Source organism: Indicator indicator, chromosome 1 (assembly GCF_027791375.1).
Source record: "Indicator indicator isolate 239-I01 chromosome 1, UM_Iind_1.1, whole genome shotgun sequence".
Taxonomy (NCBI): Eukaryota; Metazoa; Chordata; class Aves; order Piciformes; family Indicatoridae; genus Indicator; species Indicator indicator.
The window spans coordinates 29,549,732-29,693,910 of record NC_072010.1 but is presented as its reverse complement, the minus strand read 5'-3'; the positions used below and the strand labels follow the sequence as shown (position 1 = coordinate 29,693,910).

General features: G+C 41.1%; 2 protein-coding genes across 2 annotated transcripts; one reads left to right on the top strand and one right to left on the bottom strand.

Moving 5' to 3' along the window:
- Positions 1 to 35,157: 35,157 nt before the first annotated feature.
- Positions 35,158 to 44,063, bottom strand: DLEU7 (deleted in lymphocytic leukemia 7). The gene is made up of 2 exons (XM_054396566.1): positions 43,605 to 44,063; positions 35,158 to 35,364 (listed from the first exon to the last, which is right to left on the bottom strand). Exons 1-2 carry the CDS (start codon positions 44,061 to 44,063, stop codon positions 35,158 to 35,160), a joined length of 666 nt encoding a protein of 221 aa, XP_054252541.1.
- Positions 44,064 to 83,826: 39,763 nt separating this feature from the next.
- On the top strand, positions 83,827 to 121,938 carry RNASEH2B (ribonuclease H2 subunit B). The gene is made up of 11 exons (XM_054384451.1): positions 83,827 to 83,890; positions 96,063 to 96,134; positions 98,824 to 98,931; positions 101,698 to 101,774; positions 105,482 to 105,602; positions 109,858 to 109,922; positions 111,114 to 111,219; positions 114,105 to 114,183; positions 115,123 to 115,165; positions 119,794 to 119,874; positions 121,803 to 121,938. The coding sequence occupies exons 1-11, from the start codon at positions 83,827 to 83,829 to the stop codon at positions 121,908 to 121,910; spliced, it is 924 nt and encodes a 307-aa protein (XP_054240426.1). The 3' UTR covers positions 121,911 to 121,938.
- The last annotated feature ends 22,241 nt before the right edge of the window (positions 121,939 to 144,179 follow it).

The window sequence follows — 144,179 nt, the reverse complement described above, 5'->3', positions numbered from 1 at the left end:
CCTCCCCGATGTAGTTTTTGACGTAATGAGCATTGCTCCCAATTTTCCTTCCAAATAGGCATTGCACCCATCCCCATGGCAACTGTCATGCTCAAAAGATGTCCTGTCAGGAGCCATGAAAGGCCCAGAGACATTTGTATTAGATGGTCACAACCATGCTAGCTAACGCTTAACAAATACACTACAAGGCTGCATTCGTCAAAATGAAGAGCGCAAACATTTGTGTTCCATTAAACAGAAATTAATAAGATTCAAATAGGAAGAAACCAAGCTGGACTGGTGGGTTGTTTTTTTGGTTTTTTTTTTTCTTTTTTTTGTGTATACAGCTGTGTTATGAAGTAATACGGCGAACGTTAGTATGAATAATGATTGCACATGTGCATTCAATTTATTTCTTCTACTTCTTGTATGGTCTCCTTTAACCCTTTTTCTCTATAGGTTCTTCAGAAATCAAACACAGGTTTAACAGCTGGGCAAGACAGGGATTTCAACTGCTCCTTTCACACTACCAAGGTCCAATAGCACTTCTTTATTTAAAGGCACTCTGGGTCATTGGGAAGTTGTGCTTTCGAAAAATGTTCACGTACTTGACGATTGAGCACTTGAATGTGGTTGTCTGATTTCTACCAGGGAAAAGAACCTCTCTGGTCTCTAAACAAAGCAGATGGTATCCTGAAGCACTGTGCATCCTCCTACCTTCCTTGGCTACAGGGAAGAAGAGCTGATTTATCCCAGCTGAGGATCTGCCTCAGGTCCAGGAATTAAAAAAAATATAACAATAAGGAATCATGTTTCCAGCTCAGCTGAAAATCAAAAGTGAAAGTTCAGGAAGACAGTGCAGCCTCCTCCCATGACAGCCCTTCTTCTGGCTCTCTGTCACCAAACAAAATTTAGAGCAGTTCCTTCCACCCGCCGCTGCAAGTAAACAACACAAGTGGACTGTGTTACACATCCTGACAATGACAGTCTGTACTCAGCTTTACAGGCCACAAAAAGCTATGGTAGCTTTGCTTTCTCCGGTCAGCTTAACCTCGTTCATTTTCTTCCAAGAAAAAAATAAAAAAAAAGAGAGAGAGTGAAAACAAAACAACAAAAAAAAAAAAAAAACAGAAAGGAAAATTGGCCAGGGTCCTGGCTCAGGAATGGGCCCAGGCCAACCACTTGGTGCGTGTGCATGTACCAGTGCCTGGACTGCCTCTCTTTTCACTGCTCATAACTCTTCACTTATCGTTTCCCTGTTTTAATCTCCGAGCTTCACAGGCAGCAGAAATAATCAACCCAGAGATTGTATTTCTATCACACAAGGCTTTTATTCCTACAATGCCTGGTTTTGCAACAGTTTGAATGCTTAAATATTTGTGCCAGGACTCTTACCTCCTCCTCCCCTTCCCGCTTTCTCCTCACACTCTCATCTCCTTCGTTTTATCTGTGAAACTCTGATTATTCCCCCAAACCTCCATCTCTCAGGCTGAACTGAATAAGACCCTTAGACCAGGCTGGACAAGTGGGAGGGGAGGCAGCAAATGGAAAATACTTCTCTTTCTAGATGTAATTGCGAAACAGGAATTTGCTATCCATCAGCACGCACATGTCCAGACCTGGACTTCTGTAGAAAAGCCAACTTTCACTCAATGGTTTGCATAAGTAAGTATCAATTCTGGGGAAGTTTCACCATGCCACATCCCCACATTCCTGTCCTTTGTTTCCCCAAGGGCAACAACCAAAGGACACTAAGAGTCTTCCCCAAACCAAATTGTTTGTTATTACATCTCCTGTGTGTGCCATACAGTCCCATGAAATGACAGACTCTGCTTATGTGGAGCACCTCACACCTTCCTGAATATCTCCAGGCTATGAACCATAGAATCAACCAGGTTGGAAGAGACCTCCAAGATCACCCAGTCCAACTTACAACCCAGGCCTATCCAATCAACTAGACCATGGCACTAAGTGCCTCATCCAGTCTTCTCTTGAACGTCTCCAGGGATGGCGACTCCACCACCTCCCTGGGCAGCCCATTCCAATGGGCAATCACTCTCTCTGTGAAGAACTTCTTCCTAATATCCAGCCTATACCTCCCCTGGCACAGCTTGAGACTGTGTCCCCTTGTTCTGATGCTGGTTGCCTAGTAGAAGAGACCAACTCCCACCTGGCTACCAACCTCCCTTCAGGTAGTTGTAGACAGCAATGAGGTCACCCCTGAGCCTCCTCTTCTCCAGGCTAAATAACCCCAGCTCCCTCAGCCTCTCCTCATAGGGTTTGTGTTCCAGGCCCCTCACCAGCTTCGTAGCCCTTCTTTGAACACATTCCAGTACCTCAACATCTCTCTTGAATTGAGGAGCCCAGAACTGGACACAGTACTCAAGGCGTGGCCTGACCAGTGCTGAGTACAGGGGAGGAATAACCTCCCTTGTCCTGCTGGCTACACTATATTCCTGATACAGGCCAGGATGCCATTGGCTCTCCTGGCCGCCTGGGCACACTGCTGGCTCATGTTCAGCCTACTGTCAACCAACGCCCCCAGGTCCCTTTTTGTCTGGCTGCTCTCCAGCCACTCTGTCCCCAGCCTGTAGCACTGCATGGGGTTGTTGTGGCCAATGTGTAGAGCCCTGCACTTAGCCTTGTTAAATCTCATCCCATTGGCCTCTGCCCACCTATTCAGCCTGTCAAGGTCCCTCTGCAGAGCCCTCCTACCCTCCAACAAATCAACACCTGCTCCTAACTTGGTGTCATCTGCAAACTTACTGATGATGGAGTCAATTCCCTCATCCAGATCATCAATAAAGATATTGAATGGGAGAAGACACCTAGCCAAGGTGCAAGCAGGAGCAAGGCAGGAACTTCTGTCCACAGAATGTTTTAAATAGAAAAATGCCTATTCACTGAAACCAAAGACTTTCACACAACTAAGCCCTTTTCAGCAGAACTTCTGTTCAGAAGCTCTTGATGAAGCTCCCCTCCAAAGAGGAAGGGTACAAATCCTACAGGAGTGTCTCTTGGGGTAGCCACTCAGTTAGGTTTTCAAAGGTATGGCTCAAGTCCTGGCCCCAAACCCTGAGAACTGGAATTTAAATGGTGTATGCATCCTTTTAAGTTTGTGCTTTAAGAGATCATCAACGTCTTCAAGAAGAATAAACCAGTATTCCATATTCCTGTGTGGGGTTCAATTTTCTTCCTGATTAGCTTATATTCCTAACTACATGTGTTATGAACAACTTTTGTCATATTAACAAGATAAAGTCACAACAATGGATGTCACTTTTAATGACAAACATTTTAGGAATGTCCAATATTTCCCAGTCCATATCCATACGAAAGATTCCAAGGTTTTGTGTTCTTGTGTTGAACGTATTCGCTCAGCTCAGGCCATTGTTTTACTGAAGCCTTACAGTACTTACAGTTTACAAGCTTGGAAGCATCTTTGAATGATGTTGCTGGGCTAAAATCAGGCCTCATATCTTAGTCACTTCACAGCTGAAAAACATGATAAATGACAGGAGAAACCAGCACTCAGAGAAGGCAATCCACACGTCTTCAGCATAAGTGAGCTACCATAAGCTTGTCAGACTCATTCTTTCCTCTCTACAGTGTTTTCGTATAATGTTTAAAAGAAGCTTGAAGTTTCAGCTTTAATTAAAGAAGTAGAAGCAGAAACAGATGATCCAGGAAGAAGCTTGTATGTTTGAACATACAGGACCAAGATTAGGAAAACAGGAGCCCACACAAAGGTTGATAAGGAGAAGTTTCCACAGGTATTACCTATGAGCAGCAAAAGGAAGACCAGAGAACATGTGGGCCCACTGCTGAAAGGGGCAGGAGAGCTGGTGACAAAGGATTTGCAAAAATATCAAGGTGCTCAAATGTCTCCTTCTTGTCTTTACTGGTAAGATTTGCCTTCAGGAATCCCAGGCACCTGAGACCAGTGGAAAAGGCTGAAGCAAGAAAGAACTTCTCTTGGAAAAGTATCAGGTTAGGGGACATTTAATTCTATGTACCCAAAACCTGGGGACCCGGCAAGGTCCACCCATGAGCGATGAGGGTGCTGGCAGATGTCATTGCGAGGCCACTCCTGATGATCTTCAAAAAGTCATGAGGATCACAGGAAGCTCCTTAGAACTGGAAGAAAGCAAAAGTTAGTCCTGCCTTCAACAAGGGCATGAAGGGGGATTCAGGGAAGAACAAGCCAGCTGGCTTCAATCCAATGACTGGGAAAGTAACTGAACAAATCCTTCTGGAAGGCATTTCCAGATACATTAAGGACAAGACAGGAGTAGTCAGCATGCATTTATGAAGGGAAAAACATGCCTGAGCAACCTGATACTCTTCTGAAGGAGTTACACACCTGAAGTGAGGCTTAGGCAGTATAAAGATACAAAACATAAAATTGCCTTTTTGCCATTTCTTCCATGAGATTGTTCCATAAGGAAGATGGCAAAATCTCTGGCAGGACTCTGGCTTACCTCTTTTCTGAACAAACTTCTTTCTATAAGGAGATAGTTAAGAGTTGAATATACCTGTAGTGAAAGTTGTACAACCTGACTTAATAAAGGTCAAACTCCAGAAAAGATGCTGTGTGTATTAGCCAAAATTCCTACCCTGGACTGTTTGAAATCTGTACTTTCAGTCAGTCTGCATGAATATGTGTTTACGATTATAGTGTGAAAATTTTGGTAATAGTTTTTATAACAATGAATGCCTTGGCCTAAATATTTTCCTTTATGTCAGTGACATTTCTGATAAATAATCTTGACTCCTTGTATTAAATAGTTTTTTTTTTTTGTAAGGGCTTCTTGAGCCAAAACTGTAGCATAACACTCAAAGAAGTGAAAATTTTCCAGCAGACAGATTTTCTATCAGAGAAGTTTTCTTGACTTGTCAAAACAGGAATGTTTCACAAGCAACTTACTGAAACTTTGGCACTTAATTGTAAGGATAACATTTAAATTTAGCTTTATTGAACTGTCCAAAAATAAATTAATTCTGGTCTACACCATGGAAGCCTTTTGAGTTTTGAATTGAAATGCTGAATATCTGAATGACAGAAGTGGAGAAGATTAATAAAGACCACCCTTTCACTCGGGACAAGAATGAGGAGTAGGAAAGGGAAGAGGGTACTGGGATGAAAGCAAGAAAAAGGAAGCCCTTTCCTGTCTGTTCAGGATGAGGATGGCCTACACACAAGAATATAGTAAAAGTTTAGGGCACAACCTTTTGGGTACCACTACATACAAATACACCAACCCCAGCACAGAAAGTCTCTGAGCCATACCTTGAGGACAACATGAATATTCTGGTGAAGAATCACCATTTGTTTGCTGTTTAATGTTTAGTACAGGATGTCTGGTTAAGAGCAAAATGCATTGTTGATATAATTTCCCAGAAAGGCAGGAAGTGGAATTTCAGACTGGTAGCAAAATTTTTCCACCTGAGTACTTTCTGCCTATTTGTTCTATCCTAGTCTTTTTCAGGAGAAAAAAAAAACAACCCAACCACCCAACCAACCAAAAAAAAAAAAAACCAACAAAAAAACCCAACACAACAAAAAAACCCAAACCGCAAAGTATACCCTACCTTGTGTACCAACACAAAGAGATGCTATTCAGTAAGTATAACTTAAAGACTTGGAATGCTGCTCTTGAAGTCTCTACTGTGGAAGAATTTAGGTCAGCTGGATCAGATTTTGGGAGAAGAGTTTCATGTACTTTCCCCAGGGGACTATGAGAGAAGGTCCAGAGGAAAGTCACAAAGATGATCAGAGGGCCCCTCCTCTGTGGAGACAGGCTGCGAGAGCTGGGGCTGTTCAACCTGGAGAAAAGAAGGCTTTGGAGGAGACATTACAGCAGCCTTCTTGAAATGGGTCTACAAGAAAGCCAGGAAAGGACTTTTTACAAGGGCTTGTAGAGATAGGATAAGAGGGAATAGACTGAAGCTTGAAGAGGGCAGATTTAGATTACATAATAGAAAGGTGGTGAGACACTGGAAGAGGATGCCTAGGGAGGTCATGGATGTCCTCGCCCTGGAGCTGTTAAAGGCTAGGCTGGACAAGGCCTTGAGCAACCTGGTCTAGTGGAAGGCATCCCTGCCAATTCCAGGGGAGTTGGAACTAGATGATCTTTAAGGTCCCCTCCAAAGTAAGCCACTCTATGAATCCAGGAAAATGACTTAGGTGGGGTCAAAGCCTAAATTGGAGAGGTCATCTTTAATTTTTAATGTTTTTGGCTTTTTCCTATTGGCATGAGAACCACAATGATTTAATATTTTGGAAAGCTCAACACGATTAATCATTCCAGCACTAACTATGAAAATTGTTAGAAGGAGTCTGGGGTTGTTCAGTCTGGAGAAAAGAAGGCTCTGAGGTGACCTTCTTGTGGCTTTCCAGTATCTGAAGGGGGCCTACAAGAAAGCTGGGGAGGGACTTTTTAGGATATCAGGGAGTGATAGGACTAGGGGGAATGGAATAAAGCTGGAAGTGGGGAGATTCAGGCTGGACGTGAGGAGGAAGTTCTTCCCCATGAGAGTGGTGAGAGCCTGGAATGGGTTGTCCAGGGAGGTGGTTGAGGCTCCATCCCTGGAGGTGTTTAAGGCCAGGCTGGATGAGGCTCTGGCCAGCCTGATGTAGTGTGAGGTGTCCCTGCCCATGGCAGGGGGGTTGGAACTAGGTGATCCTTGTGGTCCCTTCCAGCCCTGACTGATTCTATGATTCTATGATTCTATGAGTCTTTACTGTTTATTGAAATATTTGCTAATTACAGTATGAAAATATGTATTACTATCTCTCTAAAACTACGATTATTTTTCCAGAACTCTGGAAGGGCTTTTAAGATCTGTTACAATCCAATTTGAAATACTTGTTCAGGGAGATTTCATATCACAATATATCGAGCTATGTATCTTTATGCTATGCCTGGCATGTATATGTAGCAAGTTTGCAAGTTTTAGGCTGTCACGAACATTTCTTGAGAAACAGCCTTGGACAGAAGTAATTTTTCTAAATTAGGTAAATATGTTGTTTCTGATCTTCCAGAATACACAAAAGAACTAGATCAATGGCCTGCAAAGTTTCACTTTGAAATATGATGATACTTTTTACTTAGTGAAGCACAAAATATCTCTGGAAACAAAGAAACTCTCTGCAAATGATCTGATCCTGAAAACTTTACCCTCTCCAAGAAAGCTTTTCCATCATCTTTAACCAGGCTGCATATCTGAGTTTTCATGTTAGCTGAATATGAGGATGGAGCACAATAAACAGGAGTCTGTACAATCAGCATTATTTTGTAATTGAAGCACATAATATTCTGGATGATATCCAGAATATTCGGACTTTTAGAAAGAAATGAGGGTTGGCTGTTTTCTTAAGGAAAATTTTAATCCTCCACCAGATAAGAATCTTTGAGGGCCAAATTCTGAATCATTTTAGACATGATGCCTGAGTCCTTTCCTACGTTGTCCATTTGTACAGAAAATGCTCATGACTCCAAGTTAGGAAGTGTAGGGCTAAGAAATAAAAACTTTTGAAGGCTCTAGCCTCAAGGAAGACAGTAGCTGAAATTGTGCCAGGAGCTCTAGGTATGGCAATCCACTACAGATGCAAATTCAGGCTGTGTGAGGTTGTTGCTAGCTGCACTGCAAACACACTAAAGCCTTTAGGAACCAATGGAAAGGATTCCACACACATACAGGTTTAAATGACCTCTTAGGGATAATGGTTTCATTATAGAAGGGGAACAAGAGCATCACAGAACTTTTATCTCTCCAATACCACGGCACCTTAGAAGCACCAAGTCACAAGTGTGTATGTGGAGAACAACAGCAGTCCTGAACAAATTCAGCCATGACTGAAAACCAAGAGTGAGGAACCAAAGGCAGAAGGGGCTCCATGGTGTTTATAATTTCACTGTTTGCTTGCAGTTATACATTGGTTTGGCTTAAATTTCCTTGCAAGCAGGGCTTTGTCTTGCATAAGATACGCTTCTTGTTAGATTTGGCAAGAGCTGTAGTGCTATCTCACCTCTCAGTTCTCTGCCAAAAAGGTAAATTGGATGCGTGGGAAGAGTTGGGTCTGCTCCACAAAGTGCTATCCATAGAAACAGAGTCAGAGAGTCAAACAGATGTGCCTGGAAAGGCTATTAGATCATCAGGACCACTTTCCCAGAATAAAATAGGCTTGCTGGTTTGTTGTGTTGTTTTGTTTTGTTCTGCTGTTTGAAAAATCAAGGTATTTCGATATCTTGTTGAATACCTGGAATTTCTCTGAATCACAGTCTTCCAAACAGACATCTAGACTTGAGGGGAAGACTTTTGGGACAATAACTTTAATTACTTTGGCTTTTCAAAACAATTGCCTTATTTCATTCATGTATTTGTTTAATTTTCACTCTCCATTGCTCACCACAGTAGCTTTCCTCACTCCAATACCAGAGCAGTGTCCTGTAATGAAAGTAATTGTGGTGTGTTCAAGTTACCCATTCTTCCTCTTTTTGATCAGGTCTTACACTGTGCAGAACCCTTTTTTCCCAGCATTGGAATATTTTTCCTGGCTCGTTTTTTGCATCTTCAGTTTTTCAACATCTTTTTATAAATATGGAACAACCAGAACTGTACATAATGTTCCAACATCTGTGTGCATGCAGCTATGTACAAATGTAAAATTATATCTGTATTTCCCCTGATGGCTTCTCTGTTTTACCTTTAGGACTTGTTTTAGCTACAGCGTTGCAGTAGCACCCCTAAAGCAACTCCTTGCCCATGAATCCCAAAGTCCTTCTCAGAGGCACTAAATCCCCATGACCTGGACTCTTTGACCATACTTGTCTTCCTCAATCCTACATGCAGATTTCTGGACTTTTGCCTGTATTAAACATGTGCTTTTTATAGGTGAAGTCCACATAATGTTGTACACCTGCCCAGCCCTCACTGTCACACACCATTCTACCAGGCTTTATGCCATTAAGACATTTTCAGTAGTAAATTACACTCCCCTCTAGAGTGTATTTCCAACAGAAATACAGACTATCATCATTGCCACTAGTAATTCACACAGATTTCTGTTGCAAGCATTTCACAGGATCACAGTATCACAGTATATCAGAGGTTGGAAGGCACCTCAAGAGATCATCAGGTCCAACCCCCCTGCCAGAGCAGGATCACTTAAGGTACTTCACACAGGAATGCATCCAGGTGGATTCTGAAAGTCTCCAGAGAAGGAGACTACACAACTCCCCTGGGCAGCCTGTTCCAGTGCTCTGTCACCCTCACTGTAAAGAAGTTTCTCCTCATGTTGAGGTAAAATCTTCTGCGTTCTAGTTTGAACACATTGTTCCTTGTCGTATTGCTGTGAACCACCGAAAAGAGCCTGGCCCCCTCCACTTGACACCCATTCCTCAGATATTTATACACATTGATCAGTCTTCTCTTCTCAAGACTAAACAGCCCCAAGGATCTCAGTCTCTCTTCACAGGAGAGATGCTCAAGTCCCCTAATCATCCTCGTGGCTCTCCCTTGGATTTTCTCCAGCAATTCTCTGTCTCTCTTGAACTGGGGAGCCCAAAACTGGATACACTATTCCAGGTGTGGTCTCACCAGGGCACAGTAGAGAGGTAGAAGAACTTCCCTGGACCTGCTGGACACACCTTTCTTGATATATCCCAAGATACCATTGGCTCTCTTGGCCACAAGAGCACATTGTTGTTCCATGAACTTGCTGTCCACCAGCACTCCAAGGTCTTTCTCTGTGGAGCTTCTTTCCAGCATGGCAGCCCCTAACCTGTACTGGTCCATGTTGTTATTTCTCCCCAGATGTAGGACCCTGCAAGTGCTTATTTCCTGACAAAAATGCTGTTTTAGGATCTGCCAATGAATCAGTTCTTTACCTACTCTAGAACTGCTCCAGAGATTCTGTATTTTGCACTACTACATAGATACGTGGTTTGATATCAAACCAAGTAACAGTCAGTAAGTGAGAACCTCATGTTGAGGTGGAACCTCATGTTGAGGTGGAACCTCCTGTGCTGTAGTTTATCTCCATTACCCCTTGTCCTATCACAGGATGCAACAGAGAAGCGCCCGTCCCCTTCCTCTTGACACCCAGCCCTCAGATATTTATAAACGTTTATCAAGTCCCCCCTCAGTCTTCTCTTCTATAACGGTGCACGCACAGGGAGCAAGGAGAGAGAGAAGAAAGAGCAGAATAAACTGTGATGTCTGTTTATATAGGGGAGATGCATGAATGATGGGATGAAATAACAAAGATTACACTTTCCTGTGTCTACCTCCTTGTACTTCTCTGGTACTTCTGGAGGACTTTTCTCTACAGTTAAGACATCCAGTCTTAAACCCACAACAGTGAGTGACATCTATACAGTGCTTTTCATCAAAGAGCCATCATCAGACAATGAAACCCATTTTTTTAACATGGTTTATTTTTCTTTAAATCATCTTGATGGCAATATTTTCTCAACTGTTATTTCCTTATTACAGATGAATTGAAAGTTTCTTTAAACCTTCTTGTTCTCACTGAAAAATGCAAATTGAAACAGACCAATGTATTTTCTAAAGTCGTGTTAATTTTCTCAGATGAAAACAAGTGTATTGATATGTATATGGGTGCAAGAAGAACCTGGAAAATAGAGTAGAATTGGGCTGACATTTTAAAAATGAGATATTTGAATTTTTCAGTCTGAAATACTTAATTTTGAAATTTGCTTCAGCTTTATTGTAAGTTTATACCTGAATACCACATCAAATATTTGGGGGTGATAAAATAAATCAAATTCAATCTATTGTATTTTTTTTCTTTTTTAAAGACTCATCAGTCTAGATCAATTTAAAGACTCTTATTTGCCCATCTGCTTCCTTGATGAGTGCCATTGCATCTTCTCAGTTTTTTTCCTTAAATCTCTGTTGGATCTAAGAATCTTTTGTTTATAATTACCTATTTGCTTTCAGGAATCCTGGCTCCTCAGATGTCCAAAATTCTCCCAACAGACTAAAGTCTCCTAAGCATCTCTTAAATAAAAAGTCAATATGCCAAAGGTCACTTCAACTATATATATTCCACTGAAGCAGGTGATTTTAACAGCCTCTGTAGGCGAGTGCTCTATAACACTCATGTGAGCAGCATATGCCTCCTTCTGCTGCTCATGAAGTATCTCATGGAATGATTTATTTTGAACATCACTGACTATGTCTTTATCAGAAATTTTACCATTTCTGAACACTAAAATTGCTACAGCACTCATAAGCCTTTTGCTTTCATGACCATCTATACAGTTCTACAATGAAAAGACAGGTATTTCCATATTTATTTTTCAGTTATTTCCTTATGCTTTTCCTTATTGCTTGTCCACACTGATGTACTTTGTGCCTACACAATCTTTTTCCTGCTACATCTTAAATATTGCCACTATTGTTGTTTTATTCTTAGTTAGCTTTCTCCTTCTCCTTCTTGTCCATGGAATTGAAATGCTTTGTTCCATGCAATAAATGCCTTCTAAAAAGCTATTTCTCAACATGCATTTTTCTGCCTTTTCTTTCCAGTCTGTGAAGTCACAGTATCACAATATCACTGTGTATCAGAGGCTGGAAGGGACCTCAAGAGATCATCAGCTCTAACCCCCCTGCCCAAGCAGGATCACTTTGGGTAGTCTGCACAGGAATGCATCCAGGTGGGTTTTGAAAGTCTCCAGAGAAGGAAACTCCACAACCTCTCTGGGCAGCCTGTTCCAGTGCTCCGTGTGCAAGAACATTTAAAACACAGTTTAAAATGTCCTAGTATCTTTTAAGTGTTAATATTATATTAAGCATAATTTACCTGAACATCCTAAGCCAAAGCTTTGTATCTTACCCTGCTAGCATTACTGCATACAAAGCACACAGAATTCACAAATGTGAAATGCTTGAGATACAAAGGCAGGGTATGAGAAAGACATACTAATTTCAAAGTTTATTCTTTCAATCCAATCAGTTTTCAGTGGTGAAGATTTTGGTTTTTTTCTGAGTATGTGTTAAGGAACACATCACATTCATTTAGGATGCCATCACCATCCTGTGCCCAGCCCTATCCTCTTCTTGCAATCTTGTGCTGGTCTGTAGGATTCATAACCACAGATGCACGATCCATGGTCATGTCCACTCTTGGGTTTTTGCATTGCTTACATGCCACTGAGAGCCTGAGGGTGCACTACAAAAATTAGGAATGTTGCCTCTCAAGTGTGCAGAGAGGAAAAGCACTCAAACAAAAGCTAATTTTATTGATACTGGTGGGGAAAGTCCTATTCTGTGGAACTGAGTGTGTAAATGGTGGTTAAAGTAACCTCTAACAAGGAGGATCTTAGTACTTAAACAATGGGATCATGGGGTCATAAGCAATCCCCTATAAGAAGGCAGACTCTTTATATAAATCATGGGAGCATAATCTCTCCAAAAAGCACAAATAACAAAGAAGGCTCAGTACATAGATGGTGCGACCACAGGTCACTCCAGTTTAAGTCCCCCTTTAAAAAGGGGAATTCAATACCTAAATACTGAGAGAACAGTGTTACTGTACTCATAACAACAAGGAAATTATTTTTAAGATGGAGAAAGGAACCCCTTTTGCCACCCCCCAACCCCCACACTCCACCCCTCCTCCATGGAAATTTGTTGTTAATGTGGTGATGTGTATTTCTATGCATATGCCATGCACACTCCAAGAGGCTGTCTGAGATGTTGTGATATTATTAACTTCCTTTCCTGTCCAAAGATGTGTACTTCTACCCAGGATTTATATGGGGTACAAGACATCAACACTTTCTTACTGCTCCCCTTCCTTTTCCATTGTCCCTCACTGCTTATATCCCATCCGTGTCCCACTTCACTCTGCTCACAACCTTTTACAAGCAGTCCTGACTCCATCATGTGGCAGCTTTTATTTGGTCTGAAATGCTGCCAGCTGTCCTGACCCATAGCAGAGGGACTCTCAAAGCCTTCTCAGGACCACTTGTAGACAACATGCCACTTATCAGTGTGATGCATGGAGGCAGGCACTGCAGCAAAAAATAGCAGTTGAACGGGACATGGAGGGAGATGTGGCTTTCACGTACTGCATGTTTAACATTATCCATCCTTTCCTTAGACAGCAGGAAATTTCTGTGTGGACATGGTGTTGAGGTACCATTTCTACACATTCTACATAAATTCTACACATTATGGGTGAAGCTGAAAGACAGCATTAAGGGAAGCTTGCTCTTCCAGGAAGCCATGGACTTGGTCCTGGGTCCTTCCCAAGTGATGCTATCGAGATGCTGTAAAGTGTTGTGCAAACCACTGTGTCCCAGGGCTGTACTCATTCAGTGCATTTCTTTGGAGAGCTCAAGCCTGTTTTCAGATCATATTTACCAGAGCAAAAGACTCTCGTTTCATCCTGTGAATCATCCTGCTATGCAGACTATCACTTCAAAGTGAGAAAGCATTTATTCTAAATTTGCAACACGCTGCAATGTAAAAATCAGATTATGCAGAAATATCCTCTCATAAAATGAAGTGTGTTTTATTGCATATTCACAGTCAAAACATTTTATTACGTTTTTATATGTAATGCAGTCATGTTCATATCCATATGTTGCACTTAGGGGAGAAGAACAGCTCCAATCATGAACGTACACACACACGTCTCCAACTAAATGGCCCTGCTTACAAAGATATAAATCCCACTGAGAAGCACAAGGTCTGACAGGTCTATTATGTCTTCTGCTCAGAAGAAGTACATCTGTCTGGTGTAAGATCAGAGGGATGTCTTTTGTCTTGTACAGACGTTACAGTGATACAACTGAGAGTAAAATCCCTCTCTGCTTAACGGGAACTTCTTTACTGTAAGGGTCATAGACAACTGAAACAGGCTCCCCAGAGAGGTTGTGGAGTCTCCTTCTCTGGAGACTTTCAAGGCTCATCTGGATGCGTTCTTCTGTGACCTGAGCTAGATTGTAGGTCCTGCTCTGGCAGGGGGGTTGGACCTGATGATCTCTTTGGGACCCTTCCAACCCCTGACATCCTGTGATCCTGTGATCCTGTGATCAGGGCTCTATGTCACTTGGATTACATGTCTACACAGATATTTCTGATGAAAGTGTTGTCTCAGCTTAGTTCAACATAGATCATTATAAAGAAAAGCAAAGGTTTCCATCATTAAAATCATACTTCTGCTTTGATCAGTTAACAGGTTTGCTCAGTTATGGTGAAATACTACTATAGGTATATGCACGTAGGGACTGAGTGTACATAAGTACACACATAAAAGGTATTTACATACTCTTGAAAACAATGCTTCTAAAAGGATAGTGATCTAGTAGACCAAGATGCTGAGAACCTCAGAAAACGCAGGCCACAAACATAGATTTCTAGTGCTTTTTGAGGCTTGATCCTAAATACACTGAAATCAAGAGCAAAATTCTCATTGACTTCCCAAGTACAGAATCAGGCCTGCTCTGCAACCACAGCTGAAAAATTTGAGTAAGCTTCACTGGAGCAGAAAAAAAGAGTGGCAGGCTGTCTGTGTGGGGGTGAATTTTAAAGCTAACATCACAGTCACTGGAAAAAGCCCCATTCCAGTTCAGGAAAAGGAAAATGCAGGCTTTGGTCCAGCATGTAAGTGTGTGGGTAGCATCTCAGAGTGTCAGTCCTCACAGCGACTTCAGCAGAGCTCTTTAGATACTTAGAGGTAAGGTAGGTGTTTAAGTACTCTTTTGGATGGGGATTAATTAATGCTATCTTAAATCATAGGAAACAGCTATGGGTACAAGGGCTTAATCAGTGATTAAAGAGACAATAAGAGCTGCTAACAGCCTAGTTTTACTTCATTTTCCTTCTTCATTAAATTCTACACTTGTGATCACTCCTTGCAAGTTTTTGAAAAAGCTACCCATAGGTGTTGTCAGTGTGGCTATGGGTTTTTCTATACCTCTGCAGCTCTTTAAGGCAGTTACACCCCAAGGAAGACACAGAGTTGCCAGGATCAGGGTTGTGTGTTGATAGGAACTTTTCTTTTTCCCCTGCAAAGGAAAGTTAGAGCTGGACCTAATTGTGTGAAAGCAGAAAGGTGAACTGACTGTTCATTTTGTCCCTATTTCTGCTCCTGGAACAGCCCATATTGTCTTGATGTGAGAAGTTCTGGCACAGATGAATTTAGGGGGATGAGACACAAAAGCTGAGAGGATGTAGAACTGAGCCTCTGACCCAGACAGCTGCAGGAACTATTTCTACAGAATTGAGTTTAAAGTACTTGTCTTGCCCATGTCTCCAACAGATGACCAAACTTACTTTTGGTTGCCCACCATAGGCTCAGTCTCCTTTCTCAACCAGAGAATGTATGAAACTATTTGCAATCTATTTGCAATCCAAAGCTATGAAGCCAAACACCCTGCTTCATCCCTAAAAAAAGGATTTATAGCAAATTCCCTCAGAAGTTTTAAAATGTTGTTTGTGGTCTTTTACTCTTCTGTTTTCAACAGATGTATTTTTTTGGCATGTGGCATGTACATTGTTTCAAACTTACTTGTTATAAAGACCCACCTGTGATGTACATAAAGGGCACTATATAAATTAATGTAAGTTGTAAATCATTTCAACAAAACATTTGCTTTTCGAGGCCAAGTCAAGCTCAAGAGAGGTTGACAGTAAAAAAAAAAGAATCAAAACCCAAAACACACAAGAAGTATGAGGAAAGAATCATGTTCATCCTACAGGAGGCCATACCAGTTATCACCACCAGCCTGTGAGATACCAAGACCCACCAGCTGTTATCTTTTACCAGTAGAGGAGCAACCAGCTCCAGCTTTGGGCTCTGAAGTGACTTCTTGGCAGTAGTCTCAGGGTATGCATCAGGAGGGTTGCAGGTACAAGAAGAAGCCCAACCTTCGTAGTGTTGGGAGAAAGGAAGCATGTTGGCACAAGTCCTCCTGCCTCTTCCAACTGGATGTGCAACTTTTAGGCATAACACCATTGTTTTGCTTGCTGGACCTTTCACAGCAGTGAGGCCAGGCTTCCTGCTAGAAGCCAGGATCTGCAGCCTTATGAAAGTTGCATGGCCAGGCAGACTGTCAGTGTTTTCAGCTGGATTGAGCCCAGAACAATTTTATTTTCATCAGAAATATTCCCTGGCCCTACCACATGTGCAAGCCTATATGAAACCACCAAGAAGGCTCCCTCCCCCAGCTATCTTATTTAACTCAAATTCAGCTGCCCAGCAGAACTGTTTCTTATCCTAGCCCTTAGAGACAGGAGAGGAGTGCAGAGATTTAATTATAATCTTTCTCTCTCTCCACCTCCCACAGTACATTAATGCTTTTCATTAGCCAAAGCCAAAACCTTGCTTTATAAGCTGTGAGAGCTGTCTTTTAAAAATACTTTGAGCATTAAAAGAGTTCTGAATGGCAGTAACAGCAGCATAACTCCTCATCCACAGGTGCGGGAGATTCACTGGAGGATTGGTGGTAGAGAGGTGAGTTTTATTTAAAAGACATCTGATTCTTATTTCTGTCCATGGGTCAATTATCCTTCCCATTACAGCATTTCTGTGCCCACTGACAATTTCACAGACATGTCCAAATGAATGAGATAAAATCCTCAACATCCAGAAGCCCTGGATGATTTTTATAAGTATCCAGATGTTTAGACTTTTATCTGAAGCTTATCCAAAAAATATGAGGCCACTTCTAGGAGCAGCCTGACAAATATCTACAGCCATTTATTCTGTGTGTAGGTCTGGAGCACACACATTCACACAGATGCATCACTGGAGTAGGTACATCTGTTGACCTCAGTGGTATAGGAATGCAGATAAATCAAGAATGACATTTTTTGACTCACAACTGCAATGTGATCTAAGGGATAAAACCAAGTCAGTGTCTCACAATGATGAAAATATTCTGGGGACATAAAAGACACTGACTTAATTGGCATTGCCTTACAGAATACATAAAGCTGAATTTCATCTTTGAAAAATTAGACCTTATTTCCAGTACTTCCCCAGAAGACTATCCAGAGATCAGAAAACATGAAGAGAAAGATGGAGACTGATTCCTCACAATGGCTGATTTTCTGTTTTTTCTTTTTTAAACAAAATAACACTCTTTTCCTCATTCCCTTGCTCTCTGCCAGATTTAATGATATAAATAGGCAAATGAACCTCAGCAAATCACTAGGGTGACTTCAGGGGTATTTGTTTTTTGTTTTGGTTATTTTTTATCTGGTAGCCCTTGAAAGCTTCAAGCAGGCAGCTCTATTATGCCAGTGCTGTGCAAACACATATGGTGGTAGGAAATGCTCATGTGAGAAGAGCTGACAGCCTCCTTGGAGAGGGGAATACAACAAGCAGCATAACAAACACCTGCCTGGTTAATAAAGGACAAGGGAAGGGATGCCATCCAGGGGGACTTTGACAGGCTGGAGAGGTGGGCACAAGCCAGCCTCATGAGGTTCAACAAGACCAAGTGCAAGGTCCTGCATCTGGGTCAAGGCAATCCCAAGCACAAATACAGGCTGGGCAGTGACTGGCTGGAAAGCAGCCCTGAGGAGAGGGACTTGGGGGTGCTGGTGGACAAGAAGCTCAACATGAGCTGTCAATGTGCACTTGCAGCCCAGAAAGCCAACCAGATCCTGGGCTGCATCAAGAGAAGTGTGGCCAGCAGGTCAAGGGAGGTGATTCTCCCCCTCTACTCAGCTCTGGGGAGACCCCACCTGGAGTACTGCATCCAGTTCTGGAGCCCCTATTACAAGAGGGATATGGACATGCTGGAAGGTGTCCAGAGAAGGGCCACCAGGATGATCAGAGGGCTGGAGCACCTCTCCTATGAGGACAGGCTGAAAGAGTTGGGGCTGTTCAGTGTGGAGAAAAGAAGACTCCAAGGTGACCTTATTGTGGCTTTCCAGGTTCTGAAGGGGGCCTACAAGAAAGCTGGGGAGGGACTTTTTAGGATATCAGGGAGTGACAGGACTAGGGGGAATGGAATAAAGCTGGAAGTGGGGAGATTCAGGCTGGATGTGAGGAAGAAGTTCTTCCCCATGAGAGTGGTGAGAGCCTGGAATGGGTTGTCCAGGGAGGTGGTTGAGGCCCCATCCCTGGAGGTGTTTAAGGCCAGGCTGGATGAGGCTCTGGCCAGCCTGATGTAGTGTGAGGTGTCCCTGTCCATGGCAGGAGGGTTGGAACTAGATGATCCTTGTGGTCCCTTCCAACCCTGACTGATTCTATGATTCTATGATTCTATGAAGTGAAAGACCTGTGGGATTACAGTTGTTGGTTGCACAGATTAACCAGGCACTTAAAGGCAAGAGAAATAATAAATATCCTGCCAAGAAAAGAAGCTGCTATTGGGTTGCAGGCTGAAAGTAGCTGTTGCAATGGTAAACTGGTTTTGCCATAAACACAAAAGTGAAAAAAAAAGCTGAAAGAGAGGGAGAAGGCTCTGGAAGCAATCTCACAAGTGGGACATGCTTTCCCTGAGCCCTCCAGAAATTTTACACAGTTGACTGGGGTCTTTTTTTTAATGTACATTTGGATGGTTTCTTATCTTACATTTTAATAGGAAATCTGCTGAATGTCTAAAATGCCTTTTGGCAGTCAGACCTTTTGTTGCTGATCTTTGTGACTTAAAAACAGTTTAACTTATCAAGAAGCTTTGGTGTAGATCTGGTGTAGTGGATAGGTTCATTTGGTATTTAAATGCTTTCTTTCAGATCACTTTTAATCATCACTTACATTGCATATGGTCATTTATGCATTGACAGGTTGATGGAAACTTTAATGTACATAAAACTTTCTCTGTCAGGACTTATGTGCCTCTGTCAGATTTTATCCTGCAGTAGAGAGGGTTCATGTTCAGTTGCTGACAGATAAAATAAGCTCCTCCAGCAGCTGCAGCTCTGCCTCCTACCATTTTTTCCCCTTCTGTTCTGATCTGATCTTGGGTCTTCAATTAAGTGCTGAGAAAACACAGGCAGCACTGTGGGGCTGTGCTGGAATGGGCAGGAGCACAGTGCCAGACCTGCAAGAAGAAGGATAAGTTAGCCTCACCACAGCCATCTCCTGTAGACTAAGTTCTGTGATGTTCATCATATTTCTTCAGCCCCAGCTGCCGAAGACAGGCAGCAGTTCTATTCTAAACAAAAAGTGAATTTCCAGCCCCAATTCCTGCAGAGAAAACCTAAAAGGCAAGAAACTCACTTTTAAAGAAAGGGTTAAATTGACAAATCACGTTACTGGCACAGGTCATGAATTTTAAGACTGTCCTCCTATGATCTTAAGGACTCGAATCATGAATTTGAAACACAAGTTTGAATATAAGGACCTGCCTTGTGCCGTTTGGAAAGCAGACACTAAGGTTTTTCACAAGTCTAGTGCAATCACAGAGCTGAGGTATGCAGATACTAGATACAAAATGAAAAGATGCCCATCATCTATCATTCCCACAGAAACCAGTGGAAACTGCAAACACTCAGCTCTGAAGGATCAGACCTTTAATCATTAGTATGTTTCCAGATCTATAAAAAAATGTTTCCTAAGATACTTCATTTCTGCAAGAAATTCCCTGTTGGCAAGAGAGTTTTCATAGCTCCTTAAAGACCTATAAGGAACTGTGGAAGAAATAAAATGGGGCTTTACTTATGGAAATCAGACCTACTGGAGAGCAACTGGAAATGTTTTTTATGAGTCTTTATAATGGAACTACAGTAGCAGTTCCATGTTGATTTTTATTCTAAGACCCTATACTTTTTTCTTCTTTTTTAAGCCACATTTTTTCCCACCTGAAACTTCACGTGTGGTCTCTTGGCAAAGTAGAATATTTTTGGAAAGTTTAAGGCTGATCTGATAAGCCTTTTTTAAGTAAGGAGATTCGAAAGCATTGCAATATTTTACATCTAAAAAAATCTCCAAACTCTTTCTCATTAATTTATAAGTCAAAAATGCTTACACTAAAAAAAATTCCATTTTTTTTTTAATATTTGCTCTTAATGATATGAAGCTCACGAATGTATTTTTTAGTCATTTCAATTGTACCAAAATTTGGGGGTTTACTAATTTTTTCTGCAAAGGTAACTTCGAAAAGTGAAATAAAAAGAATATAGAATGTGAGAGATTATACCCAGAGAAGATTAAAATATGACATATAAGTGTGTCAACCAGCATGAGGACACAAAACAGGGGAGACAATGACGTTTAATGTATACTAGAATCCTTGAAATAATTAAAGTGTTCATCTGTATTAAAATTATCCAGCCTTCCTTTTGTATTGATGTTAGGCATTGTTGCAAATAATTTTCAACTCAATATAAGTCAAACTACAGGTTTCCAAGAGTAGCTGACATTAAGTTGTTGACCCCTACCCTGTGGATGCCACTAGCCAACGAATTCTTTACCTACCATAATCATCCAGCAAAAATGAAGTGCTGAGTAGAGACTTCCTGTTTCTTCACTCTAAATCTTTGTCAAGCTTTGACCAAGAGCACATGCAGGGGACAGAAGAGCTACCTACCCAGCTGTTTGGTCACCATCATGGAGCTTTCCTGTTCTTCTACTCTCTTTCTGTGATGTGCTCAAGGGACCTGTGCTGTAGCTGCTCAAATCTGGCTCATTATAAATTCAGTGAAGTCAAAAACCTCATTTCAGTCAGAACACAGCTACTGCAGGGTGAGATGTTATCCCCAGGGTAACAATAACTTCAGTGGCTTCGTATTTCTGTTTCACTAGCCACCAAAAATAAGAGCAATGTTAGGCAGGTAGACTATAATGTCAGCTTCTGAAACAAGGCTTAACTTTCAGTCAAATAAATTCAAAGTTTCACAGAAACTGAACAGCATGTTTTAACCTTCTTATGCATCTTCACGTTTCTCATTATAATGAGAATCTAACAGAAATCCCTGTGATTAATACAAAACTCTTTCTGTGTTACATCAGTCTTTCTGGTGTAACCAGAGGTGACAATTTGAGCAATCTCACCAGAGCCTATTTTCACTGTTTTGATAAACCTCTCAGCACTATTTAATGCTTTTAGTGACTATGTGACTCAGACTTCTAGAGATTCACCCTTCTTTGCCAATCAGTGTTTCTGGGATTTGATCTGTACACCTTACCACAGACTAAGGTATCCTTTTTATACCATGCTGCTCATGATGAGGCAATGCCATGCAATGCCTTCTATACAGCATCTCCTTTAATGCCCACCAATTATTTCAGTGAGTTTGGTATCAGGTCTTGGACAAGGGGTTTGAAAGCAGTTAATATATAGCTACATATAAGCTTTAGCTGCAATTGCTCATCAATTTTATCTGTAGTTTCCAGGCTGTGATGGCATGTAATCACAGAATCACAGAATCAATAGGGTTGGAAAAGACCTCAAGGATTATCAAGTCAAACCTGCCACCCAAGACCTCATGACTACTAAACCATGTCACCAAGTGCCATGTCCAATCCCCTCTTGAACACCTCCAGGGATGGTGACTCCACCACCTCCCTGGGCAGCACATGCCAACAGCTAACAGCTGTCCATGAAGAACTTTCTCCTCACCTCCAGCCTAAACCTCCCCTGGCGCAGCTTGAGACTGTGTCCTCTTGTTCTGGTGCTGATTGCCTGGGAGAAGAGACCAACCCCCTCCTGGCTACAACCTCCCTTCAGGTAGTTGTAGACAGCAATGAGGTCTCCCCTGAGCCTCCTCTTCTCCAGGCTAAACAATCCCAGCTCCCTCAGCCTCTCCTCGCAGTGCTTGTGTTCGAGGCCTCTCACCAGCCTCGTTGCCCTTCTCTGGACATGTTCAAGAGTCTCAATGTCCTTCTTAAATTGAGGGGCCAGAACTGGACACAGTACTCAAGGTGAGGCCTAACCAGTAACTGAAGATAAAATGTCCTCTTGAGTTGTTCTGGTTCTGGAATAATTCCTTATATGAATCTTGGGTAGCTCCTTCAAAAACATGACACGTCTGTCTCAAGTAGTATGCTTGCTGAGAAACAGTCCTTCCTAGATCATTAGCCTATCAATGATACCATTCTTCTCAATGCAAATACAGTGGTGGCAGCTAAATATGAGGGCTTGGCTGCATTGCCAACTGGCTCAGAGGGTTAATGGGTATACTGAGTAGCTTAGCTGGTTTGTAGGCATTATATATACATATTATATACAATGTGTGTGCATATATGTATTCTATTCTGGGGATTAGCTTCTTTGATGTTACCCAGAGTGTTCAGGAAAATTATACTCAATTAGGCTATCCCAGAGTTAAAGCAATAGCAGGATAACAATTACCAAACTTATGGTAGGAAAGGATATGGAAATTTAAATTTCAGCTCACATTAAATGATATTATACAATTGAGATATGATATGATATGATACAATATGATATATTTCATCCTAAGTACAGGTTGGGCTTGGTGTCAGAATTTATAAACTTATTTAGTGTAGGTGTGTCCCATGAAAAAGATGGCATATTGAAGGTCACTTTAAATCTCATGTCTCTACTCACGTCCTGGAGGAAATGTGGGCTACTGAAAGTAAAAATGTGAGTGAGGATTAAGTAAATAAGTTTGCCACTGCCTTCAGGTTGATATGCTGTATATTGGTCCCACCCGAGAATATTCAAGATTACTTTTGATGCTATCCTAATCTGGTTTATAAATTTACAAGCTAGTGATGTACCCAAAAGTCAGAGGGGCATTGGTGTAGAGGTGGTTTTCATTAGGTATTCTATGGCAGAAGTCAGTTGTAGCTTGTAGAAATATATTACTAGGAGGAATTTAGTTAACAAAGAGTGTTGGAGATGGGTCTGCTGAACACAGTAGTTCTTCAGTACCAATCTCCTCATCACATATTATCAACCTGCCAGAATTCTGTAATTTGTGGCTCTTTTACCAAAAGAACAACAGTGGGTGAGATTCGAGGTTGTACTGGGGTTTTTTAACAATTGTTTGGGAAGTAACTTGAGGTTATTGCTGAACTCTAAGGTGAGGAGGCATATAGGATCACTTCTAACTATCTTGTAGTCGGTAGCAGCAGAGAGTTGTCCACTGTCCTCGTTGCTAAGGGTAGTTACTGAGGTTTAGGATTAGTCTGTGTCTTCTTCTGGGTTTTGACCTAACCACTGGGAAACCAGATCTTGAGGATCGAGTCTCCAATAGCTACTTCTTTTTGAGAAAAGGAGGAGTTCTGATCATGATAGGTATTCTGTGTGGAATTAATCTCACCCACTTTAGCCATCAAAGAGTTTGTTTTCTACCACTGCAAAACAGGTGCACAAAGTAAGTGGGATCATCTCTCCCCTTCTGAGTGCCTACCTCTCTGTTTGACTCTAGAGAGAACCTAGAAAAACAACTGAGTTCATGCTTTGGAAGTGCAAAGAGGACACCATCATGTCCTTCAGGGCATGGACATGGCAAACTGCCTATTTATGGCTGACTCCAGAGGGAGCCTAGAAAAGCAGCTGAGACCAGCAAAAGGGAGAAGAAAGGGGATACCATCAGGTCCTTCAGGGCATGGACATGGCAAACTGTCAATTTATTGTGGTTTAACAATTTATTCATCATCTACCAAGCCACAGTAATTGATTGTGCGCATGTTCCCAGCTCACTTTAATCATTCTCTAGAGACACTCATTAGGCTGTGGTAACTTAATCGCTTGTCAGTGTTTATTTGGATCTTAATTTCTCATAGTGCATGGTCATACACACCAACTTTGTTCCAGAAAGCGATCCAGATATTGGCTAATACTATACAAATAGACTGAGAGACAAAAAAAAAATTAGAAAATGAGAGAAGTAATAGGTCTACAGTTTTGTTTCTTATTCCAAGCAAACCTTCCAAATAAAGAACAATACAAATGTACAAAAGTAATAGCATATAACTTTCCCTTGGGTATAAAGTCGACTTTCTGGAGAAAGAAAGGCAATAAAGCTATTAAAAATAAAATTTAAATCATAACAGTCACATGGTGTTTTTATTTGTTTTCAAACAGGAGCTGTGTGGCTCAGGGAAGGGATACACTGACCATCCACTTCTGTGCTTTCCAGTCTCAGCGCTGCCGCAGGCCTTAAGTGAAAATGAGCCTATTGGTCTCATCCAAACCCCGGCGCATGTTAGCCCACATTACAAAACACCAGAGAATTTGGCACAATCAGCAGTTTCTGCTCAAGAGAGGCCCAGAACTGCAATAGCAGAGGTGTTAGAGATCAGGACTTGGGAACGCTGGTTGAGTTATGTGGGAAAGCAAAATACTTGGTCTCTCACTTTCATTGGGACTGCATTCACTTGCACAAAGTAAACACAGTATGTACAATACAAAAAAATATTTATATCACACCAAATGATACTTATAAATAAGGCAAACAGCTCATTACCACCATTCATCCAAAGGTCACAGACTGCTTTTTAAGCAGAAATTTAGCTGCGCTGGTGAAACAGTGTAACATCATTCTTATTTTACAGATGGAAAAACTGAGGCACACAGACACCTTCCTATCCAAGACCGCACAGGAAATCTGTGGCAAGACCAGCATAGGCTCCTGATCACTGGAGTCTGCATGTGTCAGGGTTTAGGGAGGACCACTGAGCTCACTTGCACTCACTTGCCGTGGCAGAGCAGGAGCTGAAAGCATGAAAGTGAAAGGTCAGTGTATCCATTTCCTGAGCCACATAGCTCCAGTCTGAAAACAAATACAAATGCAGTGAGACTTTTCTGATTTGCTTTTTATATATATTTTTTCCAGATTTTAGTACTTTCTTGTTTCTTGCACCAGAAGTCAGTTTTACACCAAGAAGAATTCTGTTATACAGTTATTTACATAAATCTCCATTGTTTCCAATTTGGAAACTTTAATAAGTAAAAAAAGTTGTGGACCATTGGTTTCTCAGGCTGGTATTGTGTCCTAAGCACCACGTGATGACAAACCCTTCTAGGTGAGATATATGAACGTCCTCTTCTGCCTCTTTTTCCAGGTTATTGTTTTTCCTGAACTGATATCCACATTACTTCCCCCTTAACATCCTCTGAGCTGTAAACTAAATTAGACATTGCTTTGGCTCCCAGACTTTTGCCTATAAATGCAGTTGCTTGGAGAATCATCAAGTGTCCAGAAGAAACCAACCCAAATAAAACAACACTTGTGTGATGTGACAGAAGTGGCTTGCATGGGAGTGAACCGAGAGGAAAACCAGTTGCTCCATGGCTGTGGACCTCCCTGATCCTTCTTCAGGGCTGAGAACATCACCACATGTCTACAGACTGTCAATCCTACAAACTTGTCTCACCCCTCATTCCCAGGTGCCTGATCAAATGCTTTGGGCTGCACTGGGGACACTAGCCCTCTGCTTCACACCTTTCATGCTTCAAAGGGTGTCTCCTAATTTGCTGGTTGCTCTCCACAGAGCTCCACAGTCACACTGTGACTCATTAGATGCCACATGAACTTCTCTGTGGATTCCTTAATTAAAAAGAATGACTTGGATGCTTGCCACCTGGTTATACTGCATTATGATGAACCCCATTAAATGGGATTACTGGCTAAGGACATGGCAACACTCACTGAGACCTAATCTGGGTTGATGGGCTGAGGCCAATGGTATGAGGTTTAACAAGGCCAAGTGCAGGGTCCTGCACTTTGGTCACAATAACCCCATGCAGTGCTACAGACTGGGGGATGAGTAGCTGGAGAGCAGCCTGACTGAGAGGGACTTGGGAGTGCTGGTTGACAGCTGGCTCAACATGAGCCAGCAATGTGCCCAGGTGGCATGGAAGGCCAAGGGCATCTTGGCTTGTATCAGGAATAGTGTGGCCAGCAGGAGCAGGGAAGTCATTGTGCCCCTGTACTTGGCACTGGTGAGGCCTCACCTCGAGTACTGTGTCCAGTTCTGGGGCTCTCACTTGAAGAAAGATATTGAGGTGCTGGAGCAGGTCCAGAGGAGAGCAAAGAGACTGGTGAGGGGGTGGAGGGAAAGTCTTATGAGAAGAGGCTGAGGGAGCTGGGGTTGTTCAGCCTGCAGAAGAGGAGATTCAGGGGGGACCTTATCACACTCTACAACTACCTGAAGGGAAGTTGTAGTAAGGTGGGGGTCAGGCTCTTCTCCCAGGCAGCTTGTGGCAGGATGAGAGGGCATGGCCTGAAGCTGCACCAGGGGAGGTTTAGGTTGGATGTTAGGAAGCACTTCCTGATGGAAACAGTAATTAGACACTAGAAAGGACTGCCCCTGCCCAGGGAGGTGGTAGAGTCGCCACTCCTGGAGGTATTTAAGGAAAGATTGGATGTTGCGCTTAGTGACATGGTCTAGTCAATGTGGTGGTGTTAGGTCATAGGCTGGACTTGATGATCTTGGAGGTCTATTCCAGCCTCAATAATTCTGTGATTCTGTGGTGTCCACAGTGGCACAGAATTCCAGGACTTCTCAAGGCTTCCAAGTAACTTGGCAATCTTTGGCAAGATTCATTGGAAGCTAGGAAGATGGGCTTTTTAGACCTTGCATTGGGCCCTATATTACAGCGGAGTTCCTCATGTGAGCTTTCGCCTAAGAATGGGACAGAAAGCAAAAAGAAGTCTCAATGAACCTGGTGCAGCAAATGCCAGGCTGGCTGCAGAGCACATTTGGTCTACAGCTCATCCAGCTAAGAGCAGCATCTCTGATTCACGGTGTGAAGCACCAACAGAAAATATTACAGGGATTATTCTCTGGGATCAGAGAAAAGTCACACCATTATGTAGTTTCTTAGTGCTGAAACTTCTTACTAACTTTTAAAGCCAAAGTGCAGTGGTAGTGTTAATGCTGCTCAAGTTATACATCCAGCCTTCTTCAGACAACCCTGGGGGAATGAAACTTGGTCTGAAATGAGAAAAGTTTCCCAAAGGTGAGTTCACAGATCACAAAATGCGGAGATGGAAAGAATCTATTCAATCACCCATCCCATCTCTCTGCCAGCTCAGAATTACTCCCCGTGATGTTTTTAACATAACTGCTTTTCTCATTTGAAAAAATAAAAGGGATGGGGGAGAAATGCATAGAAGTGGTCTGCAAGATTTTCAGAAACTGCAGGATTTCTTGACTAATTCTGGTGTCTGCAGCTGCTTTGTTCAGATGAATTCAGCACGTGCCAGGATGAAGGGTGAACCAATATTTTCTGGAGGGACTCTTCCACCACCTGCAACATCCAGCAACTGGAAAAAATCTTCCCAATATTTGGGCCACATCTGCAGTTTCTTAACTGTATTAAATTTTGCTTCCCTTTGCATGACACTGGGAAGTTGTTCCTCCATGGTACTATTCTATGTGATTATGGACTAGCAAACCTGGAAAGTGCTAGAATTCTCCCCTATTTCAAATACAATGTGCAGACTAAGACACACCTTTGCTGAAATAATGGAAATGAGCCATGAGTCTAAGAAGTGGTGGTTTGGACGGTGAAGTTATGAAAGAAATCATCCTGTTTCACTATGGGGAATAGGAGGACAAAGACTGTTTTTCATCTTCAACTGAGAATTCCATGAGTCCAACCTTATTTTTCCCCAGTTTAACTTATGTCCTTGTGTTGCAGTGTCTGGATCTCTCTTAAACATCTGGTTTGACACTGTAGCCTGTTCCATCCCTAGCACTAGTGTTCTATTGCTCTCCCACCATCCAAGATGTCCTGAGGCCCATGCAGAGCTCCTTGATAAATGCAGGGTTTTAGGACAACAATGTCCACACACAGAAAAAAAAACACCAAAACAAACCAAAACACTGGTTGTCAATGTAACATTAGAACTGACAAAGCTGTATTTTGTCAACCTGCAATAAAAAAAAAAAAAAAGCTTCTTGCTCAGCTCATCTCTTGCATTCCTCTCCGTGAAAGAATGAGTGCAGCGAAGAGTCGTGCAACAAGCTGTCTCATGGGGTCCAAAAGCAATGGCCCACACAAAGAAATTTCTCTGCTATACAGTCTTGGTATTTATTTAATCAAAGGTGGGAAAAAGCAAGGGAGTTGTTTTTTTTTTCCTAAAGAAAGCACTTCAGCCACTTCCAGAATGAGCCTTAGTTTTGACAGCAACATCTACCTACAGACACAAGGTATGAATTGCTTAATTATGTGTGAAAATTACAGGAGCCATGTCATGCCTGACTCATCAGCAGTTATTTTAATAAGAAACCCAAAACTGATTAGCATCTCCTTTTGGAAAGTGGGCTGTTCTAGCTTTCCTTCCTGTGCACATGGATATTGTTGTGTGACATCCTCTGTGACATCCTCACTGGTGGCCAATTGGCAGGGGCTAAACAAAACACAGGGCTTGGGCCTCGCAATGCTAACAGCCTTCCAAGGGACAATGCAAAGAAATAGAAGAAAAGCTGAAAAAAAGCCCAACCAACAAAAAACAAACAAACAAAAAACCCAGAAAGAAACCGCCACACAATCAAACAAAGAAACTACCCATGCAAGTAAACCTTTGGGTTAAAGACCATTATTGAAGCACTAAACATCTTTCCATCATCTAAGTTTATGTCAAAAACTTTCATAATTTCTGGAACTGCCATTAAAATGAGCACAGCCAAAAGATACTGCTGCTAAGTGTTCAGTCCATTAGTGTGGCTGAACACAGAACTCACCTGTTGGGTGTCATGGGACAATACGAGTGGTGTTGCTTCACTGATATCCGTTGTAAGGCTATTCTTCACTGGCATATTTTTTTCTTCCTCAGCAGAGGTAGATGCTATACTGGCATGTGTTACCACTAGTGAAGGCAGAGCTACACTTGTGGTGTGACCAAAGTAATGATGTGATTTAAAAAAGAAACTAGTTTCTTGACATAGTTATAGTGGTAACAAAAATCCTATTTATAGAGGGGCCGTAATTCAGAAATTGGGCTGAAAGCCTCAGACAATCCCTTGAGATTTCCAGTGCTTTGGGAGTTGTGCAAATATTATATTTGAAAATTGCTTTCCTGTAGTATTTGAGTTCTTCCACTTTCAATCCCAACAGATAGTGTGGGAGCGGGTGGAAATGTAACAGCAACTTTTTAAAGGTAATAGTTGACTTAAGTATTTTGATTTTCTGAAAAAAAAAAAAATGTTGGGGGAAAATAACCTGAACCGAAAAGTTTCTTTTTCTTTTTCCCCTCTTACATTTCCTCTTTCCTCTCTTCACCTTTATTCCATACCCCTGCAGCAGAATCCCACCTCCCAACGCCGAGCCGTTCTCAGCCACCAAGCCCGCGCGACTTCTTCCACTTTCACTTGCTCCCACCCTTTCATGCCCCTGCCACTTTATCACCCACGCCAGCTCCGCCAGTCCAGGTCCCCACCACCGCTGCCCGCGCAGCCTCCCACCGCCCCGCGCCCCGTCGGCGACTCGACAGCGCCACACACTGGGCGGCGGCAGGTACGGCGCCCAGACCCCGCTTCGCGCCGCTCCGCGCCGCCTCCGCAGCTCGCCTACGGTATTTTGCAGACATGAAACGTCTTGAAGGTGAGGACGAGCTGCAAAGCTCCTCCAGAGCAGGGCCTGGCTTAGAAAGCCTAAACTGTGCCGATATTGTGCGCTATTCTTCCGTGCCCCGTGTCCATCACACCGAGGAGTACGCAGCCCTGCGCAGAGGACAGCGTGGAGACTTCTGGGCTGGCTGGGTTCCATCGCAAGACCCTAATGGTTTTCTTCACGGGGAGGCAAGGTTGTGTTGAGCATTTAAGTTACGTGCATCCGAGTACTATGGGCTGGGCTGCAAACTGAAAAGTTGGTGAAAGCCAAATCTCCTTTCAGCCTAGGCTGGTGTACGTGCAGCTTTTCAGACCCTTCCTGGATTGTCTTTTGCCATCCGCTGGCTGAGCCCAGGCCCAACCTTGCCTTACCCACGGGCAGGTCTCAGCCCATGGACGCAGCATGACCGGCGGTTCAGCAAGGACCATGAGAAGCACCAAACTCTGGCAGCTGAGGTGCTCTTTGTCTGGGCCCACCAAACGGGTGGTAGCTCTCAGCTGTCGTCTCTGCATACGCAGTTCCTCCTCTGCAGAACGGCAATGCCTCCCACCGCCTCCCTGACACAGTGGGCAGCAAACACGAAGCCACGTACTACACTAAATCCCACATTGCTACTCATTCGGTGAACGCTGTCTGTTCCGTGCACATGGCAGAGGAGGCGTTTGTAATCACGGAATAAAAACCGGAATTCCACATCATGCCCATGTGAAAAGGAGCAAATCAAAGGACTGGCAGGAAAACTTACCTCTGACAACTATTCTTTCCATTGCTTGCTAGATGCCACTGACGTAACCCTGATCTTTGCACTCTGTCCTTCTGTAATGGTACAAAGCTAAGAGAGAAACCAGAACATCATGTGGCATGGTGGGTGCAATTATGAAACAAGTTTTCCTCCAGCAGCTTTGTGTGCTTTGCATACTGTATTTGTAGCACATGCAGATTTCCACATAACACAAACTTAGCAACCTCTGAATTGTCTGGATAGGCTCAGAGTGACAGTTACCTCTAAGCCATGGGATGTTCAGCTTAAAATTGTTAAAAATATTCAATTTCTAACTGTGGAGATGAGATATTGAAGGTTTAGCCTGGCATCAATCTAGGACCAGGTATTTGGACTTGGCTGTGAAGAAAACGTGCTTTAATGTTTGACAAACAGGCAGCTGTACTTGTTTGAAGCTGGCCAGCAATTTGGAATCCCCAGCAATTGGGAATTCAGAAAAAGAGTTGCACTGCTCAAAGGTGAATGACAGATTAAATTTATTACAGGGATATAAAAAGGTTATCTAGATGGTAGGGCTGGTCAAAGCAAAAACTAAGATCTTTTGGGGAAAATAATGTTCCAGATTTACTTTCTAACTTAAGTCTCACAGTATTTCAAGTAGCTAAAATAAAACACAGAGCAGTTAGCATCAAATTTCTAGGGATACCCCCTCCCTGGAGGCGTTCAAGACCAGGTTGGACAGGACCTTGAGCAACCTGGTCTAATGGACAGTGTCCCTGCCCATGGCAGAGGGGTTGGAACTAGATGATCTTTAAGGTCCCTTCAAGACCAAACTATTCTCTTATTCTACGATTCTTTAGGAAAAAAAATATTTACTGAAAAAACATTAATCTTTTTTCTAATTTATATTTTCAATCCTGAAATTTCATCAACATTTAGATTTCAGAAATACAATTCAAGTAGTTCTACACATGCAAGAAACAGGGAGTGTGTTTACGTTTTTATTGAGTTATTGCATACCGTTTCTGTTTTCCTGGACAATTTTGCCCTGCTTGCTAACCTGATTGTCACATGCTTAGTACAACAGAAAAATACTTTTAGCACATAGAATTATTAATATGTTTATGTTCAGGGTTTCTTTGCCAGTTCAGCTTCTAATTTCTTGGTGTAGCAAGTGTATCTTGTACTTGAAAAATGGCATGCTCATGAGAAGCATCCTGATCCTGTAGACAGTACTGTAGGAAGACCCAGTTGAAACAAGGGAGTATGCATTCAAGCAAGGGATGCTCACGTGAATAACAATTTGAGTCATCAAAGCCCAGAAACACCTGCAAGGAGAAGGAAGATGCTTCTTCCAATACCTGGTAACAGGAGTCATAAATACATAACCCTGATGGACAAGCTGGTTTTGTGGATCATATGCAGAGCAGTTGTGCTAAATTGGGTGGTATTATTCAGAAAGCACAACTGAGAAGTCAAGATGCATTTGGAGAGCTCTGAAACACAGATGGTCTGGAACAGGATGTCAGGGTAGGTATATGACAGCACAGAGGGGCAAACGGTGTTTGCTCTTCTTGTGAACTCAAAGCATAAAAAAGTGAGCTTTTTTAGGTGTGGCAGCAGTGTCTGTGATGCATGAGCTGGTGACATAGTCACCATTGAGTGAGGGCAGCTACGTCTGGGCAGCAGTTTTCCTTGCACCATCCTTGCTTCCTATATCTGAGGAAGGAAGGCACATGCCAGGCTGTTCTCTTTGATGCTCTGGTTTTCATCTGCTGCATAGCAAACATGACACACTGCAGAGCACAGCTTACACCCTGATTCAAGGGCTGCTTGCCATAGCAGGGGTCCACCAGCCTACCAAGGTTACAAGGCTGGGGAAACTGCACATCCTCCTCTCAGGGGCACATCAGATGTCCGTATCTTTACCATGCTTCGTCTTGACGAATGAATGGGGCCTTGAGTCTCAAACATGCCAAGGAGTAACTTGATACAAATGTGCAGCTGCACTGAGCTCCTGAAAGGGGCCGAGTTGCACATTTAGCAATTTAGGGTGAGCTAATTGTATGTCTGCAGGTAGTTGCCACAGCTCAGCTGATGGGTGGTTAATTTATTAAACCACAGTAATGTGAACACTTTGAATCATGAAACCAGACCTGAAGTGTTTACAGACTCAGGGTCTGAGAACCCATTGCCCTCCCATTTCGTCTCACCATTAGCTCAAGGACAAGGAGATGAGTTGAAAACCTATGCTGTATATTCTGATGCGAGATGAAGTTTCCCATGGGATTTTAAAATTTCTAGCCAGAATGTCAAAGAATTTAACAACGTTTTCTTTTTAAGTAACCACAAATCAAAATAGTCATTTTAAGTGGAAAGAAAGAGCCCCGGAAATTTGCGTCATAAACACTAATTCTTCTGAAAACAAACAAACAAACAAACAAACAAAAACAAAAACGAGCATGAAGAGTCATATTCAGAAGACCTCAATTTCCCCTAAGTCTCAGAGTCTTGTGTCTCTTAACTGCTAGGGATCTCTGCAGGCCTAGTGCCATTCAGAAGGGAACGTGTCCAATTTGGTGGAACTGTCACCAGAGTATTTTTCTAGATGTAATGTACTTTTAATCTGCAGCACTTGCTAGTTTCTTAGAAGCTTGAAGAGAAAATTATCTGCCAAATGCTTTCATTCTTCTGCACTCAGTCATTAATTTTGTGTGCATATGTATGTGTCTGGGCAAAGGGAGTTGAAATCAGCTTGATTGGGGTTTTTTTTCAGAGCCTTCCTGATGCCAGCCCCGTTTGCAACACTGATGATGTGAGTTTTGACCTGGAATGCATAATTCACATCCTGACCCTGGTGAGGTCAATGTTGCTATTGATCTTTAGATCAGGATTTCAGTGCACTGAAATGGATACAAGTGAGTGGTATAGAGAGTCCTTGGGTAACCATTTCTTTTAAATGACTTTAAATGAATCTGGAGACAAAACCATTTATGCATGGGACTAATGCCCTGCTGAAGGAACTGGAAATCAGACCCTGTAACAGGGTGCTTGTGTGTAAGAGCAGATTGAGTAAACTAACAGAAACTGTAGAAAGCCAGAAAGTGACCTGCTTTAATGGTGAGAAATAAAGAAAAGAGTCCCTCACAGCTGGGGTGAGAAGAGTCTGTGCTCAAATGGGTGGCTATCATGCCAAGGGTAGGGGGCAATGGCACCACTTTGCATTCTGCAGAGTGGGGGGACCTCAAGGCTGAAGCTGCAGCTGCATTCACCCAGGTTTCCTGCCCCCAGCCTCTCTGCTGCCCACATATCTCTTCTCCATGAGACATAACATCAGAAAAATAGTCAAAAGACTCATTTCACAGGACTTCTTCAGGCCTTGGTCCCTCTGCTATGAAAGCTGGTGCCAATGACAGTAGATACTCACTAGTACCTGTGTAGGGATGTATATAGCATTTTTATGTGCCTCCCCTCTGTTTGCTGCCTGCCATTACGTGCAGCATTGCCCTGAAGATCACAACTTTTTGGCAAACACCACTGTGTTCTGCTCCCAAAAGAGCCCTCTTCCCTTGAAGGATGGAACCACATTTTAAAGAAAAGGGAAAAAAAAAAAAAGAGAGAGGTATCTGGTGCTAGCCTAACCTTGTTGTCTTCTCTCCCCATTTCTAAATGAAGTCTAAGCTGAGACATCCCATGCAAAATTTCAACCCATGGTACATGTCTGCATTCTTGCTAAGAACCAGTAAGTCTTTTGAGGTAGCCTTAATTATAGCTGTGAGAATGGCACCAGTGTAGCATTTAAAGGATTAACATAAAATATGGCAAATCAATCAAAGTATGGAACCACACTCGGAAAATATTCAGCTGATGATGTTCACCATCACACATTAAAAAAAAAAAATCACATATGGAAATTCACTCCTCCAGCCAATGGAAAGAGATACTTTTCTATCTCATAGTCTATGAAATTCCCTCACCTACTACCCAAATCACAGTTAAAAGGAGCTTAATTTATCCCTTTTAAAAAAAGAAAAGAAAGAAAGAAAGAAAAAAAGTTTTACAAGCCGTTATTCCTGCTCAGCAATCACACAGACATTAAATCTTATTGAAAAAGAGGGGGGAATGCCTCTTCTCAGCATTACAGCTGCAGCTGTTTGACAGAACTAAGTGACTTCATAAACCTTCCTGATTTGGCAGTAGGAGAGAAGAGTTTTATGCTGTCTGCTGCACAGTTACAGGGGCTGAGAAAGCTCTGCAAAGCAATATTCACAAATGTTTCACCTCAGTTTATAAATACCTTCGCTTCTCCGTGTTAATGCCTCTTTTGCTTTGCTTTCCATTCACCTCCACTGGATCATCTACCAAGACCTTTTATTGCTTTAAAGTGATTGATCCCACTGGTCCCACATACTACTTTTTTTTCTTTTATTTTCTTAATGGAAGATACTGCACCTTCACCTTTCCATTGCTTTGTTGGCTTTTTATGGTAAAATGCAGTAAAGATTTAACAGACTGTCTTTATTTGCAGCATAATCAGGCTGTATACCTTCTCATGAAAGGATCCACACTTAGGCATTATATTTTCTCTCTCAAGTGTCCACTCCATAGAGGATCACTTCAAAACACATTTTCCTGAGCTGTGATGAAAATAGAGAGATTTTTGATGGTTGTCTTCTCAGCCTGCACCTTTGTGTATTCATTTTGAGACCTTATTGTTTTAGAATTAATTCCCGTTCCTCCAGAGTAACTTCAGGAGATGTTTCCAGCTCCCATTTGCATGACTTTGGTATGAGCTTGACATGAGAAGGCTATTCAGGACTTTGCAGGGACACCATCTCCACTGGGAAGTCTTCACTGATGTAAAGTCAGCAGGAACTCTTTCTACAGTAAAGTCTCCAGGATTCACCTTTCAAGTTCTTTGTTATTTTTATAGGACTGTTACAGCTCACAGGCCTTGCTCCTTCCTTGGCCAAGCAACCTGATGTTTCATATTGCCAAGAGATTTTGCAGGACTTTTGTCAGAGCAGATTGGACCAGGATATAAGAATCTGAGGGGAAAATTGCAGCTGAAAAAATGAGCTTCTCAATTATGGTCTTCAAACACTGGCAGGCTTCATGCAAGTCCCTCTCAAACTGTTGTTGTTCTCTTTGTAAAGCCATATGACTACAGATGTTTCTAAATTCAATACTATCCTGAAAGCAAAAGGAAAAAGAAGTTAGTGAAAAATAATGCTCCCCAAGTTTTCTGGGTATGATTTTCTAAGCAGAAACTTCATAATCATCTCTGATTTAGCATGAAACATCTTCCATTTTGAGATACATCTAGTGTAATCATTAAATACTGCTGCAAGATGTCTTGGCAGGAAGCCTTGGGTAGCAGTTTCACCTACTCACTTTTAAGGGGCACTGTCTTCCCCAGGCATCAGCAATTAACATTTTTTAAAATTCTGTTCCCTCCAAACAGACCTTTAATATTTGTCCTCAAGCAATTCAACTCCCCCTACCCTGTCAGGCAATGGGAAATGTTATATCCAGACATCTCTGGAGAGTTCCTAATGGCTCCAAGGGGACATGGTAGCAGCAATCCTTATTGTAGCGTCACTTCCATGCTGCACCGCTCATCTGTGACGTGACTGGGATCACCAGTGAGGCAGGTGACCTCAACATCTCTGCCAGTTGCACACTGTAATAAATGGTGAAGACTTCCCAGTCCCTCAGATGTGGGGCCTGCAGCATGAGAAGTATTGCTCTAACACCTGCCTGTGCTAGGGAAATGCTCTGCATGGAGCAAATGCATTCCTTCATCTAGTCAAACCAACGCTGTATGTTGCAGCTCATGGAAACCCCTTCCTGCTTTGTTTTGAAAAAAAGCTAAGTGGAGCCAGTTTTCATCTAAAAACCTATAGTCCTGCTGGCTGTAGGACCTCACCTACAAAAGGGAAAACCTGCCTGCCGTTGAGCTGGGCCAGCCAATGACTAATAGAAAACATTCCCCTCTATCCTCATCCGCTCCTACCCCTCCCTAACAGAGGAGTAGGAGCACATGGTAGAAGCAGGGCTTTAACTTGCAATGGCTCTCCATGGTTTGCTCTAGCAAAGGGCTGTGTCAATACAAAAGGGAGGAACATCTCAGTACTGGGAATGAGCCAATGAAGGTGAAGAGGACAAGACATCTTTTGGCAGCAGGTTCAGCCTCTGTAATACTAAAATTTATGTGCAGATATGATCTCAGTCACAGCCTATGCCTTCATGAGGTCTAATACGCAATGAACACTCCAGGACAAGCTGTCCTGGATGAATGGGGGAACTTTCTCCTGTAACATGTTGTACACACAAGATTTTGTCGCCTCTGATCTCTGTCACTTGATGTATTTACTCTCATAGTTAGTATCAGCCTGTACTTTTAGCTGAGAGGAAATTGAGTTTTAATGTTGTTCTTAAAAGCATGAAGTTTCAGACTTATTGTGGGGTTTACATTTGTTATTAAAAACAACAAAGAAACCAGTTTTAAAAACTCAGTTTCAGCTAGACAATCAGAGCTTCATACTGGTAATAGCAAGAAGGATTTGCAGTTGAAAGATTAAAATGTGGGTTAACATCAAAAACAGTGCTGAATGACTGCTCCAGCCAGCAAACAGAAGGCAATCATTATGGAAACACCAAAACTAGCCACTCAACATCATTCTTGGGCCCTTAGATATTGTATGATAGTGGTTGCGGATCTACTGTGGGCAAGGTGAACTCATAGCTCTGGTACGCCCATGTGCCAAAAAGCCAGAGAGTCCTGAGTCAGGAGGTTAGCTGAAAAGCAGCCTTCTTCACATATATTTCCAAAGTTTCCTTTTTCAGAAAGATTTTGATGTTTCTTTTGAAGGTCACCTTTCAAATCTGTTCTGTGAAGTTGCCTTAGGTATAAAATCCTTACTCAAATATATTAAAAGGTCAAATAAATTGCACTAAGTAAACAAGCTAGCTTTGCTGGCTTTTGCAGGTGTCCAGCACATGGGAGATTTAGGAGACATGACAGAGAGTAAAAACTTGACTTATCTCTCTCCTTTCCATAAAAGTGTGCAGTAACTAAGTGAAGGAAAAGAAAAAGTTTCAGACTCAAACCTATTGCTGTTTTAACTTCAGGAAACAGGGCCCTTGTGAGCTGAACTGATAGAGAGCACCCGCTCCTGTTGTACTTTGCCATTTAAGAGAAGGTAACAGGAATATTTGCTGTGATTTGATTTGAAGTGTTTTCAACTGCAGAACAGGAGCAGATCCTTCCTGCAGATTTCATTTCTCAAGATCCATATGTTTAGACAGATGAGTGCCTCCCTCAGAGAACCTCCCTCAGAATAGAAACAGCATTGCCTACTAGTTTCAAGGCTGTGTAATTTATGGCTTAAAATTTTCCACTGCTCTGGGTCTGTTTCATGCAGTTGTCACTCAGTGGTAGGCTGAAGTTTCAGGATGTTTCTGATGGCCCAGCTTTTATTTTTGAACCTTAACATAAAATTGGTTCTATGCACCTAGCTGCTTTGCATTTATAAAGAGGCCACTTTTATAAAGGCTTCCTTACAGAAGATACAAACTGCTTTATTCCATCTTTTATTTTACTCAGAGATGCCAACCTGACCCACCAAACAGATTCCTACAGCTGGCTTTTACAGACAGCTGCCTTTTTCTTCAGTATGCTCAAATTTTAGACCCTGGCCTGCTGCCAACCCTCAACATTTTTTCTTAATCTCCATGCGCCCTGGTAGACAGAATTTCCACTGAAAGCAGTGTGGCAGTGGTAGTGTCCTAGTCCAGGTGCTGGATGTTCTCCATGATCGGTGGGCCAAGCTTCTAATGTCCATTTCTGGTAACTCAGTGCCTCCAGTCTCACTGACCTATTTTATATTTTTCCAGTATAAATTCTCAGGATAGCTCAAGTTCAGGAGGAATAAATGGTCATTTTAGAAAATGATTCCTGTGGCATTTCTTAGGTACATGAAAGTCTAAGCTAGAGCTTTTTCTCAGAGGCTCTGCATGTGGTCAGTGGGGAGTAATAGGAATGATGTACCTGACCCATCTTGGAAGGATTTATAGCATGAACTGAATCTGCAGTGCCTCTTTCTCTCTGACGATCCCCGAGGAAACATGGCTTGAGCAGCTCAGTCTCTGTGAAACCTCTGTGGGGCAGATAGCTCCACCTCAAGTTTGTATCCATCTCTCACCTGCTGTTTTCTAAAGCGGTTGTATTTAAAAGATATAAGACATAAGCTACTGAGAACAGTGGAGCTGTTTACAGTTTCTTGTAAAGTTACTATTCCTGTGGAAAAATAAAATCCCCCAAACCTCTGGTGTAGTTTATTTTGTGGTCTGCTGCTGCAAAACCTCACAGCAGGTGCAGATGCATGTGGAGTGCATGGAACCGCCTAAGCATATATCCTCTGAGCTTCTGGAAGGATCGACTTGAAGAACATCAAATTGTCCATTTGTCAGTATTTAAGAAAGAGTATTGATGCCTATAGCTCACAAATGACTTTGTGGAGCATGAAGCAATTTTTTCCAGGATCACTCTTCATACTAATTCCTTTTGAAAATGAACATTCAAAGTGATTAGGTCCAGGAACAACATAATATCCTTGGCTGCAAAATGAAAAACGTGCAGACTGGTACAGTTGTTTCAATCTGTGATGGCAAACTGAGACTCTGCTGCTGTTTTATGTGAATTCTAATGAAAGCAATTTATCTTGTTTCCATCACCTCTAAGCCATTATTTATGAATCAGTCTTCAGATCTCTCACACAAGGGAGGACAAATCATTTTGGTACTGAAAACTGGATCTCTGATTTTTGCCAGGAAAGCAAGAACTAGAAAACAAGCTTATTATCTACCAGTATAAATGTCATCTAGCAACAGCCAGCCATTCCATATTCCTCCCCAAAAATGTACAGATCCCCCATGTGAAGAGTCCTGGGTTCATGCTGTGCTGAGCAGCTGACAGAGACACCCGTCTGCACCAGCCCCCACTGCTCCTCTCCTGAGGAGCAGGACACCTCCATGTCTTTGTCTCACCTGTGGCCAAAGTCAGTGATGCTTGGATGCTGTGCTGTTGTTTGGCCTGCAATGAGCTTGCAGTTTCTGCTTTGTTCCCCAGGGACAGGTCTCAGTATAGCAGGAAAACGAAGCCAGTGTTGGCACTGCTGTAGGCAGGCTTAGCAGAGGCAATGCACTGTCCCACTGCCTGCCTGTGGGAAGCTTGGCAGGGCTGCCTTCATACCATAACTTGGGTCCTGGTGATATGACTTTCTCTTGATACAACATAAGTGCCACTGAGATGATTTCACAACAACTGGACTGTTTGACAGAAGATCCAGGGCAAGGGGATTATAAGTGGACATGCAGGTCTGTTGATTCTGCTTCTTTTGGCTAGGAGCACCAAGCTTGCTGCTCCAAACGTCTTCTTCCACACCAGGCAGAGCAGAGGCATTGTAGCATAGAGGCAGGAGGAACTTGCAGAGTCAGATTTTTTTCTTATTATCCTGCCCTGCCAATCTGGCACCTTTTAAGGATACTATTTTCTTTCCCTCCTTAAAGAAAATACCATGACTGTTTTGCAAATGGGATGGCTATTTTAACTTCTTAGCCTGATTTATATTCCATTCCCCACTGGCTGCCACTGAGATTGGCCCAGTCCAATCCACTGCACATTTCTGATTTAGTACTGTCCTTGCGACCCCTCGGTAACTTCAGCGCAGGAGACAGGATGTTATCAAAAAAACTGGAGCAATGTGTAGCTGCACCTGAGCTCAGCCAGGGCGAGCCGCACGCTGCTATTTTGGGAAGCTTTTATATCTTGTATTTTTCCTTTTCAAATGCCCTCACATTGCGACTTAAAATACAGGGAAGAAAAGAGGGTTCTGTTCTCCTTGGCAGTGTGCAATTACAGGAGAGAGAGAGAGAGAGAACGCGGACATTATTACAGGGCGTCTTTGTGAAGGCAGAAGGCGCGAGGAGTTTGCTTGTGGGTGCGATGCCAATAAACAGCTGGTTAGGCAGCAGGGCAAGGCAGGGTCCTGGGATGGGAGGAAAGAGGCCCCTCGCCCTTCCCCATTGTGGTGGGTTGGAATTACCCCCCAGCATAAAATTGCCAGACCAGCTCAGCTGGAAAGCAAATGAGGCTATATTTACAAGCAAAACTACAATCTAGAAATATGGAATGCAATGAATATGTACAAAATAGTCAATATTTACATGTATTTACAATTTATAAACAACATAAGAACCCCCCTGGACAAAACCAGGGGGTTACCAACAGCTTGCCCCTCCCTGCTCAGTTCCCCCCTGTATATGGGACAAGAAATGAGAAGAGCAGAGAGTTGCTGTTAGTACGTGACCACAACAAGCACACATTCAAGGTCAGCAAAGCCAGCAGACGCCAGAGCTAGTATCTGCTAGAGTGAAGGAAGCTGAAAAGCTAACTTTATGTTAGTAGTCTGTCCAATGGGATTATTTAGACCTTATCATTACTGTCCCTTTTGCATCCAATGGTGATTTGTTTACATGCTACTACTTTCCGTTCAAGATCTGTGGAAAATTTTATAGGCACAGCCTAAAATTACCACACCCATCTTAACTCAGACCCTTTGGCTAAGCAGTCTCTTTGCTCCAAATTCTTGCAAGAGTGTCACTTTTCCTTGGAAATAAACACCCAGGGTGATTGAGGGACAGGAGCATATGCCTTATGAGGAGAGCCTGAGAGCCCTGGGGCTTTTTAGTCTGGAGAAGAGAAGACTGAGAGGGTATTTAATAAATGTTAATAAATATCTGAAGGCTGGGTGTCAAGAGGAAGGGGACAGGCCCTTCTCAGTTGCACCCTGTGACAGGACAAGGGGCAGTGGATATAAACTACAGCACAGGAGGTTCCATCCACCTCAACATCAGGAGGAACTTCTTCACTCTGAGTGTCACAGAGCACCGGAACAGGCTCCCCAGAGAGGTTGTGGAGTCTCCCTCTCTGGAGACTTTCAAGACACATCTGGATGCATTCCAGTGCAACCTGCAATAGATTCTATGGTCCTGACTTGGTGATCTCCGGAGGTCCCTTCCAACCCCTAACATTGATCCTATGATCCTGTGAAGTGCCGTGGACTGGCACTGAGGCACAGCAGAAAGTGTGGTTCCTAGAATCTTTAGGGAATGGGCTATTCTGGTGTTGTTCTTCCCATTCTTCAAATCTACTTTTTCTTCAGGCCTATGTCTGTATATTTTGGGGCCTTTTTACAGAGTGATTTTTTGGAACCAGTTCAGCTGATACACCAATACTGATACCGCAAACTAATAAAAAGTAAACGAGACACAACCTCAAACCATATAGAAAACAGGAAAGTCAAGATTGTCAAAGAACTGAAAGAGGCATAACTTCAAAAATGAATGAGAGGTAGGAAATACTGACTGCTAGGATGAGTGAGTGTCCCTGCGACATAAACCCAGAGTTTTCCTTCCAAAACAGTGCATGGAAAGATATGCTACCAAGGACTGCCATTTTTAAAGGAATGTGGCCAACTCATTGGCTTAGAACTTATTTTTAAGAGTTAATCTGACTTTATGGAGATGTTATAATATAAATTGTTCCCTTTGAATCCAATTTATTTCAAAATCATATCTGCAACAGTGAAACTGCTTGCGACTAAAAGGGTTGGTTATCTGTGACACAGGATCTGAGGAAACCTAGTGCAGAATTTATGTAGACTCATTGTAGAAGGAAAAGGGAGAAGAGCACAGAGCTCAACAGATCATGATAATGGGTTTTCAGTGAAAAAAAAAAAAAAGGACCTAACTTAGCTTCAAGTAGAACAGGAAAATCAGAATCCAAAGTAAACAGATGCTTTCACACAACTAGATATTAAAGTAGTTCTGGGAAAGAAGAGGAAGAAAACAAAACCTCTTTCTGTCCAGGTGGCTGTAATTCATCAAGCTAGCATTTATCGGTACAAAACTCCAAATGTCATAAGCCTTGTTTATTTTAAATGATGAGCAATGAAGAAGACTTAATGGAAAACTACTATTGCAGAAGTTCAACCTGTCACTGTACTCTCATTTTTGAAAAGTATTGTCTAACAATTTCATCTGATTTTTAACACAGTCTTCTAATATCATGCATAGCTCCCAATATTGCCCCTTCCGCCTCTAGATGTATTTATTCCTAATGGACTTTTAGATTCCTGGAAATTGAAAATATTTGGACTCAACTGTTCGAAGGTTGCTTCTGATTGGATTTCTTGGGTGACGGGTTGGACTTTGATGATCCTTGAGGTCTTTTCCAGCCTTCTGTGGATTCTGTGATTCTGTGATTCTTGGTGAGTTGAATTTATGAATGAGTTGTATCCTGACTTGCGATAGCTTGGATTTGATTTCTAACAAATTGTGAACAATCACAAAGGCAGCTGGACTCAGTTCACTGATCTAGCATGCATGAAAACAGTATCTTAAAATATCTTAAATTCATCACCAAGACACTGAAAAACTAGAAGTCACAGAAAAATTTTGTTCACAACTATTTATCCACCAGGTGAGACTTTAAGTGGTTACATCTTTGCTCCTTCAGTATCCCTGAGCTTTCCCACATTGTGCTTTGACAGTTGGCATAAAAGAGCAGATTTTACTTTTAGCTCAGCTGGCCCAGGAACTGGTCTCTACTAGTAGTGAGGTTTCTGTAGCATGCACTTTTGGTACTAAAAAATGGATAAGAACTGCCATCTTCGACATGGTACACCCAAGACTCGTCATAAGATAAAGACCATTTGAGCGATAACAGAGTGAACTGACTTGGAACAATGCAAAGAAGACATATTGGATGGCAGCAACTAAACCCATGAACTGCAAGCCCATACCTAGGACTTTTCTTAGATGTCTTCCTGTGGTAATATGCATAACCACTGTATTAACTGGAAAGCTGAGGACTTTTTCAGGTATATGCTCATTGGGTCTCATATGCTGGATATGCTGTGTGTCAGTCTGTGCCAGCTGTAGGCTCTACAGGTCAGTCACGTTTCACATGCAGGTTAGCAGTCATCTCTGCATCTTGTGTTGTTTTTTAGAACTTGAGGATAGCTTTATAGCTTAAGACTCTATGTGCATTTATAGAAATTTAGACATACAAAGCTGGCTTCTGAAAAAGCTCTAAATAATCTTTCCAGGCTACTCAGCATGTCAGTAAGCCTTCATTCTGCCAAAAAGTGTTTTTATCCCCTGAACCCCTGTGAGGCAACTACTCTTAACTGTCAGTAGCTTTCTGTTTTGCAGGCTCTAGGCTTAAATTAGTCAGCTGAAAATTAATGTGAATGAAACTCTTCCCGTCTCCATGGCAAGACCCAGCACATGCAGTTATGGGTGCAGTCTACTGCCCTTCTGCCAAAAGCCTGAGATAAGCCTACTGCTGTCTCTCTCTTACTTACTTTTGGGTAGATAGGAAGAGAATGCTGCTGTAGAAGAGGGAGCAGGAGAGTTTGTTCTACTTGTACAAGCAGGGAAGTTGCTTCTGCTAGTCGGGACATCTTGCTGCGCAGAACTGTCTCTCTAAGTGTCTCACGCCTTGCCAGCCCTGGCTGGGCCAACTTCTCTGGCCTGGGCTCACTTGGGCTGAAAGGATGTAGATCTGCCCTCTCTTCTTCCTTAGGGCTTTTCCCTTGTGCGTTTCTTTCTTCCTGCACCTCTTGAGCACCACCAAGCTTGTACGACTCCATCTCGTCTCCTGGGCTCTGCCAAGCTGGGCCAGACCTGCTGGTGCTGAAGGTTTGGGTGTGGGAAGTTTGTGGGGGGCTGCAGGGAAAATGGGAGACTGTGGCAGCCTGGAGGGTGTGGAGAGCCCCTACCTGGTGACTGATAGACACAAGCAGAGCAGCTGAACTGGCCATCATCAGCATTTCCTTCTCCTTTCCTGCTCCAGACCTAGGTGCTGCTTTTTTAACTCAGTCTGGCCCTATCCCTCCCTCTTCCCTCTTATCTCTGGCTCCATGGTGGGTGGTCATCTGCCCCACCCACTATTCTATCCCCCCTGAGGTTGGCTTCAGCAGGTTGAAACTTGCAGGTCACTGGGAGGTATGGGTGGGTGGGTTCAGAGCTTGGGGCTGCAGAGCCTTTTGCACCAGATAGTGTAAATCCTCTCATGGTCCCTGCTGGGAGTGGGCTTGCCAAGACTGGCCCTTTTGAGGGGGTGCGGTGTGCAGAGAGTCAGCCATCCAGAGGCTTCATTATAAAGCTCTGTGATGAAGGATTTTACATCTTTCAATGTGTAATTTAAAAGGAGAGCAAGGGTCAGCAGTGAAAGTTTTCATTCCAAACCCCTCCTGGTTTCAGGGATGTTTAGCATGGATCTGGTTGATGCTTGTGTATCCCATGCCAGGTGCCTCCCATTGACACCCACACCACAAGGCAGAAACCCACTAGAAATGCTCAGCTGGGTCAGACTGCCAGGATTTTCACTGAAAACTATGGATACTGATAAGTAAAAACTCCTCAGCCTATTCTTAGGGGTTTACTATTATTATTAATAGTATTATCATCATCATCATCATCATTATTATTATCATTATTATTATTCAGAACCTCAAAATGCATCAAATGCATCCAAACCTGTCAAGCTGACAGTACCACATTTAGAGCACAGAAAAAAGAAAGAAAGTCTCAAGTAGGAAAACAGTGGGTTGGAAACGGGAAGGCTGAATGAGCCCCACCTGAAATAACTCCAAAAAAAGGCATTTCTGGCTTTGGCAAGCCAGCCAGAGGGATCCTATATGTTTTTGTATATGGTTCCCAGAGGATTTAAAACTGTAAGATTTGATGCTAAACCTATTTCTGTGCTGTGAAACCAGGGACAGCTGTACAAATATTTGCTGGTTTTAATTAAACCTAACATTGCTACTTCCTTCATTTAAGTTAGGTCAAAGGACTGGCAATTTTATGCTTTGATAGATGAAGAAAAACAGTTGTGGGTGTTGTGTTTTAGAAATATGTTATAAAATAAGTAGTCTGGGGGAAAAGGCCTCAGAGGCTGTAATAGCTCTGCCGTTGTGCTTTCTTCTCGGAGATGTTTTCCTTGTCAAATATTTTGTCTTATCCATATAGCAACTGTTTCTACTGTAATTCTGCTCATTTTTCCTTGAAAGACTTTTATCTAAACTTTCCATTTGCTCTCTAATTCAATGTTAGGTAGCATTATCTCAGCTTCGTTTTCCTCATTAATGTAGATAAATGTGCTTTGTTTAGAGGGAAATGATGGGGACATGCCTTATCCCACTCTCTTTGGACCCCTCTGCACTGCCTCTCGCATCATCTCGCATCAATTCCCTCTGGAGAAGTGCTGATCTTTCTCCTGCTTTTCAGAGCAGGGCTTCACTGTCATTGTCTCTTCAAAATCAGTTGTATCAGTCCCACCTAAGGGCTAGAGATAAGTTGCCAGTTCAAAGACACATATTTTGGTCATATGGCAAAGACCCAGCATCAAGTTTCCCCTTTGGTACACACAATGGAGAGAATGGAGGGATTGTTCTTTATACCTTGTTTCTTGTTTCTACTTTAAAAATCACATGACACTATGCTAAGTGAAATTAGTATTTTAGGATTTAAAGATCTTCATTATGTTTTCAGCAAAGTTTTCAGCAAAGTTCAGTGTTAGCATTATATATAGTACTGCCAGAAGTTTCATTCACAAATTCACAGATTTCATTGGGTTGGAAAGGGCTTTCAAAGGTTATCCTGTCCAACCCCTGACCCCCTGCAGTGAGCAGGGACGCCTCCAACTAGATCAGTTTTATTGTTGCTGTTGTTGTGGTACTGAGTGTTTGTATTGATTTAAAAAAAAAAGTTTTGTCAGTTGATAGACAGCTGTCAGCAGATAGACCTCTGTTCCTTTATATAAATGGCTATCAGACTAGCCTGGCATCAATGCAGGACCCATGCCAGGCACTCAAACCAAACTGCAAATGAGGTTAAAAAGTGGAGAAGTAGGAACAGGAGTATGGAGAAGAACACACAGATTTGCAGTTTATCAGGTTGCTGACTTTCTAAGTGCTAGAAATATGCTCTTCTTAGGTAGTTTGAAGTTTTGAGGTTGATTAATGTTTTATAAAAAAAACCCATAAAAACCTTGTAACACTAACAAAACCTCATCAGGAATTTTCTTAAGAGAAATTTTATCCACGGGCAGTTGCACAAACAAGAAGTGCAAGTCTGCCTCTATTTCCAGCATCTGCCTTCCTATCTGCTCACTGTTTATCTCTGTACCATGAAGTGTCCTGAAGATATTGAGCCATCAGTCAAATAGGGAGTAAACCAAGAAGAGATATACGATGACTTACTGCTAGAGAATCATATGTTGTGACATCTACCACTAGTACCTCTCACTTTGTAATTAAAACCGAGGCTAAATGGAACCATTAACTGTTTTCAACAGGGTTCCAGTGTTTATACATAAGTGCAGGGATTTTCTTCTGCCACTGCCGTTGTCCCATCTGATTTGCTGAGTATGTCTGAAGGGGCAGAAATGGATGTAAAAGCTTTTGCTCCCCCACCCCAGGACACATAAGGAAAAGCCAAGTTTCTACTCTACTTGTGTTATAACTGAATGTATTTTTGCAGTCAAAGAGTTCTTCTCAATGAGTTAACCATCCTTTCAGAAGAAAATAAGATGAATAGCTGCTTATTTTAATCTGGCAGCACTTTGAGCAAATACAGGATTTTTCTGTCTCATGTAGCTCAAGGCTAAAAACCCAAAGAGCAAGAAAACTCCACCTCCTCCTTCCAAAATGAAAGTCAAGGTTTTGTGGGATTCAGCACAATCCGTGGGATTTATGTTGCACCTGTTGAATTCTCACAAGAACTATCAATTAAAATATTGTGACTTTGGAAGGAACATAGGAAATCCGCGGGGAGACTCGAGCTCTGTAACTTTTCTGCACCTGCAGCAGTCTGTTGTCCTAGCTCAGTGCCTCTCGGGTAAGGGGGGGGTGTCAGGCCATTGCCATGCACCACTCCGTCTCCGCTGGCCTGCAGGGAGAAGCCCATTTCCCCCATCCGCCCCATGCTCACTGCTTCTTGTTTGAGTTGGCACCCAGCTACAGTACTGGGATGATGAGGCTTTGCATACGTGCTGCTGGAGCATCTGGTGGCACAGATTTGGGATGCTCTCACTGCTCTCAAGTGTCGGGACTGCAAGGAAGGAAGGAGAGGCTGAGGTCTTCCAGCAGTTTGCTCCAAAGCTCAGTCAAACCTGATAATAATTTTTTAAAGCTCAAGTGCTGTGAGTTTTTTAGGGAAACACTTGCTCTTATCCACCATAGTGGAGGAGGGGTTTCAACTTTTATCTCTTACAGATGAAGCCTCTCTCTGAGCTGAGAAGCAGTTTGGGGAAATGTTGTATCCCTTGTTTTCAAGGTGTGCAAAAAAGGGATCAGTGCCTCATTAGGAAAAGAGTCTGCAGAAGGAAACATCATTTTGTAGCCCTGCCATTCTGTGAAAAGCAGGTACTGGGCTCCTAGCCATGTCCTAGGGCTGTTTTGGCCTGGGACAAAAAGATTCCCATACAGTGTAATGCATGCCTACATACTGCTCTCCCTGCATACTCTAGCTGACTGCCACAAACAATTATTTGCTCTCCTGCTTGTACTAGGTTTTGGCCTGGCAAAGTATTTCCAGCATTGTGGCAAGAGAAGGGAGAAGGACCATGGAATGGTGTGGAGCGTACAATCCTTGGAGCCCTCACAAGGGCAATGCAAGTGGGACATTCCTGTTTGCCAAGGGCAAATACACGTGGGCTCTGCTGCCATCACACAGGGAGGCAGGCAGCAGGAATAAACCTTTCACTTATCCCTGCACTGTGGAAAATAGGAGTTTAAATACCCCCACCCAGATGTATCCAGATCTTGGTCTCTCCCTTCCCTGGTGGGAATATTAACTACCAGACTAATTAACAAGGCAGGGCAGGAACTGTGGGGATGAACACTGCTAAATAAAAAAGTGCCAAGGTAGAGCTTGAGCACCAGCCTCTCATCACCCACACTGCTAAACTGCTGCTTGGTCCTTCCTCACTAGCAGCTGTGCTGTAAAACCACTCAGAAAGCTACTAGTTTTCTACCAGTAGGTATCATTATAAAAAGGAGGACAGAAGCTACAGCTGCTCAGCATGGAGGTTCTGGGGACTGCTTTGCTGCTGTTCAACATGGGGGATGAGCCCTGTGGATAATTAGACAAACAAATACCTGGATCTTGGATATTAATGATCAATGATCAAAGGGCTGGAGCACCTGTGCTATGAGGACAGGCTGAGGGAGCTGGGGTTGTTCAGCCTGGAGAATAGAAGACTCCAGGGGCACCTTACAGCTGCCTTCTAATACCTGAAGGGAAACTAAAGGAAGGCTGCAGAGGAACTTTTCATAAGGGTGTCTAGCAACAGGAGTAGGGGGGATGGTTTTAAACTGAGAGTAGGTTTAGACCGGATCTTGGGAAGAAGTTCTTCAGTACAAGGGCAGTGAGACTCTGGAATAGGTTGCCTAGAGAGGTTGTGGATGCTCCCTCCCTGGAGGTGGTCAAGGCCAGGTTGGATGAGGCCTTGAGCAGCCTGGTCTAGGTGAGAGACATCCTTGCCCATGGCAGAAAGGTTGGAGTAGGTGATCTCTAAGGTCCCTTCCAACCTAAGCTATTCTAAGATTCTATGATCTTAAAGGTCTTCTCTAACCAAAACTATTATATAATTAAGGAGGCTTAGGCATAAGCCATGCACTGAGCAATTACAGATGCTCAAGAAACTTTCAGAGACCTGTGTAAAATGCTCACCAATAACAAGCAGATGCTTTCAGCAGCACGGTTTTGAGCAAAGGTGTGTGATTTCTGCCATTTAAGTGTCTGTTGCATCAGCTGGATATTGAACCTAAGGACAGCTGTACTGGTTTTGATCAGAGTACCCAAACCTCATATTCTGATTCCAAAAAGTATCAGGGAATACCCCAAGTGTTTTCCCTGAATGAGGACCATCCTAACCATTTTGAGTGTACTCACCTTGCAGCTGTCCCCAAAACAGGACAATGGGAGATCACATTTGTAGTCTCTTCTAGGTGAAAGAGAAGAGTCTCAGGGGAGATCTCATTAACCCTGATCAATAGCTAAAGGGTGAGTGCCAGGAGGATGGAGCCAGACTCTTCTCAGTGGTGTCCAGTAACAGGACAAGGGGCAATGGATAAAAACTGGAACACAGGAGTTCCATGTAAAAGGAAAGTTCTTAGCTTTGAGGGTGGCAGAGCACTGGACCAGGCTGCCCAGAGAAGTTGTGGAATCTCTGTCTCTGGAGGCATTCAAAACCCACCTGGTGGGTTCTGTGTGATCCTGCTCTAGCAGGGGGATTGGACTAGATGAACTTCAGACATCCCTTCCAACCCTTACCATTCTGTGATTCTGTGAAAAGACTGCCTACAATGAGATTCCTATTAATAAATGAGAACAGGCAAGTCAGCTGTTTCCATAGTCTCTGACCATTCCCAGCTAGAGTAATTTTTTAGTTTAGTGAATCCCTCTGCAAGTGCTTCCCACTCTTCCTTTAAACCCATGCAGCCAGAGTGTCTTTTGCTAACAAAGTCCATGCCTGCTTGATACTTGAAGAATCACTTCCTTACCTTTGTTATCCACCTGACTGCCTTATATCCCATTGGTTTTGTACTGAAAGGGACCAATGAGTAATCAATCCTTCTTCATGGCAGCCAGAATTTGGCAGACCTTTATCATATTTTCCCTATTTCTCCTTTCCAGCCTCTACCCATTGTCCTGCCACAGATTACTGGCTCCATAGAGGTCCATCTGGGATTGCCCCTTGTTCTGAAAGCATAGAGTCAGCCAAGTTCACTTACAAATTTATGAACATCTGAATTAGCATGGCTGGTTCTGCTGGCTCAGCTCTGGGGCTGGGACTCTGCAGCTGAGGGCCAAGCACAGCAGCTGAGAGCTGCAGCCTCTTCCACCAGTGTGGCTCTTCCTGTGGCGAAAACTTGACCAGACTCAGATGTATGTTCCTAGGATACAAATACAAAAATATTTTCACTTTCATACATGTCATTCTGGGAAGACATTTTGCCCTCAGAACCGACCTTTTTATATAACACCAACTAAACACACATTGCACCTAAGTGGAGATACTCTGTTGGAAATAAATGTGCTTGTAAGCATTTGGAAGTGTAAAGGTGATATTTATAAAGTGACCAGAACACCCACTATGTGCTGTGGGTGTGCCAGTGAAAATAACAGCTGCTGAGTTTTATCAGCTTTAGAGCACCACAGGAGCAGCACACAGAGGTTCATCTGTGATGTGTCAATGCTGAGCACAGCTGACTAATGCATTGCTGTAGCTAAAGAGAGGGTAATCATATAGAGACTATAAGTAGATGATAAAATGAGTAGCAGTTTTATGACTTTTCACATGCTTCCTCCTGATATCCACATCTGTACTGTATTTGTGAGAGTAAAAGCAATGAACATTTCTTCAGGACAAAATAACTTTATTCTTAGGAGTATACCTAGGGTGTTGTCTTCCCTCCAGCCCAGTGGTAAACATGTTGATGTTGGAATAAAGAAAGAGCTGGTATTTTTCCTGGATGTGTGAAATACAACTTTATCATTCTGCCTTAACTGTTTCACATACTGTATACATTTTAATTTTTTTAACTACTAACTGTGTTCTGCCAATTTATAAGTCACAAAAGTTTCTTTTTTAAAAATTCTGAAACCACTAAGAGCTCCACAGAAAATCTAAGGGATAAAATCTGACAGGAGCTGAAGAAAATGTTGTTACCCAAAGCGACAGTTTTGTTCTCAGAACAGTTTCCACCTTAGAACATCATTATTTTTTGACAGAGATGCAATTTGCATTTTCACTAAGGGCAACATGAGGTAAACTAATTGAAGGCACACTGAAAGCCAGTACAAAGTGGCATTAGTGCTGAAAGACACTGTCCCACCTTTTCCCAATCTCACCTCACAGTCCCATCTCCTCCCGCTTCGTAGCTGTGCAGAGAAGAGAGCGAGAAGCTGGTCTGGGGTTAAACTTACCCAGCAAAACCCCAGTCTTTAGATGGATTCCCTCCTGGTGGAAGCAGATATGCAGGCAGCTGTGAGGCAGGAACAAGTTATGGGAAACGGTGCATTACTTTTCTTAACAATACTTTTGCCAATCTACAATGTCCATCAGACCACTACTGCAACTAACCTAACAGTAGCAGTAATACTATTAGCCAAGAATAAGTGGCACTACTTATTTATTAAAACCCATAAATAAATAAATATACTTCTGTGTCTTTAGAAGTGGGGAAGGGTTTACATTCTTCTGAACGTCCAAATACATGTTATTTGGCATGGAAGGGAGCCACCACAGGCTCAGTCTCACCTGTGCTAGCTCCAGTACGCTTTGCAGATGTTCTGAAGGACTGTTCATCTGTTAAGAGCAAGTGACTCATAATTAGACCTTCTGGGAAACATTATGGGTCACCTAAATTCAGCAAAGACTTCGGAGAGGAAACTGAGCTTAAAGGAGTTGAGGGACTGGAGCTTGTGCTGCACACAGGATATCAGGCAGCAGGAGGAGGAATCAGTCCTGACCAGAGTGGCTTGGAAAGGATCCTGGCTTGGTAGGGACAGACCTGCAAGGCTCTTAGCAAGGATGTGGGCTGGCTGGGAAGGTGGGAGGGAGTCTCTGGCTAATTTTGAATTTTGCATTAATGAAGCTGGCTCCAAAGGGGAAATGTTCTTGGGATAACAGGAAAAGAAAGAAGTTGAAGCAGAGCCAAAAATTAAGCGGGGTGAACAGCAAAATTCATAAATCTGTGCAGTTTTCACCTGCCCTTGCAAAATTCCAATCATGAAGGAAATCCAAACTTTCACATTTGAAATCTGCAAAGCAACATGTGAGCAGCTTATATGAGTGAAGGCTCAGCTGAGCAGGTGAATGACAGACTGGCTGTTGGTTAAGGGTCAGTTATTGCAAACAGAGCTGTTTACATTCTCAGGAGAGAAATGGCATACAAATATCCTACTCTTAAAGCAAAAAGGTCAGATCAGGTGAATAAGATGGATAAGACATATTGTTCATCTAATGAAAAGGGTTGAATCAGGCCTTGGGAGTAAGGTGTGGATGAAACTACATAAATAAAAACACTAATAAACCTACTGTCTACATTGGACACTTGCTTGCTGTTTATGCATGTGGGCTGGGTAAGGGGTCTACTGAGTCCATATTTAGCAGTAGATTCCTATTTTAGCTGGGTAAAACCTAAGTGTACCTCTCTAAATGAAGTCCTGTATATTTTCCCTTTTGTAAATGGAAAAAGAAGTGACCTCAGAGGGTGATATATTCTGTTGACAAACTACCAGGAAGCTGCCTATAAATGATGTTTCTAGATGGATAGCTCAGACCAGGTACATCTTTTTTAGGTGGCTGAGGTAAGGTAGGTGAATCTCAACCACAGAAACTACTTTTCTGCAGTGTCATTGTCCAAAACTAACACCTGAAAGGCTGAGGCAGCTCAAAGTCACTAATACTGATCTGCAATTGATCTCCCTAAATTTATTCATTTCTGCATCTACATGTCTTCCACATTTATGATGGCAGCTCCCACTAGACTGGGCCAAAGAGATATTGTTTTGCCGTTGATGCTCCCACGATACATGAGTTCATTGGATTCTGCTGTTTGAAACAAGCATATGAGGGGCCAATTCATTGAGCACAATTTATTCCAGATATTTGCAGAAATATACGGTGCTCTTGAGCCCATACAGATGTGTAGCCAATAGGGAGCTGTCTGGCTATGCAAGTTTTTTATATATTTTTCAACTAAATCAGAAATCCAAATGCAAAAGTCAGCACTCAGGGACGTCTGCATGGATTTGTGACTCTCCTGCCTGACTTCCAAGCTTGTAAACCAACCAATGAGATTAAACTCATATGTACTTCTTTTTTTCCTTTATGTGACAGACCTAAGATGAATAATAAGCTCATTTACAGAATCAGAGAACATTTAAATGGGAAAGGTTTCTTCAAACCTTTGAGGCAAAATCTTGGCACTTTTGAAGGTGGTTTTAGGCTGGTTTTGATATTACTCAGTATCACCATTTTTCATAGCAAGACATCTCTTCTGCCAACTCTGATGATTTCCCACATGTATTTTATAGGGCCTCGTCCACTCCATCTTAAAAATACCCAGAATGGGACATATGCTGGCAATCCTGAGGCATGTACTAACATAAAACAAAGCTATTTAATAAAACTGTAATATAATTCACTTTATTCAGTCCTTTCAGAAAGCCATGTGTGAAAGAAATGGAAGACAGTGGAAAAGTGATGCTCTTGGCAGCGAGTGCATAAATGCTGTGGAAGATTATAACTCTGTATATGTACACATGAGGCTCTTAAATCCTGTCATGCCCATTCTTCTGACCCTAGCAATGGCCCCATCAGAGGTGAAAGTCAAATACATGTTTGGTCAAATACATGTAGGCTGTCTCACACTTGCTGCTGAGCCATCATGCCAGAAATTGGGGGTCCACCATCATCAGGCACATCCTGGGGAAGTGAGAGCCTTAGCAGCAAGAAGGTGAATGCAAGCCTGAACTTCTGGCTCTAGGGAATGCAGACCAGTGGGACCCTGGTGGATAACTTACTGCCCTTACTTGCAGTTGTTTCTTCAGGCAGAGGGAAATGCTAAATTACTGCATCCCACTCCACTCATGCTCCAGCTGCTGGAGAACTGCTCCAAACTGGGAGGGCAGCTCAGGGCACTCAATGGGCAGCATAAGCTCTCTTCGTAGTGGTGTATAAGCAACACAGCTTAAATTTAGCAGTCACATGGAACATTTGGCCCAGTGTGAATTAAAGGCAGACTATCGCTGCTTGCAGATGTTAACTGCAGGCAGCAGACACAAGCTATGCCAGGCCATCTTTGAGCATTTCTATCATGCTAAGGAAAGGGGACTAGGAGGGAGTTCCCATACTCGATCCTATATTACTTTAGGATTTATATTATATACATATAAAATATATATTTTTATATATCTATAATAATAATATATATTATATATAAAATTTATTATTATTATTATTATTATTTATATTATTATTATTTATATTATTATTATTTATATTATATATATATAATATAGGTTTACTTTCTCCCTGTCTCTATTTTGGACTTCTCCAAATAGCTCCGCTCAGGACAATGCCTGAGAGTAGTTTTAGTCAAGCATGTGCCAGCTTTGTTTCTCTCCATCCTGTACCATTCCCTAATGCTATTCCAGCAGGTTTTTCCTCAGAATGATGACACCTGAGGGAAAGGTGTACCCTGTAAGGCAGGAGACCTTGAGCCAAGGTGGTGCAGATACCGTTTGCTCTGGAGGAGGCTTGTCCCATGCAGTGTAGATGAAAGCCTTCTAAATGGTCACTACTAATCCAGTCAGCTCTTGTGTTTGGTTCCAGATAAACAGAAATTGGAAAAGGCAGTATCTGTTCCAACTTCCAGATGATGCCCTGACTTCCCTTTAGCCCAGGGTGTTTTTCAAGTGAAACCTAGGTTTTCTTGGACTTGTGGTTAGTGTCACTGCTGGGAGTGTACCACAGATCCTACAGCTGGAGCAATGCTGGTGGCTGCTGTGTAGGTGGACCAGCCCACACTGGGGAAGCTCCAGAAAAGACAGTTCCTGAACTCTGCAGTCTCACCATTGCCTAGTCAGAGAAGAAGGAAGGTTGTATATTTTACAAATGGCTGGAAGGATCCAGGAAGAGAGTGCGAGGCAAAATTAGAGTCAGCCTGGCAGAAAAGTCCTATATTTGCAGTTAGTTTTTCAGTACAGGAAGAAGGGATGACAGCCTGTTCACTTCCATCCAAATCCCTCTGTCATCTAGTCCTGGGAGAGGACCAGGGTCTCTACATGGGGCACACTATATTTTTAAGCCAATTATAATATGGCTCAGTCTCTTTCCTACAATTGAATCTGAAGCAGAAGCATGAATACAATTAGAGTTACAACAGTCCTAGACATAAGCTTGATGGTTTTCATAATTTAGATGGGAGTTTCCTTAGAGATTTTCTGGAAATACTGAAGTTCAGGTTTGGGTTTTGTTTTTTCTTCCAAACATGAAAATGAAGCTCTTTTGCAAAGGTCCTGAATGCAAAACTATTTTTCCTGGGGAAAGAGGGGCCTGTGTGGTGTCTGGTCTTATCTTGCAAACATTGTCATGGACTGCCAGTTAAGTTCAGTGTGGCTTTGGGTCTTAAGTAAGAACCTGCAGATCAACAAAAGTGCATGCAAAGCTTTCACTAGATAATCTAGCATAACCTATTTTCACATAGTGTTTTTCAATTAAATGTGAAAAAGTGCAATTTCTATGGAAAAAAATACTGAAGAATGTGTGTGTATATGTGTATATACATGTACATGTGTATATACCTGTATATTATCACAGAATCACAGAACTGACCAGGCTGGAAAAGACCTTCAAGATCATCAAGTCCAACCTATCACCCAACACCATCTAATCAACAATACCATGGCACTAAGTGCCTCATCCAGTCTTATTTTAAACACTTCAAGGGACAGTGACTCCACCACCTCCCTGGGCAGCCCATTCCAATGGGCAATCACTCTCCCTGTGAAGAATTTCTTCCTAACATCCAGCCTAAACCTCCCCTGGCACAGCTTGAGACTGTGTCCTCTCATTCTGTCACTGGTTGCCTGAGAGAAGAGACCAACCCCCACCTGGCTACAGACTCTCTTCAGTCAATTGTAGACAGCAATTGTCTCCCCTGAGCCTCCTCTTCTCCAGGCTAAACACCCCCAGCTCCCTCAGCCACTCCTCACAGGGCTTGTGCTCCAGACCCCTCCCCAGCTTTGTTGCCCTTCTCTGGACACGTTCAAGCAACTCAACATCTTTCTTAAACTGCGGGGCCCAGAACTGGACACAGGACTCAAGGTGTGGCCTGACCAGTTGTCATGGTAGGGCCATGACATGGCCCAGTACAAACCCAGACAGGCCTTAAGATGTCTAGACAGGGTCCCTTTACTCACCCCTCCTTCCTGCAGAAAAACAGGGCAATGTGGGAAAAAGAACAAAGGGGACAGGACTCCTGCCTGTCTGGTAAACAAGATGTTTATCTGGGGTGAGAGCATGTAAGCTGACCACTGCTCCCCCAGATACAAGGTTTTGTTTCTGCTTTTCATGGTTGTAGCCTAGCAGAACGCTTTTCCATTGGGCAGCTACACGTTAGCTTCAGTGCCCCATTGGACCAATTGACCTCTGCAATTTGTATATATATGAGTGACTTGGTAGTCATCTTTGCCTTGCCTTAGCCTTGCTTTAAGCCTTGCTTCAAACCTTGCTTCAAGCGTACTTGGACCCGTCTCATAGAAGCTGCCTCAAGTTGCCCTGCCCTACCTCGAGTGCCTGGTCCAGAGTCTAGGATAAAGCCACGAGCCATACACATACAAGCTGGAGAAGTACGAGCCTAGAAGCTAGCCTTAGCCTGCTTCCCCTTGCCATTAGAATCGTGCTGTGCCTCAGTTTACCCAGGAACCAAGCAAGCGCCCGTCGCCAAGAGCGTCATTAACTGCCTGCCATCCGCTGAAGCCAGACCAGCCTGGGACCACACAGTAAACTCTCCTTGCCCGCAATCTGCCGTGCTCGCACCCTACGAGAGCACCCCAAAGCTAACACAGCAGCAGCAGCATCCCTCATGTGGGTAAAACAAGCTGTGAGTAATTAATTCATTGCCCTTTGGGTTTAAAGGTTCTTATTGAGCCTCCCCCCTCTGTAATCAAGCACTATCTGCTCTCGGGGACTTTCTCTTTCCAAGTTGTTGCCTCCTAGTTTGCATTGGATTGTTTATATCTGCTCTAAGACTGCATATTCCCATTGTGTGTGTGTGTATATATATATATCTTCCAACCGTACAACAATCCTATTTAACGAGTTTTGGCATATTTCATTAATGAAGGGTTACTATTTTTATTAATACCTGTTTGCTGTATCGTTTATTATTAATTGTTGTAAGGGTAATTAATAATAATATTCCCCTCGACTACAACACCAGTGCTGAGTACAGAGGCAGAATGAGTTCCCTGGTCCTGCTTGGCCACACTATTCCTGATGCAGGCCAGGATGCCATTGGCCTTCTTGGCCATCTGGGCACACTGCTGGCTCATGTTCAGCCTACTGTCAATCAGTACCCCCAGGTCCCTTTCTGCCTGGTTGCTCTCCAGCCACTCTGTCTTCTGTGTATATATGTGTGTGTGTGTGTGTGTGTGTGTCTCTCTCTCTATATATATATGTATATGTATAAAATCCAGACAAAACTGTTGAAGTGTTGATGGCAGAAATCAGGCATGTGCACAAAAGGAAGGGTGAAGATGATATGGCTGTCCTGCTCTCATTAACACTGGCCAGAGGAGCAGCATGACATGGGAAGATTTGTGTAGCTACATTGCTAGCCCCCAACCAGATCAGAGCTATATATGACCTTGAAAGTGCCTCACAATATAGTCCTTGAAATGAAAAAAAAGGAAAAAAAAAATCAAATTACTACCAGCATCTTGGTTCTTGCTGTAGGTGATTTGCTTTTTAATGTCACTATAAATTAAGATCCCATTACTATAATATGAAAATTAACCCAAATTTGATTTTGTTTTTGCTGCTCTGTTAATTTAATATAATACATTTGGGGCAGGTAAGCATTTAAAAACCATAATTCAACTAAATGTCCACAGTTAAGGCATGTCCCTGACCAAAGAGCACTGAGTTTCTTAGTGTGGAAATTTAGACAAAACACAATGTCTCATTACTATTCTATGAGTCTATGATTTTATTAAGGCAATGTGTTTAAAATGAATCAGGTTCTGTTAGATGTGGTAGCAGGGTTGTAAAACACATGCATGTTTTCATCCTGTTCACACAGGCAAGATGTTATCATTTGCTTAAATAGTTGGAGGAAGTAGTTAATTTTTCTTGTGTAGTTCTTCATTCACACACATTTGAAGTTGTAGTGGGCTATAAGACCTCTTACAATGAATTTTCTGTATCTTCACTTACCTGAATGCCCCATGGTCAAGTTGAAAGTTAGTTGAAAGAAGTAAAAAGTCCAGGGGTGTAATTTCTACTTTCCATTACAGGAAAAAAAAAAAAAAGGGGGTGGGGGGAAAGGAACCTTTAGGGTCTGGCAGACTTCATTTGAACCATTTCTAATTTTATTTACCTATAGATTCATACCATGTGGTGGGTTATTTAGACTTTATGGATGGTTAACTTCCTTAATGCAAGAACATTTGTAAAAAAAGGCATGTGAACTGGATACAATAGCCAGTGTATCTCTTCCCAAGTAGAAAAAATCTTGCTGAAATCTTCCCCTGACCCTTGCCTCCTCCCAAAGATCTGGGGCTCTGTCCTGGTATCTGTCTATTTTTGCTTTGAATTTTCCATCCAGAGCTTGTGATATATATGTGAAGTTAATTCTGTAGGTCATTCTCATGGCAGAGCTAGAGCTAGTTACATGGGGATCACAAACCAGAACGGGCAGTTGGCTCAGCAGGTGAATGGGAAACCACACAGAACACCCAGAGAGATGCCAGATTTCTGTGATTTCACCTTTAACTTCTACAGAACATACATCAGTGAATGAGTTTCATTTCTGGGCCTCAAAAAGGTGGCAAGGAAGAAATGACCTGGGTTAGCTGCAGCCTGCAAGGAGGATGACTGCTCCAAAGTATCCAAAGTCATCCACATAGGGCTGACAGATGAGACACAGGGCTATGGCAGGCCAGTGTCTGAGGCAGCAGCTGCAAACCAAGTAAGATACAACAGCACATCTCAGTTAACATGGCGTTAGGCAACAACACGGACTCCTTACTATTTTCTTACAGTGACTTATAATAAAATCTTCCTAGTGAGTTTCAGGCTAAATAAATAATCTCAAATTAAATATTTCATAGGATTTGGGGGGGAGGGAAGGGAGGGGCAGGTGTTGGTTGGTTGTTGTTTTGTTTTCATTTTGTTTTTAACAAATTCAGTGTTTTCCAGTGTTGAGTTTTGCAGAGCACCTTTTCTTGACTGGAAAGTCAGCCCAAGCAGGAAATTCCCAACACGCTCTAGGTTTAAAAAGTAGTGGGTTTTTTTCAACCTCTGAGACCCTGAAAAGTACAACCTGGAGCTACAATGCCTTTTTATAGCATTTCCTCCTGGCTCATTTGTCTTACTGTTTAGGTAGATAGGGGACTGCTCAGAAGTCTTTTTGGGACCTTCCCATCTCAAATGTCTGGGACACTTTTTACTCCTTCCTTTTGAAATCAGAGTGAAAGGATCTTTTCTGCTTTCGTTTCAGTTCTTATCATCACGCCAAAAGCTGTCTTGAATTATGCAGCTTTTGTAAAACTCCTTGAAATGTGTTTATATAAGAACAAACCATAAAAATTGAAGTGAAAGGACAAAATCCTGTGCTGCACATATTCTCCATTGATGAGGTACTCAGGGTAAGCCTGAATAGCAGCATGTGAATAAAGGCAGAACAGAGATTAAATTATTCTCTCAGGGAGTTGAGGCACCATAAGCAGGCAATGAGATTCTTAACATACTCCCCTTATGGAACCCGTATGCAGTGGTAGAAAGACTGTTCATTCAACACACTGACACAAAATGAGGATCAAACTTCTTACCCACATTGCATGACAAACTCATGAGATAGCTGACAATTGGTTTTGTAACAGTCATACTTACAAAATTTGTATATTCATAAACAAAACAGTTTGCCTTCTGTTTAGCAACTTGTTTCCTCAGAGCTACTGCAGTAATAGTGCCCAGTGTGAAATGCATGCTGAGGTCATGGCTGGGGAAGCCATTGGATGAGAAAGCAGGTCCCCTATGTGGGGGCTATATCTTCCTGGGAGAAAAGCATGCAAGATTGTGAATGCCCTCCACAACCATAAGTCTTGAAGGTCAACAAAGTCCTTTTTCTCTAATGCTCTTTGGCATTGCCTACCAAGTTATTTTATTTATCATATTGTAGTATTTTTTTAACAAAAATTAAAATCTCTAGGCTCTCATTATTGCAAACAATGCTTTATGGCCACAGCCACTGAGCCCTCTCCTCTTTTACTGGGGCATGGCTAACAAAGAAGCTGTAGGTGCTCCCCAGAGAGGACAGATATTCTAACTGCTCCACAGTTAAAACTTCTGTTTTAAAATGCTGGGGCTACATACACAGTTTATGGGAGCAGACGTGCTTGCAAAAGCATCTGTAGGGATTCATGCCAGAGGAGATGTTTTATCTAGAACATAAGCTATTTTAAAGAGGTCCTTAGTAAAACAGATCTCAGCTTACAAGCAGGAAAAACATCAAGAACCTTGAAATGCTCATTTTGTTAAACATTTTATTTATTGTCATATCAGAATTGATCAGGTAACATTTCGTGGGAATGGGCTTTTAGTCACATTTGGTGTTCTGTTTATTCCAAAGAAACTGGGAGGTTGTCCTTGCCATAGAGACTCTACTGGAAAGAGTAAACATGCTACAGCATGATTCATGAGGCTGGAAAAGCCCATCATCTGAATCTCTCCTATGAAATGACAGGTCAGTCATGTCATTTACATAACTTCCAAGGTGTCCAGGCATTTTTGAGGCAAGTTGTAAGTCTGTCTCTCATTCAAGAGAGTTTACAGCATAAACTCGTGGCACTAGGCACAAGTCTACCTTCCTGCTTCACAGGACAGTTGTCTTGTGGGAGAAAACAAACGACCTTGCTGACTCTAAGACCATCCCTTGTAGAAATCACAAAGAGTATCTAGAAGACACAGCACCCCCCAGCCACACCTGACTGGCCTTAACTTACCCTCCACTCTCAACCAAAGGCTATAGTAAAAGGCATTATAAAGGATCCCAGCTTTCTGTAGAGAAAGAGACAGTAATTGAAAAGGGTTGTGTGAATTTCTTACCCTCCCCCATAACTGTTCACCCCCACCATATCACCACAATACCACACCAGAACAGGACTGATCCTCTCCAGGGCCTCTCCCCTCCTGTGAAGAGCTGTTCTATGCAGTGATAAGAAGTTTCCCAGTTTCCCTACTTCTTAAAGTCTAATAAACAGAGGACAAAACTTGGCCTTATGAATGTGACTTTCCCTGATTTTTGAGATACAGACACAATGGATATTTGCAAAGCATGTTCCTTCCTCTGGACATCTGAGTACAGTATTTGTATTTGGATACATGAGATCAAAGATATAGGTGAACAAAGGCCTCAACAGAAAACTAATAGAAGACAGTTTTAAGAGCTGAGCAGAGGTGAAAGCACAATGAATATGTGGATAAATACAGGTTGCTGTGCAGCTGCATGCTCAAAGGAAGAGACCAGCCATAGATGCAACAGCTAAGCACAAAGCATGCTATGAAGTATTTTCAAAGCCAGATTTGGCAGGGAGGCATGAAGTAGGATCTGAACTGCGTACTGCAAAAAATCTATGCATTGATGATGTCAGCCAGCATTCAGAAATGCAGTGAAAGTTCCTACTGAGCTTTGAAATGACCTAGGACAAACCCCCAAAGACCAGAGATTGTTTTCCCAAGCTGTCAGGTCTTCTACACCATTGCCACACGTCATTTGTCGTTCTGCTGGCTGAGCACAGACCTTTCACTCTGTACCAAAGAGCTGTTGATCTGTCAATCTGTCTTTGACTGAGACGCAAGAGATTTCTAAGGATGCTTTCCTTGCAAGGCAAGAGAGCACATGGAGTTACCAAGAAGGATGTGTCAGTGGATTTGCTGCTAAAAGCGTGCTGGCTCTTCCCATTGTAGCTTAACTATGGCTCAGCAGAGTCCAGTTGCAAAGCAAAGCTGCAATGCAATTAAACCTAAATTTACTTAGGGAAAACAAACATCTACACATATTACACTGTCCCTCAGCTACCTCTGAACTTAGACTACTGCTTCATACTTTCTGGGGAAAAAAAAGCCTAGCTGTTTTATTCTTATATTTTGTTTCTCACTAAACCTTTCAATTAATTTACCCCAGAAAAGATAAACTCCTTTGATTTAGCTGTAAACAAGTATGTTGGATGTAAATGCACACTAATCCAGTTCTCTGAAATCTCTACTAATGTACCTGATAAATTCTAGAAAACAGATGAATTTGGCATTAAATTAGAAAGGTAGAGACATATATGAATCAATGCACTTTTAATCTCATAAAGAATAGGAGTGAGCAATGCTACCAGAACTCATACTGCAAACAGCATTAACTACGTCCACAGAGAAAAATAATGGAAATAAAGGAACTAAGCACACAGGCAGACTGAGAAATTATTGTTTAAACTGCTGCAGAACACAGCAAATAAGGCATCTCAAAGTATAATACACAGAAAAATCAAGATGAAAACAGAATACTGCACATTTTCCAGTGCAGGATCTCATGCAGGTCACATTATTTAGCAGCTACATGCTCCACAGGAATTTGTCAGTGTAGTGTCTTGATGCTGATGGTTCTTATCTACACAGTCGGAACGCCTGGTGCTTCTGGCTTGCAGTTCATGAAAGTAGTAATGCCGAGAGCAACATTTACTTTGTGACCCATTGTGTTCCCATTTTCCCCACTGAAAAAGCCTGAAAATACACTGTGCCATTTTTGTGGGTGCAATTCTGATAGCTCCTCCTTTTGATGCAGGTTCACTAGCTTTTCTGTTTCTCTCAGGTATCCTCTGTTAAATGAAAAATAACAATGGAATGTAATTCAACACAAATAAGATTTTAAAATTACAATTACTAAACAGTTAAGTTTTAGTTAGCACAGAAACCCCGAAGAATATATGCGAGAAGGTTCAATTCTGGTGCTTTAGGCTGAGTAAGACTGCTTTACTTTGTATGCTGAGTCCAGGCTCCTCCAGCATGGCCTCCTAATCATTTGCTTTGCAATATTAAGACTATGGGATAAGTATCTCCACAGTAAAGATCGGTGATGAATGTACTGCTCTGTAGAACAGTGTTCAGAACTCCTTTTCTTCCAGAAACCTCCTGAACCTGACTTGTCAGTCAAGGTAGGACTTAGCTACTGTAGGTGTCTATATACAGGTGTTTTTCTGACAGCATGTTGTGTAAGTTCCTGTTGTAGTCAGCTGAAACCTGCTTAGTACAGTCAATAGAGTTCTTTCAGGTGCCTTGGTAAGATACCTTAGTACACATAAGAAGGCATTTTCACAGGGGTGGCAGCTATGATGGGACTTGTGGCAAGCCAGAATTCCGCAGCAGCCACAGGATGCTACAGGGCTACCTTATCTAAAATTTCTCTTGACTCTGTTTCAGCAACTCGAGGAACTCAGTCTGAGCTTTACTCTGATTTTAATAATTGCACTTTCTAACATATAGTGTCTTTATTGAGTCTCCTGGGACAGATCCTGATGTTCAGGACAATTCTGCAGAAGATGCATATAAGATTTTTGAAAGGAAATGATACTCTGTGATGCACAATGAAAAAAAAAGTTCCTTCAGACTAAAGGCTGCTCTAGCACTGGTGGAAGTCCTGCTTTGAGAGGGAAGTTGGACTGAATGACAGGCAACATCCAGATATCTCTTCCAAATGACTTTTCAGTGATATGGGTCTTATTCAGTCCTAATTACAAAACAGAGCATCTTTCGAATCTCTTCATGAGGTCTGCTCTATTCTTGAGTTGAGCCAGAAGCCAGTATTTACACTTTACATGGCCTGTGTGAGTCTGATTTAGTCCAACAATTCCTCACGCCATAGACTATGTCTCTATTTACACTTGTAAAGGGTCCAGCGTATCCCCTGTGCCATGCAAAAAACCCCAGCATCTCGTGAGATTGAAACTGTTCCTCAACTGTGCCTAATTACACAGAGGCCTTACATCACAAAATATCTCACTGATTTAAGAAAAATCAAAGTGTGAACTTGAAGCTGATCATATATTTAAGTGGTTTTCAGAACACAGATAATAAAGAAAGCAGAAAGCACTGATTTTATCCAGACCAAGACTGCTGTTCTATAAGCAGCAAAGCTTTCCTGATTATCACAATTTATTGTATTTGTATCATCTTGTGAGACATGTCTGAGTTGTAAGAAAGGGTGAAGGTGAGCTGCTATTAATTGAAGGAGACAAGGATGGGAGATTGAGCATAAGGTCTCAGTTGTCCCCCACCCCTTCATTGTTAGCTCCTTTCCTGCCTTAGCTTCAAAAAAGCTTTACTCTAAAGAAACCTATGAGAGCAAGAGAGAAAGGGAGAGGAGTGACAGCATGGTAAATGGAGGCACTGATGGTTCCTAACCCTCTTTTACTTTGTAGTGGAAAGAGCCTAAGAGGTCAACACCAGTGAAAGAAACCTAGAGCTTCTTGGGCTAAAAGATTTCACAGAGGCTAGACCAAGATACTGCAAGCACCCATTACAGGAATGGGCAACAGCAGTGAAGCTGGTGTGTCAGGAAGGAAGCACCGCAGGCATGTCTAGCTTTTGGGGACTCTATTGCACAGTGTCATGGTGAATACTGCTATGACTAGAACAGCTGTATCAGCAGTAATTTAAAAAAAAAAAAAAGCCCAGAATAGCACAGGACAAGAAGAAATGGCCTCAGGTTGCACCAAGGGGAGGTTTAAATTGGGTATTAGGAAAAATTTCTTCACCAAAAGGGTTGTCAAACACTAGAACAGCCTGCCCAGGAAAGCAGTTGAGTCACGATCCATGGAGACATTTAAAAGATGTGTAGATGTGGCACCTGGGGACATGGTTCAGTGGTGGACTTGGCAGTGCTAAGTTAAATGGTTGGACTCCATGATCTTAAAGTCTTTTCCAGCCTAAGTGATTCTACAAGTCTATGATTTATATGTCATCTATCCTTTTCACCTGAGAAATTAGTTTCAGAACAGAATGAAATAACTGGATGCAATTGAACAAACTTTCAGCTTAATACTTGTCTTTTAAATATCTGACAACTATATATTTTTCTGGAGAACACAGTGTTGGATTCTCAGTTGACTCATTCCCGGTGCAAGTATCTATTAGATTTCCAACCACTGAGATTTATTTCTTTTCATTAAAAGTCCACATTATTATTTATATGGTCAAAAACATAAGTAACATTGGGAAAAAAAAGTATTAAGAAGAAAGATACGTAGTACATATTAAAAATGAAAACAATTGTTATAATGGCCTTAAATGTTTGCTTTTATGCAACAGATGTTTCTAACAAAATATCTGTGCTGGCAGTTTGAGCACACTTATGATTTTAATTTGTGTAATATTCCATTTTAGTATTGATGTCTATTTACAACATCTGTGAAGGGTCTGTAACCTGAATGTGACAGGGAAAAACTAACAGACTGCTATTGGACTCCTTCCACGAGGTCCATGTAACAGACTATTAACAAAAATCTTAAATAGCAATTCTAATCATCGACGGCAATCTTACGCAAATTATATCCGACCCAAAGGACATTGTTAACTTTAAAATGCCTTACAGGTCTGAAACATAAATTTTGCTCCTCTGTAGAGTCAAAATCAGATCGTATCACAGGCACCAGTTTTAGCTAGGCACATACAAAAATCAGTATGCAAGGCAGGCTGCAGACACACAGGCAGGGTTCTACTTTCATGACAAGGAAAGCACATTTCTGACTATTGAAATTAAAAGTAATCTATCTGGTTTTTTGGAGTTTTTCCCCCCCTTCTTTTCTCTGTTGCTCTCCTATAAATCACTAACTGGAATTCCCATTCCATAACAACTCTTTCAGCCATCTGGAACTTGGACAACATGCTGGCATGGGGAGGCATTAATATGTTGAAATGCTGCTGTTAAAGTGATACCACTGATAGTGGTAGATAGGAGGTTTCTGGTTGAGGAAAGCCAAGTGTTACTTACCAAGATGGTTTCAGAGCATAGGAAAGTGTGAACAAGGGAACATGAGCTGCCATTTGTTATTAATTGCTGAATATTTGCATCAAAATTTGAAATGTTAACAATTATTTTTATGTCCCAGAGGTCTTTTCCACAGAGTTTTTGCTTGTTCACGCCTTCTAAATCAGGAGCCAAGATTCCCCCCATCTTTTGCCACTTAGGCGCTCTCTTCTCCTCCCACACATGCCCTTTGTTTGACCCCATCTATACTACAATAACTATTTAATTAACAACAGTTGTAAAATTTGTTTATGGCCTGACCTTCTAACAGAGCTTGGCTGTCCAGTTACAATGGAGCCTAACTGGTTTATATGTACATTAAGAAAAAAAGTAGAGACCTAAGCTAAACAGCTTTTTTTCTTATAAAAACTGAAACACAACATTAAAAAAAGTCATTCCATTTGGATCACCCTTTGGCCTCATCCACTCTGCCTACTCAAGTTGCATTATAACCAAGTTCTTGACTATGGAGCCCAACAGCCATTGTTAAAGTCTGCTATTTTTCAGACCGTAGGAGAAAGGGTGGGGAACAGTCCTTTGAAAGCTTTTATTTAAGGCAAAGCTTTTATTTAAGACATAAAGCTCTCAGTCTCTGTTCCTGTTTTCCTTGGCATTTGGAAGTTGGGTCAAGTTTCTGGTAAGAGAGCCCCAGAGTCTCCAACAAATCTGGGACTCTGCTAGGTACAGCTGCTGCCTTCTGAGCCACTGATACTGTCCCATGTGGACTGTTCCCTGCAGTTACTTGTTTTTTCTCTCTCCCACTAGACATATTTCACTTCTATATATTTCACCTCTCTTTTTCTTTATACATCTTTTTACCCTCCTTTGTCAAAGTCCCCCTTGTTTCTTGTGTGTTTATTTCCAGTTGCTTTTTTACTGTAGTTGGGCAGGGGGGTGGTGTTGCTTTGTTTGTTTGTATGTTTTTTTGTTGTTGTTTGGGGATTTTGTTTTGTTGGTTTTGTTTGATTTTTTTGGTTTGAGTTTTATCCCTCATGATTTCTATATCAAATAACTTTAAGGTAAAGCATAGAAGTATTAGTTTAATGGAATAAAACCAACAAAGTGCTAGCTTTTGTTTACCGCTCTACTTCTAAGTGCACTAAATCTGGAAATCTTGTGAGGCAGAACTAAGACACCCTCCTAAGGATTGTACTGATCTAGATATGTTCTATATAATTGAGAATTTATATATTGCACAAATAAAACCAGAGAGGCTTCCTTCTTTTTCGGAAACATTCAGATAATGGGTTTAGCACTTCAGTATCTTAAGTATCGCAGTGGAAATACCTCTGAGTCCAGGATGGCTCCCCAAGCATTCTGCTGCCTAAGCAAAACTGACTTGGAAAGTCTTATTTTTATGAAGAAAAATATGACTGCAGATGAGTCTAGAGCCAGACTCTGCAGCAGATGCTGCGTGCATTTGCACATTGGAGAAGTAAGGCCTCACTGTCTTTTAATGGAAGAAATCAAAGAAACTCACTTTTTTGCCCTCAGAAGGGAGGCTGAATATTGGTAGCAGGGAGAAGTGATCTTTGTTGTGGCAATGTCACTGCTGCAGTTGCTGTCTCCGAGACAAAGCCCGGTGAACTACAGATAAATTATCACTTTTTATGAATGCATATCTTGGCCAGACTGACTGATGATTTAAACAAAAAAACGTGAGCATGAGTGGACAAACAAACATTCCAAGATGTGAATTTCAGGGTCTTATAGTAGTCATCAGACATTTGCTGAAGAAAACTAGGTACACTAAGTCCCAAACAGCTCACTTCTGTCTGTGCAGCCAAGCTCAAAACATGCTTCCTATGAGACTTCATCCACTTCCCAGTCACATTTCCATGAGCTAGCACAGCAGAGGAAGTGCTATCACAGTATCTCCTTCCAGCTTCACTCCAAAAGAGAAAGAAAGCACAAAACTTACTTTCATAATATATTCTTTGTTTATCCAAATGTGAAAAATATTTCATCTTGAAATCAACCAGATTTTTTGATATAGGCTCAACCTGTTTCTTATTTTATTCAAACTGACTTCAAGTTCTGTTACTGTCCTTTTGAACTAGCTGTTCTCCTGCACTCTTTGTGTAATGAGCTGTACGTGTTCCAAAACAGTTGAGCGAAGTTGAATCATAAAACAGTGGATCTTTGCTGAACCTCAGTGTCAAGAAAAAATTAAAAACATATTTTGGATAAAGGTTAAGGAATCACGTCAGCCACTAGTCTGGGTACATTCAGAAGACTCAGGAATTATTAATAAACTTCAGTTCAACTGGTAATGTATGGCTTTTTCTACAGAAGTTTGTGTTCAAAAAGTTTCAGTCTTCTGTTCAACTCACTTATGATGTACATAGCAGAATCAGCTCCCTTACCTGAAATTAAATCTTGGACTGAACTCTATGTTTCTGGAGTTAAATTGTTCCAAGGAGACACAAATTTTTTACTGGTATTTACCTATTCATAAAGTTTTAATGAAACTAAATGAAAATGTATTGTATTCTTTGATGCATTTTTCTGTATTATCTACAGCAATATTAAAAGTAAATAAATCATCATATTAAATACACATGTTGCCTAATTGATATTATTTTTAGCCTGGTTTCCCATAATTCCTGCAACAGGACAGTCTGTTCTCATCTCCTGATCTCCATGGCCAGTTCCCAACAAATGAAAAAGAATAACACTTGAAATGGAATCTTCTTAGGTTCTCAACTTGAACAAACACTTTGAGGAACAGAAGAGGCCCTCAAAGAGTGAAGTTTCCCTCTGCAGTCAGTGGAGATAGGTAAATGCTTTTGGATGTCTCTGAAGGCAGATGTTGTCAGCAAAATTCAGATGCTTAGCCTCAGAAAAGCAGTGATGATCCTCCATTTAGAATCATAGAATCAGTCAGGGTCGGAAGGAACCACAAGGGTCATCTAGTTCCAACCCCCCTGCCATGGGCAGGGACACCTCACACTACATCAGGATGGCCAGAGCCTCATCCAGCCTGGCCTTAAACACCTCCAGGGATGGGGCCTCAACCACCTCCCTGGACAACCCATTCCAGGCTCTCACGGGGAAGAACTTCTTCCTTACGTCCAGTCTGAATCTCCCCACTTCCAGCTTTGTTCCATTCCCCCTAGTCCTGCCACTCCCTGATATCCTAAAAGGTCCCTCCCCAGCTTTCTTGTAGGCCCCCTTCAGACACTGGAAGGCCACAATAAGGTCACCTCAGAGCCTTCTCTTCTCCAGACTGAACAGCCCCAACTCTTTCAGTCTGTCCTCATAGGAGAGGTGCTCCAGCCCTCTGATCATCCATCTTGTGGTAGAAGCAGAAACATTGGCTGTCCTCCTAGCTTTCTTGAATTTAAGCTCAAGTTAGGTCCCTCAGGCAAGCTTGTTCCCATCTTAGGCATCTATAGGTCAGTGAAGACCTTCTGGAGGTCTTCAAACAATTTGCCTTCACTGACACACAGACTCTGAGCTCAGCTATTGCATGGTCTGTGTGTCTGTGACCAGGGGGCCAACCAGTACACCCACAGTTCTAGATAAGCTGCAGCATATGACAAATCTCAGCTGTTTGAGCCAGCAAAGAGGACCTCGGCAGGGGAGCTGGGGTTACGATGCGGAATCTTGAAACCCCTAAGATAGAAATCCATAATTTGTTCTTTTTAGAACGTGCTTGCATTCACTAATTCTGCAGCTCACAAAACAACATCAGTCGCTTTTGTTTACCCTCGTAAATGCCAAAGGCATTCCAAATTCAGCTGCTGGAGCAGTGGGTAAGCCTGTCCTTACCGTATCAATTGCTTTTCCAGGACATCAAATGCAAATCTTTGTTGTAGGAATTTATCTTTTGCAGGAGGATTTGCTGATATTGCAGTCCAAATGCCTAATTCTTACAGGAACAACCATTGCACTGCCTCCTGCTTACATTTTTAATCTTTCTTTGGCCCCTGGCCATTTTCTAAATAAATGAAACATGCCTGTATTGTTCTGTCCAGCAGACAGATGATAAAAAGTCTGTTTCAGACTATAGGCAAGTCAGTCTTCAGCCAGCCACTTCTAAAGTTATGGAACAAATACAGCAGTCTTCAAGTTTAATACTACCCTTTCACATTTTAAATCAATTTACAATCTTGCTTTGCAATCAGTTTGGTTACTTCCCAAATCCAGTGCAAGGGATATTTTATTGCCATTTCTTTTTTTCTGGTATGATGTTCTTGATAAAGGTTATATCAAAGACAACACTTCTTGATTCTGTAGAGAATCTTTGATACACCATTTCACACAGGTCCTTTGATTCTATAAAACTATGGACAGTACATACACAAATCATTTTTCTAAAGACCTGCTTTGAAGGTCACAAAGTACCGCTAATGAAGTTCCAAAAAACAAGGACCTTTTGCCTCCTAGAATTCCCCTTGAGAACACACTTGGCTGAAATATATTTTTATATATATTAACAATGTAATCTCTTTGCAGTGCTCACAAAATAACAGACTTACTTGTATTAGTGAAGACACAACACTTCATAAGCCAGTACATAATTCAACTGAGAATTCTGATTTTCAGTCTGATCTAAAAGTAACCTTAGAACACAGTTAGTTTCAACATGATTAACACGTGCAGTAAGCTAAGAATTCACCAAATACCTAATTACCACTTCAGATTCAGTTCGCACATGAATTCAGAAGCCTTTTAAAAGATAAATGAAGAACTGTTGCAAAAAGAGAACGTTTATATAGTATGGGAGCTGAAATTATTAACTCACAAACAATTTAAAATCTTAAATTCTTGGGTCTTAACAAACCATCTTAGGTATATCTGGAAAGACTTCTTTTTTCCACCTGAAATTTTGTATTATCAGAAAAATAAAAAAAATGGTACTTCATCAAGTATTTCTGCATGTCTAGCTGTCCATTTGGAGCTATGGTAATAGCTTTGCCAAGGCTGTCAGTTCTGGGCAAATGGCTCCTGTACATGCACCAGCACCTGCGGGTTTTATATAGTCTATTTGCACACATTACATAGGCAGATACAAATTATGAGCTCTATCCTTTTAGAAATGTCAGCCTCACAGTGTATGAGCTGGCCTTCTCCACACAATCTTCACCCACAACTCCTAGAAATAGATGAGCCTTTTTTTTTTTTTTAATACTGACTTCTTGTGCCTGCTTGCAGTAGATTTTATTTGGCAAATTCTCACTAGCCCCATTGTGAATCATACTAAAGCATGGACATTTCTATACTGGGGGGGTGAGGGGGGAGGAGGGGGAATCATCAGGCTAGGGTGCCTTTCAAGGCCCCAGGGGAAGAGGTATTACACTGATGCTGCACTCCTTCCCCAAAACAGGGTGCCCCTGTTCATACTGGTTATTGGGAATGGTCATGTTGTCCCTTACATTGTGCCAGGGGCCTATACCTAGTTCACACAGGACTATGCCAAGAACTGCCACCAGTTAGATAATACAGAGAGTTTCTGGACAGTGTTTGAGGTCATGCTTTAACCCTGTTTATTTTACTTCTGATGTCACTCACAGTTGAGAAGCCACAGCTAGAAATTATGGGAGAGGCAAGTGAAGCAGTTGGTATCCTGGGGGCCTGGGATGTTCTAACAGCAGAAATACCAAACCCTGGCCTCAGAATTTCATGGAACCAAATAAAGAACCAATAACTTGTTGTAAATGCATTTCTTTGTCTGAGGCCAATGTTTGTGTTCTGCTTTGCTTCAGGATCATGAAGGGACCTCCAGAGATCGAGTCCAACCCCCCTGCCAGAGCAGGACCATAGAATCTAGTGCAGGTAGCATTGGAGTGTATCCAGAGTTTTGAAAGTCTCCAGAGAAGGAGACTCCACAACCTCTCGTGAGCCTGTTTCAGTGCTCCATGATCCTTGCAGTAAAGAAGTGCCTCCTGATTTTGAGATGGAACTTCCTGTGATGTAGTTCATACTATTCTGTCCCAAATCAATCTCCAAGCTGCAGAGGAAGCGTGAATAAAATGTTTGAAATAAAAAAGGAGCAGCTTGGGCTCTACAAGGAGACTTGTGACTGAAAACTTCAGCTGTCACTTTAAAGAGATACTAGAATAGGAACCCCAACCCTTCCATGCATGTACAAACTCTCAACAGCAGCTGCAGAAAGGCTTGGAACACAAATTTGTACTGACGAAATATTTATTATATCACAATGCATGTTTCATTTTGACCTCACTGAGAAGAGCGGCTAAAAAGGAAGTAAATTAAGCAATTTTGTCCTTTACATATTTACCTTTATTTCTTACAGAGGCACAGCAGAATTCCAACAAGTGGTTCATTTACTACAGCAATTACCATTTTTCTAGCTCAGAAGCCAAACTTGATTTTTGAGGTACTATGAAGGTTTGTAAAGGAAATCTCTTTAAACGTAAGACTCAACATTTTGAGGTTAGTTGCTGAAATAATCACCTCTAAAGCAACACATTTCTGCAAAAAAAAATTACATCAGTAGACAGAAGAGTATTTATTTCCACATATTCCCATGTGCTTGGAAGCAAAGCTAGCTATTAACAAATGCCTGTCACAGAATCATAGAATCAGGGAGTGGTAGGACTTGGAAAGGACCTCTGAAGATCATCTAGCCCAACTCTCCTAGAATATCCTTCCTACCCTTTTTCTGAATCAAAATGTATCGAGTCAGGCTGCAAAATTAGGCATGGATTATGGAACTTTCTTGCTAGAAAGACAATTTAATATACTGGTAAGACAACTTGTCTTTGAGTTACAAATTTACTTCAGTGTTTCCACTACCTACACTTCAGACAAAGACTTAACTTTTGCTGAGCAATATTACTGAAATAACCAAGCCCTTTCCACAAATTCAGTGGGATTTTAAATGGTTCTTATGCCAATAATTTTTATTCACTCTTGAATTTCATGTAATCATTTCATTTCTTATGTCAACATACAGAAGACCTTATTTTCAAAACAAGGCAGCTTCAAATCCAAAATCTATCAGTTCATCATAGCTACCATATTATATTTTGATTCCTATGTACAGTGAAAAAAAAAAACCAAACCAACAAAATAAACCCTTAAAGATACTAACGTGTTCTAGCGGAAAGTGTCCCTGCCCATGACAAGGGGGTTGGAACTAGATCATAGAGTCATAAAACCACCAGAGTTAGAAGTGGCCTCTAAAGGTCATCTAGTTTAAGCCCCCTGCTTTCCCCCCCCCCCCCTTCATCTTCCCAAAGCAGCTCTGCTCCCCTTACCCCTCCCCCCCACCTCTCTTCATCCTCCCAGAGCAGCCCCCACTCCCTCTACACCATCCTCCACTCTGCCTGAACAGCTCCTGCTCCACCACCACTATTTTCGCACCCATCCCAGAGCCAAGGGCAAGACCCTCAACCAGCCAAGATACCACACAGAGAAGCTCAGCCCCAGTAAGGAGGCCCAACCAGTCTCTGTAGATGATATTGAAGAAGCCATCAACCCTCATCCTACCTAACTGGGGGGCCACCAGGCCCCCCAGCCTTTGTTCCCCCTCCCAGTCACCCAGTTTGCACCATGAGGACTCACCAGTGACGAGAGGAGGATCCATCAGCCCAGATAGGCTCAGCTTGGGGCTCCTGCCCTTCCTGGGAGGAATTAAAAAGGGGAGTGGGTGGGGAGGGCAAAGTGGCCACACCTGGGGTGGGAGGAGACTCCGACAGAGCCCAGGTGCTCTGGGATGTGAGGGGAAAATGGGGTGGAGTGGGAGTGGGAGTGGAGTGGGAGTGGAGTGGGAGTGGAGTGGAGTGGGAGTGGAGTGGAGTGGAGTGGAGTGGAGTAAAAGGGGCAGACTGTGAAACTAGTGTTACTGAGAAAGAATGGATATTAAAATAATATTCAAATATGAATTATTGACTTTTAGTGAATGCTAGATGCTTAATGTGGCTAGTTTCAGGATGTTCCACTACTCTTGGATATTAGATAATTTACTAACAAACCCAAACATGGTTTTGATAGGCCAATATTAAGTTCAACAAAAAAAGTCCCACACAACTTCTGCTAAGGCAATTGTATTGCATTATCAACTCAGTAAGCTCTTTATCTCAACCTGGAGGGGATTTTTGGGGTTATTTTACCACCCATCTGTGTGTGTGTGTGGACATTAAACTCAGATGTCTCAAACTGCTATAGATCTGATCTTTCTAAATCCACTCATACTAATGTCCTAATGTTTACAGATCACCCTGCTTCCACCTATTAGCAGTGTTCAGCTCTCCTACAACCACTACACAGCCCACACTTCTGGCTTTGTGGAGCTATTTTTATGCATAAACACAGCTAGGATATAAGTCGAGAGTAGGCTAATCACTCCTCAACATATTCGGCTTTTAGAATAACAACAACAAAAAGGTAGTTCCAAACTCAGTGTTGGTTTCTAACGATTTGGTATCCCATAGCTGATTGGACTTTCCTTCAAATTGTGGCATAAGCTCAGGTTCTTATTAGACATCAGATAATCCATGCAGATGCTAGCCGTTTTAAGACTGTTATCATTCATAGCTCAGAAGCCTTCAGGAATATTGACACCTAGTTTGACATGAAAGAATCCTTAGAAGAGAGAAGTCTTGGCACTGATGTTGATAAGCCACTGTCTTGTGGGACCTGAACATCAAAATACTCATGGCTCAGTCATTTTGTGTTTCTCCATTGCCCAATACTCCCCAAAAAGGTCACTAATGCCATCCAAGATACCGTAAGATATCTGACACATGCATATGAAGCTAGAGAATATGACAAAAGACCTATGGGAGACCAGCGTCCTGCTTGACCAGAAGTGGGTGGCCAGGTGTTCCCATTCTGCAAACAAATCAAGCCTGCAATCAATAACAGCCATGGATTTTAGACAGCTGTTGGGCTGTCCAGAGACGGGCATCTGTTTTACAAGGAGCTGAATGTCACCTGAAGGGTATTTCTCTCCTCAGCCGAGCTGTGTGTTCTCATAAAATATGAACCTGGAACAAAGGTTGCTGAAGTCAGGCACCACTTACTGAGGGAGGACTCAGACATACATTCATCCACACAATATGCTCCCTTAAACACTGCTTCCTTACAAGACTGAGCTATAAACACAACTCAGAGCACATGTAATATTTTTTCTGTTGCTGTTAGTTCCCTATCCCCATTGTAGAAGACAGAGACCTTCTACCTGATTTAGAGGACTGTTATACCAGACCCAGTGACAGAAATTCCATGGGTCTGCTTTGGAGCTAAGTCTGGGTTTGAAACACATGAATGACCATATTTGGCTACAACTGTGTTTGGCAGATTGGCACACAGTATTTGCTAGAAAACAAACTGAGCCTGTATGGAAAGATCTCTTTGAAGACAGCATTATAAATAGTTCTGTTTTTCAAAATTCCACCTGGAGGATTTGCTGCAAGAGGGTAAGTCTGTGAATTGTATGAATGCAATTAGAAGTTCACTATTCAAGTTTCATAATTAACCATGATAGACCTCTGTAATGATTTCTGAGCATGCAATGCTGTCTTAGTTATTGCTAGATATTAGCATTAGGAGTGTATTGCTTTAGTAACAGGATTGCAGTTAGTAAAAAGCAGGGAGGAAATAAATTAGCAAAAATTAAACTATTAAACACACAGTGGTTGTTCAGAGAGCATTCCTCAAAGAGGGAAAATGGGAACATACAAAATCAAAGGGAATTAAACCTGTCTAAAGATGGATGAGAGGAAGAAGAGGCATTTTCTGGACTATATAGAGAGTCTAGGTTAAATAGTACTAATTTGTCTGAGAAATCTAGGCTTCTGTTCCTCAATTTCAAAGGGACAAGGCCTCAGATCCAACACACAGGCACACAGACTTCTGAAACCTTTTGGTGCACAGAACAACACATAGACAAGCATCCACATCCATATCTTTTACATGGAGAATACTTATATGTATTTTAAATGGTTGTGGTTCTGTGCACAGATATATATGTATATGTATCCATGTGTAAGAACTGTGGTAAAACAGCATTGTTTCTTTTGTTTTTGTTTTTTTTACCTTATGCATACTGTGTTTCTAACCATTGATACTGTGAAAGAGCAGCATCAAGACTTCCAAAGTACTATTGGCTTATGAGAACAGCGATACCATCACATGGCACTTATGATACTCATTGTTACATACAAGCTCAAGTATTATATTGTCTTCTCTCTTACCAGTCTGGACATTTATTTTTTTTTTCACAGGTTTTTGGGGTGGGGGTTTTTATGCTCTGCTTTTCAAGTTAACACTTGTTTTCTGAGATTGTCCTAATGGGTCTGAGAATCCAATGAAATCCACAGTATAGGAAGGCAGAGTTAATGTAGCCAGTATAACACTTAAGATGCAACAACTTTTACTCTGAAAATATTCAGAAAAGTCTCCATGTGTTTGGTGCTTCTTTAAAATACACATTGGTGTCTTCTTTATTTTGTTTTCTTTTTTTGCCCCTTTTTTTCTTTTTTTCTTCCTTTTTTTTTTCCCCCAGCATCTGAGTCATAATCTGGAGGATATTTTGCAGTAATTTACTGTTGTGGGTGAATGCATCATGCACATTAAACAAGTGTTGCTACTGTTCACTTTAAGCTAGCTCACAATCTGTGTACTCATTCAACTTTTTTCTCCAAACAGTATACATCATTCTGAGCAGCTTCTATAAACAGACCAAGTTCTGCTTGCTATAGCAACACACCTCCAATAAGCAAATTTTCTGGTTGACTAAACAGAGGAAAGACAGTGCTCTGAAAGAAAATTGGGAGATTCAGTGTAGTTGGGTCAATAAATATCTGCTTCTGCTAACACCACAATATGGTCTTCATCCATTCTCAAGGTGTGATGGATGCACCTTGAGGGGGAAAACTAAGAAACAATTATAACAATTGTACATAAACTGAGGCCTGTCTCAGTACTGAAAAAAGGTAATGGAGAAAGATTCTTTCCTGCTCATCTGAGGTACCTGAAATTGGGATTCTACCTCTACATAGGCAAACTCTAAGACCAACCTATAAAGTTGGTCAGATGTATGTTACAGTTTCTCTCCATTACCTGTTAAAAGACACTAAATAATCAGCTTGAAACTAGATATTTAGAATGGTAGAATCATAGGATAATTTAGGTTGGAAAAAACCTTTAAGATCATCAAGTCTAAACATTAACAGTGTCACTAAGTGACACATCTACACATCTTTTAAAGACCTCCAGAGATAGTGTCCCCTCTGTTCCAGTGCTAGACGACATGAAGAATTTTTTCCTAATATGCAATCTAAACCTCCCCTGTCAAAACCTGAGGCTATTTCCTCTTGTTCTATTGCTTGTTACTCGGGAGAAGAGACTGACTCTCACCTCACTATAACTCCTATGTATACAGTATAAACTTGGGTAATATGAATCCCATGTTTTCTGTGGGTGTGCCTGTATTTCCTCATCTAATTCTGATTTCTTTCCTTTACTTTCTCCCTTACTCCTGCTGGACCTGACACACAGGCAAACTTTGGAGCCCAGTAGGTTATTTTTGTTCAGGCAAAAACTGATAATTGCTACGTATGGATAGGTGTGACACAACCTTGTTTAGTGCAAAGGACAAAGCGATTTCTGCTTAGAGCTGGTTAGCATCTTTTTCATCATTGCTTGAATGCTTTCAAATTAATACTATTCCTTAAAATGGGATAGTCTCAACAAGAGAAGAACTTGCTTAGATGAATACCGTCATGAAGAAATATTTAAAATAATTATTTTTCAGCTGGTAAACTTCACCATGAATTTCAAGCATGGTTTTGATAGCTGTTTTATAGCTTCATAACACTTGTATGTGTTATTTCTGATCAATGTCATATCTTTGTTAGGCCTCCAGATGTTTTTTTTGAGTCACAGCAGAACCTTTTAAAGTCACTAGGATTTAAATGTAAGGATTAACCAACCCTTTAAGTATTTTGGAATTTTTTAAAAAATGAGATTGAGGAACTGTTTTTGTGAGGCAAGCAAATCTATTCTGGAGGATAAGAAGACTGCACACCTGGACCTGTTCCCTCCTATGTGCCAGCATGTGGGCGTTCCGTGTGACTAAAACGCCAAGTTTTCCTGCCACAGAATAAGACTGTGCCAAGGCACATGTGACTGGATGATCCCATTACTTGAACAGAGAGACACAGATACCACATTTCAGTCAAACCAGGACGTATTTTTGTCACACAGTGAGGAGGCACTATGATTTGCTTTTCTGTGTCAGAGCACACTGAGGTGGGCTGAACATTAAATTTGCCAGACCAGTTCAGTTGGAAGCAAATGGAAGCTGTATTTACAAGCAAAACTACAATCTACAATGAAATGCAATGAATATGTACAAAATATACAGTATTTACAATATTTACAGGTATTTACAATTAACAAACAGCACAAGGATACCCCTGGCCAAAGACCAGGGGAAGCTAATAGCTTCTCCCGCCCTGTCCCCCTTACCCCCTGGTACAAAAGGGACATGAGAAAGGAGCAGAGAGAAGTTAGACTTATTTGAAACAATGCAGCCAAGGTCAAGGAGAAGCAAGTTAGTATCTCCAGAGCTAAGAGGTGAGAGAGAGATATTGTTTTGGTACCACCGGTTTAAGTCCCTTATCTCTTCCAATGGGATTGTTTAGAACTATCATTATTTTCCTTTTTATTCGCAATAGTGATTTATTTACATTCTATGACTTTCTGTTCAAGATCTGTGAAAAAATTTTAAAGGCATAGCCTAAAACTACCACACATGTATTTCACCACAGGTTTATGTTCTGTTAAAGTATGCTAAGAATATACCATTTGTCATTTAAATGAGATTATTTTAATGTATAATGAAGCATGAGTCATGTTTCCTTATACAGTATCATTAAGCTGTTCAGTTTTCATATTTATCTGGTTATTGTTTTTTGGGATCTTTGCTTTTTTTAGTGTGTATCCACCGTCAGTGGCATGGATAAGAGCCACAGGGATGATTAGGGGACTTGAGCATCTCCCTTGTGAAGAGAGACTGAGATCCCTGGGGCTGTTTAGTCTGGAGAAGAGAAGACTGAGAGGGGATCTGATCAATGTCTATAAATATCTGAGGGGTGGGTGTCAAGTGGAGGGGGCCAGGCTCTTTTCAGTGGTTCACAGTGATAAGACAAGGAACAATGGGTTCAAACTTGAACATAGAAAATTTCACCTCAATATGAGGAGAAACTTCTTTACAGTGAGGGTGACAGAGCACTGGAACAGGCTGCCCGGTGGGGGGTTGTGGAGTCTCCTTCTCTGGAAACTTTCAAAACCCACCTGGATGCATTCCTGTGTGGACTACCCTAAGTGATCCTGCTCTGGCAGGGGGGTTGGACCTGATGATCTCTTGAGGTCCCTTCCAACCTCTGGTATACTCTGATACTGTGATGCACCACAGTCTAAGTTGCCATTCATAGGATCATAGGATCATAGGATATTAGGGGTTGGGAGGGACCTTCAAAGATCATCAAGCCCAACCCCCCTGCCAAATCAGGACCATAAATCATAGGATAATAGGATGTTAGGGGTTGGAAGGGACTTTCATATATAAATGATGTGAAAAGGAATAGGGGAGCATGGTGTTAAATTGTAGACTGGACTTGATAATCTCAGAGGTCTATTCCAGCCTCAATAATTCTGTGATTTCACTATCTCCATGCAAGACATCTTAGTAAAGTGACAGGTATGATATTTTTCACCAGGTGGGGATTCCTCACAACACCTACTGAGGAGAGCTGCAGTAGCACATTCCAGTGTGTACTACAGAGCACATTTCCCATTCAGGTGTGTGGGATGCTGTGCTTGGCACAAGCAAAGGCACCATCCACATTTATCACAGGGGAAAACACTATTCTGAAAAGGGCTAGATGGCTATAAAATTCATCTGGGATGAATGGCACCATCTTCAATGTAAGAACTGCTTTTAGTTTAGCACATTCTGCATTTTCTAGCATAACAGCCACTGAAGCACGTTACCCCATATTTGGTTTATGATTATCACGGTGTGAAGTCAAAAGCTGAAAAGGGAATCACAGGTGATATGTACAAATTGAAAACTCTAAATCTGCTCTTACCCAAGAGCTTAATGTTACACAAACTAAAGTGACAAGTTGGGACTAGTGTTAAGATAGTACTACTGTTCACTGCTATTAATAAAGTACATTACACAATTTTTAAAGTGGACATAAAGGGGCATGACTCTTGTCTAATAGGAAGAAAAATAACTTTAAAAAAATTGAATATTTGCAATTTATTTCAATGTCACACATTTTATTTTGAACGAAACCAAGTAAAACAGTAATTTGACCTATGATGAAGAGAGAACAGTATTTCAAATTGGGTAGCTTAAAATTAATCATAATTCTCCTGGTACATCAGCTAAAGTTACACGTATCAATAGGCCTTTTACTGGAAAGAAATGTAACAATTGAATATATACAGTTGAACCTTAAACATGCAGATCAATGGATTTAAAGTTATATATGTAAATGCTTGAACGACTGAAGCATAAAATAGATAATCTTGATCCATAAATACGTTTGCTGAAATTCTATAAAATGAAACATAATCATAAGTGGAAACATATTTTTCTTTTAAATTACAACCTTGCTTTAACTATGAATCACACTTCTTTCTCAACACTGCTTTGTTTGTTGCTCTGAGCAAGATTTAAAAGTCGCTTCACTTAAAGCTCATGGTAAGGGAGGAGGATGAGGGAAATTCTGCAGCTGAAGGTTGACAAAGGTAGCGTTTCTTTGGCATCAGAAAGTAAGTTCTTTTTTGTTTGGCAACAAATGGATGCCTGCATCTACACAGACATTTGGATTATGAAAAGCAACCCTAGCAGACATGAATGAATGGACAGCATGCAGGTGAAATCTGAATACGTATCAGATGGCTCTGAAATGTGTACAATGATCGTCCTTAGATAGGATGCAGTCCCACTTATCTTTCTGGACCTGGTGAGTCATATGGATCCCAATGAGAATACCCATGTGTGTAACATTAAGATTTGAGTATTTACAATGATATCACCACAGCAGTTCAGATCAGTCTAGAGTTTTAAACTTCATCATTTTCTTTCTGGGTGATATCACTAAGATTTAAAAGTGTTGGCAAGCCTGAAGGGAATGTATTTAATACTCAAGCAAATAAGACTTTAGTATCATCAGCTCCTGAGAGAAATCCCTAATTAGTACATCCTCTGTTTATAATGATATAGCATATCGTCTGTTTATAAAGACAGATAGTATACCTCAAGTGTGCATGACTAATAACAGAAAGTTTTAAACATTTAAATATGTCTAAATTACTGTATTACTTTTATTCCAAAACTGATGTCATCTTAGATCCTTATTCAGGTCCATTTCAGAATTTACATTTGGGGCATTTTGAAGTATCTGAGAAAAACATTTCTATATGAACGTTTCTGGAAAAGGACATTGTAGATCGCAGGGCCAACATGTATCTAGAGATTGTGGGAAGTGCTCGTAAATCAAAAGAAACAAAGAGCTGAAACGTCCATTCAATTCACCTGATGTTAGCAGCACTCACCACCTCTGACATTAGCTGGCTTACTAGATGCCTAAATAAGGATGGAGAGGTGCTTTGAAAAATAGCTTAACAAACCAGTTTTTCAAATGTTCAGCGATGTTTGCTACAATATTTCCATCACACACCATAGTCAGGGAGGAAATAGAATGTCTGGAAGCACCACAGGAGCTCTGACACACACTGCACCTGGAGGTTGGCAGGATTGAATTCTCAGCTTTTCCAGAGCTTTGTTAAATCCAGTGATGTGCAACAGTCTGCAATTCATTGTCATTTTCAGGACTGAAGGCCAAATGGGTGTTATTTACAGAAAACCTTTTCTCCATATGGAAGGTTTTCCTTCTAGGAAGGTTTCAAACACAGCAACCAATTCTTTTCTGCTCTTCCAGTGCTCTTGTACAGATTATGGTGGAACAGTTGGGAGCCTCTTTGTCTCTTTGCTAACACAAGTACTGAGGAGGGTTTTACAAGATCCATTAGTGAATGTTGCAATCCAGACACATGCTGCAGCAAATTGCAGTCACTTTGAAAGCATGTGATTTCAATGGGGACTTCTTCAAAACATATGGTGTGGTCTTTAGCACTTAGATCTTACCCTACTTTAAGCAGGGGGAAAAAATCAGAAAAATGAAAATAAGACAAAATTTAGATTACATTAATCTTAAGAGCTATGAGGGTATATGCTAAAACTTTGGGATTTTTTTTCAGCCTTCTATCAACTCAGCTGTTTCACATATGTCAGCCTTGGTTAGTTCTTGTTTTGGGGCATAGATTGTTCTTGGTTTGGGACTGAAATATTAACTGTGTTTTTAGTATTTGTTTCACATCCCTGAGATTTACAATTGATATGTGTATTTTAATACTTTTGGTAAGATATTTGTCTCCTAAATCACTGGGATGAGGGCCATCAACTCATTCTTCTGCTGGTAAAGCTAAGTTTAAGTACACATGTACATGCGTATGGAAATATGCATATGTTGATCTTATTTTGTGACTATGGCTCCCTGGTGCAATCTGTAGGTATAGCATCCATTTAACAGGATCACGAATCACTGGGGAGCATGACTGTTATGAAAGGGCCCTCTCTGCCCACGCACAGCCTTGGAGGACTTAAGTTCCACAGAACGAAGCTGGCAGGTGTCCCTGGAGATCTAGTCTACCATCCCACCCATGTCTGAGCCAGATACAGTAGGTGTCCAGAGCAATGTCCAGCTGGGTCTTTAACATATCCACGCATGTAAACTCCACATCCTTTCAGGATAATCTACTCCACTTGCATGCTAAAGGCATTTTTTAAATGTTTAAATAGAATTCTCTGCATTTCAGTTTGCATCCTTTGCCTCGAGCTTTGTCATTTGGCACCACTGAGGTGAGATTCTTCCCCGAGCCTTTCTCAATCTAGGCTGCAGAGCCCCCGATTTCAGCCTTTCCCCACATCAGATGTTCAAATCCACTTAATCACCTCCGTGGCCCTGCATTTCTGCCATTAGGTCCACACTCAGACACTTCATCGAAGCTGTGCCTCCCTTAAGAAAAAGCTTTCGTCAGAGGCCCTGCCTCCTGCCACAGGTTGGCGGCAATGGGGCAGTGGCAGGCATTGTTCCGCTGTGGCCGCCCGAGAGCCTGCCACAGACCCCTGAAAAACGGTCACCTCCCAGCCTACGATGGGGCAGGGTTAAAACGAACCCCTTGCCCACCAGCCCTCAGGATGCTGGGGGAGTGGGAGGTGAAGATGTGTATGGTAAAGCAGCCCGCTTATCTTTCTGCTCCTGGGCCGAAAGCGGGAACAGGAGCCCCACGTCACCCTGCAAGCCACTGGCGAGATGGGTAGGGCGAGAAGACAGGCTTTGCCGCTCGCTGTCCCGCCTGCAACGGCCTGTGCCATTCCCTCCAAGTGGAAGGGGGAAAAGAAAGTAAGCGGCAGCGCAGCCCCAGCCATCTCGGTGCCCTGCGACCACCCTCCCCCCTTCTCCCACCAGCGGGGTGGCGCCGTCCTGCCGCCACGCGCGGGGCCCCGAGGCGCGGGACCGCTGGGCGGGTAGCAGCGCACGGCACCTCTTCCCGCCTCTCCTTCCGCCCTGTGCGGCTCCGCCCTGGGCCGCCATGTTGTGGCGGCGGAAGCGGCGGCGAGAGCGCGGGTAGTGGCCGCAGCGTACGGAGCATGCACGGCGCGAAGCAGCGGCCCGCGGGCGCGCACCCTGGCCAGTGGGTGCTCATTGCACCAGGTAACCCCGTGGGGCTTCGAGGTGGGACAGGCTCTGCCGCAGCGCCAATCTTTCATTCTCCACCGCGCCCCGCTGGCTGGCTCTGGCGGTACCCGCCCGCATCGCGGCGAGGCTGGGCGTCGCTGGGGCAGGAGACAAGTGCCTTTCTTTGAGGGCTGAGCAGATCTCTGGGCTGCTTTGTGCAGCCAGGCCCAGCCCTGGTGTACTAAGGACGTTTTGAGACACAGCCTTTACACAAGGCCCAACAGAGTATCCCCCCTCCCCCCATCTCCTTTCCAGGAACCCTGTTTGTTTTAAAGTTGCCTAAAACTTTAAAACAAACCTTAAAATCTAAGTCAAAGCGAGATCTCGGCTCTTCGTCTCTGGAGGCTAAAGAAGCAACCCCCCATATGGCAGCTCTTCAGATGCAAAGCTTTAAAACACTGTAGGCTTAGTTTCTCTCAGCGCTGAATAAATGGGAAGATGCCTTTTCCTGTTTACATTTATTTCTGCCTAGTACCAGGTTTTAAAATTTTACAGATCACAAGTTTTTCTTTGTTAAGGAGGATAGGTAAAACAGGATGTGCTCAAACTCCAAGACACTAAGAGGAAGGAGGCATTTCATAAGTGCTTTTTTTTCAGTTTGATTTCCTAAGGAAATGCAACTTCCGCAATTTGTGGGACAGCTTAGTACTGAGCTGATTTCTTGCCCTACACAAAACTTTTGAGTGTTCATTTCAACCAAACCTGACAATAAAGGAGGAGCTCTTTGGAGTAATTTTATGAGCTTCGTGAAAATGTCTGTGATGATGATGTAAGAAATGCTATAAATGCCATAGCAAGAACTTAGTTCAGCGAAGGCTGAAAACAAAGCAGGAACTCATTCTTGAGACATGCATCCATAAGAATCCAGGATTCTCTAGTTAACATGAAAAACAGAACCAATTGTTATGATTTTGCTGATTCCTTGCTTCCTTTGGCTTTAACTTTTAAATTCCACCCTTTGGTATCTGACATGCTTGATGCCTAAGAAAGGAACTTACAAGTGAGGAATTCCTTTAATATTAAGTCTGCAGACTAGGATTTAAATCTGAATGTTGTACAAGATGTCTGGCTATGCTAACAGATGTCCATACTGTGCAAATGTTTACAAATATGCTTAACTTATGTATGTATGAGTAGTTCTGTGCAGTAAGTTAAATTCTTCAGTAAGTATTTGCAGGATTGGAGCCAGAGCTTGTAACTTTCATGAAGCAAGTTTATATTACCAATTGTGCCAGCATAGCTCTGACAAAATTTACGTAGTACTCCAGACCTGTAAGAAAGTTTATTAAGTATTAGCAGAATCTCAAAGCACATAGTGACTTAAAAAAAATATGTGGCTGATAATTTCAGAACTCCTCAGCTTGATGAGGCTTGCCAGTCATGTGAATAGGACTGCTGAAATAAAATAGCTTTCATGATTTTGGCTTCAATATTTTATTTCAGAAATGATCCTTTAAAGTTAACATATATATATTTTTTAAATTTTCCGTTTCTTAACCGCTTTGTTGAATGGATCTCAGAAGTTCTTTGTTCATTTAGCAGAATTTGTTGTAGGAAGACCTGATTACTAGATCTGGTTCTGGATGTGAGTTTAATGCCATTTGTTAGCAGGTCTATCAACACGTTCTAGGTGCAAATAGTCCATTTATCTTCATTTATCCTGTGCATAAGTGAGTGGAAGGAGCAAGGTGTGTTTTAATGTTATGCAAGAAGTTCCCAAACTTTTCTTGTAAAAAAGGCACTTTCTAAGCTCCCAGTTTCAAGTGCTTGTTAGTTTAAACTACTCACCTGGGTAGTCTGCCTCCAGCATCAGCTTGTGCTGTTAATAATTACACATCTTACACAACCTAACACCCTTCTTCTCTTGGATAAATGCCATTTATCTTGCTTTGATTGTTACATCTTGAAAGTACTTGTATGGATGGAGTTGACGACTGGTTCTGCAATGAGGCTAGATATCTTAGTCTAAAAAAGAATGGCTGACAAACCTAAAAAAGGTCTGTCAGAATTATAGAAATAAAACAATGAGAACTGAAACTTGCTTTAAGTATCCGTATCTTTCAGTCATTCAGACTGTTAGAGGTTCAACAGTAGCGTCCTACAACAAGGCAAAAATATGACTGGAGTTCTGAACAATGATGCATGTCTTGCTCTGATTCCTTAGTTATGCCTTGGTTACGTCATTTCAAGAGTCTGTTTGATTTTGCACAAGTTTCTGACTCTGGTTTTGTTGCTTATGAGATGTGGAAACAACTGTAAGAGAACCATAAGAAAGAACTTCACTTTTAACTTCAGCAACTTAGAACATCAGGTTGATATCTGGAACACAGTTGCTAACAGACTACGCTTGACTGCTTTGCTATTGAAGGCTGTAAAATTATTACTAATTTCCTCATTTCAGTACACATTTATATAGTAAACATTGCTGCATGTTTGATGACTGAGGAGATAAATTTCAATTTTGTTTCTGGTTTCCTAATTTTTATATTGATTTCAGTGTTCTGGAAAGAGCTCAGAAACGAGGAGTTTGTCAGCTAGAACCACTGTTCTTGAAGTCACAATTATGGCTAAAGGAGTAATGCAGATGGAGGGATTGTTTTTTCAGTGACCTGTGTTACCCCAGCGCTCTGGGAACTGCTCTATACAGGGCCAGACTCTGTCACACTCTGTTGCAGGTGGTTAACTATCATTGTATTTCATACTGTAAAACTTTGATTGTTAGTGACCATCTCATGCCTACGCATCATAGGACAGAGTACAACCCACACAGCTCAGCAGGTATTTTACATGGATTACATAGGTGGGTGAAGGTGGGAAGGGGAACAGAATCGCCTGTGCTGAGAGGCAGAGTAGATGTTCAATCAGCCAGCCAGTCACACTGTGCTTCATTGCAGTGAGGCTTTGCTACCTTTATTCTTTTCTATGGCATTATTTGTTGTTAGCAGCTGCCTAAAGACAGCCTTTTCTCTCACCAGGCCTTTGCTACACCAAGGCACTCAGGCTGTTTGGCATGGAGAGTTACACCAGGGAAGTCTGAGTAGGAAGGGGAAAGGAGAACCTCAGACAGTGATACCTGGGCTGTCTGGTAAGCAACTTCTAAGTCAGATGGCACATTTTATCTTTAGTAATAATAACCTACCCTTGTCCTGGTAAGAGTTCTTGTGATGGTGATTCTCCTGTTTCCTTTTTTTTCTCTCCCAAGGATGTGAGATGATTTTATATGCCAGTACAATCACCTTTTTGTTTTGATTTTATAATCATAATTGTTCCTATATTAGGGATTGAAACACCAGAGACATGACAAAGGGTGAAGCCAGAAATCAGGAGGAATAGAGAAGTTAGGAAGTGTTGACCTGCTAGAGAAGATAGGATGAGGATGAGTAATAACCATGTTAATCATTCCTGAAAGGCTGCAAGCCACTGTGTATATTGTGCAGCATTATCATGGATGTTTAGAAGGTTGAGAAATGGATGTAAATAGGTAAGAGAGAAAATGATGACAAAGAGGAGGAGGGTAGATGGAGGGTTTGATCATATGGAAGAAGGTGACAAGGGCAGAAAACAGGATCATGTGGGCAGAAGTAGAGCTGTGCATGCTGGACTCGAAATAGAGTCAATTCTTTGGATAGTTTCTTCAGTTGCAGACTGATGCTGTGGATATACAGGCACCAGATTTGGCCTAGAGCAGACTCAGCTCTGCACTAACAGTTTTTTATTAGTTCAAATGCTGTGCCATGTTAACATATCTATGCTGTTTCCAGGACTAGCTTTGCAGCACAGCTGCTTTCAGATAGTGTCTGAACTAATAAGTCCTGATGGACCCAATCTGGCTCTGTGCAGATCCACTTGGGTGTTTTTGTGCTGTGCTCCATGTTCCAGGGGTTTTATTAGCTTGGCTGAAAATCTGAATCTGAACTTGCTTTGTGCTGGGTAGTTGATGTTGATGGTTAAGAAGTCCTCTCAAAACTGGAGTTCTGGAGGAATCTTGGTACAGAGACACCAAAGTGCTAATAAGTCCTGAAGGACCTGCATGAACTTCATTGGTGGGTGGCCGAGTTTCCAGATTGTGCTTTTCTGCAGTTCTTATAGTAAATGGACAATCAGGAATGTAGTTGGATCCCAGGGATATTATACTACCCTTGTATCTGAGCCCCTCTTTACCCTTGAGAATGTAGAGTATCCTATACAGGCTTCCTGTTTTATTGATCTAGCTTCTGAACAGGTACAAGGGAAAAGAAGTAGCACCTGAGGATTAAAACATGGCCATCTCACAGCTAGAAAGTTGCTAATTATATGCTTTAGTAGAGGAGATTCTGTTTCTGTTTCTGGGTGTTCATGTAGATATTTTTAAAATCTTACCACCTGAATCAATGAGATTTTTTTTTCTTTTTACATGCATATAGCAAATTTCTTCTTGCTGTGTGAATTTGGCCCATGAAACTACCGTTTTCAATGTTTTCTCTGAAAATCGTAAGAACTAGAAATTATTTTATTGACAGAAAAATAATACTGAGACCCCCTCTAATTGTAAGATTCTAAGGGCAGGGCTCTGGAAATACTCAGATACTCAATATACTCAAATACTGCAACAAAGTCACAGTGTGTGATACAGATCTGAACTGGGCTCAGTATAACAAATAAACATTCTTATGTAATGGCTTCAAACTGGTCTTACCAGTAGCATCCAACATCACACTAGCTGCTTAACAGGATGGGTGTGAAGGGCAGTCTCTTTTGAGTACACTTTCTCAGGAATAGGTGTTATGTCAGAACTGTAACTATTTAGATCCTTCACAGGTTTTAGCAAAGAGGTCAGGAATTGAAGGCAGCTTTCTCTGTCTAGTGTTTACACCTAAAGTTAAGACTGCTGTGTTTAATTTGTTCTTGTTTGTGTATGAGGAAAAGAAGTCAGGGGTTAGCTGCAGCGTGAAAATTATTTTCAACCTTTATTTTCCTCAGCTAGACAAGTTTAATTGAAGTTTTTTTTTCCTAAACAGTAAATAGATTAGCTTTTTAGTTTTTTTTATGGGCACTGCCATATGAATAGCACTGGGAGGATTGCAAGGGGGGGAGTAAAATTTAACAATCTTCTTATTTTTAGGTATTGCTTATTTAAAAATAAAAGGAGCAGTTTCACATTAGACTTGGCAAGTTGTTTGAGCAAATCTCGTATATGCCAGAAGTCAGATGGAGGCAGAAATAAATGGACTGTGATGCCAAACCATAGGACATCAGCACACAGTAAATGAATCCTTCATTCTTTCAGATGAGAATAAGGAACTTTTTGTCTTCATGCAACAGAAGAGGAAGCATTTGACTCAAAGATTTTGAGTCATATTGAGAGAAGATGTCATAGCAGAAGCAGCTGTGCAATACTTGATGTGCAAAAGTAAAATCTTTAAAAAGTAAAATGCTTTAAAATATGAAATAAGCAGGATGAGTTGGGTTTTTGTTTGTTTGTTTTCTATTCTTACACCTTCCATTTAGCACTTCCATACATAATTCTATTCCATATTTAAAAAACAGTTCAATTTATCTGCTATAAAATAGACCACATTGCTGGCCTGCTAGGGAGCTTGTCAAAATTGAGTAGGATATTTGAACATTAATACTTCCATATAGCTTAGATAAAGAACTTGGAAATAATGTGTACAATAAGCAAATATGAATGTTTTTTAACATCTGACCTAAAACATTAGGAGGATTACATAAAATATGTGCACATATTTATATACCTTTTTAATGAGGTGAATGTGAATACACTTGTTTTAGAAGTATGCACTTTCTGGACATATTTTACTTAACTTTCCCCTAAATTGGCATTTCCATCTCCTGAACAAAGCCTTTTGCCTGCAGGTAAGTTGCACTGTTGCTTGTATGTCGTCTCTTAAAAGGCACACTGAGCTCAGCTGTGTATAAAGCTGATATAACTGGCAAGCTAAGGAGCCAGAAGGAAGCATAGGAAATAAAATAACTAAAAAGTGATGTTTTGATGTGTAACACCATCTCCTACTTCTCCTTTCTGCCATCTGGCTTGGAAGAGACCAACTTATGCCAACTTGGGCCTCTCATTGGAATAGGGCTGATTCAGCCAGTAATACAGCTGCACCAGTGTTGACCCTATAAATATTGAGAAGTCTGAAGTTTTTATCCTTTTCAATGATAACCTGTTCCTGAACTTTCCAAGACTGACCTCTTCTTCATTCGGCTAAAACCTCTACATGATCTGCCTAGTGTCTAGATTTCAGTAACAGATTAATTAGTACTGTCCACCTCTGCCAGGGAGTCCATGAACGTTTTTTGGCCTACGAAGTTAACTGTGCCAGCATAAGGGGAAGCCAAAAGATGCTCTCAGGCACAAATCTTAATATTTAGCTGTATTGCATTGAAGTGTGATGAAGCAAAAGACCACTCAAACTATCTTTGTATTTCCATGTAACTTTTTGCTCGAAAGCAGTACCGTTTTTAGATACTGTGGGTTTTTACATGATTTTTCAGGTGAAGTGGGAGCCAGAAAGACTTTAAGGGATGTAAATTATGTCACATTAAATGTTATTTCCTTGGGGCACCAAATAATAAGTGCTGTGATTACCAAACTGGTAGCTGTTACATCTTTTACAAGAAGCATGGCAAAAGTCCCCTCTCTGATGCTAGTACTAGGTACAATAAATGAGAAGGTAAGGTGGTGAGATAACATGAGATTAAGATAACTGAGTAACAACTAAGAAGAAATTTCCCAAAATCAAGTGCCTTCAAGTGTAAAGCCATATTTTACATGTAAGCACCTGCAAAAAAAACTGTTTGCAGAGGTAAATCGAGCTGTGTTCCATTTAGTACTCCCCTGAGGGTATCATGAGCCAAAGAAGTAATAATGTAGTCCTGTGGCTCATCTCCTGCTTTCTCACCTCCATAAAGTCACATACAATCTAGTTTTCTGCTAAGTTTACACTAGTCAAATACCCTGGTGTCATATATAGAGTAGGTTATATTCTATGCCATCTGCTCCTGCCATGGATTCTGTCCCTTTGCTCCAGTGATCACATAACCATATGGTGAGAATAGCTTACTGATCTGGGTGAAAATCAGTATTTCTTTTTTTGTGCCGGGGTATGTCTCATCTGGATCAGTGAACTGAGCTAATGGGCTCTGTGGCCACAAGATTGCTGGTTTTGATGGAAAGAAAGTAGCAGAGATCTGCAACAAGTAGGGAAGCAGAGTTGGAGACCTCAGAACTGCCTATTTGAGTGACTTTGGTCATTGAAAACTTTTCATGAAGTTATCTTCAGTTTCTGCATACCAGAATTAATTCATTATGGTAATAGTGAATTACCTTGTAGCTTAACAGTTGTCAAAAATTTGGGTGGTACAGAGTACTGGATTTATTAATTAATTTTCACTGGGTTTTTTTTTCTGGGCATGCTGCAGGACAGAGGACACAGGCAGTAAATTAAACCCATTTACTTCAGGGTTGACAGATTCTAAAAAGAACATAAATAAAATTGTTATTAAATCTAACATATCTGTACCCTTAGGTTACGTAGTTTAAAGTCTTCCATAAAATGTCCATTTAATGGACTTCATCATAATGTCTCCAACTGATACACCTTTCATGCATGGTTAGAAGTTAAGAAGGGAATGGAAAAGACTTGTGTAGGTGACGTATAGTTTAATATCTGTTTTTAAATGAAATCTTTATATTTCCAGACTTTTAAATAATCCTGGGTTTTGCAGAGTGATGGTGGTGGGGAAATTTGTGCTCTCAGAGGGTTTTTTCCTCTTACGCAATTGACAGATATTTACAACTTTTTTGCTTGCTTGGCTGACAGCTTTTTGCATGGGAATTCCATATAACTTGATATTAGTCTGTTAAATATAGCGTTCTATAAGAAATTTTTTTTAAAGGTGAATAGACCTTGCATCATCCATAACAATTTCATAGATCTTGGTGGGAGTTTTATGTTCTTTTTCCAATTTATTCATGTTACTGTACAAGCTAACACAGTTTTTTAATAGCCAAATTCATTAGTGCCTCATATCTATGTGTTGTGGAAGAAATTATTGCCAGAAATCCTTTGACAGCTGGTTCATTTTCACTTTGTTCTGTTTATATGTCTTATAGAATTTGCCTGGTCATATGTCTGACCTCCATGAAATCTGATAGGCTTTTTTCCTTTTCTGTAATGGAAAGCTTTGTTTTAGCTTTTATAGTTTCTTTAGGTCAGCTTCAGGATACTGAGGTGCCATGTAGACTTCAGTGCAACCAATGTATCTATCACTCATATTTTTAGATGGACTTTGTGTGATTTGGTTAGTAGTGAATGAAGAATTGACTATAACTTAAGCAAAGTAGACATACTTACCAGACCAGTGTTGGCATTTAATTATCCTGCACTGTGCTCACTTCAGAACTTCCTCCTTTGGCATAGCTGGAGCAGTATTGCATCTGGATTAATTACCCATTGCTGAAGATGTCTGTAAGTGCAATGGAGATAGAGACATATGCGTGCAGGGAATGATAAAGGTGGGTTTAGGCTTTAGGAGAGTTCAGCTGCCTCCTGGAAGTGCCAGTCATGTGTCTCCATTTAGAGAGTGGCTTGCTTATTGAGATGCCTCCTTGGGATACAATTAACTGAGCCCCTCTGTACCCAGTTTTCTTGTATCCTTGCAGTGAATGTTGTCCTCTGAGAATAGCGTTCTGTACTGGCACATCTGTTAATAAGCTGATCTGTGCTAATTGTGTGTTACTTGCAGCTTAACAGCTGCAAGACAGTTGATAAAAAGTATAATATTTAGTCGGAAAGGTCTTGCCTCTCTCAGTTGTTATTCTTGTAGATGAACAAGCTTGGGGCTGAGCTATGGAAACTGTCGTAGTAAGCATAGTGGCAATCACATGATATTTTGCTTTAGAATTTAACAAAAAAACTCTTCCTATAATGTCTATTTGTCTGCTTGTTTTCTTTAAGATTATTTCTTATCTGCATGTGAATCTTTTAAAAAAAATTAAAAATGAAAGGGCCTAGTTTAACTTAGATTTGCTAGAAAAATTGCTACAGTACTGCTCTTTAAAAAGTCTTTATTTATTTTTCTGTAAGAGATCTTTGCCCAAATACAAGGTCTGATAAATGTAATGACATTAAAGAAATCCAATTACCTTTCCTGGCTAAAGGCCAGAACACACACAAGTTAGATTTGGACATCTAACTTCAAAAACCCCTTGCTCAGCATTTTCCTAGTCATGAAGTGTTTAAATTCAGATAAATAGGGCCTTCTTCACCTCTAAACTGACATTAATATTGCCCTCAGTTTTCCAAGCAGGCATTCTCCCAGTTGCCTCTCTTTGTTTGCCAACTTGACATCTGGTAGAGCCACATCTGCAACAAAAATGTGTTTCAGATACCCCTGGAAATGGAGAGGGGTGTTGCCTCTATTTTGAGGAAACTGAAGTTCAAAGAAACTCAATGAAACAACTTCTACCTTTGCCCAATCTTTCTTTTCCTGTGTCTCTGTGCGTGTATGCGCCCCTTCTGGTAAACCATCTTCTATGGCAGCTGTGTGGAGAATGTGATGTATAGTCAGATCTTATCACAGAATGGTTTGGGTTGGAAGGGACCTCCAGAGGTCATCTAGTCCAACCCCACCAGAGTGAGCAGGGACATTTTCCACTAGATCAAGTTGCTCATAGCCCTGTTAAGCCTGACCTTGACTATCTCCAGGGATAGGGCCTTGACTACCTGTCTGGGCACAAGACACTGGGACTGAAGGCTGCAACTCAGACTGTTCATTAGGGTAAGATTGTTACTGTCCTCTGATGAACCTCACAGAGCCTGGGGAGGAACAAAGAACTAAATGGGCAGAGTTGTGCTTCTTTTAACACTGGAAAGAGCCAAGGCAGCTGCACAGACAAGCTATATATACAGAGGGGCAGAGCAGTGGGTGCTGAGCCTAGGATAGCACTGGGAGGGCAGTTACCTGAGTCAGAAAGGCAGAGCACAGATGAGGAAGGGATGGCACACTGTGTCCCTTTGATTTATTACACCTACTTGCAGGTGTAAGTGTGTTACTAGAAGGTTAGGAAAATACCATGCCAACTAATTAAAGATAGGAACTTCATTTAAAAACAGCTACGTTAGGAAGGACTACCTGCTTAATTGTTCATGTTATACAAGATGCAGTTGAGGGCTCAGCTGGACTTATTCGCAGTGTTCATAAATCTATGCATGAAGAAAGAACAACTGTGAGCAAAAAAGGTCCTTCATTTTTTTAATTTAGTTTAGTGTTTTGTTTTGCTTTTTGTTTTAATTTTTGAAACTCCCATTTAGTGTATATATTTTAACATGTTCATGTGAAACACATCAAAGCAAACACATGCAGTGTATTGCTTTCAGTGATCACTCTCATTAATCACTGTAGTGTTTTAAAAAGTAAAAAGTAACGAAAAATACACTCATGTTAAACTGCGGTCAAGAATTGAAATATACACAGCTCTAGAAATTTGAATTTTGCCTTCGCCAGGGCGAATGTAGCTTGGCAACCGTGTGTGTTTATGTATCAGCATATGAAGTCTGGCTAGCGAATATGGGGTTCTTCCATTAAAACCCCTCCACTTAGATTGAAACATTCTGAAGCCCTTTTTCAAGCCACCTAAAGACTCAGCTAAAAATTCAGGGTAAGAAAATTATTCTAAATTCTCTGAACCATTCTGAGAACCATTCTCCAACACTTTATCACAAAATGCATTTGCTTAAAAAAGTCCTGTTTATATCTTTATCTGGGGAGTTTCTGTTTGTGACACAACTGAACAACCATGAGTGAATGTGAAAGATGAGGATTATTTGGGGCTATATTTTTGCCACTGAGGTGCCAGTAAATGAAGTCCACCTGTTCTTTCCAGATGTGTTGGGGTCAGGCTTTCAGCCAGAGTGAAGCACAGCTATTTTGGTCAGTTCCTACTTCCCTGTTTTCCATAGAAAAGAACTGTGCTATCTCCTCTGCAAACCTGCTGGATGCTACTGAAAGAGGAAGGACAGTGTGGCACTTCTGTTTCTTCCAACAACCTCTCTTGTGAATAGCTCTGCAAGCTGCTTCTGCTGCTCTCCTCTGCTTTCCTCAGCAGCACTGTAATGCAAATGTCAGCCTGATCCCTGTCAGTCTGTTCTCTGGGGTCTGGATACTGGTTATGTATGTGAAATGCTTTAGTAATTTTCCTTGCTCTGATGAATGCCTATATGAAAGGAGTTGGGACAGAACTGGCAGTGTGCACGCTAAGAAAGATGATGCTGTCATGTTGTTCTTCATTTAGATGAGGGAAGTTGTTTTCATAAATAAAAGTTAGACTTTCCCTACAAAGAGAACTTGCATAGAGCATAATTAACTGGGGATCCTTATCGATGTTTTTTTAGACTTGAATCAGCATCCTTGTGGGAATTGTTTCCTTTTTGGTTTGTTTTGTTGTGTTTAAAAAAAATCACAGAGAAATCATACTTTTGTGTAAGCCTTCTTGTCTTTTTTTGCATAAAGGCAGAGAAAAGAGAAACAACTGTCAGAAGTTTAAGCCAGAGGTACTGTATTCCATCAGCTTCTTTTTCCTGTGGGAAGCATTAAATGCACTCTTTATTTTTCAAGATTATACATAACAGATAAACAAGTGTGCATATTTTTCATAGAAGTAACAACTACTCAGAAAATAGCTGCCTCCTATGCCTGCATACGAGGACCACTGTTTCACAAATATTTCACCCTTCACACTTCCAACTTTTTAATATCTACATGATACTTTTCCTAACTTAGCAAAGCGTTCTCATTGCCTTTGTGACTAATCAGGGGAACAGTTCATCTTGCTTAACTGAGATGTCAAACTTAGGAGCTCTCTTGCCTGAGGCTTTCTAGAGGGAAGTGGTTTTCAAAATATAAATCATCCCAACCATATCTTTTCTGTGGCAGATAGGGAGTGCCAGGCAGTCTGAAATCATCGTTTAGGTGCCTTGATCAAATTGGATGAATTTGGGCTGAGACATAAATTTTAGGTAGAGGATACCTGAGTTTTCAAATACTGTCAATCCCCTTAATTCTAGATGTCCTGGACAAGCATTGCAGAACATGAAGTGCTTCACAATTTACAAGTTTATAACTTTTTCCTCTCCCCCTACAGAGACTGCTACTGACCTGCCTAAAACACCTGACAGCGAACCTTTGTTTACAAAACTGCGTAATCCAAGCACAGGCAAGTTGTGGGACTGTGACCTGATCCTGTTAATGTTCTTGTTGATTCCCTCTACCACCAAAATATTCAAATTTTTCAAGCTGAAATAATGATGATAGTGTAAGTCTTACGTGCCAAAGATACTGCTGGTGATGCCAGATAGTTAATGCTGTGCGTTTAGGATTTGTTTCATAATTTTAATTGGTCAAACTGTTTATTCAACAGGAATATTGGCAGCACAAGAAAGGAGTGTAATTTAAGTTCTATTTTTAAGTGCATTTGTTCTGGGGAGCTTATAGTGTTGGGTGTTGAGCCTGGGCTTTTTTCTAATTCACATTCAGGCTTCATAGCCTTCATGTTATGCTATAAAGTAAATAGAGTTAGAAGTGATTCGGTTATACTTACCAAGCTTTTTGAGGCTTTTCATTATTAAATCTAATTTTTTTCCATCTCTGGTCCAAGTAGTGGTGTCTCTTTTCTTATTAATACATGATGAGACCCTTTGAATTCAAAATACATTGGATAGACCAGCAAATACAGGCGATACAGTGACACCACCAGCCTAGAGTTACTTTCCTCTAGTTAGATTGTTCCTTTTGTCAAGGATATGTTGTTATTACATGAGTGATGCAAAAACTGGAGTATGAGATACTGCAACAGAAAAGTGCAGTAAGCCTTTGTTAGGGTTAACATATTTTGTTTGAAAAAATTTGTTCATGCTGTGTTTTTTTCTTTTTGTAAACTTGTTTATTTTCTATAGATTTGGTTGTATGGTTTTGTTTTTAAATTCACTCCTCATACTTTTATATGTTTGTAACTGAAATCTTCAGGTATCTTTTAATGTAACAATACAGCACAGCTTCCTAATTTGTTAATGTTTTTAAAAGTGTAGATAGTACTTGCTTTTTGCTGTGGTAGAAGAGATCTATTTACTGTGTAGAATCTGAGGTCTAGGGAAAAGTTTCTGGGGAAAACCGAAAGTACAATGATTGCTTGGGTGTGTTCCCTAAGAATTTACAGGAGCTTATTTATAGACCTGCATAAACTTTCAGTTATGTAGCCTATTATAAGGTCTGAAAATGGAAGAACTGAGAACACCCTATTAATGTATTTTCCTTACGTTTGAGTCTAACAGATGAATTGTTGATGCCAGATACCATATAAATATGCACTGAAGGACTCAGCACATTATAGAATTCACACTAACCACTTTATTAAATAAAAGCATGCATGGTCCATTTTATAGACAGGTAAAAAGGACAGAATTTCTATCCCTTACAACAGCTATAAACTAGAGTTCAGCTGGCAGTTCATAAGTACCACAAGAAGCATTTTTCAAAGTGCTGAGCTGAAAGAAGGGGAATAACCATACCATAACACTTGAGCAACTAATTGAAGTGGTAAAGCTGTGAGCAGATCTGTCTAGGTTCTCTCAACATCCTCTAAGACTTTCTGTCTAAGGACACTGTTTGGACCCTGTGGTGACTGTCCTTTAAACATAAGCAAATACATTAAGGAGCTGGAGTTAGACAATAGGAATGGTCCCTTTCCCAAGATTCTGTAGCTCACCACTACATTTGTCTAATGTGCTCACTGGTAAGAGTTTTATGTTGTTGAATGAGCACTTCTGTGAGTAGTTTGACATCTGGTGCTTACCAAAATATGGTGTAGACCCTTGCTGAGTAGCATATGGTAATGATTGAAACCTCTGCTCCCCCTCTACATCTACTCACTCCTCCCTTCCCCAAAAGAAAAATTATCAGAGAACTGAAGTTATATCCTTAGGTGAGGTTAAACATCTGGTCAACCTTTTGGATAAAGGGGAAGAAACGCATTATCAGTCATTTTAGGGAAGAGATGGGTCTGCCCATTTTATCTGACCTGCCTCTGTTCCTAGGGACCTCTGCAGACTGAGAACCTGATTATGCAGGACTGCCATGTTGTGGTTTCTCTTGTCTCTTGAAGATGGATTGGTAACCAAGACAGGAACAGCCCAGCCCAGACTCAGCTGAACAAATTTTAGTGGCCCCTTTTTGAGTTTTGGCAACACCCAGTTTAGGTGTGGAAAGTGGCAATCCTATTTACAACATAATCATCACCCTTTCATTATAGCCCAGAGATACTAATGGGAAATGGTAGAACTGCGCTACAGGGTAGCCTGAGATAAAGCTTCCCTTCTGAATGAACAAGATTCTGCTGGGCATTTCAAAGCAAATCTTTTAGCTTCCTCCTTCATCTTAAGTGTCCATACTGAATCATTTGCGATCCATTTTGATGTGCCAAAAAAAAAAAAAATTACCACTTGAAGGTTTGAAAGTTTTGTTTCCCTAACCCAGAGTCTTGTATCTTGGAGACAAACAAGACAGAAAGAGAAGGATTCTTCTTGTTTTCCACCTTCCTCCTTCAGTACATACAAAGCTGATTTCTTCAGTGATTTTGATTTAGGTTTTGATCAAAGGCTTTGTGTTGTAAGATGAACTATTCACACATCTTATTTATTGGTTCAAATTCAGTTTGGTTTATAAAGCTGGTAAACTAACATCTGCATATAATAGTTTTCTTTGTCTGAGCTTTCTTTGTAGTGAGTTTATGTAGAATGTGTGTATGTTTGTGTGTCTGTATGTATATAAGGCACATTCTTTAGATGTATTGAATATTCTTTTGATTTTTGTGAAAGCTTACAAACACAAACTAGATTTATTTTCTACAGGGGAAGCAACCCTTTACTTATTCAATAGTGGTGCACAGCAGCTGTTTGAAGTAAAAGCTTTTCATGAGGAATATCATTCCTGGTTTATAGGTCAGACTGTTCAACAAGGTGAGTAATATAATGTATCCTTCCCCCAGCTGTAAATAACATTCATAGTCAGGCCATCCCTCTCTTTTCTAGTAAATTTACAGGTGTTTTTCCTAGTTATTTGAGGCATGCTTCATCACATCCCCACCTTCTGACACGCTCATTTGCCATCTGGATTTAACCAGGGCTGGGGGCTTTGTGGTCTCTCTTTAAAAGGCTGCCTTTGGCAGTCTCAATTAGACAGATGTTCATTTGTCTTTGAGGGATGGGGAGGGGAGTAATTCAATTGTATTTAAACTGAAACTTAGCTTGCCTTGTCAATCAGACCAGCAAGTCCTCAGTGTAAGTAAAATATGTGTTATCCTGCCAGAGGAAAAAAAGGGGCTAGAAGGATTTAGCTAGCTAAGCAGAGTGATGTGTTGGTACTCTAAGCATTGGAATGCTTTCTTTTATTTACTTCTGTAGTCACAGAATCACAGAATGTTAAGGGCTTGAAAGATCATCTAGTCCAACCCCCCTGCCAGAGCAGCATCACCTATACCAGATCACACAATAACGCACCCAGATGGGTTTTGAATATCTCCAGAAAGGGAGACTCCACAATGCCCCTGGGCAGCCTGTTCCAGTGTTCTGTCACCCTCACAGTGAAAAAATTTTTCCTCATGTTACCATGGAACTTCCCATGCCTCAACTTCCACACATTGCCCCTTGTCCTGTCATTGGGCATCACCGAGAACAGCCTGACTCCATCCTCTTGGCACTCACATTTTACATATTTATAAACATTAATGGGGTCACTCCTTAGTCTCCTCCTCTCCAAACCAAAGATATCCAGCTGCCTCAGTCTCTCCTTGTAAGGAAGATGTTCCATTCTCTTAATCGTTTTTGTGGCTCTTGCGCTGGACTCTTCCAAGCAGTTCCCTGTCCTTCTTGAGCTGAGTGGCCCAGAACTGGACACAGTATTCCAGGGCAGAGTAGAGGGGGAGAAGAACCTCTCTCAACCTACTAACCTATTAACTGTAGTCCCCTGTGTGAGTGCTGGGATATCAGGATAGACCTGCTCTCTGAGTATTTCAGTATTTTGCCTGAAGTGAGCTTGTCATACCATCCCAGTCATTCTCTGATCCAAGCTCACCTTTCTGAAAATGAGGAGAAAACTTAACGTAACTGCTTGTGACAGTTTTGAGTATCCTTTTTTCAGTAAGGATGTCATTGAGGTAGTGTTTCTCTGCTAGCATGTCTATAGACCAAGCAGTAAGTATTGATTCAGAATGTGAAGGTATATTTATTTTGTGCCTTTTAACTGGAAAAAAGACCATTTATTGTCATAAATAAAAGCAACTCCACCAGATATATGCATTCTTAAATAGTAATATCCCAAAGTGTGTGTTAACTTTTAAACATCCTCTGCAGGTGCAATAGCAATGCAAGCAGTATGTCTGTGAGCTTTTCCTTGCTCCATCTGGGGGTGAGCCAAGAGACAGGTTCTGCTCCCAGTAATGTTGGCGTTGTATTCTCCCATTCCCATTCTAACCTGTATTTTGGCCTTTGGGAAACAGTTGCCTTAAGTGATCGTCACCTCAGTTTTCTTTAAAAGATAGAGGGGGGAAAGGTGTTCCTGAATATTAAGGCTGCTGCATCTATGAAATGGTCAGGGGAAGACCACCACAGAAAAACTATGTTTGCAGTTAAAGCAAATTACTTGGTTATCTGCAGAGAAGGGCAGAGATCTTTATACACTTACAGTGAGTCTGAACTCTTTGAAACAAACAGAAATATATCTTCTTGGAGGTACACTGAGAAGCATTTAAACAGAAGCTTTGAGAAAGTGGATAGTGGTTTTTTTTTCCGTCCAGATTTATCAAAGGTTTCTTGTTTGTAAGTAATCCTGATGCTTGCTTTGCCTCACACAGTGCATCACGTTTGTGATACAGATGTTGGATTGGGTATCAGCTTTGTCCAAACCACAGCCTTCCCACCCTATCTTTTGTGAGTTTTAGGGCCGTCTTTAATTATCTTAATCATGTGATTTAAAACAAACACACACAGTATTTGCTTTTGGTTTGCTAATTAATGTTAAATTGTCATCAATTATTTGTTCTCATTAGTGAATTTCCTTGATGTTACATCGTTTCCAATTATCTCCAATTATACAAAAGCCTGGCTAAACCATTGTCCTGCAATGAGCTCCATATGGGTAGAGGTGTCTGTTTCAATGGGAGACCAAGTTCTTCCTTTGTGTGTAACTTTGAATACAACATACTGAGCCATATTTTTTGATGTATTTATTTTGTTCTATTAGGAGACTACATGCAGTCTCCCCTTACAGATGAGAGGCAGGTCTAAATTAACTGGCTCTTGAAATTCTTTTTTGCACTGCCTACCTCTTCTGCCAGCACAGTGTTGCCTTGCCCAATGTATGAGATGAAGTAGGCTGGATGTATCCAGTAGCCTGAAACAAGTTTCTGTTACACCCAAGTCTGCCAATAGAGGGCAGCTTCAATTTGCCTGCTTTTAGTGCAGTCTAGAAAAAGGCTAAACTAAGAGTGCTTTAAGCCAGGAGACCTGTAGTGAAGCTTGCACTTTGGATTGAGAATTGAATTTTCTTTGATATTTTTAAAATAAAACCACAAATACTATTTTCCTGCTCATTTTCTTAAAATATTGCTATACATACTGAAAAAAAAATATCTTTTCTTGCCCACACTGCTGAAAAACATTCAGAAAAAAAAGTCAATATGTTGCATCTCTTGGTAGTAAGCTTACTCTTACATATCTGTCACTTAGATGGGCGCCTGCTGTTTGTTACACCAATGGACCCCTTATTTCTGATACTTTACTACCTCATCAAGGCAGACAAGGAGGTAAGCCTGCTTTATTTTTCCACTAGACTTCTCAGAAGAAAACTTTATTCCTGCCTTCATTCTCTGCACTAGTTATGTCAAGTTTAGAAAGAGGAGCTTTCAGAATAAAGGAAATTTAATTTACATTTACATCATAGATACATTCTCCCTAGAAGCATTTTTGTTGCATAGGTTTTTTTTTTTGGCCAGTACTGTTGGTCAGCAGAAGTCAGCTTGCAATTGCAACAAACTCTAATCACTTCCTTTTTTAATGGAAGCAGGGAATTTCTTTTGTCCGTTTGTCAGAGCCTATTCCAGAACTGTTGAATTTTAAATAATGAGACGTCATCAGAGTAGAACAAACTGGTGCCCTTCCTGAGACATATCAGGGGATGAGTCATTTTTGGAAATAAAGGAAAATGAAAAAATAATTTGGATGCTGTGTGGAAGGAAGAAGAAACATTTACCTGGACCTGAGCAAAGCCTTCAACACTGTCCCACACCACATCCTGGTCTCCAAACTGGTGACACATGGGTTTGATGGGTGGACCACGAGATGGATAAAGAACTGGCTTGATGGCTGCACCCAAAGAGTGGCTGTCAATGGCTCCATGTCCCAGTGGAGGCCAGTGACAAGCAGAGTCCCTCAGGGCTCAGTCCTGGGACCAGTCTTGTTCAACATCTTTGTGGGTGACATGGACAGTGGCACTGAGTGCACCCTCAGCAAGTTTGCTGATGACACCAAGCTGTGTGGTGCAGCAGACACGCTGGAGGGCAGGGATGGCATCCAGAGGGACCTTGGCAGGCTGGAGAGGTGGGCACAAGCCAACCTCATGAGGTTCAACAAGACCAAGTACAAGGTCCTGCATCTGGGTCGAGGCAATCCCAAGCACAAGTACAGGCTGGGCAGTGACTGGCTGGAAAGCAGCCCTGAGGAGAGGGACTTGGGGGTGCTGGTGGACGAGAAGCTCAACATGAGCTGTCAGTGTGCACTTGCAGCCCAGAAAGCCAACCAGATCCTGGGCTGCATCAAGAGAAGTGTGGCCAGCAGGTCAAGGGAGGTGATTCTCCCTCTCTACTCAGCTCTGGTGAGACCCCACCTGGAGTACTGCGTCCAGTTCTGGAGCGCCTATTACAAGAGGGATATGGACATGCTGGAACATGTCCAAAGAAGGGCCACCAGGATGATCAGAGGGCTGGAGCACCTCTCCTATGAGGACAGACTGAAAGAGTTGGGGCTGTTCAGTCTGGAGAAAAGAAGGCTCTGAGGTGACCTTCTTGTGGCCTTCCAGTATCTGAAGGGGGCCTACAAGAAAGCTGGGGAGGGACTTTTTAGGCTATCAGGTAGTGATAGGACAAGGGGGAATGGAATAAAGCTGGAAGTGGGGAGATTCAGGCTGGAAGTGAGGAAGAAGTTCTTCCCCATGAGAGTGGTGAGAGCCTGGAATGGGTTGTCCTGGGAGGTGGTTGAGGCCCCATCCCTGGAGGTGTTTGCAGCCAGGCTGGATGAGGCTCTGGCCAGCCTGATGTAGTGTGAGGTGTCCCTGCCCATGGCAGGGGGGTTGGAACTAGATGATCCTTGTGGTCCCTTCCAACCCTGACTGATTCTATGATTCTATTTCCCTGGTTGTTTGAACTTGAAAGGAAACATTGCGTCTTCAGAAGCAGCATTCGTAGAGGTGCTGTATCATAGAACAGCAGTGGGACAATCAAGTGACCAAAAGCTGAATTGTTAATAAATAGCTTAATTGATTTATCATTGGTGTGGCAAACCTCATTTAAATTTCTCAAGTGTATCAAAAGGCACAAAGTTACAGATTTATCGTTTATAATCTACCTGTGGATAAAAGGGCATAAAATAAAATGTAAATTGTGTTTTGTTTCATGGCAGCAATAGTTTCATTTGATGCATCCTAAGAGGTTTTGCTTTAAGAACATTTCCTGTAAGGTTGCTTGCTATTTTCTGCTTTTAGATTGCAAATGGGGAATGCAGGCGACTAGTTTTTGTATGCTGAGGAAATAAAGCCCTACTGCATATCCGTAATAATAACCTATTGTTCTGTAATTGTTTTTATTTATGGTATATAATGTGCAAACATATTGCGTATTTCAGTAGAGTGTTCCTGCTTCAGGGTGGCCCATCAGAAGAAGTTATTTTACAAGAAATAGTTCAATTTGTTCTCCAGGCACTGTGCTCTATTTGAATTCAGCACCCATTTGAAAGCTTTATACCAAAGTTAAATGGGGGAAAAAATAAATTTGCTCTGTCTTTGTGATAAAGCATTGAGGTAGCCTGGGTAAAGAACAACTACTGCTGCTGCATCTGCATGGGAGGAGTCCTATACTGCCTTTATTTTCTCAGAGCATTGTTTTCTAGGTTTTCTGGTTCTCAAAGCCAGGCACAGTGCCAGATAAGTGCACAGAGTTCTTCCGGGTTCCAGGGCAAATGCATTCCTGCAGTGCCCTGCCCAAGTTAGTCTGTTCTTCAGTAAAGGGAAGTCTTGAGGATTGTGTTGCAGATACTTCATCCAAGGCCAGCTTGAATGCAGCACAGTTGTTTCTGTGTTGAACTGTTGGGTATCACGCTACCCACTGGGTATCTTAGGATCATCCTCTGATTTTGGTAGTACGATGCAGTGTAATGAGTCTTCTGAGCAGAGCTATTTCCTATCCAGCAGTCCTCAGGCTAGACTCAGTGCCCCTGCGCAATAGATATGTGGCTTTTACTTTGAGATGCAAGCAGATTTGTGCAGTTATCTATAGGAAACAGTTTGTTGGAGCTTTATTTCTGCATCTTACAACCTTTCTGCAATTGTTACTCTGCCTCTTTTTTGGGGGGAGAAAAAAGCTTCCCATCATTTCTGGGTTTCTATTTTTGTTTTTTTTTTTTTCCCTTGGTTTTATTGTGATTTAGCAGTGGATTGTTCCTTTTATTAAGTCTCTGACTCTCCAGTGAGAGAATTAATTAATAATGAAAGCTGTATACTTAAGTGGAGTTTTTCCATGCTGAGCAGTATAATAACTTCAGCTTTAGCTCTTGAGATCATGCACTCTAAGGATGGAGATCTCACTGCATCTTTGTACGGATGAGCGAAAGGATCTTTCCAAAGGGAAGACTGCCAGTTGTGCCAAACTGGGCTGAGCGATTGCATTGTTTGGCAACAGCAAAATTTGTTTGATGGTTTGTCATGTGTGGGACTATTTTAAGTTGGGCCAAAAATCATTTTATATACATACCCTGGCCAAATTGGAATTACTTTGCAGAGGTGAAAGGTTAATGTTCTGTTCCAGAAGCTTGCCCTCCTCCTTGGAGATTTATTTTATGAAAGGAAAAGCAAAATTTGAATGGAAGTTATGACACTGGGTTTAATCCAACAGGTTTTGGTCTAAAACACTATTGGCACGCATGGACTACTGTGTCTTATGTCATCTTCCAAAAAGTCCCACTGTACTTCACATTAGTTTCTGCTCTTGTTTTATATTTGTACTTCTAAGTGCAGTACTTGAAGAGTTCAGCATTTTGCAGGTATTTACTGGTTTGAAATAAACATTTATAGCTTGCTTTGTAATCAGTTTCTGAGTGTATTAGGTGTTACCATTCAAAATACAATCTTTAAGTTCTTAAAGTTTTAACCATTGCATGCATATATATTTCTCTGTGTGTGTAGTATGTCTATATGTTTTAACATTATAATAATGCTTTTGTAATCCCTTTGATGTATTTTCAGCAGCAAGGAAAGTTCCAGCCACTCGATCAAGTTGTGCTAGACTCTGAGTACCCTAACTGCGTCTTGCTGCTGAAGTGTGCAGATGTTAAGCAGTACATACATCATGTAACAGAAGAAAAAGGTGAAAAAAATGGGCTGAGGGGGAGAAAAAAGGCTGCATTTGTCAGTGTCAGTTAATTAAAAGGCAGGTTTAAATACCAGGTTTTTGCTTTACCAACACCCAAGGTGCTGGGCAAAGCCCTCCTTTAAAAACAGAAGCTTAGGCATAGAAGTCATCATTGTAGTGTTGTGAATAGCAATGTGTAGATCTCAGATTATCTGCTGTAACTCTGCAGTAACTTGTGCAGTCTTGTTGCTAGGTGTCATAAAAATGATAAACTGATCAGAGCTGGGTTACTGACTTGAGTTCCAGTGTAAACTCTTATTCAGTTTTCAGGCAATTGCTGTGCCTTACAATGTATCTTAACACTGACTAAGGAGCTAGGGGTGAGAGAGGGTACCAAACCCACCTCAGAAGTTGATTCTCAAACTGAGAATTCTATATATAAAAGTAGGACAAAGTCTAGATTCATTTTTCTGAAGGGTCACTCTTGGTCAGTATTTTGTCACCTTTGGCCAGTATTTATGTCTACTTCTTAACAGCAAAATAAAAATGTATAAACTTGCTAATAAACAGGGTCTTAAATCTTGGTCTAAACTCTGCATCCATTCTGAAATTCTCTTTGCTGCTGTTGTCTATCAGAATCCTCTGATAAAGTGCACTCTGTTAAAGAGTAGTGAAGATGGTTTACTGCTGCTTTTTTTGCATGGATGTTTTTAATAGTCATTGAATGGTAGGGGTTGGAAGTGACCTCTGGAGATCATCTAGTCCAACACTCGCTAATGCAGGTAGGCCTAGATCAGATTGCACAGGAACTTGTCTAGGCAGGAGAAGGAGCCTCTACAACCTCTCTGGCAGTCTGTTCCATTGCTCCATCACCCTCAAAGTAAAGAAATTTCTTCTTAAGTTTAAGTGAAACCTCCTGTATTCTAGTTTGTCCTTGTTGCCCCTTGACCTATCACTGTCCAGTACTGAAAAGAACCCAGTCCCACCCTCATGACCTCTGTCCTTTAGATACTTATAAGCATTGGTAGGGCCCCTTCTTAGTCTTCTCTTTTCCAGTCTAAACAGCCCCAGGTCTCTCAGCTTCTCCTTGTAAGAGAGATGCCCCAGTCCCCGAATCATCTTCATGGCCCTCTGTTGGACTCTCTCTGGTACTTGTGCCTCTTGAACTGGGGAGCCCAGAACTGGACACAGTACTCAGTTTTATGTATACCTATAGGTTTGTGTCATGTTGACAGCAAATGGTATTAACTGTTAAAGTTAGGTTCACTTCCTGGTTTTGTTTTGAAATGTAAGATAGAAGTTACTTTGTAATTAAAGCTTTACACACGTGCACAGCTGTATGTGATGTTCTTGGGTGTTTGTAGGCATGTTGCTGCTGCTTCTAAGTCAGATTTGGGTTGAGTTGCAAACAACAGTGGGTCTTCTTGTTCAGTCCACTTCTGTGTGTTTCATATTCTCACGTCTTTTATCACTTATGAAAAATAACCAATATTACAGCTAAGTTACTGTTTTCTAGCTCTGAGACCTGTTGTCCACTTTGTAGCCTTTCTCATTTAATGAGTAGAGCTTTAAGACAAGAAATATCAGTTGTGTTGTCTTCTGCAGCTCTGATCTATTTGACAGACCCTAACAACATAATTATTTCACTCTTAATTTAGTCTTAAGGCATTTAACATCTGTATAACAAATTCTTACCCTAGGGTGCTCACAGTTACACTTAATGAATTAGCATAAAGTCCACTTTCCCTGGCCTCAGTGTTGAAGGGCACTGAAAATTCATTTAGCTGGATTAAATTCCCAGTTACCTGTTTTAGTAGTTGGGAAAAGGCTATGTTACAGCTCACTAAATCTGGGTGAGGCAGGTTGTTTGCTAATAAATTCAAACATCAGATATAGAAGGTTTAAGAAAGGGTTATGAATTCCAGTTCTAGAGTATTAGTCTTTGTTTCATTTTGCAAGGCAAAAGCTGCACAGTGATCTTGTCTGATGTGATTAACATGAAGAGCCAAGAAAACTTACCTGATTAGAATAAGTAAGTAATATTGCCAAGCTTGTATTCCCAGAAGGTAGGAAAAAGGAGGCCATACGGTTTCAGAGTTACGGAAAACACTGAGAAAATGGATGTTAAAATGTGCTTTAGGCAGTTTGCTCAACAATACATCAGGGAAACTTCCAAGTCTACATAGCGATTACCCGATTGCTGAACATATTATTTAATTGTAGAACCACTTATATTCCATCTGTATTTCTCAAACCCAATCTTTCCAGATGTCTCAGGCCAGTTTTATAGGCACCAGACACATTAGGGAACAAAAGGCTTTCCAGTATATACTCAAATTATCAAACATAGTTGCTAACTCTCACCAATATCAAATGTGCATCACATGTTAAATCCACGTTCCAATATTGAATCCTTTTGTCAGCAGTTTGTGACTTTCATAACTCACTTTAATTCTTCAGAGGTCTCAAATATTGTCAATTTCTAGAGTTTAATAGTCAAAACTGTCAAGCACACAAAATATTTTCAAACAAAGTGATCTCTGAAGAGTTCAGTGTAATTATTTTTCATGTTTTAATGAAAATGGCTTCACAGTTCTGTGTTTCCTTTCCCTAACTGAGTCACTCTGAATCATGCTGTTGTGGGGCAGACTGCCTGGGAATCCAGACTAGAATTACTTTTCAGCATGGGTTAGGGGATGGTGACCAAAGGATGTCCCTTCCTTGAACTTTCTTAGATAAGAGAGGCATCCCTGAATTGTACTTACTGTACTTGGACCCAAACCATGTTAGCTCTTTGAGAAGCAAGCTAAAGTATCCAGAGCATCTCTGCCATCTTCTGCTTCTGCCACTTAGAAGCTTCTAAGTCCTAAAGATTGGAGCCAGTAATGTCACAGCTATTTATTTACCTGCAGCTTGTCAGCTTCATGAAGCAAAGTGAAAATTAGTGGATTCTTTTTCTTTCTCTCTCTGAAGAATTTTACGGTTTAATCCTCTACAACTGCTGAGATGGATTTGATCCTGTAAACAACTTTTGACCTCGGCCTACCCCCTACCATGCATAGACAAAGAGCACATAATAGTTAGCTATTTGTATGCAATTCAGAAGAGCCAAGAAAAACCCCAAAGAAGGAAATGCTGGAGGAATCAGAAATAATATGTTGTTGTTTACAAGGGGAGAAGGAAACTCCATGAACTGAGTGTTGGAATATGATACTGGATCAGTAAATGACATGAAACAGATGTAGGTATTTATAGGAATGGTATACAAGAGATTAAAACTTACTGAAATACCTGTTAAGAAAAAAACTGAAACACAGTGAGCTCTAAAATCTCCTGTGAAATCTTATTAGGCATTTCATTCCATTTTGAAAATGTAGCCTTTTGTGAATTAATACTGAATTTTTACTGAAATTTCCATATGACTTTGTAGCTTTTTCTCTCCTTTGCCTCAGCATTGTAAACTTGCATACCTCCAGATGACTGATCACATGTGACTAGCAAGTTTTCGTGATACCCTGGTTATCCCTTCAGAAAGGGAAACACTTTCTGAAATTCTTATACCATTGAGTTAATTTATGGTGCTCAATAAATCATAAATGAATCATGTACTTCCTCCCACAAGGAGTGTTTCACTATGTTGGATTCTGTATTTTCTTTTGACACCATATTAAACTAAGTGAAGGGGGAAATAGAAGTAAAATTTTGCTTTAGTCATGCTATGAAGTGAGAGGGGAGAAGTGATAGGAAGAGGGTTTATTGAAAGCAGTGGATGATTTGTCTTCACTAACCATCTATCCTGCCCCCTCACTAGGTGCTGGAATTCAGTAAGTAAAGATTTAAGATACCACATTTTAAAAACTTAAGTAAATAGCATGCAATCATGGAACCATCATTTTCTTTTACAAACTATCTAGTTAAAATGGCCAGTCTGCTGACAACAGGGCAGTGAAGTTTTGGCAAACTACAAGGACTTGAGAAGGGTCTTAGTGAATTTAGACAGCCTAAGATTATGCATAAATAAATAAAATATGTGCTTTGCTGGATTATAGCCTAATTAAAATACTGTCAAGTTGTTCAGACTTGTACATGTCATCTCAGTCTATTTATTTTTCCACGTTTCCAGTATTTTTGAAGCTTACTGCCTGATACCAAACATGTGCAAGCCACAAATTAATTTCATGCTTTATCTACAACTTCAAAGATTTTAAATGCATTGAAAATGCAAGCCAAGCCAGTCATGACTTTCTTCCTCTTACTTGTTTTTTCTCAGAGATTGGCAGTCAGAAATTCCACAAATACAGCCAAGAGAAGACACTGAAGTGGTTAAAGAAAAAGGTATCATGTTTCACTTCTTTCAAAATTGTTTTATGTTTAAAGTGAAAATCCTTATTAGTTTGTCCACATCTGCTTTTGAACCATGTGGGGTGCCCCAGTTGAAAGTGTGTGTCCTCCCAGGAAGGACAGATGTCACAGTGAAATTGTCGCATTTGGGAAGATGATGAGGCATTAGAGAAATTACAAGTTTGTCACGTTTCTCTTTGTGATGAGTCTAGCATGAAAGGAAAGCAGAAGAAGATAAAGTTCAGTTTTAACCCCATGTTCTGTAGGATTTGTTTAAGGCAAGGGGCTTTTGCTTCATCCACTTCACAGGTGGGCTAAAGGAGAGCTTTGACTGTTGAAACTTTTAAATTCTGCCATGCTTTAAAGCTGTACAGAAATGCCTTGGTTTTGTGCTACAAATGGGTTTCCTCATGAAGTTTTGGTAGTCTCTCAGAATGGTCCTGATATGGTTGGTGCTATCCTGATCTTGTCACGCTGTTTATGAGGTCTGTACAGTATGCAGAAATTAATGTTGCAGTTAAGCTTGATGTGGTATAACAAAGTTGGATGTCATTTTACACATGCATATGTGCCCCTTCCATAGTGCTACTTTGTAGGAAAAGATTGTGTGCTCCACATGATAAAAGAAAGCCTTGTAATTTAAATTAGTCAGCACAAGCACAAAATCTGGTCTACTTTCTGCAGTGATGAAGCATGGGGATATCTATTTTGCAATGAACACCTGAATATTTATATTTGAAGAGATACCTGTTTGCGTTGTTGAAAATATCTTCTGCCAGTTACTTTCTCAGTTAGATCCAGTATAGCAGTGCTCTGTCAAATCCTTAACCCTTGATTTCCATCAGGACTCCCTTTACAATCCAGCTGAGCTCTGATGTTCTCTCTCATCCAAGCAGGTGTATTTCTCACCTGTACAATCATGGCGGTTGCATCCAGGCAGCTCAGTTCATCTTAGGGTGCTGCTAAACTGGTGCTGTGTTGCCAAGGCAACGTGTTCAAAGACATGCTAGTTTCTTTGGCTTTTTGAGCTCATATGCTAGTCATTACAAATGTGTATTAAATTTCACCACAGTCCATAACTTGAGTGTTTTATATGCTTGAAACAAAATTACAAGAGCTTTGTCACTGCATTAATGTGTGCATAACAACACTGATACAGGTATTTCATTCTGTGGTTTCCCATAGGTCAATCAAACAGCGAAAGCACTTAAAAACAACAATATAATTGTAGGTGAAAGGGTATATGCAACTGCATTTGTCAGCAATAAACAGATCACAGATACTAAAGAAGGTAAGAAAACTAAATACTGTAACAAATTCCCTGATAGGTGAAGATAAAACATGATTTGCATCTCAAATGTTTTTAAATCGGCTTTTGCAGTAAATTTATTCCTTGTACAGAAAATTCCATGTATGTTGTGACTATGTGCCTTGACTTTTCTGATTTCTTTGGTATCTTCATCAGATGACATTGTAATTAGCAGTAGGTCTCAGATGGGGTTCTTTTAGCTTCTCCTTAGTTCACAGGGAAGATGTTTTTCTCAGTGAAGTACATGCTGAAGTGCTTTGCTGAGCTGTGTTGAACAGTGGGGCACATGCTTATCTTAAGTGACTCTGTATTAGAACAGACTTCCTTTTTATTATTTTTATTAGCATGGAATGCTTTTCATAGAGTTCTCCAAAAAGGGATTAGTTCTTAGGAAGTCATAATCACAGAGTAAAAGCTCTAGTCTGAACATTATGTGACAAATGTATAGAATACACAAGTGTGTGCTTATTAAGGGCAAAAACTTTAATAATGTGTGTATTAAATTGCCCTAAACCTGGCAAGTTTGGTACCAAAAAGTCTGGGGTGGTATTTTGTATTTCTAATCACCTTTTCCCTGGAGGGGGCAATGTCCGGAATGTTACTGGGATATGATGTTCTGTAGAGAAACCTGAAAATGGGCTCAGAATAAATTGTCTGAATGTTGATGAAAATTAAGCAAGGTTTCTGAGAAGACAAGCAAAAGCAAATTGTTTCTTATTACAAAGATATTCAGAGGTTTGCATGCTGTTGAAAAAAAAAAAGAGAAACAAAGCAATTTGCTGATGAGGTGGAAAATGAGTTACCAAGTAATGATTTCAAAGGAAGTAACATAAATGAGATTTAAGAGGCAACTAGACAGTTTTATAGAACAGAGATTGTAATATATGCTTTTTAAAAAAAGGCAAAGCTGCAAAACTTTTACGTTACTTTAACTTTACAGTAGCTTTTCACCCTTTTTCCCACCTTCATTTTTTTAAAGTAAGGGAAAATTATCCTGACGGCAACTACCTTGGCTATACTTTAACTACTTCATCTCTGAAATTTGTAATTAAATAGCTCAACTGCAGTGTTTTTTTCCATCTTCCTCCTTACTTCTAGTAACATAGATATAATAGTCTTTTTAAAAGCCTTTTTAAGATTTAAAAGAGCAGCACTGAAACAGGGAATACTAGGGGTTAAAAGTAGGTAAGTTTTTGAGGCAGTCCTACTGTATGTAGCAAGGTGAATGACAGGAAGTCAAGTGGACCTTGCTCAACACTTATTTTTAATAAGACTCATTTTCTTGTCTGATCCTTTCACAGCCATGACAGTGCAATTTATTTCTATAGGGAGTTGCTTTCATAGGGATATTATGAAGTTTCAGTAGCTTATAAACAGGTGGCTATATGTAGTTAGCATTTACAGATGTTGTAGGACAGAAATCTAGGTGGATATAATGACTGCAAATGGGGAGGGAGAGGGGGTTTAACATTTGAGACCTGAATATTTCATTCAGAAGACAATGGTCAGAAGGGCACAAATATTCCTGGTGTTTGAAAGGAGGTTAATAACAAAGCAAAGCTAGGGTGGGAACACAGACTCCATAGAAGGCAAACAGTGGTATTTTAAAATTGGTAAAGGAAGTCAGTGAAAATTGCTTCAAGGCAGAAGTGCAAAGAGAATGGATTTTGTATGTAGTAGAAAATAATGGCAGGTGATTTGGACTCACTGTAATGCAGTAAATTGGACATTTTAAGTGATGAGGTAAAATTGTCTTGGATTGGAATTATTTCTTGTTCTCTCTTGACCTTAAAGTGGGGTTAGGGAATGACAAGGCAGTTGAGGAAAGAGAAGTACAGATAGGAGATACTAAGAATGTGATGGCAGTATAGTTGAAATGCACATGCTGATGGTCAGTTTGTTAATGCTTTCTGCTTCAATGCTCATTTGCATTAGGCTTTTTAATGAAAAAATAAAGAAACTATCTGTATCACAGAAGAAATAATTCTTTGACACCCTGAGGCTATTTTACCATGTACTTCAGAACTGTCTGAGTGTGTAAGCATATGAACATCTAGAGCTGGCTTGTGAATGGAATTCAGAGGTGAGATTTTAGTTTGATACCTGTCTGGCAAATAATTTCAGTGCATGGGTGCAGTTACTCACTTGCAGCCCAAATAACAGCACGTTTAAACAGACCCAGCCCATGATCAGTAACTGTGTAGAATGTGAGCGGAAAAGATCTGGTTTAAGACTTCATGTTATAAAAAAGTCACTTCTTTTTTTCACATTTATAGCAGGAGTGCCGTGTACTGAAAACAGCTTCTCATAGTTCATATTTTCACAGATAATTATCCCATCTTGCCAATGATGTTTAGATAGGCCTTGGCATTTTCTGTGAAGTACTGAAATTAAGTACAAGACTTTGAAATAGACTCATTGTCTCATCTAATTGTTTTCAGTTGAAGCCAGAAAATGTACTTTAGTACTGAAGCCCATGCCAAGTAATTGTAAGATCCAGATGCTTTAAAATTAATGATTGCATGTTCTGTTGAGTCAGCTTTTTACTTTTGCAGGTTTTTAAAATTTAATTTCTTCAGAAAAATACATGATATCTAGTATTCTCAGAAAGTGAACAACTTTTGTAAAGTACATTAGTAACATGTGCTAACAAAATGAGTGTAGTAAGACTTTGCTTTTAAAATAAACCTAGAAGTGTCATATAACATAAACTACTCAGCACAAAAAACCCATCACAGCATATCCATTAGAAATCTCTTACTATTAATTCAGCCTTATGAGTTATGGCAACAAGGCTAAGGTAACATGACAATATAATGTGAATGTTCTTTTTCTTCTTCTTTTCACTCCCTGCCCTGTTCCTGAAGACTATGTACGATATGCACATGGATTGATATCAGAATATATTCCTGAAGATCTCAGTAAGAAGTTGTTACAATACTTAGGGTACGTATTGTTTCCAGTAGCTGCTAGTTTTATATGACATGCATTTAATGTTTTTTTTGGTCAATATTGAGACTTGTTCATCAAGTTTGCAGTGAATGACACAGTTTAGATTATGTCTTTCTATTTTTCCTATGATGCTAAGGACAATGGGCTGGAGGAGAGATGCTCTATGTAACTCTGGTATGTCTGTTATCACAGCGGCAACATGAAACCCTAAGCCCTGTATCCCATCTCAAAGCAAGATGGGAAAGGAAATCCAAAGAGTTAAAGCAATTTGTCCAGAATGGTCAAGCACAAGCACAGGCAGCAGAGCCAGGAGTAGAATCCTCATCCCCAGTTCTCTTTCCTTTTCCCTACTTACTCAGTGCAGGTGAGGTTTGACTTCACATATCTATCCTGTGTTAGTTTATATTTAAATCTGGAAGTTGAGCCAGCATTTTCATTGTGGTGTTCCCTTCCAACAGCAGACTTTGCTTGGAGCATCATGGTACTCTGCACCTGCCTCTCAGTTAATTTCTTTTCAAAGGATTCTGTTATGGTGGCCTATGGAAAAAACATACAATTTGTAGCTTGAAGTCCAATAACTTAATATGCAATTTGTAGCTTTAAGTCCCATAACTAAGTTTCATTGAAAAGATGTTCTGTGCTTTATAATACCATCTTACTATTAGCCAAGGTTTTCAAAAGTAAGGCGGAGTTCTCCTTTTTTGGTTGCCAGATCTAACAACTTTTAAAAGAGACCATGTTTCTGTATGGTCCCTGGCTCTGTTTTAGTTATATAAGGCAGAAATATGGAGTCCATGAGCTGCTTTTTCTGCAAACGCATGCCAGGTGTGAGCAGCTGATAACCAAAGCAGCCTTTGTTGGGAAGGAATTATAAGCTTTAGGTTGTGCGTTCCAGCTGTCTTGATTTATAGCTTACAATATTTTGTTCTACAGGCTCCCAGAACTTAAAAGCCCAGTACCAGAGCCACCGTTGAAGGTAGGACCATTAAGATACTGACAGATTCATTATGTTGTAAGCTAATTTCTCTGAATTATTATTAAAACTAGACTAGGACAAGCAGTGGGTACACTACAGTAAGTAAGTTGCTTTTGTGAAAAAGCCAGTCTGAAGTAACGCAAGAAATTAAACATTTTATTTCATATTTTTTTAATAAGGAATATTTTGGTTGGTTTTACTGTTAAAAAAATGGGAAGGAAAGAGAGAGGCATATTTTATGGTATTGGTCAGCAGTGTTTTCTTATGTGTTTTGCTTATTTAGTTTTATTGAGGTTGATGGGACAGTATGACCTCATAGGTTTTCTTTCATATATAATTTATGGGGACCCTGAAAGGGACCTCCTGGGTCATGGATTCCCAGACAACCATGTTGAATCTCTCAAGCACTGACCATTCCTCCTTCTAAGTTTCATTAGGATATTTTTATTTCCATTACTTCTCTTGGAATAATGTTCTTTAAACTCGTTCCTCTGATGCTCAGAAACCTTCCTGTAAATTCCACCTTGAATTTATTCATGGCCAATTTATTCCCATATGCTTTTCTGCTAACATTATCATAGTTTCTTTAATTGAAATGGCTCTTTTCCCTCCCTAACATTAATTCTCTCAATGTGTAAAAGGAGGATATATATCCTTTCTGTTTCAGTTTTTTGAAGCCAAACTTGGTTGTTTAATACATGTTCTCCATTCCCTCATCGTTGCAGGAACATTTCTTTACACCTGTGCCATTATTAATTCAGTTATTTCAAAGCAGGTGACCAGAGTCACATATAATTATTCATGGTAAAATCTTTACTAGTACATTATGATGGCATTCTTCCTTTCTTGTCTTAACTGAAAGTATTTAATCTCATTACATCTTCAAATCCCATTTGCCTCTGTTAATATGTATTGTACCAGATAGCTCACAGTCATGCTGTGAACTGTTAAGACACACAGTTGCTGGGTTGATTTTTTTTCTCCACTGCAATTTTGAGATGATATGAGAAATTCATGCAGTTAACTGCTGTGTGCATGACCTTGTACACATGTCTGTACAAACAGATTTAGTTTAAATGTTTCCAGTCTTGAAGGTTCTCTGGCTTTTCCTTCACAGTGTTAAAACCTCTTTAGGTGTTCATAATACTACTCAGTGGTGTACGTTCAGCAAATGTTAGCATGCTGTTATCTTTAATTAACAATTAATGAACATTTTGAATAGATACTGTTCATGGCACTCTGCTGGTAATCTCCATCCAATCCAATGACATCCCTTCCTGCATTACTTGCCTTTGTTTCCCTTTTTTACTCAGTTTTTTACCTACCTTAAAATTCTTATGCAACCTCCGATTTCTCTAATTTCAGTTTCTTAAGTGGCACCATGTCAAGTCCTCTGGCAACAGTTCCTATTTTCTGTTACCAGAAAATGTGTTATCTTTGAGGAAAAAAAAAAGATAAGTTGGTAGACATTACCTATGTTTAGTTTCCATTTACTCTACATATTTCATTTATTCTTCTTTCACTTTTACGCCCCGCTCTGTTCTACTGAGGCCTATTATCACTGCTTCCTCCTCCTTACATACAGATGGGTGTTTGGCTATTCTGCTACAGTATAGTCCCCACCTGATGGAACAATTGCCAGGTTTTGCCTCTGGACTTGTGATTTCTAAGGCAGACTCTCAACAGTGTCAACATACTGAGTTTTACTTCTATCTTGAATAGAGTGATTTCTATTTTCTTTTCTACTGCTGTGCTTAACCTCTTCATTTATTTTTGGAAACTATTTATTGAGGTAAAGGTTTTATTCCATTTTTGGGCTACATATAGATTAGGTTTAATGTGTGTTCAGTCATTACTGTATAGCAGCTGTACTTGCTTCTTTTTTGATTTCCTTTGTTGCCTCTGTGGCTAAACAACCTTCTATTATTTGTTTTAATTTCCTTTCCAACATCTAACTCAGCTTGACTTTTTGGCAGTTCTCATTTTATCCCAGTATTACCTGACCTCTAAAACAACTTTTTTTTTGGCAGTCTTTTTTTCCTCCCATTCATTGCAGAATTCTGCGTACTGCTAGTTTCTTTTTTAGAGGTGAGGGGGACTAATGTGTTTGCATCTGTGTGAACAGGGAGGTGCCTTCACATAGTTTGGTCTGAGAAACTCTTCAATTTTTTGTAATCTTGTTTGTAGTGAAATACCAAAAATTACTTCTTCTATCTTTCTTTTGCATTCTAAGCATCCTCCTCACATCAGATCACTTTGCTTTGGCTTAGAGAAGTAAGGTATATGTTTTGCAAAGTTTGTTCCTCTAGAATTAAGAACCCCACTTTTCGTTATCCTTTCCATTTACTTTAAACCTGAGGCACCTTACGTCTGCTGAAATTAGGTTACATATTGCTCCAACTTTTCCTTCGGTATCCCTGCTACATACTGAAACAAGTTTTAAATAACCTGTCTGGTTCTGTGACTGTTCTGTGAAGCAGTATGTCAGCTAGCACATGCAGGAATAATTGGGTCCTACTGTTATTAATAGCATTTGTTCTCCAATGTATATCTATGGATATAAGTTATTTCCATGTGGTTGGACAGTTGTTCTGGCTGCACAGTTACTTGGCCCTTTGATTCAGTTAAGAATTATCTTTATGCATTGTAAGAAATATTAAACATACATCAGGACCCAACTGATATTCATTAGCCATATACGCATGTTACAACAACTCTATTAAACTACATGTGATGTGCATTACACATTATGCACGAATAGCTTTTATACCATCGGGATAGTTCTGAGAATCTGTTTTTAAAAATAGTTTTATTTCAGCGGTTCGGTTACAGAGGAAATGAGGCTTACAACTGTTCAGTTCTTGGGCAGTGAAGTCGTGCTGAGGATCTGATTAATTTCCGAGCACTGACTAGGGTGTGTAGGATGCTTCTGTGTTTGTCTTTGTAATTTCAGAGATTAAAACACTCCTTTATTTCACAATCTCAGAGGAGCAGGCCAGGCTTCTACACTGGAGCCTATAGTCTCCTTCATCTTATTTGTATTCACTTGCATTGACATTTCTCTTCATGAGGGCAAGATGTATTGACAGGTTTAGTATAGGATTATTGCAAATAAAGAAGGCTCCAACATCTGTTTCCTACTGTTGTAAATTAATAGCATGCTTAGAATTGATGTTAAAAATTCCGAAAGGAAAAGAGATTTACAAATTTCAATGGTTAACAGAAAGCTTCAACAGATTCTCTCTTCTAATACAAAAGTAAAATGGGTACAGCTTAAACTTCATGATTCAATGATCAAATCAAAATTGCTTGTTCTTCATGTTAATTATAGGCCCTTGATCTTGTGTTGTAATCGTCATACCTTCCAGTTTGTCAGCATAGGGAATCTGTCCATTGGCAGATGATAAGAGACAACTACAAAGAGTATGTATGTTCTGCTACATCTAAACAGCAAATGTTTTGCTGAAAAGCAAACATTTTGTTGTAAGTTTTAAGAACTTGTTTATCAGATTCCAAAAAGAGGAGAATAGTAATTATTCATTAGATATTCATTCGAAAATGTAATCACAGCACAGTAAACAGCCTCCTAGAGAGGCTGATCCAGATCCCATTGAAATCAAAAGGAAAGGCTGCTCTTGGATCTGGTTCTAACAGCTGAGAAATCTAAACTGCAGACCTGGCTTCTGTGCCAAAGGGGGGGGAAAGAGAGATCACAAGCACCATAAACAAAATGAATAAAACAGAATCTTAAAATGTGTGGTACCATCCAAGTTGCTTGCAAAATCACTCTCTGGCACAAAAACTAGGAAGGCCACAGTTTAGATTTCACAGGATATTAAGGACAGGGTAGTAATATCAGATATATAATAATAATAAAAATGCAGTGTTGTAAAGTACTATATACTTTTTTTTTCCCCTTTTGGAAACATACCAGGAAGTTTTCACCTTTAAACTAAACACATGCTCATAGTTTATGGAAAGAAGTATTCATTCTTACAGCCTGATCACGTGAAGTGCGAGAACTGCTCACTGCCATTATTTCTGAAGTTAGAAGGCACCCAGCACATGCAGAATCAAGCTTCTTATTACACTGTTGGATTCAAGTGATGAAGCAGTCAGCAAAACTATGGCAGTGTTTCACTGTTGCCAAACAGTAGAAACTAATTGCTCCTAAAGATTGTGTACAAACATAATAAACTAGATGATGATCCACTTGAGTCTGCAGATAGCAGTAACACTGGAGCTGCTGCAGGGTTCCATGAGAGCATGGGCACCAGAGTCCAGTTCCCTGGCTGTTAGATACTAACTTCAAACATCTGTTCGTTTGAATAGATTCTGACACCAAAGTCACAGCCATGGAAGTTAAAAATGGTATTCAGTGATACCTAAAAGTAGACTAGAAAGAAAAAATGCTACCCATGACATTGAATGATCTTTTCTGAATACTGTAGAAATGCTATATACTTGTGTAAAGAAGACAGATTTTCCACTGTTACTGCAGATTCTTCAGTTGATTGGCAGTCCTATTTTGGTGCTGTGGCTACATTATAAAGCTGAAGCTTTAAAATTCCATGTGTGTGCATCATAAAAGTCATTGACAGAGCAACTTCCTCACTCTAACATTTCAGAAAAGGAAATTATCAGATGTCCCTGTGGAAGCAGAACAAGATTATACTAAGTTTAACAGCACCAATCCGAAAACCAAAAAGGTAAGCAAGTCTTGCCTTCGTGCATGTTTTGCCAAAGCATAGATTAGCATCAAACATTAGCACAAGAGCTCCTATTTTTCTCCTCCAAAATATATCAGAAAAACAAATACAAAATGTCAAATGTCTTTAGTTGTATCTTCTTGAACTTTTCGTTCAGGCTTAATTTAACTTTGATAGACTTCATGTCATATTCTGAACTCTTCTAAAAAGTTACTGTTCGACTATATTTTTTCAGTGAACATTCTAATGACCCTCACAGACTTGGATATGTTTTAAAGTGCTCAGCTAATGTTTGCAAAGCTCTTTGGGGTCTTTACATGAGAAATCCTGTGGCTCAGTGATAGCAACTGTTAATTTTCAATTAATTGAAAATGAAACAAAGAAAGCAGCATTCCCTTAAATTCTAAAGGATGCTAAGGCAGATTTTATTTTTACCTAGAAGTATTGCTTGTGCACTTAACTTATGTTAACTTAATGAAGTTAAATCAACATAGAGCTTGCTGATTGCCAGCTCCAACACAAGTTTGGAGGCCAGTTCAAATCCAAGTCCCATGGTGCCTGCCACTGTACTATTCCTAGGAGAGCAACAGAGGTATGAAAAGACAGATTCTGTCTGTGTGTGCCAAGGTTGTGAGGCTTGAACTGGCTTATTTCTCTGAATGTTGAAAGAAAATGAATCCTTCTCCAGTCCCATTGGGAACAAAAAAGGCCCTGTGTGCTGGTCTTGTGACCTTCAGGCTAATGCTAACTACTCTTTATCCATTTGCAAAGAGAAGCAGCTGGTGACAGATGCATTCCTTCCTCCCTCCAAAACCCCTGGATTTTTTTGTGCTGAGGGCACATGTTAGTTTTGAAGTAAGAAGACGATTGCCCCCTAAGTGATGGTGATAAATAGTTTTAAATGTGCATGTTTCCACCCTTACCCCATTATGTACCTATGACTTTTGAACTGAGCATAAATATAGAAATAAACCAAGCGGAGATAATTAATTTTAACATTAACTGTGATTTACTTCTGAAATAATGAAGCACGTCGATGAGAGAATCTGGGAAAGCAAAGATAGCTCTTGGACTCTGTACAGTATACTACTCTTTTTTAAACCCTTTGGCAGTGTTTTTGTTTGTACAGTAACACAGACAATCATACCGTTGTTGCATATCTCCGTCCTGTTTATAACCTTCTAGCCGATCCCATATATTGTAGTTGTGAAGTCCTGCAGGCTGAGGAGTATCATAAAGAAAGGTCAATGCAAAGTTTTCTTAATAGGGAAAACATAACCTTTTAAAATATAGGAAATAAACGAGGTCAGCTCTATAAAATGTGGTTCATAAAATGTGTTTTAGGTGTAAAAGTCTGGGAATTTGTCCCAGTGGCCTCAAAGTGCTTTGCAAATGTTAGTTACCTTCTTCATTAGTTCTTCCATCTCTTTTCCCTTTATTTCACTGTGCATAGAGTCTTTTATAATAAATCAGTGTGAATTATTCATCATCTGTAATGCAAGGCTGTAATTCAGCCTGCTGACAGCATAATCATGAGATTGAGTCTGAGGGTACAGTATGCATCTGTTATATTGCATGCATTATTCCTCTTAATGTACAGGCAGGGATTATCCCAAAGTAAACGTTTGAGTTGGGATACCTCATTCTGCAGAAAGGAAAGATATTTCACCTCCTTGTCCTTGTAATTGATTCTGTCTTTGTCTGAGGTTAAATAATTCATGACAAGTGCTTTTCTGTTTGAATAATCTTAAATTTGTTTTGTAAAGTTTTTCTCCTACAATTTAAAGCCCTGAATAACATTAGCTTTACTAATGTATGCTAAAAAAAAAATTCAGCTTCTTGCCTGACTTCTGTATTTAGGAGTTTGGAGCTTATATTCCACTCCTTTGGAGATGCTGCTTAACTTCTGTTTATCATTTCACTAACAGGCAAACATCAAGATGACTGCAGCACAAAAGGCTCTGGCCAAAGTTGATAAGAGTGGAATGAAATCTATTTCTTCTTTCTTCAGTTCCAAAACTAAAGCATCAAAATAAAGACTTGTTCTTGAAAGAGTTTTTATACAGTGGCTATTTTTATGTTAAGCTTAAGATGTCTCCTGGGATTTTTTGTTAGTATGGTATATGCAGGGCATGGCTGTGTACATGGTGGAGTGTGCTGAAGAGATCTGTGAGCTAGTGTGGGACACTGCTGTTATGCCTCAGTGAGGCAAGGCAGTACTGTGCAGATATTTCAGCCTGTGTTAGGAAGACAGCTTCACTGTATTAGCGTAGTCCTATGAGCTAAGAAATCAAGGTTCAGCATGGTACAATCCTGTACTGCAGTTTCTAATAGAGCAAGCTTAGTCAAGGCCACCACAGAGTTTTCTCCATTGCACTCTGTTCTGGGACAGGAACATACCATCCTTTGAGTTTTTAAGAAGATTTTTTTCATTCATAAGAAGCATTATTTTTTGAGAAGTTCTGGAAGTTTTTTACTTCATATATAACAGCAGAGTAGGACAACATTGTGCCGATGTAAGCATTGCCATTGGTGGCAATTCATCAAGGCAAAGAAAGTGTATTGGGATTTGGTTTGTTTTGATTAAGCCAGGAATGAATTGCAATAAATGTCAATGTGCATGTAATGCAATAAAGTGCTTTGTGAAACAAATGCATGCTTGTTATATTTGCTGTGTGTTAAGGTTTGGTATTTTCCTGTGTATAACTTTTAATCCTTAAAGAATTACTGCATCACTTTGGACTGACATGATAAATCTCTTAACACATAGCAATAGAAATGTATTTCTGTGTTCAGTTGCAAGGTTGACGGGTCCTTACAAAAATAATTAGGGGAAAATTTATTTAAAGGCAAATCTGGGGGTTTTAAAGAAGCCTATTTGGAGCTAGATTCAAAAGCTTTAGTATGAGTGTTTTAGTGTCCTATCTTTGGCTGGGAGTAGCTAGTAGCTGGTCCAGAGCTGCATTTTGAACTTAGCATGAGAATAACGTAATACACTGATAGTGTAGTTGTTGCTGAGCAGTAGGCTTCACAGTTTCTCACACTACCCTGCCAGCAAGTAGACCGGGGGTGCACGTGAAGCTGGGGCGGGGGACAGCCTGTACAACTGACCCAAATAACCCAAAGGGGTATTCTGTAACGTATGATATCACTCTGAACAATAAAACTGGGAGGAGCTGACCAGGGGGTGATGGCCCAAGGCTCAGAGACTGGCTGGATACCAGTCATCAAGAGGTGAGCAATCACATTTTGCATCATTTCTTTTGTATATTTTTCCGTCATTATTTTCCCTTCCTTTTCTGTCCTATCTCAACCCACGAGTTTTACAATTTCTTTTTCAAGTTCTCTCCCCCATCCCCACTAGGGGAAGTGAGCAGACAGCTTTGTGGTGCCTCACTGCCTGCTGAGTTAAACCACAACACTTAGAAAAGGCTTAGTTTTGTGGAGATTTGCATGAGACGGGATGTTACTTAAAACACGCTACTCAGTCTCGGGTGTTGTCTTTTGTGTATATTGTCAGAGGGATTGCTTTCTGCTGTGTTGCAGCTTCCCTGGTTCAAACAATTGAAAAAGAAATTGAATCAGCAGGATCATTTGTGTAAGCCTTTGTGTAGGTTTTGTAGAGCACTCATTTTCATCCACCAGTTATTACGTTTCTGTAGATCAGATATGATGCATATGTTAGAAAAACATTAATATATTTTCATTCTTTGCTGCATCTACTCAGTAGAGAATCTGCCTATATCTCTTCATAATGGGGAGTTTCAGAGAAACTAGGAGTTCTCTAATTTTCAGTAACTGCAATTTTTCTACTTCAGACTTACTTGCCATTTACAACCTTTCAGTTACAGTGCTGTCTGTAAGGTTAAAGAGCTCTGTGGCGTACCCTTCCAACCAGAAATGAATGAGAAGCCTTGCTGTGTGTTTTGTGCAGTTTTGCAGTTGATGCTGGGGTTTATATGCCTTTCAAACCAGTGCTTTTTTCAGTCTCAAACATAGTTTGTAAATGGGGAAGTTGGTATGGTTGCAATTGCAGATAGAGCAAAATACTTGAAAATCTGGGGAATTACTACGTCTGATGACAGAGATATCGATTTAACAGCTGTGGCCTCCTAATCAGACAATTTAAAAAATGTTTGTCTGATTCAACTACCTAGACCCAAAATAAAGATCTTTAGAAAAAAAATTGCTTTCCAGGCATTCTGAGGAATCACTGCTGTTAATTCTTCTGTATCTCTGAACATCAACCCATAGTATTTGTGTTTGACTGTAAGTTGAGAAGTGTTTCAGATGCAGAGGTTTTACTGATTTTTCAGTTAAGAGTCATCCCAAATCATTCGGTACTTTAATAAAATTTCAGACATGAATGACAGTTTTCTGAAACAATATAAGGGGTTGGGGAGCAGTAGGGATTACAAAATTTGAGGAATTGCTATGTGGATCTATAGAGAAATTCATCTTGCACCACGCTGCCCTATTGTTCACCTGTCTTTAGCAGCATTTCACCAGAACTGTTGGGAAAGTTTCCTTTTCTGACATTAACTGTTAGGTTTAAAAGTTAATAGAAGATGCCGCTGTATGTGACAATTTCAATGTGCACCAAATTTAGAATTGCCATCTTACTTGTTTTTTTCCCCACCTTTCCTGTCTAGGCTATAAGTGGAGATCAGCCCTCTAGCAGCATGTATTGGTTTGTCTGATGCGTCTTTGCTATGATTGGAAAGAAGTAGCATCTGGTGAGCCTAGAACGAGCAATTGCAGTCATGAACTGCGAGGACTAGATCTTGAAAAATATTCAGCCTAGCCCAGCAGTTTATTTTACAGTCAAAGAACCACCTCCCACAACCACATATCTCCTTCCTCCACCCCAACTTCATACCAGCAGCAGGACATTAGAAACAGGAACTATGAGGTAGGATGGATAGGTGGTAGAAGTTGTTCTGCATGTTTAAATCTGCTTGGTTTATGAATTTGGCTTTTAATAGTTCAGAAGTTTTGTGAAATAAATCTCAGAAATGTGTCTTTTAATTGAGCACTTCAAAAACCTTTCTCTAAAGAAAAAGTGCCAGTTTCTCTCTTCAGAAAAAGGATGATTCTGATACAGATGGGAGGCCTTTGTGCTGACTGATTTGGGGTACTGAATTTTATGTTTTCTTTCTCTGTACATGATTTTCACGTCTGCTACTGCACTCAAGAATCAAGTCTGTAGAGTTCTTCTGTGCATAGAGGCCTTTAGTGTGTCACATCTCGACTTCAGCTGTCAGCTATGCTGTAACTTAAAACAATAGTAATTTTATTAGTGAATTCTTATAGTTGATCAGGAATTTGTACATGACAAAAAAAACCCAAACAAACCAAAAAACAAGCCATTTCCAAAAGCCATTAGAGCTTTCACATGAAAACAAAAACTGTTTTCCCTTTAGGAAAGAATGAAATACATTTAATAACTTTGAAACTTCCTCAACATGTAGCTGTTAGAAGTTATGAAGGGCATATTGTGCCCAATACATAAAACAGTATTTCTTACCACAATAGGGAGATTTAAATATAGTTGTTCTCCCTGGCCAGCAGTAGCAATAGGTCATTATGAAGTGCTTTGCTGTTTGTTCCTTGGTGAGCTTAGCATGAAGCAGTATGCCAGTACCATTATGGAAAGAGGGACTTTTTCTGTATTGAGATGCCATCCCTACATATTCATGTAAATGTCTGGTGAGCTGTCATTCTTTTATAGGTGTTGTTTTGGAATTAAGCAGCTCTTACATTTCCACTTCTTTAGACTTTTCATTGCAAATGGATTGACACCAGTGAGCATGGAAAACTTCATGTGGAAATACCAGCATTGACTTGGGAATGTGCAAGGGTTAAATTGGCACATTATTTTCAGTCTTAAGTAATAAACTTAGTTCTATTTGTTGTGTTTGTACAGTCGGTCGTTTGAATATTTTCAGTGGAAAAGTGACATAATTGGCAGATTTTGCATTCAGTTTGGAAATCCAGAAGAGTTCGGTGATGCTTGTTTTCATGTGTTCAGCTGCATCTGATGATGTTTTCTAGAGGGGAAACTAAATATGTGGATGCTTATTTGAGCAGATTAAAGTTTTTGACTAGGGTTTTCTCTTTCCTTTTTAGATGCCTGCAGAAAGACATGGAAAGAAGAAATGGAAGGAGCATAAGGAGACTCGCTAATATTATTTTAACTTGCCATAATCTCAAAGCAGCTTTTAAAGGCTCTTTTTTATGCACTTTCTGAAAAGAAATGCTTGAAGTTAGACATGCCCTATTCCAAGAAAAAGCAAATCTCAGCAGATTAGCATTGTTAAATACACAGTGTGTTAAACATGCACTGCTTCAAATTTTATAGCTTATATACTATTGGTCTATTGGGCCCTTCCAGAAAAGCACTTATGAGCATGCCTAATGTTAAGCACATGAGCAGTGATCTTAAAGTCAGCACTGTTGTTCGTGTGGGTAAGTGCTTTGCTGGATCAGCGCCTAAAGTCCTGATAGGTGCTGAGCATCCTGATCCATATCCAGCAAAGCACTTACATCCATGCTTATCTTGAAGTGGAAGAGCCAGTCGTACTAATATGTGTGCATTAGTGTTCACCATAAAATCTCTCTTGGCACAATGACCCACGTGCTTAAAATTAAGCACCTACCTAAGTATTTTGCGAGGTCAGACCAACAGCATCCTTGAGCAAGTCTTAAACAATTACTTGATTTTGTATGAATTTTCCTGTTTGGTTTTGGTTTGGTTTGGTTTTGTACTCATTTATAAATAATTTGATTTTAATGGCCATAATTAGAGGTTTTAGAAGCACGGTAGAATATGTGGTGTGCAATTTTCTTTTTCAAAATCTAGGCAAATTCAGTGAGATTGACTTTTTGGACTAGAAGTCCATTCTTCAGATGTAGTATCATCCAAAATGGGGGGGGGGGGGGGGGGGGGGGGGAAGTTAAATATATTCTTTAAGGCACATTTTTAAAAATAATTTCACTGAATTTGATTTACGTGGTTTTGTCCAACCCTGACCTACTATCCAGAAGATGGTCACCTAGCTCTGGATCCAGAGAGAGCCTGACAAAGTACTAAAACTTAAGATACAATGTCTTTTTAGAAGGGCACTGTAGAAGCTGTATTTTTATTTTACCCCTTTTATTCTAAGGTATTAAAAGCCTTAGAAACAGGTATGTTTTGTCTTAAAAACTAAACCAAAACCTATGTAATCCTCCAGGTAAAAAAAAAAAAAAGGACCTGATTATTGTTTGTTTGTTTCACTCATGTGAAAGACATTCTGTGGGGTGAATATCACCCAAAGTGTCAACCTAGGTCTACGTTAAGCATGCAGAAAGTGGATGGTCATGAGATCCTTAAGCAATCTATGCAGGCTGATGTTTTTATCTTAAATGTCAAGGTGCTGGAGCAAGTGCAGAGAAGGGCAATGGAGCTGGTGAAGGGCCTGGAGAAAAAATCTTAGTGACTGAAGGAGCTGAGGCTGTTTGGTTTGGAAAAGAGGAGGCTGAGAGGAAACCTCATTGCTGTCTACAACTACCTGAAAGGATGTTGTGAAGAGGCTGGTGCTGGTCTCTTCTCATAGGTAATTAGTGGTAGAACAAGAGGGAGCAGCCTCAAGCTGCGACTGGGTAGGTTTAGACTAGAAATTAGGAAAAAATATTCACAGAAAGAGTGGTCAGGCATTGGAATGTGTTGCCCAGGGAGGTGGTGGAGTCACCAACCCTGGATGTGGTGCTTGGGGCTGTGGTTTAGAGTAGGGTTATTGGTTGGACTTGGTGATCCCAAGGGTCTTTTCCAACCTGAATGTTTCTATGATTCTGTAAATACCTGTTTATCAAACTACCATTAATATCTAGTTCTTTGGTACAACACTTTTTAATATCAATAATTTAATGACAGGATTTTTAAGATAATATGTATTTCTGTAAATTATAACTATGCCCCCAGTTCACAGACACCTGCAGCAAAGGGCCAAAAACGTTCTGTAAAGCGTGAATGTGTTTGAAGCATTCTAGAAATAAGAAAATATTTTGCTTCTACTCTGGCAATTTTTTCCCTAACTCAAATAAGAGCTCTAAGAGTTTATCAGGACATTGCTGAAAACTAAATGCCAAGATAACGAGACAATAGCTTATTCAGCTTTCTTTTTGACTGATTCTGATCAACTGTTTCAGAATATGAAAAAGTTAAACTATTAACCATTTAGAATGGCTTAGGTCATAGAACCAGAGAATGGCTTAGGTTGGAAGGGACCTTAGAGATCATCTACTCCAGAAATCATGTACGAAAGGAAGTGTAATCTGAATGCTTGTTTTTGAAATTTGCACTGGATTCTTTTGTTACTTTTATGCTTGTCTGGTTAATAAATGTGCACTATACCTTTTCAAGGAAAAAAAATATTTATTTTTAGCTTAGTTTTCTAGGCAGTTCTGCAAGAACGTTATAAGGGTCCACGATGAAATTCCTATTTTTCTAGTTTATATTTTTTCAATGATTGATGGTTGAATAAGATATTATATATATGTGTGGTTCCAATTTTTTCTTTTGTAAGATTTTATTTTTAATTAATGTACAATAAATAAATACCTTTGGAATAATTTGTTGATTATTATTACTTTATTAATTTCACAGAGAAATACAAAGAAAAATGCAGTGCCATCAGGCTGCTAATACTGTTAGCGTCCACAGGGTAGGCTGCAGGAAACAATTAATCCTGAGATATGAGTCTAAAAGTTCATTAAGACGCATTCAGTGAAGCAATTAGGGTAGTGGTGCTCTAGTGAAAACCCATTTCTGTGTACATGTAGCGGTACTCTTGATATTTTCATTTTCATGAACGTGGCAGTGAATCGGAGTGGTGGCATGAAGAGAGTAGAGGTGAAGGGAATGATGTGCTATTCATGTAATTTTTTACATATTTTGCATTCTTGGCCATTACACATGCACTGTATAAGGGCTCCATCACAGACTTACATAGAACTGATAGATGATTCTTTTCCATGTGTTTTGGAGCAGGTAGGTAATCAAACGCAAGGCAGAAACTGTTCCTCTGCCAAAACATTATCCTGCTGTCACCATGAGGCTGAGTGCTGACACGAGGCTTCAAGGCTGTTAGGAAAGTTATTTCATTTGTAAATGCTTAGAATAAAGGGCAAAGCAATGGTGGTGAATTTTTATTTGGCAGTCAAGTTGGTTTATTTGTATTAATGAGACCCAAGCAGGAGAAGCAGTTAATATCTGTACCATTTCACGAACCAATCACTCACAAGCACTTTGGTGTAGAAAGAGAATTACTAGTGCTAAGGACAAAGCACTAAGACAGCTTCTGCTTGAATATGAAGTAGTTGCTTAGCTCAATAGTCAATTCTCAAAGTAATACAAAGACTAAAGAAAACAGCACACTGCTTTACACCTTGAAAGAACCGCCACAGCTCAAGCGCCTTGAGCTTAGCTCTCTAGTAACCTCTGTGTGCACAACTGGTTTGTCTCATAGGGTCTCTCACATTGCAAATTGCCCAAATTTTTCCAAAGCTGCCTTTTAAAATGCATTTGGTACCCTGAGATGGTTGCAAAGGCAGCAGTGTTATCACGGGTGAAATGACCCAGTGAGGCTCCTCAGATTCTAAAAAGGAATTTAGTAGAAAAGTGCTGTGCCTTAATATCTGGCTTCTAATCTGGGGTTTTGTTCATTGTTGTGCTCACCTTTTGTCATTTCACTTTAAGGGCCTGATTCTTTTTCAAAAGGTGCTAACTGGGTACAGCCATATCTTCCCTTGACTTAAGGCCAACCAAGAAAACTGTTTTAAAACAGGCACTTGCATTCATGAGGACAGCCAAAATCAAAGCTTTCTGCAAGCCTACAGATGAATGAAGGTGATCCTGGTTGTCAATGGAACTACCAGACACTTCCTCTTGAGTTCCCTGGGCAACTTGCATTGCTAAAGGGTCTTCATAAACAGTTCAAACTTGATTTAGTAGGAGTGAGAGTAAAGTACCTGTTGTACTTCCTGGTCATATAGTCAGTACTAGGTCAGAGAAACTGAGCAGAATGGTTGCAGAGGTTGGTAGTTTCCTTGAATAAAGCCACTAAGGTATCGTTCCACGTCATTTTAACCACCTGAATGTTGGGTCTCTATGCACCTCTAGACAGCTCTTCTTTTCTCAGTAGAGAACATGCTAAAATGTTGGTTTTTGTATTCCAGAAAGAATTGCCCACTGGAGATGTGGCTTTTTTCTCATGCATAATGAGGCAGACACCATTTGCACACAAAATTTGTAGATGGTTGTCTTCGGTATGAGCCTAGGGCCTTCAAGAACCAGAAGCAGTTCTGTTAAGGTTATGGTCAACAGTGTAGGGACTAGTTGGAGGCCTGTGGCTAGTGGTGCTCCCCAGGGGAACCTATTATCCTATTATGGGGTTCAGTCTTGTTCAGCATTTTCATCACTGACCTGTGTGTATTCTTAGCAAATTTGCTGATGATACAACACTGGGAGGAGTCACTGCCATTCAGTGAGACCTGGACAGGCTAGAGAGTTGGGCAGAAGTAGCCCTTCAGGAAGCTCAACAAGGGCAAGGGAAAGAAGTAACCCATGCATCAGAACAGGTTAGGGGTGGACTTGCTGGAAAGCATCTCTGAGAGAAGGACCTGGGAGTGCTGGTGGACAAGTTCACCGTGAGTCAGCAGGGTGCCCTCGTGGCCAAGAAGGCCAACTGTATTCCAGGGTGGCCAACAGGTCAAGGGAGGTTCTCCTCCCCTTCTCTGCCTTGGTGAGGCTGCACCCAGAGTACTGTTTCCATTTCTGGGGTCCCCAGTTCAAGAGGGACTGGAAGCAGCTGAAGGAAGTCCAATGGAGGGCAGTGAAGGTGATTAGGGGACTGGAACGTGTTTCTCATGAGGAGAGGCTTGGAGACCTGGGGCTCTTTTGCCTGGAAAGGAGAAGACAGAAGAACTATTATAATGCATAAAAGTATCTGAGAGGGTGGAGGCCATGAGGATGGGGCTGGGCTCCTTTCAGTGGTGACTGGTGATAGAATAAGGGGCAACAGGTACAAACTAGAACACAGAAACTTTCACTTGAACTTAAAGAGAAGCTTCTTTGAGGATGATGGAGAACTGAAACAGGCTGCCCAGAGCTGTGAAGTCTCCTTTTCTGGAGAATTTCAAAATCTGCCTGAACATGCTCCTGTGCAACCTGATCTAAGCATACCTGCATTAGCAGGGGAGTTGAACCAGGTGATCTCCAGAGGTCCCTTCCAGACCCCTACCATTCTGTGATTCTATGATTCTGTGTGTTTGAGGCATTGAGTTTTGCCTCCAGGCTAAACAGGATAGTTCAAGCTCTCAGGAGCTCTTTAGCTTTCCAAAAAGTATTGTTTCTCTCTCCCTTCTGTCTCCTCATTTTATAAATACATAATAAACTTAATTTTTAACCAGTTCTGTTGGGAGGGTAAACCTCTCCTCTCCACCCTACAGGTTATATTCTGCAGTGTTACCACATTTTTCAACTAACTAAGACCACTAAAACAGTAATTGAAATTTTGCCCTATTACTTCCCCTTCCCCCCCTCAAATTACTGTGTTTGAGAAAGCAAAGATTGTAATAATTTCGCAATCCTCTCTCTGGTGCCTAAAACATTCCCATCAACTTGCAAGGAAACACCAGGGAATTCTCTGCTTTATCTGCAAGCAATGAAGACAGGTAAGTTAATCTGGACCTCTCACCCCTTTTCCAGATGTGTTCTTGTGAGTGATTTTAAGGATTTTTTAATTTCCAGTTATTGTATCTCAGCTGTTAACTGCCCCTTGCCCCTTTGGCTGTGATGTTGTGACTTATTGTGTGAGGCATATTCAGCCTTTCAGCATGAATTAAAACAGCAACCAACAGCCAGAGGGTTGTAACTGTTGAAGCTGTTAAGGCTCAACTGAAAGACTATATCCAAGTGCACTTCAACTCTCTGTCCCTCAGCCTTCAATATATAAGATATGAATTATGTCTCCCTACCTCATCACACTAAGTTGTGACACTTACTAGCTCAGAAGATTACAGTTTAAATAAAAATACATTTAAAACTGAATCCAGTGAACTTGATGTGAACTTCTTTGAATTCCCACATGCTTACCACATGAGGAATACCTCTTTGGAGACCTGAGCTACACAGAGACACCAATTTGCTCCAATTTCAGGAAAAGCCATGTGAGATTACCATTTGGTTCATAACATTGTGTGAGACAGACAACCTGCTGCAGTGTAACTGAGCCCTTACCCAGGCTTCCAAATCATCATGGAGGGAAGTTTATCTCTAGATCCAGGTCATGAGTTGTTGGTTTAGACTGGGTTCTATGAAACAGAAGCTTTGTGGAGGATTTAATGCTGCCATTTGTTCCTACAGACAAAAAAACCACTACAGTTTTTGTGCTGCTTTGGTACAATTTTATCCTTAGTAAGCACAAACTGTAACATCAGCCCTTCCTGGGGTCTAGTTATACCATGAGCCTAGCAAAAAATCATCTTAATGGGGCTTTAGCAGCATAGCTGCTCCCAAGGTATCTTATTGAATGACAGGTTAGTTGGCAGCTTGCAAGATCTGTGAAGAAAAGGAGGGATTCTCTGCACGCTCCTCCCAGGCAGGACAGGATTTTAACCTTTGCAAGTGCTCCACGCCCAACACAGGCTCTGTGTGTGCTCTGCTCAAGCTCTAAGCAGATGGAGCAGTGGCAGAACTGGATTGAGACTGAAATGAGGACACAGGTTTGAATATAGTGGGGAAAACTAGCAGACAGAGACGGACATGATCGTCCCACTCTGCTCGACGTTTGTCACGATGCACCTGGAGAACTGCATTCAGTTCTGGTCCCCACACTTCCAGAAAGATATGGACAGACTGGAGGGTGTCCATAGGAGGGCCACAAAGATGATTGAAGGGCTGGAGAACCTGCCCTATAAGGAAAGACTGATGGCATTCCATCTTTTCTCCCTGGTGGAAAAAAGGCTCATGGAGACACCATCAAAGTGTTCCAGTAGTTAAAGCCAACTACCAAGATAAATTAGGCTCTCTCATCATGAGGAGACACATAGAGAAGACAAGGGGAGATAGGTATAAGTTGCACTGGGAGGGGATTTTATCTCAATACAAGGAAAAGTTTTTGCAGTGGTGATCTTTCAAGATCCTTTCCAGCCTTGGCTGTTTTGTAATTCTATGAAATCTGTAATGGATGTGCCACCACAGGACTGCAGTGAAGTCCTTTTTCCCCAGTAAGTTGGTTAAAGAGTGTAAAATCAGCAGAGTGGAGACCTTCAGAAAAAGTTGTCTACTTTGTTTTTTGTTTCCAAGGCAAGTTGTCCCTTGAGTGTGTATGTCAGGCTACTGCTTAGTGACCAGCAACATGGGCCAAATGGTGTCCTACAGGGGCTAGAGTACTTTATTTTGCAGGAAGTTATGGAGGTAAAAAGCATCATTATGGGAAATAAGGGAGCAGTGGGCAAAAGGTCAGAGAGGAGAGAGAGCTTGGGCAGCACAGGGGAGCAAAGAGGACCACTTTTCAGTTCAGCACTTTTCCATCCTCTCATTTTGTCTGGGAGTTGTGCCGTAAATGTTCTTCTTTACTTGTGCCAGTGGTATGTGAAAACCACTAGGTAGCAGGCAACTACTAAAAAGCAGTAACTCAGAATGGACATGCTACTCCATGGCAAGAAGAAAACATTACTGGACGTTTTTAAAAGAAAACCACCACAGAGATGAGTTTGCCAGTAGCACTTACAAGGATCAGAGAGATTTTGGGTCCCGAGTTTTCCAGGGCCTTTTTCCGCAGTTCTTTATAGAAGACTGTTTATTTTTACAGTGCACAAAAAAGTCCTGCTTGGCTTTGAAGACCACAGAGAGATGAAGTATCTGTCCCAGAGGACTTGCAGAGTAACTACTAACAGTGACATTCTCAGATGTCCTCATATTTGTGTCCGTGTGTTCTGTTCTATGTATGTGTTACTATTTCCAGTTCTGCCAAAGTGTAACCACACAAATCCTATTGAGCAGAATGGGAGTTGTGTAGCTAACTTCTGTCCTGGGATTTGGAAGGATTGGGTTGAAACGAGCAGTGTGTATTAACATACTTAGGTATATATAGGTTGGCAGAGCCTAAGCCATAATGCTCACAATACCTGGTCTTCATGAGTGAAGGGAAGGGCGAGGGGAGGAAAGGGTAGCTCCAGTGAGTCAACACCTGGTTGCACACCTGGTGACAACAGGAATCTGGAATTTATGAGCATGGGGCCTACTCTGAGGCTTGAGGCCTGCTAGGGGGAGAGAAGGTCCACCTGACAAAGTGGAGGAAAAACATTCTTGCCAGTGGGCTCACCAACCGCATAAGGAGAGTTGAGCTAGGAAGGACAAGAGAAGGAGGCAGTGATGATAACCCAGTTAAGTGAGGTAGCAGTGTACAAGGTTAAAGCAGAGATTGAAGCTGGATAAAAGAAATACCTCATAAATTATAAAGCAGAGCACAGGGACACTTGCCTCAAGTATAATCACACAAGGATCATATTCTCTTTTTCGACCACAATGTTGCACATGGTAAGAGTGGTCCATGCGTAGTACACTGGGCCCACACCTTGTCTTTTCTCAGGTTCCTTGCTTCCTGGGGTGGCCTGTGCTCTTTGCCACTAGGCATGGCAGCGCTGCCACACATATGGGCTGCTTGTGGCCTACTGTCCCGACAGCATCACTAACCTCTTTTCCTCCTTTAGCATCCTATCAGCTGCAAATATTCCTAGGAAAGAGTTTGTGCATTTGTTGTAAAATGCATATTTGCAGAGGACCAAAAAGATCTTTTTACTCTCCTAATCTGTGAGGCATTGATTTTTTGCCTCTTACTGAAGCAGCCATGTAGTGCTAATCTACTGGTGTTAGAGCAGTGCTTATTTGTCCAGTGATCTTTAATCTCTTCAAGATGCACTTTCAGGTTTCATGTGGTTTATTTTCTGCAAGGGGATGAGAATTATACAAATGGGACAGGAGGGGGTGTTTTAATGAGCAAGTGATGCCTTCTCTGGCAGACCATGAAAAAAAATTTAAATCAGAGCATGAGACCAGGGTCAGTGAGTAGGTAGGAAAATTGAACAATGAGCTGCAGAAGTCAGGGACAGAAGGGTCCTGAAGCAAATGACATCAACACTCGTTCCCAGCCTAAGTGCTACAGGTGGCAGTAGGCACAGTTTCCCAGGAAGGATTCTTGGGCTCTGGGGAGGGTGTAGTGTCTCCTCTTGTTCAGCAGATGTGTCCTGGTGCTTCCACTCTGCATCTCTAAGAGCAGACCCTGGAGACCTGCACCCAGAAACCAAACCAGCAGCTGTGGGGTTTATTTTCCTCTCACATCAGTAAATCTGACCTGATTGACCAGAGGAGGATTTTAAAAGCTGAGACTGCCATCTGAATGGTCTGGGTTCAGTTCTTTGCTTACTCCAATAATACACCAAGACCTGGAGTGAGATATAATTTTTTTTCCCTCACACAAGATATAAAAGATAGAAGTCTGTGCTTTTCCCCTGATGCTTTGTATTTCTACTATGAGCTCCTTGAGCTGAGGGCCATTTCCTCAGCCACATTCATCCAGCTCTTGGCTTACAGAAGTCCTGATTTTACAGTTGTCTCACTGTAATCACGGTTGCAAGAATTTTTCCTTAGTGATTACTACAGATTTTGCCCACTGAAAATATTCATTAAATAAATAAATTCTCCCCAAAATGCTCCTAAGTGCTTTTAGGTCTTGCTAGAGTTCCATTTAACTTTTCTGTGTACACCACCACACATTCTTACAGCCTTGCTTTAAACCATGTGTGTTTACTGGTGAATATGTGATTGAAACATTTTAGAAAAACTTCATCCTTTAAGATATTCTCTTCCTTGGGCCCCAGATTCCTGTTGATTTCAACTGGGCTTGAGTACAGCCCTTTGCCTATGCTTACTGGCTGCTGGCTTTGGACTGCTGTTGGTCTATTACACCCGGAGGAGTAGTATGAAGCTAATGACTAAGGGCAGAGGAGAGTTACACAAAAGGCTGCTGAATAAAGCCTGTAACAAACCAGAAATAATCCGGGGGAGGTGAAGAGGAGGGAAAGTGAGTTGTGCTGCACCAGGCTCTAGGCTGGCACTATGTGCCGCATTATGACAAGATCCATGGAGCTGAATGAAGGCCCATGGCTCTGTTTCATGTGTGGTACCAACCTGTGACACATGGCTCTCACCAGGCAGAGGATCCCCAGCTCCCTGGCCCAAGGACACCACCCAGCCAGCTTGGCTAGGGGGGTGATGCTCAATAAACTGGGAACCAGCACGGCTCTTTGCTCCTTCAGCGCTTGTCCTGCTGGCTACTTAAACCAATTTCTAAACAAATGGTGCAAATAGTAAACACGCAGTCACATCCCAGTTTAACCAGGCTGGAGGTGAAGACAGAGTTGAAAGCATTTATTTGTGTTTTAAAAGACTACTGGAAACCTCCTTTTCAAGGATGAGTTAAGTAGCCTCATTGTCGTGTCCTTGCCGCATTTTGAAGTTAAACAGCTCCGTGATCTATGAACTCGAATCACACAGTTAATTACCCCACGTTCCCCCTCCTCGCTCGCCTCCCCCTCCTGCTTTGCTCTTGAAATACATTTCTTTGACAGTCCTCTGAGAACAATGTCTGCTTTTGTGACAGCGACACTGCCAGTGGTGTAAAAATCTATGCGTCTGTCAGGTTTCCCCATGTGAAACATAATTGCTTAATTTCCATTTGAAAGTACATCCCTGACATTAGAACAACGTAGACACACCAAGGATAACAATGATTTCCTGACACCTACAATGGGGCATAATGCGGTAATAAATATGTGTGCACAATGAATGCTCCGCACACAGAGGGAGCAGGTCTGAATTTACAGCTGCAGATGAAGTGTTCCTCAGGAAAAAAAATAATAATAATAAAAAGAAAGAAACCAACAGATTAGCATCAGTGTGAGTCTATGTCAACCAGATGGCTTGCTATGGAAAAAGAGCTTCCCTGCTTTATTCCAGTAACCCTGGCTAACAGGCTGAATGTCTGAGATGAGAAGAGAAAAATGATCTCATTCAGTTGTTGGGTTTTTTTGTGTTTTTTTTTTTTTCCTCTTGCATACATACAGCTTGAGCTGGAGCAGAGTAAAAGCTCTGAAAAGAACACAGAAGTTGTTCCCTAACGGTGGCATGTGATGGACCAGGAGAGCTCACAAACATGGTCTCAAGAATGCAGAAAGCATAGCGGAGAGCACTGCCAGTTGGGAGGAGGGGAGCCCTCAGGGAACTGTTGCTGGCTCTAGCCAAGGCATCTACACTGCACCTTGAAATGATAATGTGCTTTTTCTTTAGACTTGTCTCTCCCTTTCATGGCCCCTAAAAGGTTTGGAGCAGAGGTCATCTACCCAGCACCCAGTTCCTAGCATCCTTAGACGCTAATGTGATGCCGGCCATGGCCAAGCATGTTGGTCCCAACCTACCAATGGATTTGGCAGTGGAGCATGTAGGCAGTTAATTCGAAGGCAGATACTCTGGGTTACTGCCTGATCCAGGTCACCTCACTTTAGGCATTTAAATGAACACTTTGTTAGAAGCAATTTCCTTTGGAGTCAATGGAGACAGAATCATGTCTTCATCTGAGTACTGACAAAGGTGCCTGTCTACAGACTGTGTGAAAAAAATCTTAGTGTATTGAGACTCTCAGCTCAGCCTGAGGTTAAATGGGATGAGTCAAGGCTCAGACACCTACCTTCAGGGCAATGATTGCTCTCCTTTACCAGAGCAGGTCAGGACGTCCTCTCCAGAAGACTATCTCAATCCTGTATCGCTTCTCCCTGAAGACACTTGCAGTCTGACAGATAAGTAAGAGGCCTGTAACTGACAGTTTGAAAAAGGCCAAGTGTGCTTATCTTTATAGACTTTTGAGACCCAATGGTAGATTTATAGCAATGGCTTGCTGCTAAAGTATCATTTAAGAAGGCCTCTTGCATAATGGTTCCTAGGTCAGGCACCTTCTTTGGACAATGTGCTTCACAAGGCAGGCAATTTGGCTTGGAGTTTCTGGATTCCAGTGAGAATTAAATACATTTTAGTGACATTGTGATGAAAGCCATCCTACAGAGGGGCTGTAAAAGTAATTGGGGTGATTTGACCTCACTTTTCTGTAACAAATGATGAGACGTGACCGTGCACCAAGAAATGGGAGATGTGAATCCTGCTTCTCGTAGGAGAAGGTGTGACACTTTTTGCCAGGATCTGCTCCAAGGCTAGGGTACGATTCACAGGGTAAGAGCTGAATAGTTATTTTTCCATTTTTCTTTGTTTGAATTCTGTGCCCAATGGAAATTTCTCAGAGTAAGAAGGAAGGAGGATGTTTAACTTTGATTGGGTCTGTGGTAGAATTAATGTGCGTGGAATATCCAGTCCTTGATTCTTTACTTGTCTTTGGCAGTGAATGAATGTCTGTCATTGTGAATGTCTACAAAATTACTATTTTAATGACCTGTTTGCTTCATTTAAGGCCTAGCTATTATCTCTCCTAGAGGCAGAGTGTTGGGGAGGGGGGAGACTGAGCGGGAGAGAAAAAAAAAAAAGCTGATCACTAGGATGTGTGAGTAGAACATTTAAGGGGCCGGCTGAAACCGAGAGTGGATTTGGAAAGGCTGTGTGATGAATCTGTGACATTGCAATATTTCAATCATCACATTTCAGATTCTGGTTCATGCATCATTTGCTATGAAAGTTTTGAGATTTTAATCAGTGTTTCAAGAGTAAATTGATACAGCCTAATCATTTAGAATCTCTGGCACGAGACCAAAGTGTATTATGTTAAGTGTATGTTATGTATTATAAAAGCTGCTTGCTGAAAATTAATTGAGTATTCCCGTGCTAGATAATGTTTCTCCATTCCCCAGAGCCCATCCCTTTGCGTGCGAGTGTTTTCCCAAGTGCAATGCATATGCCAGAGAAAAGGTGAATATGTAACACATGTAAAAGACTGGCTCAGTTAGACACAGCACAATATCAAGCCTGCTAACCTCTCTGGCTAGGTTGTGGGGCTGTTTATTTGTCTGCATGATGTGTAGGAGGAAAAGTGCCGGGCACAAACTGAAAGAAAAGAAAGTATTTTCCGTAGAAGCAAAATATAAGAAAGATTGTGCTGTGACCCTGATGTATGTAAAAAAATGGAAACGTGCTTGCATTTCTCCTGATGACTTATGTGGTCTTGGCAGAACAAGCAACCCAAGTAAACGACACGGGTAGCAGCCAGTGAGTCTAGGTAACAAATGTGCCATCATACTCCGCATCCAGAGGCTCAATAAATTCCCGTGTTCTGCTTGTCCTTCATTTTGTACCTTTGGCAGTGCTGGTAAAAAGAATGTGTTCAAAGATGAGGAGCTGGGCACACCTTTAATTTGCCAAAAGCCAACAATGGGTGGCCATGAGCATTATTTATGCTCCATGCTGACATTTCTGATACAAACCATTTCCATCTGGAGAGGTTGGTTTCTCAGGGGGACTTGGGCCCCTTTTGCAAAGAGGGGTTGTTTTCAGAGCTTCCCCTAATTACCTAGTACACATGCAATGGGTCCAAATACTTTTGAAAAGAGTTCAAATACTCCTGCTGCTTGATTCATGGCTATGCGCAGGGGCTCCCCACTGAATCTCCCCACCATCAAGATGCTCTTCCCAGCATCTTGATCAAAGTTGCCCTGACTCAGTCATTCTCAATGTCATGCACAAGAAGATGGATGTTCACTGCCAGCAGCTGGATCTTGCTTCCTTCAGCTTCAGTCTCAAGTCCCACTCACCACACATTTACTTCCTTTTGTTTGCACAGTTACCATTTTTAGAAAGTGGAATAAAATCAACACCTATCCTCTCACCTTCTCATAAGATGCACGTCTGCTTCTCTGAACTGAGCACACCAAAGCTTTGCAGCCTATTTGTGCACATTCCAGGCACATCCCAGCACATCACTATTCCTTAAAACCTCCAGCCACAAAGTGAGGAGAAAGGCAGCATTTTTTTCAACAGCTTTGGCTAGGACACCTAGCCTCCCCCTCTGACGGTCTTGCTTTGCCTCTTTACTTTTTTTTAATGCCCCAAGGCAATGGAAGGAAAGCATTTGTTTGGGGTCACTTCAAATGCTTCAGTCAGCCAGAATTAATTGTTTCATTCTGCTGAATATTGGGAATTTTTTCTTTCTGTTTCAGTTCAATGCATAGCCTCCTCCCCAAATGGAAAATCAATAATTCTCAGTGGTCTTTAATCAAAGCACACTCATTACCAAGCCTTTTAAGATCAGATATGGTCCATAAGATGGAAGAGGGAGATAGTGGGAAGGAGGTTGTCCTGTTCTCCTTATGGGAGAACATCTCAACACATTCAAGTAACTCCTTTCTGCTCAGAAGGTTTGTCGCCCCTTGGCTCCATACAGGGCCTGTTTTGATTAAGACCATCACAGAAAGGTCACGAGTACATTTGCTGGGTGCACTCATACCATATCTCATTTATTGAGCAGGGAAATCCCACATCTGGCTTTCCCCTCAGGGCCTTGTCATTCTGCAGTCATACATTTGCCATTCCACTCTGTAGTACTCTCTGACCTCTGTTTCAAAGGACAGTTAGCTGGCCTCATCTGTCAGCAGCTTACTCATTGCTCAGTGGCCACAAAACAGCTGAGGGGTGCCCTCTTAGTAGGTCCCCTGTTCCCAGATAAGTCCTCCTGAAGCCTAAGGCTGTAGCCTTTGCTCCATTGCTTGACCATCTGACATATTGTCTTCTATCACTGAAGAAGGTACTTGGGTGTCCTATGGGAAAGGTTTCACACTCATCATCCCAAAAAATTGTAGCATTTCAAGGAAATGCAGTTTAGTTGCATGCTCTTAAATTTGCAGAAATAATACAAGCATTTCACCACTAGTTCTCTGTTCATAGTTGCACTTTTGTGTAGGAGAGTGGGCAGGAAATAGAAACAGGGTATCCAAGAAGGCAAAGTACTCCTAAGGCTCAAAATCAACACCCTCTTCAACCCTGGGGTTGAAAGCTACTCTTTTTTGAAGTGAATGACTTGGTGACTGAAATCCTCATCTTCTCCTCCTGTGTCATTTGGACAAAGACATTTCTCCAAGGATAGGAGGCCAAGCTCTTTATTCTTACAGATTATAGAAGAGCCTGAAGGACTTCCTTGGCATATCCCTCAAAGGTATCATAGTCTTAACATTGAATGCCAGAAGACATAAAGGATTCTTCTTCAGCTAATGCACCTCTGAATTGGCACAACCAGACATAAAACCTAACAAAGAGCTAGAAATTCTGGACTGCTGGGGCTGAAAATCTCCTTCCTAAAGCTCAAAGTCCATTTCTTCCTGTCACTGGCTGTTTATTCACCACAGGACTGTGACCATCCAACCACATCTGGTCACATTTGCTGCTCCTTTCCAGAAGGAGCCTGTGAGTTATGATAACATTCAGTAGCCATTAAGAATCCCAGCAAATGAGCAAACTGTCTGCAAAGGGCCATCTGGGTTATCTCAGAAAGCCTCCTGACAAACTCCCTCCTGCTCTGTCCCATTGAGATGGTCTGTAACATGGGACTTGCTACGATCCACAGATCTCTTATTTCTTCAGCCCCATCATAGCCCATAAGCCCCCCTGCAATTGCCCTATTCCTCTCTTAGCTCAGCTCTGCATCTCCCAGAAGCACAAAAGAAATGTGCTGACATCAGGACTTTCCTTCTGTTCCTTTTTCTCTGTATCTTTCACCTAGGTTAGCTAAATGCCCTGTTGCTGAATGCCCAGACTAGTACAAGGCCACCACATCAGTGAGGGTACATCTCTGTTACCTCTTGTGGGCTGGGACACCTGGCTCTGCACAACACTGCTGTAACACACAACTCTGCAGTCTGCATGAATGGGATTAGCACATCTAGCTCTAACAGGGCATAATAATAACCACAGCTCAGTGCTGCCTTCACTTGGTTTCTGGTCAGGGAGGATACAGGTGCACTCGTGGAGATAGGACATCATGAATTAATGCTTGTCAGCCTTTCAGGGGCTACAAGCACTTTTGTGCTCTTCTATCTCCCAGTGACAGGCCCAGAAGTGCTTGTGGGACCTGTTTAGTGCATGACAGAAAGGAAAAGACTGTGAGGGATGAAAGCCCCAGATTCCTCTTGTTCATGTCCTGAGCTTTGCTAAGGCTTCCTCTGTCTGCTTCTTCTTGAGCAAAATCAAATGGTGCTTATGCAGTTCAGCGAGGTGTCTGATGCTCCTGCAATGAGGAGGCTAAACTGTGTCAAACAGTAACGAAGCTACCATGCACTGTTGATGAGGACTGACCTTGGCAATGCCTGCAGAAAAAAAAAAAAGGGGGGGGGGGGAAGAAATCACAGGCGAAATAGCCAGGTAAATCTGTGCAGACATCAAGGTGTGACAGAGCTCATCACTATGAGAACCAGGAGCCAAAAATTACAGCTCTGCTCAATTCTGTAAATCCATGGCTTCCACAGTTTTTATTCCTCGTTTGTATGCATATTACCGGTTGGCGAATTGAAGTCTGTTATCAAGAGGCATTCCTGGTCTCCACAGGTCACAGAGAGCCCAGGTTAAAAATATCTGCTATAGCTCTAAGTAATAACTCTTCTCTACTTACTGTTCCAGACCTTGGAGGACAACATAATCTTGGTTTCTTAGCCAAAGCATTTTGAGGGCTGCCTACCCCCAGAACTCTGGCTTCCCGTGCTTAACTCTGTGCTGCACTTCACTTATGAAAGAAACCAAGCATAGGCAGCCAAAGTCCTTGGTCATTGTTACCTCTGAATCTTCTGTATAGTGCAGAGGACTTAAATTATGGCTTCAGATGCAGCTTGTAGATACCTGCCCTCATCCTGTTATGTTTTTCATTAAAATGGTCCCTCAGCAAATGTTGTATTATGAAACCAAAGTTTGGAGGACCTCTTCTTTTTTAAAGGGCAGTTGCTGTGTCATGACATTATTTGTAGCTCATCATCATCATCTTTATATTAGCAGAAATAGAGAAAGGCTCTAGATTGTATTTGATTCTTCAAAATATGTAATAAAACATCATGTTCTTCCATTTGGGACTCAACAGCAAGAGTACTGAACACTTCTGTTTACCTTTTTTTTTTTTTACACAGTATTGGCATTCTTAAAGTCCAGAATGAAAACTCATCATCTCTTTTTTTGTTACGGTGTTAAACATCAGGCTTTCTGCAATTGATTGTTCCTTATTTTTCATGTATTATGACTAAACACTAAGCCTGGGATGTCCATTGCTGTTGCTAAAGCTCTGTGTCCCTGTCTGATTGGAAATCCACTCTTGATTGTTCTCTTTTGTACACTCTTCACTAAGCCAACTGGCTTCAGCTGCTGGCAGATAACAAGGGAGAACAAAAGGGAGGGTTAAAAAAAGAAGTGCCAGGAAAATCTCCAAGCAGTGTTCAGTGTGAACAGATCTAGCTTGTTAGCCACTGCAGGAGGAAAATCTGGTGAGGTTCACAAGCCCCTTCCTTAGCTGCCTGTGCTGTCCTCTGAGACTCACTTGTTCTCCTGAGCAGGGTTAGTGCTTCGCATCCGTCTCTGGCTGACACAGCTGCTACTTCTCTTCTGATTTCTTTTGTCATCTGCCATATAGCAGTGAAATCTAAAAACCTCAGACCAAATTGTGCTGGAAACTTGCTTATGGGAGACAGGAGGGCAGGTGGAGTGGAGCATAACCAGGCATAGCAAATGCATATGAGGTGGCTTGAATGGAGCATAAAGCTCAAGAATTAGAGCATAAAGTCCTGGGAATCATCTCTTTCTGCTTTGCAACTGTTACCCAGCAGATCAGAGGTGATGATGATGTGCTCAAGAAGTGAGAACGTAAAAGCAAAAGGTGACTGCTTTCTTATATCCTGTTTTTTTGTTGTTCTTTTGGTTTGGTTGGGAATTGTTTGTTAGTTTGTTTGTTTGTTGTTGGTTGGTTGGTTTGTTTTCTGTTTTTTTGTTTTTTTTTTTTTTTTTTTCATGAAGCTGTACTGACTCCTCTATCTTCATTCCCTCTGAACCCAACAGCAATTTTATGGTATCTCCAGGAGATTTCAATGTCTCCAAAAAAAGCTCTTGAAAACTCAATGATGGAAATTACTTGTGACTTTGATATGAGGCTGCAGGGCAAATGGCTATTGGAGAGGCAGCTGATTTGGCATCAGCTTGTTCTATACATGGCATGGCTTGTTCCACACAAAGTAAATGTTCT

Bases quoted from the DNA above. Each gene is read 5' to 3' on its own strand.
- DLEU7 (XM_054396566.1), bottom strand. From the start codon at position 44,063: ATGGCCAGTTCAGCTGCTCTGCTTGTGTCTATCAGTCACCAGGTAGGG. The intron at 35,365-43,604 runs GTAAGTAAGAGA...TTTTGCTTTCAG, and splicing joins CTCTTCCTATCTACCCAAAA to GATAGTATTGAATTTAGAAA.
- RNASEH2B (XM_054384451.1), top strand. From the start codon at position 83,827: ATGCACGGCGCGAAGCAGCGGCCCGCGGGCGCGCACCCTGGCCAGTGG. The intron at 96,135-98,823 runs GCAAGTTGTGGG...TATTTTCTACAG, and splicing joins ACTGCGTAATCCAAGCACAG to GGGAAGCAACCCTTTACTTA. The intron at 98,932-101,697 runs GTGAGTAATATA...TCTGTCACTTAG, and splicing joins AGGTCAGACTGTTCAACAAG to ATGGGCGCCTGCTGTTTGTT.